At 41.3% G+C, this 144,179-nt stretch overlaps 1 protein-coding gene across 3 annotated transcripts; it reads right to left on the bottom strand.

Annotated features, from left to right (window-relative positions):
* Positions 1 to 52,892: 52,892 nt before the first annotated feature.
* On the bottom strand, positions 52,893 to 110,309 carry ARHGAP36 (Rho GTPase activating protein 36). Of its 3 annotated transcripts, none has more exons than XM_080652227.1 (12): positions 110,179 to 110,309; positions 60,856 to 61,014; positions 59,524 to 59,589; positions 58,754 to 59,004; positions 58,322 to 58,514; positions 58,053 to 58,108; positions 57,691 to 57,841; positions 57,084 to 57,232; positions 56,729 to 56,905; positions 56,404 to 56,501; positions 56,162 to 56,268; positions 52,893 to 54,117 (listed from the first exon to the last, which is right to left on the bottom strand). In XM_080652227.1, exons 2-12 carry the CDS (start codon positions 60,962 to 60,964, stop codon positions 53,963 to 53,965), a joined length of 1,512 nt encoding a protein of 503 aa, XP_080508353.1. In that variant the 5' UTR covers positions 60,965 to 61,014; positions 110,179 to 110,309; the 3' UTR covers positions 52,893 to 53,962. The 3 variants fall into 3 exon arrangements, with proteins under 3 accessions (XP_080508353.1, XP_080508352.1, XP_080508351.1); XM_080652226.1 differs by lacking the exon at positions 110,179 to 110,309 and adding an exon at positions 63,806 to 63,915; XM_080652225.1 differs by lacking the exon at positions 110,179 to 110,309 and having other exon boundaries at positions 60,856 to 61,114.
* Between the last annotated feature and the right edge of the window lie 33,870 nt (positions 110,310 to 144,179).

Genomic DNA, 144,179 nt, shown 5'->3' with positions numbered 1-144,179 from the left:
CAAATAACTACAACTTTTAAGCACTTTGCCAAACACTTTGAGGTCTCCAGAAATAGTCCTAGCTCTTAAGAGGGAGTTGTTGTCTGGATGGGGCTGGAAGGAAAGATAAGTGTACCAATAATAGCAATATAAGAACAAAAATATAAGCAGGAAACAGTCAGTGCTACAAAAGATCTAAGTTAAGATCATGAATTATCACATGATAATTCAATGTTTAACTTGTTGATGCACTGACAGTTTTCCACAGGGTCTGGATTTCGATTTCACTCAGAGCAAAATTCCATACAATTATCTTAAAGTCCCTACATGATCTGGTTCACCATTTATTAACTTTCTGGCCTTACTCTGTTTTAGCCATCCTGACTTTCTTTGCTGCTCCTCAAACTTACCAGGCACAATTCTATCCCAGGGCCTTTGCATTTGCTGTCTCTTCTGCCAGGAAAATTCCTCCTCAGATATATCTGTGTGGCACTCCTTCACTTCCTCTAAATTTTTCCCTCAAATGTTACCTCACTTCTCTAGGTAAAATTACAACCCTAATTCCACTTCAGCACTCCCTATCCTGTTTCCCTGCTGTATATATCCCAGTAGTCTACTAGGACTGCCATAACAAAGTACCACAGCTACACAACTACACCACTCCCATTCACAAGACTACTTTCATTCATCTGACAAGATTCACCTCAGGTGACATCTCATGCAGGAATCCTTTTTATCCCCACTTTGACCAATTGCTTCTCATTTGTGAATCAACTAAGTTTTGCATCCCACCAGTAACAACATTATCTCCTTGTATTGTAATTGTCTATTTAGCCAACATTTTTCCCCATGAGACAAATTAACTTCCCAGTTATCTCCAGATCTGATCCCTAATGCCTTACACATAATAGATTATTAGAAAGTAAGTTGAAAAGGAACCCAAAGTTTCCTTCAAGGCTCAGTTGACTGAAGGATCTGAGTTTGATTCCTGTCAAAGGCACGTACCTCAGTTGCAGGCTCCTCCATGCCCTGGGAGCATGCAGGAGGCAACCAATCAATGTGTTTTTCTCACATCGATATTTCTTTCTGTCTTTGCCTCTCTTTTTCACTCTCTGAAAATCAATGAAAAAATATCCTTGGGTGAGGATTTTTTTTAAAAAAACTTCATTTTTATGATAAAAAGAAACAGAATGGATCACCTGCCATTCCAAAATGATATATTATTGTGTAAAGTCACCAAGGGTACACATATATTCTGGGATAAAACAACTTTAGACCAGAAGTTATACTAAGGAGTGGGTCCTTGGATGGCAGAGTCATACCTAGTTATTAAGAGATCATTTGGGAGACATCATCAGCCTTTCAAGATAATGTCAGGGTAACCCAAGCCCCTCCTCCCCTTTATAACTGTACTGCATTGGACAGTTAGTGTCTGAAGTTGCTCCTTTAGGAGTCATTTTATAGGCTGTGTCCAAAATTCAGCATTTAGCAGACATTAATAGATATGCCATGAAAAAGAGGTTCTCTAGCCCTAGCCGATTTGGCTCAGTGTATAGAGCATCAGCCTGCTGACTCAAGGGCACAGGGTTCGATTCTGGTCAAGGGCACATGCCCAGGTTGTGGGCTCAGTCCTCAGTAGGGGGTGTGCAGGAGGCAGCCAATCAATGATTCCCTCTCATCATTGATGTTTCTGTCTCTCTCTTCATCTCCCTTCCTCTCTGAAATCAATAAAAATATTAAAAAAGAGATTCTCTAGTCAAATAAGTATGGAAAATGCTGGGCTATATACAATTAAGCTGTATGCTTTGGAAACCTTTAATCTAGTAAATGGGTATTATAATTATCCAAGAAGGAGATAAAGTTTGCAGTTTTCCCAGTCATTTAACCTGGAATAGCTGACTAGTGTTCCACAGACCACCATTTGGGAAACATTTTTCTAAGGCATTATCTCTGTAAAGCCATTGTTATAATGCAAAATAAAATACTTGGTGAAAAATAATATATTAATACCCACTTTTGTATTTGGTGGCTACATGTTCCTGGAAGGATAGAGTATCAGAAATATGCATTTCTTTCATAGAACTCGCAATCTATTGGTGAAAGACATGAAAGAATGAAATATACAATAAGTATTATGGTAAGGAATTACATATGCTTTAAGACAGTGGTGTCTTGGACAAGAGTGGTGACAGTGAAAATGCAAAGAAATGGACAGATTTTTAATATATTTTAGAAGTAAGTCCAAAAGGACTTAATAGTGGATTAGAAGATGTAGGATGAAGGAAATGAGAAAGTTAAAAATGATCCTAAGATGTCTGATTTTGCAACTACATGGATGGTAATGTCACTCATTGACAATGTTAAAAGGGAGTCTGTTGAGGGAAGATGATGACTTTAATCTATGGGATTTCTAAAGAATTATTATCAGATCACCCTACATGGTTGGTATTGGTCTCTCTGCTCTGTTAAATGTTAAAATAAAGAACCATTTCTCATGGGAGATGTCACATTAAAGATTCTGTCTAAATCATTTATGTGCTCACTTATTCCTATGGTAGCTTTATTGATTAACTGAAATACCAGACATAGCCTACAGCAGTTAGGACTTTACAGACAGAATAGAGCTATGCACAGAATAAGGTTGTTTCTGATCAAATAAGGAGATAACTACATTAATAGAATAAGATTGTTAACAATAAGATTTTAATATTAAAGGAGTGAAGATATAGCAATTTGTGTGTAGTCTAAATTTTTTTTATTTATTCAATCAACCAATATTTGTTGTGTGTCCAGTAACTGCCAAGTTCAATACTGAATTATACAAAGATAAATCTGTCAATGTTCTTTACCCTGAGCTGTTCAGAGTCTTGGGGTAGGTGGGTGTCACAGACATGTAAAATTAGGTGAAATAAAATTTTAGAAGTTTTATGATAGAAAGCCATATTGGACTTAGTAAGGGAACAATGGTAGAAGTATTCCATTCCAGTGGAGGATGGGCAAAGAACTTGATACTTGAGCTTATTCTTACAAAATGGAAAAGATGTTTTCCAACTGCACAAAAGGGTGAGATAGAATACAAGAAAGATGTTTCAGAAAAAAAAATACACGTTTGCAAGAACTTAGATTTTGAAAAATATTTTGCAGGTGATAAGATGTAATTTAAGGATTTTAAGCAGATAATGTCAGATTTGTGATTTATATGGATAACCCTGGCAGTTACATGGAGGGTAAATTAGTTGGAGCAAGACTCTTTCTGAGGGCAATAAAGTCAGTCAAAATCTCTGAAATGAAAGAGTTCCAATAGAACATAATGAAGTAGTATCCATGGGGATGGAGAGGACATAGATGTCAAAAAGGTAGAATGTAAGAACTTTCTGCATATGCTATGGACATCAAGAAGAGTTAGGCTCTTTTTTCTATATGAACAACTTATTTGATGATACTTATTTCTGTAAAAGGGGAAGGTAAAGGGGAAGTTTGGGGTGGAAGATGATCATTTTAACTTAAACATGAATGTGAAGTATTTGAGAGATGTGAAGATACTCAGTAGATATTTAAATATATGAGCCTGGATTCAGGAGAAAGGTCTGGGCTGGAAATATATTTAGGAATTGACAATGTGTAGATGGTATTTCATTACAAGGAGTGGAGGGACTTCTGCTTCTTAGTGGAATGGACAAGCACTCCTGCCAAAAATACTGCATAAAAAAATGGATACAATACTAACATACACATTTGAATTAGTAAGGACAAATATGATCACCATAATGAAACAGCATGACCTTATTTTCATACATAGAACACTCCAATCCAAAATAGCAGCATTCATTTTTTAAAATGTTTATAGAAAGTACTTAAAAATTTGATCACACGCTTGGCAACACAGCCCCAACACATTTATAAATATTGAAATCATTCAGATCATTTTTTGACAGTAGTTGAAGTAACCTGGAAACCAACCACAAAACAACGAATAGACTATATTATATAACACTAGAGGCCCAGTGCACGAAATTCATGCATGGGGGGGGGTGTGTCCCTCAGCCCAGCCTGCACCCTCTCCAATCTGGGACCCCTCAGGGATGTCCAACTGCCCATTTAAGCCCGATCCCGGTAGGATTGGGCCTAAACGGGCAGTCAGACATCCCTCTCACAATCCAGGACTGCTGGCTCCCAACTGCTCGCCTGCCTGCCTTCCTGATTGCCCCTAACCACTTCTGCCTGCCAGCCTGATCACCCCCTAAACACACCCCTGCCAGCCTGATTGATGCCTAACTGCTACCCTGACAGCCTGTTTGCCACTAACTGCCCTCCCCTACAGGCCTGGTCACCCCTAACTGCCCTCCCCTGCAGGCCTGGTTACCCCCAACTGCCTTTCCCTGCAGGCCTGGTTTTCCCCAACTTCCCTCCTCTGCCGGCTTGGTCACCCCTACCTGCCCTCCCCTGCAGGCTTGATCGCCCCCAACTGCCCTCCCTTGCAGGCCTGGTCCCTCCCAACTGCCCTCCCCTGCTGGCCATCTTGTGGTGACCAGCTTGTGTCCACATGGAGGCAGGATCTTTGACCACATGGGGGCAGCCATCTTGTGTGTTGGAGTGATGGTCAATCTGCATATTACTCTTTTATTAGATAGGATAGAGGTCTGGTGCATGGGTGGGGCCAGCTGGTTTGCCCTGAAGGGTGTCCCGGATCAGTCTGGGGGTTCCCTTGGGGCATGGGGTCATCGGGGCGAGGGGCCTGTGATGGTTTGCAGGCTGGCCTCGCCCCCTGGCGACCCAAGTGGAGGCCCTGGTATCTGGGGTTTATTTATCTTCTACAATTGAAACTTTGTAGCCTGGAGCGGAGCCAAGTCTTCTGCTTGCTCCATGGCAGCAGCCATTTTGGGGGGGATTTATGATGTATTTTCTATAATTGAAACTTTGTAGCCTTAAGCGGAGGCCTGGGCCTGCCAGGGTGTGCAGAAAGCTTGGCTTCCTCCATCGCCGGGGGCAACCCTAGCCTCCTGCTCTTTCCAGCTCTGTGGCTGTGGCCATTTCTGTTTGGTTTTATGTATCTTCTATCATTGAAACTTTGTAGCATTGAGTGGAGGCCTAGGCTGGCAAGGGCAGGCAGATAGCTTGGCTTCCTCCATCACCAGGGAAACCCAAGCCTCCCTCCTGCTCTCTGTGGTCGTAGCCATCTTGGTTGGGTTTATTTGCATATTCACTCCTGATTGGCTGGTGGGTGTGGCTGGTGGGTGTGGCTTGTGGGTGTAGCGGAGTGATGGTTAATTTGCATATTACTCTTTTATTAGATAGGATACTATTACATAATCAATGTATCAAAGATGAAATCATAAGTAAAAATAGTTCAAAAGGAAATATAATAAATTCAATAAATATATCAATATTTGTGGTATACAGCTTTAACAGATATTAGTGTATATATTTATCACTATATATATATATAATCACATTTGAATTGAGGAAGCACTGAAAATAATTTTTTAAGCTTACATATCAAGAAGTTAGAAAACCATTAAATTTAACCTTAGAATTTTATAAGGAAGGAAATAACAAAGATTATAAATCAATTTAATAAAAAATAAATATAAAATAGAGAAAAACAAAAGGGGCAAAATTTGTTCTTTGAAAAGCTGAATATATTGATATATATCTAGTAAGAGTGATTAAGAAAAAAGGAAGCAGAAATTTTTATCATAAATAAAAAGGGGCATCACAAGAGATCCTAAAATTTTCTAAAAATAATGAGGTTATTATGAACATAGTAGAGGCCTGGTGCATGAAATTCATGCACAAGTAAGGTGCCTAGGCCTGGCTGGCGATCAGGGCTGATTGGGGCCTTCCGGCTGCTGGCCAGGGCCTCCCTTCCCTAGCTGCCAGCTGCTGGCGGGGCCTTCCTTCATTCTGCACCACCCCTGGTGGTCAGCGCACATCATAGAGAGCCATTAAACTCCCGGTCGAACTCCTGAGAGGACACTTTGCATATTAGTCTTTTATATACATAGATTTATGCAATTAAACTTAAAATTCAGACTAAAACAGCAAATTTCTTGAAAAATATAATTTACCAAAGCTGAAATAATAATATATAGGTAATTTGAATAGTGTAATATATATAAAAAAATTTACTCCATTGTTTAAAACCTTCCCATGAAGAAATGCCAGAACCAGTTTTTAAGAAAGAACATTAATATTACAAAATTCATACACAGACCTAAATAAGAAGAAAGATATCCCAACTCTTTTTAAGAAGCCAGCATAACTTTCCTTCAAAAAATCTGACAGGGATATCGAGAGAAAGAAAAATCTCTCTTATTAATATAGATACAAAAAAATCTTACTAAAAATGGTGTGGGGAAGCATGAGACTTGGTTGGAAAGTTTGTAAGGAGGAGACATAAGCTTTAAAATGTATGGATTGTTGCTAAGACATGCAACTTGCAGATAACCCATCACAAGGCAATAAGACATATAAACTAATCCCAAGGAAGTTGCTAAGACAAAATTGTTTAAAAAGACCAATAGGAGCTAGCAAGGCTGTATCCACCCCCATCGAACAGACTGTCAAACTACAGCGGGAAGGTAGGGGGAGGGTTGTGGGGGTAAGAGATCAACCGAAGGACTTGTATGCATGCATATAAGCACAACCCAACAGACGCAAGACACTGGGGGTGGGGGGATGAGGGCAAGTGCAGGGGTGGGGGGGTGTAGGGGAGGCCCGGGGGAGATCAAGTGGGGAAAAAAATAGAGACATATGTACTACTATTTGTAATACCTTAAACAATAAAATTAAAAAAAAAAAAACTTCTGGCACACCAGTTGAAAAAAATAAATAAATAAAAGTATAAACTCTAAAAAAAAAGTGTGTGAGCTTCCTCTAGCCCTATCTCTCTCTTTTTCCTGGCATGCTAGATTCTTGGGTTGATGGCAGGCAACATGCATCCCCTGAGCCCACGTGGCTTATGGCCATGTGTGGATAATTCGTTTGGATGTTGAACTGTACCCAGCTGCAACATGGAGACCCAGCTGCACTTTTTTCCCAGGATGGGCTTCTCTCAATAAACTTTGCCTCCATTAACCATTTTTTGTCTGTGAATCAATTCTTCGATTTTGTGAGGCAACGAACTTGGACTCAAACCCCCACATTTTGGTTCCAATATTACCAAAGTTAAAAAGAGAAAACTCAGGGCCATCTTAAAAGAAGCAGAAATGGTATCTGACAAAATTCAAAATCTGGTCATGATAAACACTTGTAGTAAAATAGGAATGAAAGAAAACTTATTCACTCTGAGACAATACATTCCCCCAAAATTTTAACAAAATCATATTTAATAGTTAAAATGAAATATTTTACCATGATTAGTAAAACAAAAAAATAATAAAAAAACAAGAATGACTTCTGTTATCACTTTTTAATCAAATTTGAACTATAAGTTCAAACCAGCACAATAAAATAAGAAAAATAAATTAAAAGCATAAGGACTAGAAAGGTTGAAATAAAATTTTTCATTACTTGCACACAAGATTGAGTACCCTAAGAGCCCAGGGAACTTATGACAAAACTATCAGAATTAAGAAGTGAATTTAGCAAATTCAATATACAAGAATCAATTTTATTTATTTCAGCAACAATCATTTAAATTGAAAAAGAAATTTAATGATATTGACTGCAATTCTGTGTCCACTTTGCTATATGGTAATCTACATATTGCTGTGAATATATTTTGTAGATGTAATAAACATCTATAATCAGTTGACTTGAAGTAAAGGAGAGTCCCTTGAAAGGTCATAAGGCAGAACTGAGGTTTCTCTGAAGAAGATGTTCTACGTGTGGTCTGCAACTTGAGCGAGTGCTGAAGATTTAGTCTGCCTGTCAGCAGCCTGCCTATAGATTTTAGACTTGCCTAGTTCCCACATTCACATAAGCTGTTCTCTCCCTCCCCCTTCTCTCTATATACTTTTTACTTGTTCCATTTCTCTAGTGAAACTAGACTGTTTACAATTGCATAAGAAATCAAATGCTTAGAAATATATCTGGTGACAGATGTGAAAGACATTTATACTGAAAATTAAATTATATTTTGAAAAAAATTAAAGACAAAAATGAGAGATATACTATATTATTTATCAGGAGACTAAATTATTTATCAGGAGACTAAATATTGCTAGAAAGTAAAATCTCCCCTAATTAACATTTGGAATCAACCCGATCCCAATGAAAATCCCAGTATGTTTTTGGAGAATTCACTAGGTAATTCTAAAATTCATAAGGAAATGCAAAGGGCCAAGAATAATGGGGATTATGTAGAAGAGTTGCAAAGAGGAGGAATTCACCACCTGTTAAGAAGGCCTGAGGAGGGGGCAGGAGCTCAGAGGAGGGAGTCAATGGGGGGAAAGAGGACCCAAATAAATTCAATAAAAAAGAGGGTACAGTACAAGCAAAAGGATAGCCAAACTAATTAATGGAAGAAACTGTAGAACCCAGAATCAGACACATACCTATATGCTGACCTGATTTATGATAATATACTATAGTACTTTGCAGAAAGAATGGTCTGTTTAATAAATAGCTCTGAATCAAGTGAATATCCATAGGGAAAAATCAAATTTGGATAGATTCCAGAATGGTAGTTTTTGAGAAGCACAGTAGACTTTATCTATAGCACAACAACCATTTAACCATTATAAATTGTTATTTTTTTATTAAGGTATTATATGTGTACATATCTTACCATTGCCCCCCCCACCCCACTCCCATACATGCCTCACCCCCCAATGTTTTGAATCCGTTGGTTACTCTTATATACATGCATATAAGTCCTTCAGTTGATCTCTTATTTCCCGACCTCTCCCTAACCTTACCGCTGTAATTTGACAGTCTGTTTGATGCTTTACTGCCTCTGTATCTATCTTTTTGTTCATCAGTTTATAATGTTTTTCATTATCCCCAAATGAGTGAGATCATGTGGTATTTTTCTTTCATTGACTGGCTTATTTCACTTAGCATAATGTTCTCTAATTCCATCCAGGTGCCTACAAATGGTAGTAATTCCTTCTTTTTTATGGCAGCATAGTATTCCATTGTGTAGATGTACCATAGTTTTCTGATCCAGTCATCTGCTGACAGGCACTTAGACTGTTTCCAAATCTTAGCTATGGTAAATTGTGCTGCTATGAACATAGGGGTGCATATATCCTTTCTGACTGGTGTTTCTAGTTTCTTAAGATATATTCCCAGGAGTGGGATTACTGGGTCAAATGGGAGTTCCATTTTCAGTTTTTTGAGGAAACTCCATACTGTTCTCCACAGTGTCTGCACCAGTCTGCATTCCCACCAGCAGTGCACGAGGGTTCCTTTTTCTCCGCATCCTCGCCAACACTTGTCCTTTGTTGATTTGTTGATAGCCATTCTGACAGGTGTGAGATGGTATCGCATTGTCGTTTTGATTTGCATCTCTCAGATAATTAGTGACTTTGAGCATGTTTTCATGTGTCTCTTGGCCCTTCTTCTGTCTTCTTTCGAAAAGATTCTATTTAGGTCTGTTGCCCATTTTTTCATTGGATCATTTATCTTCCTTTTATTAACTTGTATAAGCTGCCTGTAGATGTTGGAGATTAAACCTTTATCAGTGATACCATTTACAAATATGTTCTCCCATACATTGGGGTTTCTTGTTTTGTTGATGGTTTCTTTTGCTGTGAAAAAGCTTTTTATTTTGATGTAGTCCCATTTGTTTATTTTCTCTTTGGCTTCCATTGCCCTAGGGGCAGTATAAGTGAAAAAGTTCTTTTGGCATATGTCTGAGATTTTGCTGCCTGTGGATTCCTCCAGTATTTTTATGGTTTCCCGTATTGTATTTAAGTCCTGTACCCATTTTGAGTTTATTTTTGTGTATGGTGTAAGTTGGTGATCTAGTTTCATTTTTTTGCATGTATCTGTCCAATTTTCCCAACACCATTTATTAAAGAGACTGTCTTGACTCCATTGTATGCTCATGCCTCCTTTGTCAAATATTAAATGTGCATATTGGTTTGGGTCGATATCTGGATTCTCTATTCTGTTCCATTGATCTATATGTCTGTTCTTGTGCCAGTACCAGGCTGTTTTGAGGACAGTGGCTTTGTAATACAGCTTGAAATCTGGTATTGAGATCCCTCCTACTTTATTCTTCTTTCTCAGGATTGCTGCGGCTATTTGGGGTATTTTTTTATTCCAGATGAATTTTTGGAGAGTTCTTTCTAGGTCTGTGAAATACGCCGTTGGTATTTTAATGGGGAGTGCATTGAATCTATAGATTGCTTTGGGTAGTATGGACATTTTAATGATGTTGATTCTACCAATCCATGAACATGGTATATTCTTCCATCTGTTTACAGCTCCCTCTATCTCTTTTTTCAGTGTCCTGTAGTTTTCCGCATATAGGTCTTTTACCTCCTTGGTTAGGTTTATTCCTAAGTATCTTAATTTTTTTGGTGCGATGGAAAATGGGATTGCTTTTTTAGTCTCTCTTTCTGTAAGTTCACTGTTGGTGTATAAAAATGCCATAGATTTTTGGTGTTAATTTTGTATCCTGCTACATTGCCGAATTCATTTATTAAGTCTGTTAGTTTTTTGATGGAGTCTTTCGGGTTTTTTATGTACAATATCATGTCATCTGCAAGTAAGGACAGCTTTACTTCTTCTTTTCCAATTTGGATGCCTTTTATTTCTTCTTCTTGTCTAATTGCAGTGGCTAATACTTCCAGTACTATGTCAAACAGGAGTGGTGAGAGTGGGCATCCCTGTCTTGTTCCTGTTCTTAGGGGAAATGGTTTTAGTTTTTGCCCATTGAGTATGATGTTAGCTGTGGGTTTATCATATATAGCTTTTATTATGTTGAGGTATGATCCTTCTATTCCCACCTTGTTGAGAGTTTTTATCAAGAAAGGGTGTTGGATTTTGTCAAATGCTTTTTCTGCATCAATTGATATGACTATGTGATTTTTATCTCTCAATTCGTTTATGTGATGTATCACATTTATTGATTTGCGGATATTGAACCATCCTTGCATTCCTGGGATAAACCCTACTTGGTCATGGTGTATGATCTTTCTGATGTACTGCTGGATCCTATTTGCTAGAATTTTGTTGAGGATTTTGGCATCTACATTCATGAGGGATATTGGCCTGTAATTCTCCTTCATTGTGCTTTCTTTATCTGGTTTTGGTATTAGGGTGATACTGGCTTCATAGAAGGAGCTTGGAAGTGTTCCTTCCCCTTGAATTTTTTGGAATAGTCTGAGGAGGATAGGTTTTAGTTCTTCCTTGAATGTTTGGTAGAACTCTCCAGTGAAGCCGTCTGGCCCCGGGCTTTTGTTTGCCGGAAGCTCTTTGATGACTGCTTCATTTTCTTCCATAGTTACTGGCATGTTGAGCTGTTTAGATTCTTCCTGATTGAGTTTTGGAAGGTTATATTTTTCTAGGAATATGTCCATTTCCTCCAGGTTGTCCAGTTTGTTGGAATAGAGTTGTTCGTAGTATTTTTTAACAATCCTTTGTATTCCGGCGGGATCTGTTGTTATTTCACCTCTTTCATTTCTGATATTGTTTATTTGGGTCCTCTCTCTTTGCTTCTTGGTGAGCCTGGCTAGAGGTTCATCAATCTTGTTTATCCTTTCAAAGAACCAGCTCTTGGTTTTGTTGATCTTTTGTATTGGTTCTTTGGTCTCTATGTCGTTTATCTGTGCTCTGATCTTTATTATTTCCTTCCTTCTGCTTACACTGGGATTTTCTTGTTGCTCTTTTTCTAACTCTTTGAGTTGTTGGGTTAGGTAATTTATTACCCCTATTTCTTGTTTTTTTGCAGTAGGCTTGTAGAGCTATGAACTTCCCTCTCAAGACTGCTTTCGCTGTGTCCCATAGATTTTGGATTGTAGTGTTTTCATTGTCATTTGTTGTCATGATGTTTTTTATTTCTTCTTTGATCTCTCTGGTAACCCAGTCATCGTTTAATAGCATGCTGTTTAGTCTCCATGTGTTTGATTTCTTTGGGTTGTTTTTATTGTAGTTGATTTCCAGTTTTATGCCACTGTGGTCTGAGAAGATGCTTGATATGATTTCTATCTTCTTGAATTTGAAGAGACTTTGCCTATGTCCCAGCATATGGTCTATCTTTGAAAATGACCCATGTGCACTTGAGAAGAATGTATATTCTGTGGCTTTGGGGTGAAATGTTCTGAAGATGTCAATTAATTCCATCTGGTCTAGTGAGTCATTTAGGATTGATGTTTCTTTGCTGATGTTTTGTTTAGAGGATTTGTCCAATGGTGATAGTGGGGTATTAAAGTCTCCTACTATGATTGTATTGCTGTCAATCTCTCCCTTGATATCCTCCAGGAGTTTTTTTTATGTATTTGGGTGCTCCTGTATTGGGTGCATATATGTTTACTAGAGTTATTTCTTCTTGTTGGATTGCTCCCTTTAGTATTATGAAATGGCCTTCCTTATATCTTGTTATGTCCTTCAGTTTGAGATCTAATTTGTCAGAAATAAGTATTGCTACCCCAGATTTTTTTTCAGTTCCATTTGCCTGGAAAACCTTTTTCCATCCCTTCACCCTCAGTCTGTGTGCGTCTTTTTTTCTGAGGTGGGTTTCTTGTAGACAGCAGATATATGGGTTGTCTTTTCTTATCCAATTCGTTACCCTATGTCTTTTGATTGGGGCATTTAATCCATTTACATTTAAAGTTATTATTGATAGGTACTTATTTGTCGCCATTCCTATTCTTTACCCCTGTGTTACTTCTTCGCTTCCTGTTTCTTTCTTTCTTTTTTTTTTTTTTTTTTTTTTTTTTTTTTTTTTACAGCAGACCCTTTAGCATTTCTTGCATTGCTGGTTTGGTGGTAATAAATTCCCTTAGTCCTTTTTTGTCTGTGAAGCTCCTGATTTCACCTTCAATTTTGATTGACAGCCTTGCTGGGTACAGTATTCTTGGATTCAGACCCTTCCTTTGCATGACTTTGTATATTTCATTCCATTCCCTTCTGGCCTGATGAGTTTCTGTTGAGAAATCAGTTGCTAGTCTGATGGGGGTTCCTTTGTATGTAACTTTCTGTCTCTCTCTTGCTGCTTTTAAGATTCTTACTTTGTCGTTGGTGTTTCCCAATTTAATTATAATGTGCCTTGGCGTTGGTCTTTTGGGGTTCATTTTGCTTGGGACTCTGTGAGCTTCTTGGATTTGTGTGGGTTTTTCCTTCCCTATATCAGGGAAATTTTCTGTCATTATTTCTTCAAAGAGGTTTTCTATTCCTTGCTCAGCTTCCTTTCCTTCTGGAACCCCTATTATGCAGATGTTGTTTTGTTTCGTGTTGTCCCAAAGTTCCCTTAGACTCTCCTCCTGCCTTTTAATTTTTTTTTCTAGAAGTTGCTCTACTTGGGTATTTTTTTCCATCTTGTCTTCTAGCTCACTGATGCGGTCCTCTGCTTCTTCTAGTCTACTCTTGATGCTTTCTATTGAGTTCTTTACAGCAGCGATGTCATTTTTCATTTCTTCTTGGTTCTTCTTCATTTCCTCTTGGTTCTTGCTCATATTGTCGAATTTGTCTTCCATTCTTTTCAGCCACCTTATGACCATTTCTCTGAATTCTTTTTCTGGAAGGTTGCTTGCCTCCATTTCGTTTACTTCCTTTTCTGGTGATGCCTGCTTTTCTTTCATATGCGGGCTGCTTCTTTGTCTCCCCATGGTCTCTCTTCTCTGGGTGTCTGGTTATGTAGTTCTCTCTCTCCTGGGTTGATTTAAAGGCACAAACTACAGCACTACCAGGTACAACTCACAAGGCACTGAACAGGAATGTATTCACGATATTAATAACCTCCAATATAGGTGACCACCAGAGAAAGGCAAATTAGGTGATAGGAGAGAAAGAAGAAGAGGAAGAAAGAAAGAAAGAAAGAAAAAAAGAAAAAAGGAGTGTGAAAATGCAATTGGGAAAAGGGAAAGTAAAGAAAAAAAAGTAAGAGAGACAAGAAAGTGACTAAGAGAGAAAGGGGAACAGACTATATATATTGGGGATAAAACTCCAATAGAACAATCACTAATCCCAGCAAATGCCAGCAACAAGTGCCTGGGGATTAGTACAAACTACAACACCGACTAATATGGAGTGAGGCAAGGGAAAGCTGAAGCACAAAACAAACAAAAAAATAAACAAAAGAAGAATAAGCAGAACAATCTCGCAAAAAAGCATAAAAATTCAATATAATCTACATTCAAGCAAACAACAACAAAAGGACAGAGAGAAGGACAAGTTTATGGATAGCTCAGACAGCGAACGGAGAGGTGTATGTGGACTTGGGGCAGGGGATTGGAGATTAGATATGTAAGTAGGGTGAAATTTTAACAAGGGGTAAACAGAAAGAATAGGGAAAATCTAAAGCAGTAAAAGGGTAAGATAAACAGGACACTGAAAAGGGGGAGGTTAGGAAGAGAGTGATGGCCTAAAGGTAGAGTTGAGATAGAGTAAAACGATGCTAAAGGAAAGATAAAAATAGAATGTAGAACCCTAATCCCAAAATAAAATGAAGAGAAAATAAAATGACACTTTAAAAAAAAAAAGATAAAATAGCAGTAGTAATAATACGGATTGAAAATAAAAATGTAATAATTAAAAAGGTAAAATCAAGTGATGAAAAAAGAAAAAAAAGGTTCTTGATTAAAAGATGCAAAAAATGAAAATAAAAAAAATAAAAAAATAAAAAAATAAAAGGTAAAAATAACATGTGAAGTAGTGAAGGTCATTCACTTCCTCTGTTTTTCTGTTCGGCATGCCTGTTTCTCAGTCCAGACAGTATTGCAGTTCCCTGCGATCCACTTCTCTTCAGTGTTGTAAGCCAGTCCTGATTTTAAGCAGGCGGTGTGTCTTAATTTCTCGTATTCCTTTATTTTTGATTACACAAGAGTCAATTTGTGATTCAGCCCCTGGGTGGCAGTGTCTCTGGATTGACTTCCAGGTCTATCTATGGCCTCTCTAGGCAGTGTTAGAGCCTTCTTTCCCTGTGGCACTCACTACCGGTTTGTGGGAGTGGGCTGCCTCAGAGCTGACTCTCCGATGGTCACTCCCTGCTCCGATCCCCAGGTTTCAGAAAAACAACTTTCCCCTGCAGTCTCCCAGGGTGTCCCCAACTGGGTGATCCTATGTATTGGGCTTAGTAATCAGAAGCAAGAATTTCAAGAGGAAAAAGCCCAGTTGTGCGAACTCCGGGACTGCGCGTAAGCCCAGGCACCCAGGGAACGCAGGGGCTGCGCGTAAGTCTGGACTGCCTGAAATTCTTAGGGTGTCCCTGCACTTCAGATCAAAATGGGTTGCTTTTTAGAGTGCCCTTCTCTTAGCAGCTCTGAGGACCCCTTTCCACAATCACAGATCACGCCAGCCCCTACAGCCATGCATTTTTCTAGGCACAGACTTCCCTGGTCCTCCAGCTCCCGCAAAACGCGCGTTCCTCTCTCCCGCCGGGACCAGAGACCTCACCTTATCCCAGGCGAAATCTGACCTTTCCGTGGTGGAGTGTATAGCTCCTCTGAACCCGTGTGTTTGCGCCAATTGGGGAGCGTTGTTCCGGGGCTCGCAGTCGTTCCTTGGGTGCCGCAGTTGTGGATTCTCAGGCTTCCGATAAGCTCCACTTTCCGGATCAAGATGGCGCAGACTCCGCGTCCAAGCCCGCAGCTCCGGGAGGGGACCCAGCAGCAGTTGGTGCTGCCAGGTCAGGGGAACCCCGTTTAGCAGTCCCCCACCTCCTTCTGGAATTCAGCTATCTCCCAACCAGCCAACAAACACTCCTTGTGCGACCCTCAGCTGTTCTTTCTTTCTGCTCCGGGACAAGGCTCGGAACACATCTGTCTATTCCACCGCCATTATTCCCCCCATAAATTGTTATTTTTAAAGACATTTAAAGATTCTGGAAATGTTCTCAGGGCCCAAAGCAAATGATGAAATATTTAACAAAAAAAATTACCTAAAATTCAGTGAGAACAATGAGAGTTAGTGGCATTTGAGCCTTGAAATGTTTAACTCACCACCACTATCAGCTCTGTAATGGAAACTACTTCAGGCATCTGCAGTCAAGAAGATGGACTCCGTCTCCACCTAGCTCCTAGTCTAGGATCACAGTTTTAACCCAGGAAGCAATGACCACCAGCATTGCTTATCATCCTAAGCTTCATATTCAGAAATTCTGTTCTGGGCAGTCACAGTGGCCCAGTATTTCTTACTCCATCCAGTCCCTTCTCATAGCATGAAAGCTCTATTCCAAACATGGTAGGTAAAAAAATGATTTACCCTGAAATACAGCTGGCCCAACATTCCAGAAGGGCAGAGATGTCACTCTATGAGAAGCATGCTGCGGTCCCTTGCATTGGTACATACGTTCTTCCCAGGGGAAAAAGTAGACATGAGAAGCAAAAGCTCCATAGATGACAATAAGGAAACAGAATCGATTTTGAACAGAGTGTGGGTTTGTAATACAGCTGTATTACAAAGCCACTGTTCTCAAAACTGCCTGGTACTAGCACAAGAAAAGACAAAGGACATATTGACCAATGAAACAGAACAGAAAACTCAGAAATTGACCCAAGCCATTATGCTCAATATTTGACAAAGGAGGCAAGAACATACAATAGAATCAAGACAGTCTCTTCAATAAATGGTGTTGGGAAAATTGGACAGATACATGCAAAAAAAAATGAAACTAGACCACCAACTTACACCATACACAAAAATAAACTCAAAATTCATAAAGGACTTAAACATAATATGGGAAACCATAAAAATATTACAGGAATCCACAGGCAGCAAAATCTCAGACATATGCTGAAGCAATATCATCACCAATACAGTGCCTAGGGCAATGGAAACTAAAGAGAAAATAAACAAATGGGACTACATCAAAATAAAAAGTTTCTATACAGCAAAAGGAACCATCAACAAAACAAGAAAGCCCACTGCATGGGAGAACATATTTGCCAATGTTATCACCGATAAAGGTTTTATCTCCAACATTTACAGGGAACTAATACAACATAACAAAAGGAAGATAAATGATCCAATAAAAAAATGGGCAAAGGACCTAAATAGATACTTTTCAAAAGAGGACATAAGGAAGGCCAAGAGATGTTTGAAAACATGCTCAAAGTCACTAATCATCCATAAGATGCAAATCAAAATGACAATGAGGTACCATCTCACACCTGTCAGAATGGCTATCATCAACAAATCAACAAATGACAAGTGCTGGTGAGGATGCAGAGAAAAAGGAAACCTCATGCACTGCTGGAGGGAATGCAGTCTGGTGCAGCCACTGTGAAGAACAGTATGGAGTTTCCTCAAAAAACTAAAAATGGAACTCCCATTTGACCCAGTGATCCAACTTCTAGCAATATATCCCAAGAAAGTAGAAACACCAATCCAATCAGAAAGGATATATGCACCCCTATGTTCATAGCAGCACAATTCACCATAGCTAAGATTTGGAAACAGCCTAAATGTCCATCATCAGATGAGTGGATTAAAAAACTGTAGTACATCTACACAATGGAATACTACACTTCTGTAAAAAAGAAGGAATTCTTACCACTTGCAGCAGCATGGATGGAACTGGAGAGCATTATGCTAAGCGAAATAAGCCAGTTAGAGAAAGATAAATATCACATGGTCTCACTCATTTGTGGAATATAATGAACAACATAAACTGCTGAACAAAAACAGATCCAGAGACGGAGAAGCACTGATCAGACCATCAAACCTCAGAGAGAAGGTAGGGGAGGGCAGGGGTAAGGGGGAGAGATCAACCAAAGGACTTGTATGCATGCATATAAGCCTAACCATAGGACACAGACACCGGGGGAGTGAGGGCATGAGTGGGCGGGGTGGGGAGCAATGGGGGGATAAGGACACATATGTAATACCTTAATCAATAAAGAAAAAAAAAGAAAGAAAAGAGTGTGGGGAAATTTAAGACCAAGAGCATTGTTGAAAACAATTTGATTTTTCAAATTAAGAGAAAATTTGTAGCTCCACGATACTTATAACAACAAACTAAAGGGTAGATCAGCTAGAAATGTATCAAAGAGAACCAAGGAAAAATACCTCTAAGAAAATTCCTCCTTAAGTTCTATGGTAAATGAGGTATCTGTGGGTTTTAATAAATGACCTTTATCAGATTGAGGAATGTCCCTTCTATTCTTTGTTTGTTGAGTGTTTTCCTTATGAACAGGTATTGAATTTTGTCAGATGCAACTATCAACATGGCCATGTGAGTTTTTTTCTTTTATTCAATTCATATGCCATATTAGATTGATTTTTTTATGTTAAACAAACTTTGAATTCCTGGAATAAATCACACTTGGTCATGATGTATAATCTTTTTTATATGTTACTGGATTCAGTTTGCTAGTATTTTGTTGTAGATTTTTTATCTATATTCATTAAAAATATGGTCTATAATTTTATCTTCTTACATTACCTTACTCTAGTTTTGATATCAAAGTAATATTGGCTTCAACCAATTACTTGGGAGTGTTTTCTCCACTTCTATTTTTTTTTAATTTTTTTATTAAGGTATTATATGTGTACATATCTTACAATTGCTCCCCAACCCCACTCCCATACATGCCCTCACCCCCCAATGTTTTGCATTCGTTGGTTACTCCTATATGCAGGCATATAAGTCCTTCGGTTGATCTCTTATTTCCCCCACCTCTCCCTAACCTTACCGCTGTAATTTGACAGTCTGTTTGATGCTTTACTGCTTCTGTATCTACCTTTTTCTTCATCAGTTTATAATGTTTTTCATTATCCCCAAATGAGTGAGATCATGTGGTATTTTTCTTTCATTGACTGGCTTATTTCACTTAGCATAATGTTCTCTAATTCCATCCAGGTGCCTACAAATGGTAGTAATTCCTTCTTTTTTATGGCAGCATAGTATTCCAATGTGTAGATGTACCATAGTTTTCTGATCCAGTCTTCTGCTGACGGGCACTAAGGCTGTTTCCAAATCTTAGCTATTGTAAATTGTGCTGCTATGAACATAGGGGTGCATATATCCTTTCTGATTGGTGTTTCTAGTTTCTTAGGATATATTTCTAGGAGTGGGATTACTGGGTCAAATGGGAGTTCCATTTTCAGTTTTTTGAGGAAACTCCATACGGTTCTCCACAGTGGCTGCACCAGTCTGCATTCTCACCAGCAGTGCACGAGGGTTCCTTTTTCTCCGCATCCTCACCAACACTTGTCGTTTGTTGATTTGTTGATGATAGCCATTCTGACAGGTGTGAGATGGTATCGCATTGTCGTTTTGATTTGCATCTCTCAAATAATTAGTGACTTTGAGAATGTTTTCATGTGTCTCTTGGCCTTCCTTCTGTCTTCTTTCGAAAAGATTCTATTTAGGTCCGTTGCCCATTTTTTTATTGGATCATTTATCTTCCTTTTATTAAGTTGTATAAGCTGCCTGTAGATGTTGGAGATTAAAACTTTATCAGTGATAACATTTGCAAATATGTTCTCCCATACAGTGGGGTTTCTTGTTGTCTTGTTGATGGTTTCTTTTGCTGTGAAAAAGCTTTTTATTTTGATGTAGTCCCATTTGTTTACTTTCTCTTTGGCTTCCGTTGCCCTAGGGGCAGTAACAGTGAAGAAGTTCTTTCGGCATATGTCTGATATTTTGCTGCCTGTGGATTCCTCTAGTATTCTTATGGTTTCCCGTCTTATGTTTAAATCCTCTATCCATTTTTGAGTTTATTTTTGTGTACGGTGTAAGTTGGTGATCTAGTTTCATTTTTTTGCATGTATCTGTCCAATTTTCCCAACACCATTTATTGAAGAGACTGTCTTGACTCCATTGTATGTTCATGCCTCCTTTGTCAAATATTAATTGCGCATAGTGGTTTGGGTTGATATCTGGATTCTCTATTCTATTCCATTGATCTATATGTCTGTTCTTGTGCCAGTACCAGGCTGTTTTGAGGACAGTGGCTTTGTAATACAGCTTGAAATCTGGTATTGAGATCCCTCCCATTTTATTGTTCTTTCTCAGGATTGCTGCAGCTATTTGGGGTCTTTTTTTATTCCAGATGAATTTTTGGGAAGTTCTTTCTACGTCTGTGAAATATGCCATTGGTATTTTAATGGGGAGTGCATTGATCTATAGATTGCTTTAGGTAGTATGGACATTTTAATGATGTTGATTCTACTACTCCATGAACATGGTATGTTCTTCCATCTGTTTACATCTCCCTCTATCTCTTTTTTCAGTGTCCTGTAGTTTTCCATGTATAGGTCTTTTACCTCCTTAGTTAAGTTTATTCCTAAGTATCTTAATTTTTTTGGTGCGATGGTAAATGGGATTACTTTTTTAGTCTCTCTTTCTGTAAGTTCACTGTTGGTGTATAGAAATGCCATAGATTTCTTGGCGTTAATTCTGTATCCTGCTACATTGCCAAGTTCATTTATTAAGTCTAATAGTTTTTTGATGGAGTCTTTCAGGTTTTTTTATGTACAATATCATGTCATCTGCAAATAAGGACAGCTTTACTTCTTCTTTTCCAATTTGGATGCCTTTTATTTCTTCTTCTTGTCTGATAGCAATGGCTAATCCTTCCAGTACTATGTCAAACAGAAGTGGTGAGTGTGGGCATCCCGGTCTTGTTCCTGTTCTTAGGGGAAATGGTTTTAGTTTTTGCCCATTGAGTATGATGTTGGCTATGGGTTTTTCATAAATGGCTTTTATTATGTTGAGGTATGATCCTTCTATTCCCACCTTGTTGAGAGTTTTTATCAAGAAAGGGTGTTGGATTTTGTCAAATGCTTTTTCTGCATCAATTGATATGACTATGTGATTTTTATCTCTCAATTTATTTATGTGGTGTATCACGTTAATTGATTTGCGGATATTGTACCATCCTTGCATTCCTGGGATAAATCCTACTTGGTCATGGTGTAGATCTTTCTGATGTACTGCTGGATCCAATTTGCTAGAATTTTGTTGAGGATTTTGGCAGCTACGTTCATGTTATCTTTATCTGGTTTTGGTATTAGGGTGATGCTGGCTTCATAGAAGGAGCTTGGAAGTGTTCCTTCCTCTTGAATTTTTTGGAATAGACTAAGGAGGATATGTTTTAGTTCTTCCTTGAATGTTTGGTAAAACTCTCCTGTGAAGCTGTCTGGCCCCGAGCTTTTATTTGCCGGAAGCTTTTTGTTGACTGCTTCAATTTCTTCCATAGTTACTGGCATATTGAGCTGTTTAGATTCTTTCTGATTGAATTTTGGAAGGTTATATTTTTCTAAGAATATTTCCATTTCCTCCAGGTTGTCCAGTTTGTTGGAATAGAGTTGTTCATAGTATTTTTTAACAATCCTTTGTATTTTGGCCAGATCTGTTATTTCACCTCTTTCATTTCTGATTTTGTTTATTTGGGTCCTCTCTCTTTGCTTCTTGGTTATCCTGGCTAGAGGTTCATCAATCTTGTTTATCCTTTCAAAGAACCAGCTCTTGGTTTTGTTGATCTTTTGCATTGTTTCTTTGGTCTCTATGTCGTTTATCTCCGCTCTGATCTTTATTATCATTCCTTCTGCTTACACTGGGCTTTTCGGGCTCTTTTTCTAACTCTTTGAGTTGTAGGGTTAGGTAATTTATTACCATTGTTTCTTGTTTTTTTGCAGCAGGCTTGTAGAGCTATGAACTTCCCTCTCAAGACTGCCTTCACTGTGTCCCATAGATTTCAGATTGTTGTGTTCATTGTCATTTGTTGCCATGATGTTTTTTATTTCTTCCTTGATCTCTCTGGTAACCCAGTCATTGTTTAATAGCATGCTGTTTAGTCTCCATGTGTTTGATTTCCTTGGATTGTTTTTATTATAGTTGATTTCCAGTTTTATGCCACTGTGGTCTGAGAAGATGCTTGATATGATTTCTATCTTCTTGAATTTGAAGAGACTTTGCCTATGTCCCAACATATGGTCTATCTTTGAAAATGACCCATGTGCACTTGAGAAGAATGTATATTCTGTGGTTTTGGGGTGAAATGTTCTGAAGATGTCAATTAATTCCATCTGGTCTAGTGAGTCATTTAGGATTGATGTTTCTTTGCTGATTTTTTGTTTAGAGGATTTGTCCAATGGTGATAGTGGGGTATTAAAGTCTCCTACCATGATTGTATTGCTATCAATCTCTCCTTTGATATCCTCCAAGAGTTTTTTTATGTATTTGGGTGCTCCTGTATTGGGTGCATATATGTTTACCAGAGTTATTTCTTCTTGTTTGATTACTCCCTTTAGTATTATGAAGTGACCTTCCTTATCTCTTGTTAAGTCCTTCACTTTGAGATCTAATTTGTCAGATATAAGTATTTCTACCCCACCTTTTTTTTCAGTTCCATTTGCTTGGAAAACCTTTTTCCATCCCTTCACCCTCAGTCTGTGTGCGTCTTTTTTTCTGAGGTGGGTTTCTTGTAGACAGCAGATATATGGGTTGTCTTTTCTTATCCAATTCGTTACCCTATGTCTTTTGATTGGGGCATTTAATCCATTTACATTTAAAGTTAATATTGATAGGTACTTATTTGTCGCCATTTTTATTCTTTACCCCTGTGTTCCTTCTTTGCTTCCTATTTCTTTTTGTTTTTACAGCAGACCCTTTAGCATTTCTTGCATTGCTGGTTTGGTGGTAATAAATTCCCTTAGTCCTCTTTTGTCTGTGAAGCTCCTGATTTCACCTTCAATTTTGATTGATAGCCTTGCTGGGTACACGATTCTTGGATTCAGACCCTTCCTTTGCATGACTTTGTATATTTCATTCCATTCCCTTCTGGCCTGATGAGTTTCTGTTGAGAAATCAGTTGCTAGTCTAATGGGGGTTCCTTTGTAGGTAACTTTCTGTCTCTCTCTTGCTGCTTTTAAGATTCTTACTTTGTCGTTGGTGTTTCCCAATTTCATTATAATGTGCCTTGGCGTTGGTCTTTTGGGGTTCATTTTGCATGGGACTCTGTGAGCTTCTTGGATTTGTGTGGGTTTTTCCTTCCCTATATCAGGGAAATTTTCTGTCATTATTTCTTCAAAGAAGTTTTCTATTCCTTGCTCAGCTTCCTTTCCTTCTGGAACCCCTATTATGCGGATGTTGTTTTGTTTCATCTTGTCCCAAAGTTCCCTTAGACTCTCCTCCTGCCTTTTAATTTTTTTTTTCTAGAAGTTGCTCTACTTGGGTATTTTTTCCCATCTTGTCTTCTAGCTCACTGATGCGGTCTTTTGCTTATTCTACTCTATTCTTGATGCTTTCTATTGAGTTCTTTACAGCAGTGATGTCATTTTTCATTTCTTCTTGGTTCTTCTTCATTTCCTCTTGGTTCTTGCTCATATTGTCGAATTTGTCTTCCATTCTTTTCAGCCACCTTATGACCATTTCTCTGAATTCTTTTTCTGGAAGGTTGCTTGCCTCCATTTCGTTTACTTCCTTTTCTGGTGATCCCTGCTTCTCTTTCATATGCAGGCTGTTTCTTTTTCTCCCCATGGTCTCTTCTCTGGGTGTCTGGTTATGTAGTTCTCTCTCTCCTGAGTTGATTTAAAGGCACAAAATACAGCACAACCAGGTACAACACACAAGGCACTGAACAAAAATGTATTCACGATATTAATAACCTCCAATTAAGTTGACCACCAGAGAAAGGGAAATTAGGTGATAGGAGAGAAAGCAGAAGAAGAAAAAGAAAGAAAAGGAAAAAAAAAGGAGTGTCAAAATGAAATTCGGAAAAGGAAAAAAAAAGTAAGAGAGACAAGAAAGAGACTAAGAGAGTAAGGGGAACAAACTATATATATGGGGAGAAAACTCCAATAGAACAACCACTAATCCCAGCAAATGCCAGCAACAAATACCTGGGGATTAATACAAAGTACAACACCAACCAATATCAAGTGAAGCAAGGGAAAAGAGAAGCAAAAAACAAGCAAAAACAAATCAAACAAAAAAACAAACAGAAAAACGAATAAGCAAAACAATCTCACAAAAAAAGCATAAAAATTGGATATAATCAACATTCAAGCAAACAACAAAAGGACAGAGAGAAAAACAATTTTTTGGATATTTAAGACAGCAAAGAGAGAGGTGTGTATGGACTTTGAGCAGGGGATTGGAGATTAGATATGTAAGTAGGGTGAAATTTTAACAGGGGGTAAACAGAAAGAATAGGGAAAATCTAAAACAGGAAAGGGGTAAGATAAACAGGACACCAAAAGGGGAAAGGTTAGGAAGAGAGTGATGGCATAAAAATAGAGTTGAGATAGAGTAAAACGATGCTAAAGGAAAGATGAAAATAGAATGTAGAACACTAATCCCAAAGTAAAATAAAGAGAAAATAAAATGATACTTTAAAAAAAGATAAAATAGTAGTAGTAATAATACTGATTGAAAATAAAAATGTAATAATTAAAAAGGTAAAATCAAGTGAGGGAAAAAGAAAAAATTAGTTTCTTGAGTAAAAGATGCAAAAAATGAAAATAAAAAAATAAAAATAAAAAATAAAAATAAAATGTGGAGTAGTGAAGGTCATTCACTTCCTCTGTTGTTTTGTTTGGCACGCCTGTTTCTCAGTCCGGACAGTATTGCAGTTCCCTGCGTTCCACTGCTCCTCAGTGTTGTAAGCCAGTCCTGATTTTTAAGCAGGCGGTGTGTCTTAATTTCTCTTATTCCTCTATTTTTGATTACACAAGAGTCAATTTGTGATTCAGCCCCTGGGTGGCAGTGTTTCTGGATTGACTTCTGGGTCTATATATGGCCTCTCTAGGCAGTGTTAGAGCCTTCTTTCCCTGTGGCACTCACTACCGGTTTGTGGGAGTGGGCTGCCTCAGAGCTGGCTCTCCGATGGTCACTCCCTGCTCCGATCCCCAGGTTCCAGAAAAACAATTTCCCCTGCGGTCTCCCAGGGTGTCCCCAACTGGGTGCTCCTATGTATTGGGCTTAGTAATCAGAAGCAAGGATTTGAAGAGGAAAAAGCCCAAGTGTGCGAACAATGGGTGTGCGCAAGTCTAAGCAGCCGGCACACCTTTGAAATTCTTAGGGTGTCCCTGCACTTCAGATCAAAATGGGTTGCTTTTTAGAGAGCCCTTCTGTTAGCAGCTCTGAGGACCCACCTTCCACATTCACAGATCACGCCAGCCCCAACAGCCATGGATTTTTCTAGGCACAGACTCCCCTGGTCCTCCAGCTCCCGCAAAATGCGCGTTTCTCTCTCCTGCCAGGGCCAGAGACCTCACCTTATCCCAGGCGAAATCTGACCTTTCCGTGGTGGAGTGTAGAGCTCCTCTGAACCCGTGTGTTTGCGCCAATTGGGGACCGGTGTTCTGTGGCTCACAGCTGTTCCGTGGGTGCCGCAGTTGTGTATTCTCAGGCTTCTGATAAGCTCCACTTTCCCGTTCAAGATGGCGCAAACTCCTTGTCGGAGCCCGTAGCTCCGGGAGGGGACCCAGCTGCAGTGGGGGCTGCCCGATCAGGAGAACCCCATCTAGCAGTCTCCCACCTTCTCCTGGAGCTTAGCTGTTCCTTAACTTGCCAACAAACACTCCTAGTGCGACCCTCAGCTGTTCTTTCTTTCTGCTCCGGGACAAGGCTCGGAACACGTCTGTCTATTCCGCCGCCATTTTTCTCTCCTCTCCTCTTCTATTTTTGAGTTTATAAAGGATAATATTCAAAATGTATAGGTTTCAACAAAGAATTACAAGGCAGAAAAAGGAAAAATACTATGGGCCATTCACAAGAGGAAAAAAGAAATTAAAAGAAGGATCCTCGACATGGAACTTTCTAGAAACAGATTTTAAATCAAATGTCTTAAATATGCTACTTCCTTTTTTTTTTCTGTGTTGTTGTTGTTGTTTTTTTTTTTTTTTTGCTTAATCCCTTTTTTCACGCAACCACAATCCCCCTTGCCTCTGACAGCTGTCAGTCTGTTCTCAGTATCTATGGGTCTGTTTCTATTTTGTTTTTTAGTTTATTTTATTCATTAGATTTCACTCTAAGTGAAATCATATGGTATTTGTCTTTCTCTAACATTTGGTTGTTTTAAAATTTCCACTCTTATGTCATGGCGGGTGCTGTGTCTTCCCAGGGATGACATTGGGAGTGGGCCTGCCATGTTGTGGAGCACATGAAATTTGAACATTATGTGGCAGGCTATCTTCCATCAATGGCATGTGCAATTATCATTTCTTCTCAGCCTTGCCAACACTTGGTGTTACGAATCTCAAATTTTTTCAATTTGATGTATGTGAAATGTTCTCTCCTCATTGTTTCACTCTGCATCTTCTTGATTTCTAGCAGGTTTGAGAAGCTTTAATATTCCTAATGATCATTCAGGTTTTTACTTATTGGACTGGCTTTTTAATATCTTTTTCTCTGGACCAATCAGAGGGCCTCTTTCAGGTGCCATGGCCTTAGGTGGAGGAATACAGCCAACCTACTCTTAAACCCCTGAGCTCATTCTCCCCATGCCTCCCATTTTCCTGCCTCTATCTCCCTTAGCCAAACCCAACTAGGAATCCATTAACATGGACTATAGAGGTCGTGGTGCAAGGATGTCCATTGGCACACCCATAAAGGTTGTTCATATTTCAAAACATGTTGGGTAGAGCCTGGCAGGTGTGTCTCAGTGGTTGAGCATTGACCTATGAATCAGGAGGCCATGGTTCAATTCCTAGTCAGAGCACGTGCCCCAGTTGAGGGCTTGATCCCCAATAGGGAGTGTGCAGTAAGCAGCTGATCCATGATTCTCTCTCATTATTAAAATTTCTATCTCTTTCTCCCTCTCCATTCCTCTCTGAAGTCAATAAAAATATATATTTTAAAAAATGTTCAGTAGAGACAAGGTATGTAGAACTGAAGAGACAAGTGGGAAAAAGCCAGCCTAGGGGCAAGGGTGGAGACAGCAAGATTAATATGAGTCTACTATGAGTTTATTGGAATAGATAAGATGAGAGATGATGTTGGTTAGGGTGGTAAAGTTGCTCAGTTCTGGACATCTGTGAAAGGGTTGATCACAATTTACTGAAGGATTGGTCATGAAGTGTGAGAGGAGGAAAGTCAAGGATGACTTTAAGGTTTGTAGGCAATTCACTCTCTTAGTTTTCTCTTATGCTGTCATTCTGTATATCAAGTACTTGTCATTCAACAGACTTCCATCACCTGCCTCACATTCAGTTATCATGCGAGATTCCTCACTGTCTCTGCTTTTGCATGGACTCTTTTTCTGTTTCATAAGGCTCCTAGAGGTTTGAGTTTATCTGTTTTAGTTATTTTTGGAGCTTTAGAAAAGAGGAAAGAGTAAGTATGTAGGAACCTTGAAAAAGAAATTTTAAATTTTTACATCATTTTAGTCATTGACCTGATTCATTTAATGTAGGAAATTTGGAAATTTTAAAAAATATTAAGTAGCTTAAAACTATAAGTATCCTTATGTAAAGTTTAACACTCTCAAAATATTGTTAGCTTCCTAGTTTTTGCTATATTTTATTTTATATTTTTATGCAGTTGGGAATCATACTGTATACTGTTCCATAATTTAGAATTTCACTTAATAATAGCTCTAAGGATTTCTAAAACTCTAAAATTATTAGAAAGCACTATATAGCAAAACTCTTGGATTTTATTTAATTTTTCCACATATTATTCAGCTAATGCCTGAGAACTGATTAAGTTTTGTTTGTTTGTTTGTTTGTTTGTTTTAATATATTTTATTGACTTGTTCCTACAGAGAGGAAAGGAGAGGGATAGAGAGTCAGAAACATCGATGAGGGAGAAACATCGATTCAGCTGCCTCTTGCCACTCCCCACTGGGGATGTGCCCGCAACCAAGGTACATGCCCTTGACCGGAATCGAACCCGGGACCCTTGAGTCCGCAGGCCAACGCTCTATCCACTGAGCCAAACCGGTTAGGGCTAAGTTTTTTTTAATAGTTAGCAATTATGGACAGTGTTTTAGTGAATATTCTTTTTTATTTATATTTGTATGTATATTTGATTATTATTTTCTTATAGGCAAAGTCCCCACAAGTTGAATTACTCATCAATATTTTTCACCTCTTAAAGACTGTTAATATACATTGCTAAAATGTGTAATTTAAAATGTAAATATGCCACTTTCAACAATGGATAAAACATTTAGAAGCAAAATCAAAAAGGAAATAGCTTTTTTTAAATTATTTTTATTGATTTTAGAGAGGAAGGGAGAGGGATAGAGAGAGATAGAAACATCAGTGATGAGAGAGAATCATTGATCAGCTGCCTCCTGCTACTGGGGATGGAGCCCACAACCCAGGCATGTGCCCTTGGCCAGAATCGAACCTGGGACCCTTCAGTCCACAGAGTCTATCCACTGAACAAAACTGGCTAGGGCAGAAAAAAAAGGAAATACCTTTAATAACATTAAAAACCAATTAGACCTAAGAGATATCTATAGAACACTACACACATCAAGAACAGAATACACATTCTTCTCAAGTGCACATGGAACATTTTCTAGAATAGACCATATGTTAGTCCACAAAATAAGGCTCAGTAAATTTTTTAAGTTTTAAATGTTATAAAGTATCTCCTCTGATAATATTGGAATGACACTAGAAATAAATAACAGAAGTATAACTAGAAAATTAACAAATACATGGAAATTAAATAACATACTCTTAATCAATTGCTCAAAGAAGAAATCAAAAGGGAAACTAGAAAATACTTTGAGATAAATGAATATGAAAACACAACATACCAAACTATGGTTAATCAGAGGAAAATTTATAGCTTCAAATGACTATATTTTAAAAGAAGGAACAATTTTTAAAAAGGAACCAGTGAGTTAACTTTTCACTTTAAGTAATTATAAAAAGTGAAAATTAAACAAAAGTTGGCAGAAGGAATGAAATAATAAATATTAAAGCAGATATAAATGAAATACTGAATATTTTTTAAAAATAGATAACCAACACAACTATCAGTTGGTTCCTTTAATATATCAAAAAAATGATAAAATTTTAGCTAGACTGACTAAGAAAAAAGAAAGACTCTAATCCTATATAATAAAAGCTTAATATGCAAATTGTCCCCTTTGGGCTGTAGTTCCAAAAGTTCAACTGCTTGCTATGACATGTACTGACCATCAGGGGGCAGCGTGGAACGTGGCGAGCATCAGCGATGCGGAACCCGGGTGGGGGGCTGTGACCTCTCACTGGCTACCTGGGGGCGGGGGTGACAGGGCTGGAGGTGCGGTGAGAATGTGGGGTGTCTGCAGAGCTCATTCTCACTCCCCCTGCTACCCTCCCCCAGGACGTCAGGGCTCATGCTCCAGGGAAGCCCCAGCGCTCAGGTACTGGGCGCCCCATGAGGAGCCTGCCCTGTACCTATGCAGCCTCTTCTGGGTGAGCCAGGCCACAGCCACCAAGACTGCAGGGGCCCGTAGGGCTCCCCGTGGGTTTGCACAGGAGCCGATCTGCGAGGCCAACCAGGAGAGAGTATGCTGCCCGCCCGGCTTCCATGTGGTGCCACTGTGTGGCCCAGAGGCCCACGCTGCGCCCTGACCCACAGCGTCCAGCCGTGCTCACCACATCTTCACATGGGACTCGGGTGCAATGACTCAGGCAGAGGGGGACATGTGAGGGCCCGGGGGCCCAGGTGCTGCCCAGGGCCCAGAGGTCAGCTGGGACCTGCCCTTCCATGCTAGACAATCACACTTTGATCGCCAGCCAGGCCTAGGAACTGCACCCATGCACGAATTTCATACACTGGGCCTCTAGTAATTATATAATCAGAAATGAAAGTGGGATGTTACTAATTACATTACAGAAATGAAATATTATAAGAGAATATTATGAACAACTATAAACCAACAAATTAGATAACCAAGATTAAATAGAAAGATTTCTACAAATACACTAACTACCAAAAATGACTTAAGAAGCATTAGAAATCTGAACAGACTTTTAAAAGGTAAAGAGATTGAGTCAATAATCAAATCCCCCCCACCCCCAAAAAAAGGAAACCCAAGACCAAGTAGTGTCATTGATGAATTCTACTAAACTTGTAAAGAATAATTAATACCAATCCTTATCAAACTTTTTCACAAAACAGAAGAGTAGGACACACTTCCAAACTTATTATTTGAGGCTAGCATTAGCCTGTTATCAAACCCAAGCAAAGGCATTATGAGAAAATAAAGCTACACACCAATGCCCCTAATGAGTACAAATGCAAAGCTCTTCAACAAAATCCTAGTAAATCAATTCAGCCTCATATTAAAAGTATTATACACCATGCCAAGTGAAATTTATCTGTAATGCAAGGGTGGTTCAACATATGAAAAACAGTCAATGTAATACACATTATTAGAATGAAGGAAGAATAAAACATCACCTCAATTGATGCAGAAAGCGTTTGACAAAATCCATCACTGGTTCATCATAAAACACTCAGCAGATCCTACATCTTAGATTAGAATGTATAAAGTGACAAAAGACCATCATGTCCACCTTATTAATGAAAATGAGCTAAATAATATACAAAAGTATGATGTTTTCCCATATCATCAGAAACAAAGTGTTGCAAAGTAACAAAAATGAACTATTTTCCAGAAAATGATCAGTCAATCCTGAGAGACCCATGGTCATTTTATGCATAGAAGAGTACCATGGATGGGGGTAAGGAGAAAGCTGCCAAGCTTCTTAAAGAAGTAGTAAATGTTCCATGTTGACTGGTGTGACATATTAGATTCCCAAGGAGTCTCACGTAATTAATTAATTTGTACCCACCATCCAAAGCCATTAAGTGCATGGGGTACTAAACTAAAATCTGGTGACAAGGTAAAAGCTGACAGGGATATCTCACCCTAAATTGTGAGTGCAAAAGAACTGATAGAATCCATTGTAAATCACTGCAGGTCTTCTATGAGTACAAGGGAGAGGCTGATGAAAGTTAAGGGTGGGTCAGGATTATTGGAAGACATTTCTCCAGAATACTCTAAACATGTAACTAGTACAAGATAGCAGGCAAAGTAGTCCTCTAAAGACTAATGGCAGAGCATCAATGTAAAGTGACATATCCTGAAGCACAGAAAAAAACCAGAAGCAGGACTGGAGAGCTAAGAGAACTAACCAGAGAACCAAAAAGCTGACATCCAAGTTCTGAAGTGGAGAGAAATTTTACATAGTTCTTGAAGTGATCAGCAGTCTTTAAAGTACAAAGAAATCTTCACATTCCTATTTGTGCTCAGAACCTAATCTCTGAAACAGGGAAAACCTGCACACAAATGTTTATGGCAGCTTTTTTTCATAATTGCCAAAATTTGGAAGCAACCAAGATGCCCTTCAGTAGGAGAATGGATAAACAAGCTGTGTTACATTCATACAGTGGAATGTTAAACCGTGATAAAAAGAAACAAGCTATCAAGTCATGAAAAGACATGAAGAAAACTAAAATGTACATTGCTGAGTGAGAGAAGCCAATCTAAAAAGGTTACACACCATATGATTTTAACTGTATGACATTCCAGAAGGCAAAACTATGGAGACAATAAAAAGCCCAGTAATTGACAAGAGTTCCAGGGGAGAGAAGAAGGGATAAATAAGTAGGATATTATAACAGGGGATTATTTTGTATGATACTGTAATGATGGATACATGTAATTATACGTTTGTCAAAGTACATATTAAGTACAACACAAAAGCGAACCCTCAAAGAAACAATAACTTTATTTAATAATAGTATGCCAGTATTGGCTTATCAATTACAAACCATGTACCAGAGTAAGGTGATATATTAAATACAGGGAAAGTTGTAGGGGATAAAGGATACATGGATTTTCTGTACTTTTCACTCACTTTTTCCTATAAAGTTAAACTGATAAAAAATATAGTGCATCAAGTAAACTAAAACATATAAAATGCAGTGAAAGCAATACTTAAGAGGAAAAATGAGAGCTATAAAGTGCACAGTAAAAAGAAAAAAAGAAGAAAAATCTAAAATGAACAACCTACCCTTCCATCTTGTGACACTGGATAAAGATGGGTGAAATAAATCCAAAGCAGATAGAAGTAAGGAATAAATAAGGATTTGAGCATAAATTAATTATAAATAGAGGTGATTATCAGAGCAAATGGGAGGTGGGGTTGGGGGAAGTAGAAGAGGGTAAAGAGGGACAAATGGTGACAGAAGGAGATTTGACTTTGGGTGATGAACACAAAATAAAATATACAGATGTTGTATTCTAGAATTGTACAACTGAAACCTATATAATTTTATTTAATATGTCACCCCAATAAATTCAATAAAAACTAAACAACAGTGGGAAATCACCTCACACCTGTCAGAATACATATCGTCAACAAATGACAAGTGTTGGCGAGGTTGCAGAGAAAAGGGAACCCTAGTACACTGCTGATGGGAATGCTGACCGGTGCAGCCAATATGGAAAACAGTACGGAGTTTCCTCAAAAATTAAAAAATGGAACTCCCATTTGACCCAGTGATCCCACTTCTAGGAATATATCCTAAGAAACCTGAAACACCAATCAGAAAGAATCTATGCACCCCTATGTTCATAGCAGCACAATTTATAATAGCTAGGATCTGGAAACAGCCCAAGTGCTCATCAGCAGTTGAGTGGATAAAAAAGCTGTGGTACATTTACACAATAGAATACTATGCAGCATTAAAAAAGAAAGAACTCTTACCATTTGCAACAGCATGGATGGACCTGGAGAGCATTATGCTAAGCGAAATAAGCCAATCAGATAAAGATAAGTATCACGTGATTTCATTCACATGTGGAATCTAATGAACCAAATAAATTGATGAACAAAAATAGACCCAGAGACACAGAAGCATGAACAGACTGTTGAACCTCAGAGGGAAGGCAAGGGAGGGTGGGTGGGAAGAGATCAACCAATGAACTTATACACATATATGCATAACCCGCGGACACAGACAATGGGATGGTGAGAGCCTGCGGGTGGGGGAAGCAGGCTGGAAGAGGTTAATGGGGGAAAAAGGAGGACCTATGTAATACTTTCAACAAAAAGATTTTTTTAATGATAAAAAATAAAACATGGAGTAAAAACAAAAGAAAATGTTGGGTCTTCATACAGATAAAAGAAAATTAACAAACATTTAGCTAGAAGGACCACAAAAAAGATGCAAATTACTAATGTAAATATCTACCTGCATAACAATCAAATTAGACCCTTACCTCACACCAAAGACAAAAATAAACTAAAAATGGATTGAATACATAAATGTAAGAGTTGATACTTGTACCAGAATAAGGAATAAATCATTATGACTTTGCTGTCAACAAATCATTTCTTTAACATGAAACTAAATCACAAGTGACATAACATAAAACATAAATTAGACTTAATCAAATTTAAGAACTTTTGTACTGTGAAGTATATCATCTGAGAACTGAAAAGATAACTCACAGGATGGGAGAAAATATTTTAAAATTATATTTCTGATAGACTTTTATCCAGCATTTATAAAGAATACTCATATCTCAATAATAAAGAGACAAATAAAATAAAAATAGGCAGACTTTATTTTTTATTGAATTTATTGGGATAACATTGGTTCACAAAACCATACAGGCTTCAAGTGTACAACTCAACAAAAAATCATCTGTACACTGCATGGTGCACTCTTTGCTGAAAGCAAAGTCTCTTTCCATCCCTATTTATCTTCCTTTTGCTCACCTCCACATATCCCCAATCCTCATTCCCTCTAGCTATCATCACACTGTTGTCTGTGCTTAATCCTTTCATATTATTTCATCCAGCCCCCCAGCATCCTTCACCTCTGACAGCTATCAGTATGTTCCATGTTACCATGCTTCTGTTTCTGTTTTGTTCCACAGTTTCTTTTGTTCATTAGATTCCACATATACATGAAATCATATGGTACTTATCGTTCTCTCACTGGTTTATTTCACTTAGCATAATAATCTCCAAGTCCATCCATGCTGTCACAAAAGGTAAGATTTTCTTCCCTTTTATGGCTGTACTAGAGGCCTGGTGCATGAAATTCATGCACGGGGAGGGGGGCGGTTCCCTCAGCCTAGCCTGAACCTTCTCAAAATCCAGGACCCCTCAGGGGATGTCCAACTGCTGGTTTAGGCCCTATCCCACAGGGATCCGGATCGGGCCTAAACCAGCAGTCGGACATCTCTCTCACAATCCAAGATGCTGGCCCCTAACTGCTCGCCTGCCTGCCTGATCACCCCTAACAGCCTCTGCCTGCCTGTTCACCCCTAAACACTCTGCATGCCTCCCTGATCACCCCTAACTGCCTTTGCCTGCCTGATTGCCCCTAACCACCTCTGCCTGCCTGATCACCCCTAACCTCTCTGCATGCCTGCCTGATTGCCCCTAACTGCTCACTTGGGGGCTGCCAGCCGGGGTGAGGGGCCATGGTCGTTCTGGTGTCTGGTGGCTCTGGTCGTTCTGCCATTTCAGTTGCTGGGCTTTTATTATATAGGATAGTATTCTACTGTGTAAATATACCAGAGCTTTTTTTAGCCACTCATCTACTGATGGTCACTTGAGCTGTTTCCAGATCTTGGCTATTATAAATAATGAATATAGAAGTGCATATATTCTTTCAAATCAGTGTTTCATTTTTATTTGGATATATTCCCAGAAGTGGGATCACTGGGTCATGAGGCAATTTCATTTTTAATTTTTTGAGGAAACTCCATACTGTTTTCCACAGTGGCTGCAACAGTCTGCATTCCCACCAACAGTGTATAGGAGTTCCCTTTTCTCCACATACTCACCAGCACTTGTTTGTTAATTTATTGATGATAGGCATTCTGGCAGGTGTGAGGTGGTACCTCATTGTAATTTTAATTTGCATCATCCTGATGATTAGTAACACTGAGCATTTTTTCATATGTCTATTAGTCATTTAGAGAAGTGTCTATTCAGGACTTTTGCCCGTTTTTTAATCAAATTGTTTGTCTTCCTGGTGTCAAGTTGGATAAGTCCTTTGTATATTTTAGAGATTAATAGCTAATTATATGTATCATTGGTGTATATCTTCTCTCATACAGTAGGTTCCCTTTTTATTTTGTTGGTGGTTTCTGCTGTGCAGAAGCTTTTTAGTTTGATGTAGTCACATTTATTTTTTCTTTGTTTCTCTTGCTTCAAAGATGTATAAGTGAAAATACTGCTGTATGAATTGTCTCAGATTATATTGCCTGTGTTTTTTCCTAGAATTTTTATTATTAATTAAAGTCACCCAAAAAATTAATAAAATAGATAGATAGATAGATAGATAGATAGATAGATAGACAGACTCACCTAGGATTTTATGGTTTCGTGATATACACTTAAGTCTTTTATCCATTTTGAGCTTATTCTTGTTTATGGTATAAGTTGGTGGTCTACTTTCATTTTTTTTTTTTTGCATGTACCTGTCCAGTTTTCCCAATACCATTTATTGAAGAGACTATCTTAACTCCATTGTTTGCTCTTGCCTCCTCAGTCAAATATTAGTTGATCATATTGGAGTGGGTTGATTTCTGGGGTCCCTGCTATGTTCCATTGATTTATATGCCTGTTGCTGTACTAGTACCAGACTGTTTTGATTAAAATGGATTTTTAGTATAGTTTGATATCTGGTATGTTGATCCCTCAAACTTTGTTCTTCTTTCTAAGATCTCTGTGGTTCTTCGGGATCTTTTTTGGTTCCACATAAATTTTTTGGAATATTTGTTCTAGATCTGTGAAAGATGGGATTGCTATTTAAATAGGGATTGCATTGTATCTGTAGATTGCTATGGGTAGTAAGGCCATTTTAATTATGTTAATTCTTCCAATCCATGAACACAATATACTGTATGCTTCCAATTGTTTGTATATTCATCTATTTCCTTTAACAATGTCCTACAGTTTTCTGAGTACAGGTCTATTACTTCCTTGGCTAAGTTTATTCCTAGGTATCTTATTTTGTTGTTGTTGCAATGGTAAATTGAATTGTCTTCTCAGTTTATCTTTCTGAGAGTTCATTATTGGTGTATAAAAATGACATTGATTTCTGAATGTTAATTTTGTATCCTGCTACATTGTTGAATTGATTTATTAAATCTAGCAGGTTTTTTAAATATAATTTTTATTGATTTCAGAGAGGAAGGCAGAGGGAGAGAGAGAAACATCAATGATGAGAGGGAATCATTGATTGGCTGCCTCCTGCATGCCCCCTATAGAGGATCGAGCCTGCAACCCAGGCATGTGCCCTTGACTGGAATTGAACCCAGGACCCTTCAGTCTGTAGGCTGATGCTCTATCCACTGAGCCAAACTGGCTAAGGCTAGCAGTTTTTTTTTGTTTATTGAGTATTTATGGTTTTCTATCTACAATAGCATGTCATCTGCAAATAATGACAGTTTTATTTCCTCCTTTCCAATTTGGATGCCTTTTATTTTTTCTTCTTGTCTGATCACTGTGACTAGGACTTCCAGTGCTATCCTATCTAATAAAAGAGTAATATGCAAATTAACCATCACTCTGCTACACCCACAAGCCACGCCCACCAGCCACACCCACCAGCCAATCAGGAGCAAATATGCAAATAAACCCAACCAAGATGGCTACGGCCAAAGAGAGCAGAAGGGAGGCTTAGGTTTCCCCGGCAATGGAGGAAGCCAAGCTTTCCGCCTGCCCTTGCCGGCCTAGGCCTCCACTCAAGGATACAAAGTTTCAATGATAGAAGATACATAAAACCAAACAGAAATGGCGGCAGCCACGGAGCTGGAAAGAGCAGGAGGCTAGGGTTGCCCCCGGCAATGGAGGAAGCCAAGCTTCTGCAGCCCTGGCTGGCCCAGGCCTCTGCTTAAGGCTACAAAGTTTCAATTATAAAAAATACATAAATCCCCCCAAAAATGGCTGCCGCCACGGAGCAAGCAGAAGACTTCGCTCTGCTCCAGGCTACAAAGTTTCAATTGTAGAAGATAAATAAACCCCAGATACCAGGGCCTCCACTTGGGTCGCTAGGGGGCGTGGCCGGCCTGCAAACCATCACAGGCCCCTCGCCCAGACTATCCCATGCCCCAAGGGAACCCCCAGCCTGATCCGGGACACCCTTCAGGGCAAACCAGCTGGCCCCCACCTGTGCACCAGGCCTCTATCCTATCTAATAAAAGAGTAATATGCAGATTGACCATCACTCCAACACACAAGATGGCTGCCCCCATGTGGTCAAAGATCCTGCCCCCATGTGGACACAAGATGGCCACCACAAGATGGCCAGCAGGGGAGGGCAGTTGGGAGGGACCAGGCCTGCAAGGGAGGGCAGTTGGGGGTGATCAAGCCTGCAGGGGAGCGCAGTTAGGGGTGACCAGGCCTGCAGGGGAGGGCAGTTAGGGGTGACCAGGCCTGCAGGGGAGGGCAGTTAGGGGTGACCAGGCCTGCAGGGGAGGGCAGTTAGGGGCAAACAGGCTGGCAGGGGAGCAGTTAGGCATCAATCAGGCTGGCAGGGGAGTGGTTAGGGGGTGATCAGGCTGGCAGGCAGAAGCAGTTAGGGGCAATCAGGAAGGTAGGCAGGCGAGCAGTTGGGAGCCAGCAGTCCTGGATTGTGAGAGGGATGTCCGACTGCCCGTTTAGGCCTGATCCCACCGGGATCATATGTCTCTTGGCATTCCTTCTGTCTTCTTTCGAAAAGATTCTACTTAGGTCCTCTGCCCATGTTTTATTGGATCATTTATCTTCCTTTTATTAAGTTGTATAAGTTCCCTGTAGATGTTGGAGATTAAACCTTTATCAGTGATAACATTTGCAAATATGTTCTCCCATACAGTGGGTTTCCTTGTTGTTTTGTTGATGGTTTCTTTTGCTGTGAAAAGCTTTTTATTTTGATGTAGTCCCATTTGTTTATTTTCTCTTTAGCTTCCATTGCCATAGGAGCGGTATGGGAGAAGAAATTGCTTCGGCATATGTCTGAGATTTTGCTGCCTGTGGATTCCTCTAGTATTTTTATGGTTTCCTGTCTTATGTTTAAGTCCTGTATCCATTTTGAGTTAATTTTTGTGTACGGTGTAAGTTGGTGGTCTAGTTTCATTTTTTTTGCATGTATCTGTCCAATTTTCCCAACACCATTTATTGAAGAGACTGTCTTGACTCCATTGTATGGTATATGCCTACTTTGTCAAATATTAATTGAGCATAGTGGTTTGGGTCGATATCTGTATTCTCTATTTTATTTCATTGGTCTATATGTCTGTTCTTGTGCCAGTACCAGGCTGTTTTGAGAACTGTGGCTTTGTAGTACAGCTTGAAATCTGGTATTGAGATCCCTCCTACTTTATTCTTCTTTCTCAGGATTGCTGTGGCTATTCGGGGTCTTTTTTTATTCCAGATGAATTTTTGGAGACTTTTTATAGGTTTGTGAAATATTCCCTTGGTATTTTAATGGGCAGTGCATTGAATCTATAGATTGCTTTGGGTAGTATGGACATTTTAATGATGTTGATTCTACCAATCCATGAACATGGTATGTTCTTCCATTTGTTTACGTCTTCCTCTATCTCTTTTTTCAGTGTCCTGTCGTTTTCTGTGTATAAGTCTTTACCTCTTTAGTTAAGTTTATTCCTAGGTATCTTAATTTTTCTGGTGCTGTGGTAAACGAGATTGCTTTTTTAGTCTCTCTGTAAATTCACTATTGCTGTATAGAAATGCCATAGATTTCTTAACATTAATTTTGTATCCTGCTACATTACCAAATTCATTTATTAAGTCTATTAGTTTTTGATGCAGTCTTTAGGGTTTTGTTTTTTTTTTTACAATATCATGTCATCTGCAAATAAGGACAGCTTTACTTCTTCTTTTCCAATTTAGATGCCTTCTATTTCTTTTCTTGTCTAATTGCAATGGCTAATACTTCCAGTACTATGTCAAACAGGAGTGGTGAGAGTGGGCATCCCTGTCTTGTTCCTGTTCTTAGGGGAAATGATTTTAGTTTTTGCCAATAGAGTACGATGTTAGCTGTGGGTCTATCATATATGGCTTTTATTATATTGAGGTATGATCCTTCTATTCCCACCTTGCTGAGAGTTTTTATCAAGAAAGGGTGTTGGATTTTGTCAAATGCTTTTTCTGCATCAATTGATATGACTATGTGATATTTATCTCTCAATTTGTTTATGTGAAGTATCATGTTTATTGATTTGTGGATATTGTACCATTCTTGCATCCCGGGATAAATCCTACTTGGTCATGGTGTATGATCTTTCTAATGTAATGCTGAATCCGATTTGCTAGAATTTTGTTGAGGATTTTGACATCTATGTTCATGAGGGATATTGGCCTGTAATTATCTTTCATTGTGTTGTCTTTATCTGGTTTTGGTATTAGGGTGATGCTGGCTTCATAGAAGGAGCTTGGAAGTGTTCCTTCCTCTTGAATTTTTTGGAATAGTCTGAGGAGGATAAGTTTTAGTTCTTCCTTGAATGTTTGGTAAAATTCCCCTATGAAGCCGTCTGGCCCCGGGCTTTTGTTTGCTAGAAGCTTTTTGATTACTGCTTCAATTTTTTCCATAGTTATTGGCCTATTGAGATGTTTAGATTATTCCTGATTGAGTTTTGGAAAGTTATATTTTTCTAGGAATATGTCCATTTCCTCCAGGTTGTCCAGTTTGTTGGAATAGAATTGTTCATAGTATTTTTTAACAGTCCTTCATATTTCTGTGGGTTCTGTTGTTATTTCTCCTCTTTCTTTTCTGATTTTGTTATTTGGGGCCTCTCTCTTTGCTTCTTGGTTATCCTGGCTAGAGGTTCATCAATTTTGTTTATACTTTCAAAGAACCAGCTCTTGGTTTTGTTGATCCTTTGTATTGTTGTTTTGGTTTCAATGTCATTTATCTCCTCTTTGATCTTTATTATTTCCTTCCTTCTACTCACACTGGGCTTTTCTTGTTGCTCTCTTTCTAACTCTTTGAGTTGTAGGGTTAGGTAATTTATTACCATTGTTTCTTGTTTTTTGGCAGTAGGTTTGTAGAGCTATGATCTTCCCTCTCAAGACTGCTTTCGCTGTGTCCCATAGATTTTGGATTGTTGTGTTTTCATTGTCATTTGTTGCCATGATGTTTTTTATTTCTTCTTTGATCTCTCTAGTAACCCGGGCATTGTTTAATAGCATGCTATTTAGTCTCCATGCGTTTGATTTTTTTGGATTGTTTTATTGTAGTTGATTTCCAGTTTTATGCCACTGTGATCTGAGAAGATGCTTGATATGATTTCTATCTTCTTGAATTTGAAGAGACTTTGCCTATGACCCAACATATGGTCTATCTTTGAAATGACCCATGAACACTTGAAAATAATGTATATTCTGTGCTTTTGGGCTGCAATGTTCTGAAGATGTCAATTAATTTCATCTGGTCTAGTGAGTCATTTAGGATTGATGTTTCTTTGCTGAGTTTTTTGTTTAGAGGATTTGTCCAGTGGTGATAGTGGGGTATGAAGTCTCCTACTATGATTGTATTGCTGTTGATCCCTCCCTTGATATCCTCCAGGAGTTTTTTTATGTATTTGGGTGCTCCTGTATAGGGTGCATATATGTTTACTAGAGTTATTTCTTCTTGTTGGATTGCTCCCTTTAGTATTATGAAGTGGCCTTCCTTATCTCCTGCTATGTCCTTCACTTTGAGATCTAATTTGACAGATATAAGTATTGCTACCCCAGGTTTTTTTTCATTTCCATTCGCCTGAAAAACCTTTTCCCTCCCTTCACCCTCAGTCTGTGTGCGTCTTTTTTTCTGAGGTGGGTTTCTTGTAGACAGCAGATATATGGGTTGTGTTTTCTTATCCAATTCGTTACCCTGTGTCTTTTGATTGGGGCATTTAATCCATTTACATTTAAAGTTATTATTGATAGGCTCTTATATGTCACCATTTTTATTCTTTACCCCTGTGTTCCTTCTTTGCTTCCTATTTTTTTTTTACAGCAGATCCTTTAGCATTTCTTGCATTGCTGGTTTGGTGGTATTAAATTCCCTTAGTCCGTATTTGTCTGTGAAGCTCCTGATTTCACCTTCAATTTTGATAGCCTTGCTGGGTACAGTATTCTTGGATTCAGACCACTCTTTTGCATGACTTTGCTTATTTCATTCCATTCCCTTCTGGCCTGATGAGATTCTGTTGAGAAATCAGTCACTAGTTTGATGGGGGTTCCTTTGTAGGTAACTTTCTGTCTCTCTCTGGCCACTTTTAAGATTCTTAATTTGCTGCTGGTATTTGCCAATTCTATCTAATAAAAGATTAATAGGCAAATTAACCATCACTCTGCTACACCCACAAACCACGTCCACCAGCCAAGCCCACCAGCCAATCCGGAGCGAGTATGCAAATTAACACAACCAAGATGGAGGTTAATTTGCATATCCAGGAGTATAGTGAAGACTGAAGACAGTGTAGAAGGAAGCCAAGCGTTGCAGAAGGGAGCAAAGCTGTGGAGAAGCAATCAAGTAGGGCTCTGGAGAAGGGAGGGAAGCAGGCAGGGCAGGGGAGAAGGGAAGGAAGCAGGCGGGGTGGGGGAGAAGGGAGGGAAGCAGACCACCGCAGGAAGCCCTATTGCAGGAATCTTCCTGCAACAGGCCTCTAGTTTAATCATAATGTGCCTTTGTGTCAGTCTTTTGGGGTTCATTTTGATTGGGACTCTGTGAGCTTCTTGGATTTGTGTGGGTTTTTTCTTCCCTATATCAGAGGGAAGTTTTCTGTCATTATTTCTTCAAACAGGTTTTCTATTTCTTGCTCAGTTTCCTCTCCTTCTGGGACCCCTGTTATGCGGATGTTTCTTTGTTTCGTGTTGTCCTAAATTTCCCTTAGGCTCTCCTCCTACTTTTTAATTTATTTTTATTTCTTTTTTGGTTCTTCTTCATTTCCTCTTGGTTCTTACACATATTGTCAAATTTGTCTTCCATTCTTTTCAGTCATCTTATGACCATTTCTCTGAATTCTTTCTCTGGAAGGTTGCTTGCCTCCATTTTGTTTACTTCCTTTTCTGGTGATGCCTGCTTTTCTTTCATATGGGGGCTGTTTCTTTGTCTCCCCGTGGCCTCTCTTCTCCAGGTGTCTGGTTATGTAGTTCTCTCTCTCCTGAGTTGATTTAAAAGCACAAAATACAACACAACCAGGTACAACACACAAGGCACTGAACAGAAATGTATTCACTATATTAATAACCCCAAATAAAGGTGACCACCAGAGAAAGGCAAATTAGAGGATAGTAGATAAAGGAGAAAAAAAGAAAGATAGAAAGGAGTGAAAAATGAAATTGGGAAAAGGAAAAAAAAAAGTAAGAGAAAAGAAAGAGAATACGAAAGAAGAGTGGAACAAACTATATATATGGGGAGAAAGCTTCAATAGAACAGCCACTAATCCCAACAATTGCCAGCAACAATTACCTGGAGATGAATACAAACTACAAACAACAACTATTATCAAGCAAGGCAAGGGAAAACAGAAGCAAAAAACAAACAAATAAAAAAGAATAAGCAAAACAATCTCACAAACAAGCATAAAAATCAATATAATCAACAATAAAGCAAACAACGAAGGACAGAGAGAAAAACAATTTTTTGGATAGTGAAAGGGTAAGAGAAACAGGACAACAAAAGGGGAAAAGTTAGGAAGAGAGAGATGGCATAAAGGTAAAGTTGAGATAGAGTAAAATGATGCTAAAGGGAAGATGAAAATAGAATGTAGAACGCTAATCCCAAAGTAAAATAAAGAGAAAATAAAATGATACTTTAAAAAAAAAAAGTTAAAATAATAGTAGTAATAATACTGCCGAAACCGGTTTGGCTCAGTGGATAGAGCATCAGCCTGTGGACTGAAGGGTCCCGGGTTCGATTCCAGTCAGGGGCACGTACCTTGGTTGCGGGCACATCCCCAACAGGAGGTGTGCAGGAGGCAGCTGATCGATGTTTCTCTCTCATCGATGTTTCTAACTCTCTATCCCTCTCCCTTCCTCTCTGTAAAAAATCAATAAAATATATTTAAAAAGTACTGATTGAAAATAAATATGTAATAATTAAAAAGGTAAAATCAAGTGAGGAAAAAAGAAAAATATAAAAGATGAAAAAATTAAAAAAATAAAAATGTGCAGTAGTGAATATCATTCACTTCCTCTACTGTTCTGTTTGGCACACCTGTTTCCTAGTCAGGACAGTATTGCAGTTCCCTGCATTCCCCTGTTCCTCAGTGTTGTAAGCTAGTCCTGATTTTTAAACAGGCAGTGTGTCTTAATTTCTTGTATTCCTTTATTTGTGTTTACACAAGAGTCAATTCGTGATTTAACCCCTGGGTGGCAGTGTTTCTGGATTGACCTCTGGGTCTATAGGTCCTCTCTAGCCAGTGCTTAGATCCTGCTTTCCCTGTAGCATTCAATACCAGTTTGTGAGAGTGGGTTGCCCCAGAGTGGGTTCTCTGATGGTTATTCCCTGCTCTGATCCACAGGTTCCAGAAAAACAACTTTCCCCTGCAATCTCTTAGGGTGTCCCCAATTGGGTGATCCTATGTATTGGGCTTAGTAATCAGAAGCAAGGATTTAAAGAGGAAAAATAAAAAAACAAAAACAAACAAACAAACAAAACAAAAAAAAAATAGCCAGGGTAAGTGTGCGAACTCTGGGGCTGAGCACAAGTCTATGCAGTCTTTTTCCCCCCTTGGGTCTAAGCAGCTGGCACACTTTTAAAATTTTTAGGCTGTCCTTTTCCGTCAGATCAAAATGGGTTGCTTTTTACAAGTCCTTTCTGTTAGCAGCTCTGAGGACACCCTTCCACATTTACGGATCACGCCAGCCCCAACAGCCATGGATTTTTCTAGGTGCAGACTTCCCCCGGTCCTCCAGCTCCCACAATGTGTGTGTTTCCTGCCTGGACCAGAGACCTCACCTAATCCCAGGCGAAATCTGACCTTTCCGTGGTGGAGTGTAGAGCTCCTCTGAATCCACGTGTTTGCATCAATTGGGGACTGGTGTTCTGGGGTTCGCAGTTGTTTGGTGGGTGCCATAGTTGTAGATTTTCAGGCTTCCAATAACACCCACTTTCCCCTTCAAGATGGCGCGGTCTCCACGTCCGAGCCAGTGGCTCCGGGAGGGAACCCAGCAGCAGTGGGGGCTGCCAGGTCAGGGGAGCCCCATCCAGCAGTCCCCCACCATCTCCTGGAGTATAGCTGTCCCTCAACTCACCAACAAACACTCCCCATGCGACCCTCAGCTGTTCTTTCTATCTGCTCCGGGACAAGGCTTGGGACACATCTGTCTATTCCACCGCCATTTTTTCCTCCTCCCACATAACTTTTATGTACAACTGTAGCCCGGCCGATGTGGTTCAGTGCTTGAATGTTGATCTATGAACCTGGAGGTCACGGTTCAATTCCCAGTCAGGGCACATGCCCGGGTTGTGAGCTTGATCGGTGTGCAGGAGGCAGCCAATCAATGATTCTCTCTCATCACTGATGTTTCTATCTTTTTCTCCCTCTTCCTTCCTTTCTCTGGAGCCAGGACGCTGAGGGCCTCACAAAGACAAACCCTGGGCCTTTGTCCTCTCTCTTTGTTTTTTTGATAAGTCCTGATAAAGGTTAATCAATCTGGTTTATCTTTTTAAAGAACAAGCTCTTAGTTTCATTGATCTTTTGTATTTTTTGTCTCTTTGCCATTTATTTCCCCTCTGATTTTTATTATTTTCTTCCTTCTATTTACTGTGGGATTTTCTTGTTGCTCTCTTTCTCTTTCTCTTTCTCTCCCTCTTTCTCTTTCTCTTTCTCTTTCTCTTTCTCTTCTCTTTCTTTTAGTTGCAGGATTTGATTGTTTATTTGAGCATCTTCTTGTTTCTTGAGATAGGCCTGTATGCTATGAAGTTCCCTCTCAGCACTGTTTTCACTGTATGCCATAGATTTGGGGTTGTTGTGTATTCATTTTCATTTGTTTTTAGGAAGTATTTTTATTTTTCTCTTGATCTCATTGGTAAGCCATTCATTGCTTAATAACATGCTATTTAGCTTTCATGTGTTTTTGTATTTTCCAGTTTTTTTTATTGTAGTTGATTTCTACTTTCATGCCATTGTGATCTAAGAAGATGCTTGATATAATTTCAATCTTCTTGAACTTGTAGAGACTTATTTTGTGTCTTAAGATGTGGTCTGTCTTTGAAATTGTTCCATGTGCATTTGAGAAGAATATATATTCTGCCACTTTGGGATGAAATATTCTGTAAATGTCAATTAAATCCATCTGATCTAGTATGTCATTTAAGGTCACTGTTTCCTTGTTGATTTTTTGTCTGGAAGATTTACCCAGTGATGTCAGTGGAGTATTAAAGCCCCCTAATATGACATTATTACTGTCAATCTCTCCATTAAAATAAAAAGATTTTTTTATATACTTATTTGCCCCTATATTGGGTGCATATATGTTTACAAGAGTTACATTTTTTGTTAGATCAATCCTATTTGTATTATGCCATGACATTATTTATCTCTTGTTATGGCCTTTGTTTCAAAGTCAATTTTGTTAGATATGAGTATTGATACCACAGCTTTTTTCTTTTCATTTTCATTTGCATGGAATATTTTGTTCCATCCTTTCACTTTCAGTCTATGTGAATCTTTTGTTCTGAGATGGGTCTCTTATAGATAGCATATATATGGGTCATGTTTTCTTAGCCCTTCAGCTACCCTTCATCTTTTGATTTGAACTTTTAATCCACTTACATTTAAGGTTATTATTGATAGGTGTTTATTTATTGACATTCTTTTCTTTATACCTATGTTCCTCTCTCTATTTCTTCTCCTTCTGACAGCCATCCCTTTAACATTTCTTGCAATGATGGTATGGTGGTAATGCAATCCTTTAACCATTTTTATTTCTGGGAACCACTTTATTTTGCCTTTTATTTAAAATGATAGCCTTGCTGGATAGAGTAGTCTTGGATTTAGGTCTTTGCTTTTCATTACTTTGAATCCTTCATGCCAATCCCTTCTGGCCTGAAGTACTTCAGTTGAGAAATCAGCCAACAGTCTAATGGGAACTCCTTTGTAATTAACTTTCTATCTCTCTTTTTCTACCTTTAAGATTCTTTCTTTGTCTTTAGTATTTGTCATTTTAATTTTGGAGAGTCTTGATTTGGGTCCCTTTGGGTTCATCTTGATTGGGACTCTCTGTGGGACTCTCTCTGCTTCCTGAACCTGTGGGACCTTTTCCTTCACCAGTTTAGGCAGTTTCTTCTTATTATTTCTTTTAAAAAGTTATTTTTTCTTTGCTTTCTTTCTTCTTCTGGTTCCCGTATGATGTGGATGTTGTTACATTTCATGTTCTCCCAAAATTCCCATAAAATATCCTACTGCTTTTTAATTCTTTTTTCTTTCTGCTCTTGTAATTGGGTGTTTTTTTCTACCTTGTCTTCCAAATCACTTATTCAATACTCTGCTTTGTTCAATGTACTTTCAGTACCCTCCAGTGTATTCTTGATGTCAGATATGCTGTTCTTAATTTCCAACTTGTTCTTATTCATGGTTTTTATTTATTTTCCATGCCATTTTAGTTCCCACTAAGTTCCTTGTAATTTTCACTAAGTTCCTAGAGCATCCTTATAAGCATTACAATAATAAAATGAAAGATAGAAATCATATGATCTTGACTATTGTATAGGGTGAATATATCATTTTGCATTAGTATTTTTTTATTTCTCTGGGTGAATAACCAGAAGTGGAATTGCTTAGTTGTGTGATGGTTCTATTTTTAATTTTTTGAGAAATCTTGATACCATTTTCTAAGTAGTTGTACCAATTTATAATCCTACTAACATTCCTGCCAACATGTTGTTGACTTTTGTTATAATAGACATTCTGACAGAGGTAAGGTGGTATCTCATTGTGGTTTTGATTTGTGTTTCCCTGACCAAGAAAGAGGATCTTTTAATGTCTGTTAGCTATTGGTATGTCTTCTTTGGAAAAATGTCTATTCAGGTCCACTGCTCATATTTTTTAATCCTCACCCAAGAATGTGAGAGAGAGAGAGAGAGAGAGAGAGAGAGAGAGAGAGAGAGAGAGAGAGGTGTTGATATGAGATGTGAGAGAGAAATATTGATTGGTTGTCTTCTGTATGTGCCTCAATCGGGAATCAAATCTGCAACCCAGATATGTGCCCTGGCTTGGAATCAAACTGGCAACCCTTTGGTGTACATGATGATGTTCAACCAACGGAGCCACTCTGGCCAGTTATCTCTGCTAATTTTTTAATAGAATTTTTTATGTTAAGTTGTATGAGTCCCTATATGGTTTGAAAATTAAGCTCTTATCAGATATATTATTTGGAAATATTTTCTTCTATTTGGTAGGTTGCCTTTTCATTTTGCTAATTATTTCTGTTGTTCTATAGAAGCTTTTTAGTTTGATATAATCCCACATGTTTACTTTTGCTGTCATATCCAAAAAAAGTTGTTGTCAAAACCAATGTTGAGGACCTTTTCCCCTATGTTTTCTTCTAGTAGTTTCAAAGAATATGACTCAGCCATTTAAAAAGGATGAAATCTTGCTCTTGCAATAACATGGATGAACCGAGATAGTATTTTGCTCAGTGAAATAAGTCAGACAAATAAACATAAATGCCAGATGATTTCATTTATATGTGGAATCCCCCCAAAATAATAAACAAACAAGCATAACAGAAACAGACTCACAGATACACAGGACATTTTGATGGTTGCCAAATGGGAGGGAGTTGGGGAATTGTGAAAAAGGTGAAGTGATTAAGAAATACATAGTGGTAGTTGCAGTATGGCTATGGGGATATAAAGTACAGCATAGGGCAGTGGTCGGCAAACTGCGGCTCGCAAGCCGCAGTTTGCCGCTCTGTTGACTAATGAGTTTGCCGACCACTGACCTAGACTCTCGATTCCAACGATTACAGGCTGTTGTTGTTCCTTGTGATTAAGCCCCTATGCCAGTGGTCGACAAACTCATTAGTCAACAGAGCAGCAAACCACGGCTTGCGAGCCACATGTGGCTCGTGAGCTGCAGTTTGCCGACCACTGGCATTAGGGAATATAGCTAATAATTCCTATCTAATAAAAGAGTAATATGCAAATTAACCATCACTCCACTACACCCACCAGCCATGCCCACCAGCCACACCCACCAGCCAATCAGGAGTGAATATGCAAATAAACCCAACCAAGCTGGCTACAGCCACAGAGAGCAGGAGGGGGGCTTGGGTTTCCCTGGCAATGGAGGAAGCCAAGCTTTCCGCCTGCCCTTGCCGGCCTAGGCCTCCACTCAAGGCTACAAAGTTTCAATGATAGAAGATACATAAACCCAAACAAAAATGGCGGCAGCCACAGAGCTAAAAAGAGCAGGAGGCTAGGGTTGCCCATGGTGATGGAAGAAGCCAAGCTTTCCCCACACCCTGGCCAGCCCAAGCCTCCGCTTAAGGCTACAAAGTTTCAATTATAGAAGATATATAAATCCCAATAGAAATGGCTGCAGCCATGGAGCAAGCAGAAGGCTTGGCTCTGCTCCAGGCTACAGAGTTTCAATTGTAGAAGATAAATAAACCCCAGATACCAGGGCCTCTGCTTGGGTAGCCAGGGGATGTGGCCGGCCTGCAAACCACCACAAGCCCCTCACCCAGGCCACCTCACACCCCAAGGGAACCCCCACCCTGATCTGGGACACCCTTCAGGGCAAACCAGCTGGCCCCCACCCGTGCACCAGACCTCTATCCTATCTAATAAAAGAGTAATATGCAGATTGACCATCACTCCAACACACAAGATGGCTGCCCCCATGTGGTCAAAGATCCTGCCCCCATGTGGACACAAGATGGCCACCATAAGATGGCCAGCAGGGGAGAGCAGTTGGGAGGGACCAGGCCTGCAAGGGAGGGCAGTTGGGGGTGATCAAGCCTGCAGGGGAGGGCAGTTAGGGGTGACCAAGCCAGCAGAGGAGGGAAGTTAGGGGTGACCAGGCCTGCAGGGGAAGGCAGTTGGGGGGGACCATCCCTGCAGGGGAGGGCAGTTAGGGGTGACCAGGCCTGCAGGGGAGGGCAGTTAGGGGAGATCAGGCTGGCAGGGGAGCAGTTGGGCATCAATCAGGCTGGCAGGGGAGTGGTTAGGGGTGATCAGGCTGGCAGGCAGAAGTGGTTAGGGGGCAATCAGAAAGGCAGGCAGCTGAGCAGTTGGGAGTCAGCAGTCCTGGATTGTGAGAGGGATGTCCGACTGCCTGTTTAGGCCCGATCCCACTGGGATCAGGCTTAAACAGGCAGTTGGACATCCCTGAGGGGTCCCAGATTGGAGAGGGTGCAGGCTGGGCTGAGGGACACACCCCCGCCCCGTGCACGAATTTCATACACCGGGCCTCTAGTATTGTAATAAAATCCATAGACTTTGTGACAGACATTTTCCTTTATGGAATAGAGTTCTCTCTTACAATTTGTAATTCTTGGAACTCTTCAGTAAGTCTTCTTACTGGAAAAATATATTGATATTTTATTACATAATAAAAATGTAGAGTTTCCTAAAAAACATATAATTGTCAAATAAAGACAATTTTATTTCTTCTTTTCCTATATCGGTGCCTTTTACTTCTTGATATTGTCTGATTACTCTAGCTAAGACTTCATCATTAGGTTGAATAAGAGTAGTGAGGGTGGGTATCCTAGTATTATTCCTGATCTTAGAGGAAAAGTTTTCAATCTTTCACTATTCAATATAATACTAGATGTAGGTTTTTCATATATGGCCTTTATTATGTTGAGGTATTTTCTTTCTATACCCATTGGCTGAGGGTTTTTATATAGAAGGGATGTTGAATTTTATCAAATGTTTTCTGCATTTATTCAGATGATCATATGAACTTTTCATTCTTTTTTTTCAAGTGTAGTTGGCATACAATATTATATTAGTTGCAGGTGTACAACATAGTGATTTGACATTTATATACCTTACAATATTATCACCACAATAAGTCTAGTAACCATCTGTCACTGTGCAAAGTTATTACAATAGGATTGACGTATTCCCTGTGCTGTACACTACATTCCCATGTCTTATTGATTTTATAACTGGAAGTTTTAACCTCTTATTCCCCTTCACATTTTCACCCATCCCTCTACCCCCATCCCCTCTGGAAATGATCAGCTTGTTCTTTGTATCTATAAGTCTGTTTTTATTTTGTTTGTTCATTTGTATTTTTTTAGATTCCACATATCAGTGAAATAATATTGTATTTGTCTTTTTCTTCTGACTTATTTCATTTAGTATAATGCCCTCAAGATCCATCCATCTTGACACAAATGGCAAGATTTCATTCTTTTTAATTGCTGAATAATATTCTATTGTATACACTTATACCACAACTTGTTTGTCCATTTCTTTATTGATGGACACCTAGGGGGCTTCCATACCTACTGAATGGAAGAAAATATTTGCCCATTCAAGTGAAAGGGACTATTATTTGAGGGGAATTATGTAGAAATGAAATATAAATGAGAGGAGAGTTAGAAGGAGATGACTTGGGGCATGTGAAATGATTGCTGACTGGTCTGAGAGCCCAACTGAGGTTGGAAATTCTATTAGATGCACCATTATCTGGAGTGCTACTACTTTCTCTCACATTGGCTATTATAAGATTGAAGAAATCAGACATTTGGAGGGACCCAAAACTGAGATGAAAGAAAGCAGACGATGTATTTGGAGATCACATGGATAAAGATGCAGTAAGTTCTAAATCAATTTGCCCTGAGATCCTGCCTGGATAAGGAAAGGAGTGAAGAGAAAAGGGAGGACTTGGAGGCACTGAACACCTCAATGAAATAAAAAAAAAAATGACATGGGACCCAGCCATTGTTAGGAGATTTAGAATTGGGATATTAGACAATCGGATGTTAGAATTGTCTTTTAGAAGTGAATTCATGCTCAGTGATGCCAGGTGACTGAGAGTGGTCAGAATGTTAAGAAATTAAAGGGCAGGAAAGTGAGGCCAGCATGTATGGGATGGGTTTTTCATGTGTATATTGTTGAAGGCACCTAAGATAAGGGCAGGACTTGGAGTCTCATGCCTTTTGAGCTGGTCCTTAGAGTATGGATAACAGTGAAGATAATGCTCACATCTATTCATCACTCTCAGCCCCAACCTCTTGGTTAGTAGTCAGCACTGGGGAAGAATATAGGGGAATCAATAGGATCAGGAGGAAAGCTGGTTTCAGGTAAGGCCAGGAAGTCAAGGGAATATTTTGAAATGAACTAATTTCCTGTTTGTCATCTGGTTTATTTGTTGGCTTTTAAGCTGAGTGGGAAAAGCACAAAGACATATTTTACTATTTTGGCCCCATAATGTCCTGGAATGGCAATAAAAATGCCTGCCTGGATCTTAATCCAGATCTCTGAACTCAGGTAAGATATGGGCACTAGCGTGGCAATTCATATAACAAGAAAGTTGGAATGGATGAGCTCTACATTTTTCATTGGCTTTAGTATGTAGTAGTTATAGATACAACTGCTAGGGTATGCCAGATATATAATAGTTATTCTCTTACAATTGGTCCTATCTGGAAAGAAAGGACCTACTAGTATTAGGAAGGAACCTATAGCTTACTTTGTAAAAGTTCAAATTCTATCCAAAAAATATTGATTGCAGATATCACAATGCATCTTTGTGTCAATGAAGAATCCTAAAATTGGTGGGCTAGTATAATCTAGTGGTTAAAGTCTCCAGCTTTGGATATTAACTGTTTTCCATTAACCACATTTGAAATTTAGTCAGGTTATTTTGCCTCTCTGCATCTAATTTTCCTCAAGAAAAAAAAATAAGGATGACAGTAGCATGTATTTGGTAGAATTGTTGTAAATATTAAATAAAATTATGCATGTAAAGCTTTTAGCAGTGTCAGACACTTTTTAAAAACTCAATATGTTAATTACCATTATAATTATTACAGAAGGGACCAAATATTGTATTTTTGCTGTCTAAAGATCTATCCATTTGAAATATCTTAAAGAAAAGTTTGTAAAAATAAATAATACACATCATTCCCTTTTCTGGAGCCCTATTCCTAACGGGAAATTTCCAAGCATGTCATGATGTCTCAAGCTTTCAAGAAAGGTTGGAGTTCCCATCAATCAAACAGCAGCATATTCTTCTCTTATCCTTGGAAATCATGTCTCCAGATGTTTAGATTTTTATTTTTCACCAACCCGAGGATTTTCTCAATTGAGGATACGTAGTAATCTCTCCATCCCCCCTTCTTTCTCTTTAGAGGCCTTCTTCTTTTTTATTTATCTTTATTGTTTAAAGTATTACAGATGTCCCCTTTTTTTCCCATTAACCCCTTCCACCCCACACCCACCTCTCCCAGGCCTTCACAAAACTATTTGTCTGTGTCCATGGGCCATGCATATATGCATATAAATTCCTGGGTTAATCTCCCCCCAACCCCAGCTTCTAAAGGCCTTCTTCTTAAGCTTCATTCCTTTTCCCTACTTCTCTTTCACCCTTCTTTAACCATTTATTCTACTTTAACCCTTCCATTTTCTTTATTCAACTACAGCTTTTTGCCTTTCTTCCATTTACCCTTTTATTCCACATCACCCCTCCTTTTAATTCCCCATCACCTCTCCCCTTTATTCTAAATCACCCCCTCCTCTTTAGTCCACATCACCCCCTTTTATTCAATATTTCTCCATCCCCTTGTTCCACATCACCCTCTCCTCTTTATTCCACTCACTCCATCCCTTAATACCATGTCACTTTTCTCCCTTATTCCACATCACCTTCTTCTCCTTTATTCCTCTTCCCCACCTCTCCTTCCACTTCAGCTCCAGCCAGAGCTTCCCAACAATGTTTTAAATTAAAAAACACACAGTAAGCCATGAATATGCTGCTGTCACAATACAGATGTTTATTAATGATTAAATGCCAGAGAAGTTTTAACAATCACAAATCATCGAGTTCTGCGGTTGTTACCCAATATGTGATCAATTTCTATCCCTCAATACAATACATTCTTCATTCTATGAACCTTAGCAGTTGATATCCCTCAATATCAGGTATAATTTTGGATGTCATACGTAACCCATATCTGTGTGTTACCAAAGCATGTCCCCCAAATTTGTACTGTCCTGCATAGAGGAACTACAGTGACGATAGATAAGAATATTTGTAATCAGGTGACTTTAACTAGTTGGAACTGTGTCCATATCTAACCATTTTGCTGACAACAGGGTGTGAATGCCAGCTGTCTGTAAAACAAATCAAGGTAAAATGAAATTTTTCCTCTAACTTTTGACCAAAGAAAAGCTAGCTAGACTTATACTTGAGATTGCCCTGAGCAAAACTGCACATAATTTTGGGAGTGGCTGTTTGACGAGCCATTGGTCTAAATAATTTGGGGGAAAGAAATATCCTGAGGTGGTGGAGTTGCTGCGGGGACACGGCTATGAGTTGGTGTGACATAATTTAGCATTAATTGTTTGTCAGCTGTCAGTAGGCTGACCTAACGTCCTAGCATGCCTCTTGAGGGCCTTTCCAATTAAGCTCTTGGGAGTAGGGTAGGAAAGTCAGGAAAAACATGCAATCTCCTTTGGGGAAGGGAAAGCACCTCGAGATTTGTGAGCTTCTCTGAAACAGGCGTTTACCACAAATGTCACATCAATTAAAGAAAAGGCTGTAATGTGGGAAAGCCAGGATCAGGGGTAAAAGAGAAAGGCAAGGTAGCACCAGGGAGCCTGGGCATGACACAGAAACATCTCTGCTTTTACCAGTTGAAGGGACCAAGCATCCCCAGTGAAAGGGCTGGCAGTGTGTTTGGACTTCTCAACCTGACCCGAGCATCAGGTGGAACTCCTCACCCTCAGATCTTTACCTTCAAGACACACTCTTTAAATGTTTCCTATGACATCTCCCACCCTTTTCCCCTGTCCGGCACCTTATAGAAGGGAAAATATCTAAGGAAAGAAATAGCCGATGCCAGTTTTGGCCTCTTCCCGGGGCACACGGAGCAATGGGCGGTCTTGCTCCAGAATGGGGGGGTTACCCGCTCCTTCCTCATCGTCATGGGAACGGGCAGTGCCGGGAGGCACAGCTGGCTCCTCAGAGGAACCTGGAAAATAGTAACAATGTTAACTTCTTACTTTGCACAGCACCCAAGGGACTAAGACCTAATTTTGAGCTTCAAATATAATATGAGGCAAGAAGTTAGGGCAGAAATGGTTATTCCCATTAGAATTGTAAGAAAACTGCAGCTTAAGAGCAGAATATAGATCTCTAAAACTATGCCCACTGTGGAAGCTGGGGGTGGGGAAAAGAGCTTGGTTAGAGAACAGAAAGAGTTAGACAGATACCCCATGCTTAGAGCAAATAGATATTACTTCCTGGGAGGTGGGGAAGAATGCGGCCTCCAAACAACCACCACCACCACCACCCTACAAGCAGCCTAACTAATTTAACTAAGCAAATGAGTAATAAAGCTGGAGCCAGAAGCTTACAGCACTTCATGGAGGGGAGAAAGCAGGAGTCGATCTTCAATGACTCTGGGAAGGGCTTGTAGTTCATTACTTGACCAGTCTGAGACTTGTTTTTAAGCAGGGTGGTATCTACAGGAAATGTAACATTGGCATCTTCTTTATAGAACTGGATTGCTTTTGGATTCTGAACTTTAGAGTCAAGATAATTAGGCATTGGTACTGCTTCCATATTCATGATTTCTTCAAGATTGACAGCAGGGTCTGGCTGAGGGTCTGGAATTGTATTGAAAATGGAGACATCTTCAGGCTCTGGAATCACATTGGTAACTTCATCTTCTTCAAAAGTGTTGTCTGGGTATTTTTGAGAATCTGAAATTTCGTTGTGAATTTGAGCATCCCTGGGCTCTGGAACCACACCAAGAACTGAGTCTTCTTCAAAAATTGAATTTTCTTCTGAGTCTTGGATTCCACTGACATCAGAGGCTTCTTCATGTCCTGGGATTTCTTCAGCATCTGAAGCTTCTTCATTGTTTAGGACTCCACTCATATTTGAGGATTCTTCCTCTTCTTGAATATCATCAAAATCAGAGACATCTTCAGGGTTGGTTACCACATGGAGAGCTGGAAACGCTTCAGGGTTGGATTCTTCTTCAGAACCTGCAATTCCATTGACCTCTGGAGTTTCTTCGTGACCTGGAATTTCTTCAGTACCTGAGGTTTCTTCATCATTTGGGACTCCATCAAGAGCTGGAACTTCTTCAAGATTGGGAACTTCTTCAGAGTCTGAGAGTCCATTAACCTCTAGGGATTCTTCATGATTTGGAATTTCATGACCATCAGAGGCTTCTTCAGGGCTTGGGACCACATGAAGAGCTGGGACTTCTTCAAAATCAAGGTCTTCATAAGAGTCTGAAATCTCATTGACTTCTAAGGCTTCTTCATGGTCTGAAATATCTTCAGCATTTGAGGCTTCATCATTTGGGATTTCATCAACAGCTGGAATCTCTTCAAGATTGGGGTCTTCTTCCGAATCTGGGTTTTCATCATTATCTGAGGCATCTGCATGATCTGGGATTTCATCAGTATCTGAGGCTTCTTCATAATTTGGGATTACATGAAGATAGGGAACTTCTGCAAGGACAAGATTTTGGTAGTCTTCAAAATTTGGTCCTTCTTCAAGGTCAAGGTTTGGGATTTCTCCAGGGTTTGGGATTTCTTGCACATCTGGGACTCCTTCAGGGTCTGGGACCATATCAAAATACGGTATTTCTTCAAAGTCTGGGATTTCAATGAGTTCTGGAATTTCATCATCAGGATCTAGAATATCCTCAAGAAGAGGAAGATCATCAAAATTCACAGTATCATCATCATCATCATCCTCATTGTCATAATCATCTTCTTCATCAAGCTCTGGTATGTCTTCAAGAATTGGACCTTGAATCTCAAACTCATTTGGGATCTCAAGACCTTGGACTTCTCCAAAGACTACTCCTTGATTGAGGTATTCAAATACTAGTTCTTCATTAATTGTCACATCTTCCTGAGAGGATTCATTTTCCTCAAGGAGCTTATCTTCAGCAAGTACCTGGCCTTCAGGAAGGGCCTGACCTTCACCAAGGGACTGACCTTCAGCAAGATCCTGACCTTCAGCAAGGGTCTGATCTCCAGCAGGGAACTGACCTTCATCAAAGGGCTTGCTTTGAGCAAGAACAGCAGCCCGGGCTTCAGCAGAGTTTTCCACTGGATCAGAAAGTAAAGCATCCTCTTCCATCTTTATACGTGCACTCCTGAATGAGATTGAATTTGAAAAAGCAAATCAGTTTGTGTACTTGGATAGATTAACAAAAAGATGATCTGGGAATGCAAACCCCCACAAAAGTTTATCTTCTGGGTAAGCATAAACAAACCAAGAAAACACTCACTGGATCCTCCTCAAATTCCTGCGTCTGATAAAATCAAGGGCTTCAGGACTGGATTTCCACACACGCTTTGCAACCTGCCTCTGAATATGTGGTGGCACCTAGGGATAAAATTAGCAAATTAGTCTCATTATACATCTTTTAAAATTTTATACTCATTTCTATCAGTTGCCCAGGATTGAAGGCACCACCTAATGTGGGAATAACTTCTAGACTGGGAGATTTTGAGGTACCTTTGGTCACCCTCAGGAACACATGTACAACTTATCTCTGCCTTGTGAACAGGAGAGAGAGCTGTGAAATAAGTGTGTCCAAAATTTCCAAATACCTGGAAGAGGACATCCCAGTTATCAATCATAGCACGGACCACATTGACAGAAGCAACATAGTGGTCAATCCCCAGACTTGTTTTCCTGGATTCCCTCTTGCCAAATCTCCCTTTCTTCAGGAGAGCAGATCCAAACACCAAGGCCAAATTGGTGGAAGTCATACGGTTGCCAAAAACCTAGGTAAAACAAAGCAGAAAGTGGTTGATTCTAAGGTAGTAATGAAAGTCATACAAATGAAAACATCTTTTTATTCTTGTTTACCTCTCCCTCTGTTTCTCTGACTCTGTCTTTCTCATATACTCCCACACATGTCCCCAACCACAGCCCTCATTACCCTTTCCCAGAGCTTTTTACCAACTGTCCATCAATGCCAATGGAGTCCTCGCAGTTCTCAGTGATTTTATGCAGGGCCTTCAGCAGACGCTCCAGGGTGTCACTGTGGCAGGGTGGCATCAGGTAAACCAGCAATTGCAGGGCAGAAAGCTGATCTTGTGGCTTTAGAGCTAGAGGAAGGAAAATAAGGGTTGGCTCAGGGGACTAGACTTGGCAGCAGCCTAAAACCAAGAGAAATGTGATTCTCCTTGAAAATCACTGAAGGCTGTGGAGAAAGTCCAGGAGGCATCTTTTCTTTGCTCATTGCCATAGATTTGATCCCAGAAGCCCCCAAAACAAGAAAGGTTCTCATCAAAATCAAATGCCTTCTGCAGAAAGTAGGTTCTTCTTCATCCTGAGAGGACACACACAACTTTAAGAAACTCTGGAGAAATTTCCAAAAGCAGACTTATAATGGACTATTAAGATATACAAGGAAAGTAATCTGAAGATGTGTTTTCATCTTTAGATATTTATTCTGTCTTAGTTCCTAGAGTCTTGCAGCCTGAGCTCTGTCCCTACACCCCACACTCCCTGTACTATTTCTTTTCCTTGCCAAACAAGGAAGAAGGGAGAGCAGAAGACTCACTTGCTGTCAGGAGGAAGGACATGTATAGATCATCTGGCAGCAGAGAGTCCTTCATGTCACGGAAAAATTCCTTGAGAAGTGCGGCCACATCATGCACATTCTGAGTGTCATCAAACACTACATCCAGACCTTGATCAAATTCTTCACGGAGCTATAAAGGGGGAGAGAATACCATGGACTGCCTGCCCTGCCCACCACAGGCTTCCTCCTGGTCATTTCTTCAATAAGTTTCAGGTTTCAGTGGAGGAAGCTGGCAATATTCTGTACCTGCTACATGAAACTCCCCTCAGGAATTTGGGGAGCCCCCACGTCACCTGCTTTTTCTTATTCAAAAAACAATAGTGTAAACAAACCCAATTTACCTCACGCACTCTCTCCTCTGAGTATTCCAGGGTGAAAATCCCCACTGTGTTTAAGCCTGAAAGAAAAGAGTATGTATGCTAAGAATCTCTGATCCCCTTCCCCAGGGCATTTCCCTTCTCCCAGCTGCATCCCAAACCCAACTGGTGGCAGGGGAATGTTCCAAGCCCTTCATCCTGCAATCTCTTTTCTCTCCCTATTTCTAGAACATCATGCTTTATCTTTAATTGCTTTCTACTTTAATTTAACCATAATTTTTTGTCCCCCTTACCATGTTTCTCAATGAAGCTGCAGCATGCCTCAACAACGTGGGGAATTTGCTTAGCAATCGGATTGAGGCTCATTTTCCTTTTGGATCCCAGAAGTCGACGGCCAATTGGAAAGGAAATTTTGGAAAGTTGCAGAGTCTGCAGCAGCAAGGCCCCATCCTCCAGTTCAGCCAGGCTATCCACAGATACTGCACCCTGTGAAGAACCCAGAGTATCTTAAAATGGGGAAGCAGGGAGGAGGCTTCAAACCTTCCTAAGTATTGCATCATATTCATAATAGGAGACATTCTTTCTGTGGCAAGCCCAGTACATCCCTACAACATGTTTTGTTCAGCTCCTCCTCCCTCAGAGAACACAGGCCTTGACCCTCCTACTCCACAACCTTGAACATCTCAGGAAGGGCCCCTGCCTGAAACCTAGAAGGTTTAACTCACTCGACGCCCACGGCGAGTGAACTCTCGGGGCAAGGAGGGCTCCTCCCGTCTTCGGTTGAAAAAGCGCCTGATGCGGCCAAACATCCTTTGCATCACGTTTCCCCGACGATGGCGACGGCCTGCAGCCTGACTGGTAGATTCTTCAATCTGCATCGCGGCTCTTAATTCAAGTTGCTTGCTGCGGGTAAACTCATTCACCAGCACCTCTTCCAGAGGAATGCCAAATGTCTTGAGTGATACAGCTGAGGATCCTAGGAGAGAAATGTAAATGCTCAGCAGCGCTTAAATCAGGAGGGACTGCAGGGGCTGTAACACTCCTCTAAGCAACCTCTCAAAGCCAACCCCCAGGCCTCCAGACACATAGCTTTCTCCCCCCCCCTTCCCCCCTCCCCATCCCACCTCCCTGAGTGAGCCAAAAAGAGCCTGCAGTGGTTTGGCTTCACTCAACTACCCCATGGAGCTCAAGATCCCTGCCTTAAGTCCTGCCAGGGAATGACTACCTTGAAGCAATGAGGAAAATATCTTCAGGAAGATCAGCCTAGGGTGGATCTTAAGAAGGAAGGCTTAGGCAGATCTGATGGGACCGCCCCTCGCGCCCCTGCAGTTAGTGCTCCATCTCCTGAAATCTTCCCTTAAGCGATTTCTGGGGGGTTGGGGGGGAGAGTCCCCAGGGGCAGTGAGCATCGCCCAGTCTACAGTAGCCAGGGGCACAATACAGAAGGGATGCAGCATCCCATTTCTTTCCTAAGGAAAGTACAAGAGCTCCTCACCCCTCTGTTGTCCTCTTAGAATCAGAAACCTGTTCTCCAAGGTGTTTGGACTGTCAACAGGGAGAGCTATGGAAAGAAAAAGATAAGACACACACACATACACACACACACACACATACACACACACACACACACACACACACACACACAAATGGGATCTTGTGACTAAAGCACCGCAATGCATTGATCCACAGGAATGGGGAAGGGGGTGTTAAACAACCCTATCCAGCCCGCGAAAAGTGTTTTGCTTTCTCCCAGCCTTAGTTTTCCCATTTAACAGTGGTTTATTCCTATGTACCGCGTAGGAGACTCCAAGAATTTAACCAAACCAGACAATTTTAGGTGCCGTGCGGCACGGCGCATGTTGTTATGCACCACTAGTACCTCAACACAACACTTAAAACATAAATTCCAGGGCTCTGAGCATTGGGACAGTGCAACAGGCATAGGGAAGGGCTCTTCCTGTGGCGCCTCCGCTGTAGGAGTTGCCAAGTTACTGCTGACACTCTCACGCCTGTGATGCCGGGATGCCGTGGGCTCCATGAGCTGCGGCGGGAGAAGCAGCAACCCACGCTGTCCCCACGCTCCAACCCCCCGCTACACCAGCTACGGCTGCCTGCTGGGTCTCCTCACCCTTTGCTTCGCTCCTTTCAGGCTGCGTCCCCTGTGCGCGCCTGCCAAATCTGCTGTCCCTGGACTTTACATTACTGCAGGAGCGCCTCTCGCCCATGCGACCCCCTCCACTTCCCCTCAACTGCTAATCTGAGCCCCTACCCCCGAGAGCCCAGGCACACTCGAATCCCGTCCACTGCTGCGTCCCACTCGCTCCTCGCCAGCTGAACTGGGCTGCGCTCTTAGCGCACCTCCCGCCTTTGCTCTACGCAGAGATTGGTGCGTGTCTTTCTCTCACTGTCTCGCTGTCTCCCTTACTCTCCGTCTCTCAACCGCGCGGTCTCAGTCTATCCCAGTCCTCTCTCAGAGTGTTTCTCTGCGCCTCGCTCTCACTCTGACTCCTTCTAGCACCGCATCTGGTGTGTCTGTCTCTTCACCTGTGCTCTATCAACTTGTCTGTCCCTGACATCTGCCGGTTCGACTTGCTGCCCCTCAAACTCCCAGCTTTTGACCCAACTCAATTAATCTTATCTCTTCTGCAATTCAACAAACACCCTTCAACTCCCTCTTCCTCAGTTCTCCAGGCGCCAGGAGAACCAACCAGATCTGAAACCAGAATTGTGCCCCTCCTATCCTTCTAGACCCCCAACTCGCCCCGTCCTGCCCGGGAGGGTCCACTCGCGGAAGAGCGAGGACTCCACACTCCGGGGTACTGCTTACCTCGGTCAGGTTTGAATTCAGAGAGGAAATGTCTGGCCACGAGTTCGTGGTAAGCAGTCTCTTGCAGCTTCAGACGCTCCAGCTCTGAGAGACTGTGTATTGATATCATCTTCGTCCTGCGGTCCGGGTTGTGTCCTGGGGCTCCTCCCAGGACATTCACTAAAAAAATGAAGGCGGACATCAACAGCAAAGGGGGCATGATTCTGGGGCACCGTGTCCTGGCTGCCTTCAGAAAAGGAGTGCAGCCACCCATTCTGGAATCGGATGATTATCAAGGCTGCATCATCCAATTGTCACTGGACCTGGTGGAGGGAACTGTTGGGGGGGAGGTTGGTAGAGGGGGAGGAAAAACTGGGAGGCGGCTTCACCCTGGAGCAGAGCTGCCTCTGGTTGCTTTTTCAAAAAAAAAAAAAATCCAACTAAAAAAAAAAAAAAATCAGCCCTGAACCAAGAGTCCAGAAAAGAGAAAACCTAATTTGGAAAGAGAGAGAGAGAGGGAGAGAGAGAGACCTTACTCACAATTTTAAAATGCACATTGACACAAGAATAATGTAATAGTTTCCCATTAATTCAAATGCTGATACAATTTATTTTTTATTTTTTAATGGTAATACTCGATGTTGTCCAGGTTGGGTGAAAATGGCACTTTCATCTAGGTTAAGAAACCCTGTATGTATGTACAGTTCTTCCAGAATGCAAACTGGATACATGAGTCTTGAGCCAAAATATTATCCCCAGGCCCTTTGACCAGTAATTCCCCTTCTAGGAATCTATCCTAATGAAATCTTCCTACAGACAAGAAAAACCATATTTACATGAGCCGTAAGAGTAAAAAAGAATAAGGGAAAAAAGTTCACCCAGCAATGAGAATAATTATATAAATTAGGGAATGGTCACAGTATGAGAAATTATATAAACATTAAAATTATGTTTTGTTTGTTTTTTATTGAATTTATTGATTATTGGTTAATAAAATTATATAAGTTTCAAGCTACAATTCTATAATATATCATCTGTATATTGTATTGTGTGTTCACCACCCCAAATCAAGTCTCCTTCCATCTTCATTAATCCCCTCTATACCCTCTTCTATTTCCCCTTCCTCCCTCTTTCCCTCTGTTAATCACCAGAAATGATGTTTACAAAGAGCTCTTAAACCACAAATACAAAATATAGAGTTGTATTAATTATGATTACAAATATATGAAGAAAAACACACATGAAAATAAGACAGAAAGAAATGTACTCAAATATTAACATACAGTATCTATATTCAGTGGTGGGAATTTGTTTGCCTTTTACCTATTTACCAAAAATTGTGCAACTTGATTATATTATTTTTTATGAAAAAACATCCATTTGTACCAAAACAAACAAACATCATTTCCAGGAAAAGTCTAGTAAGACTATCTATTCAGGATTGGTGATCAGAGTGAAGTTTGTCTTAGTGTACTAGAAAACCTGTCCCTTTTTCATGGTGCCCACTGTCTCATACTGCACCCAGGCTGCTCAGGATCCCCCAGTGGGATCTGCCTGGACCCCACACAGCATCCTTTCTTGCACATCTTCACCTCTATAACTCCTTTGCTATTTTATTTATCCATAAAAGTAAACCTGTATTAAATTCCCACTTTGTACCAGACACTGAAGATTCAAATATGAGCAAGATAATACTACTCTTTTCATAAAGGGTTTAACTGTGCAGTGAAAGAGATACACAGGTTAGCAACAGTTTACAAAACCTTGTGATAAGTAATTGGCCAAGATATAAACAAAGTATTGTGAGAGCAAAAAGGAGGAAACATCTAAGTCTGCCTGGAGACACGGCGGGGGTGCGGGGGGGGGAGCGGGGGATCCAGAAAGAGAGAACAGCATGTGCAAAGGCAAGGAGATGGGAGAGAGGTTGTTATATTCTTAAAGCTGTATAAAGGAGATAAATCTAGATAGGCAGGGGTGAGCTCATGAATGTCCCTGTTAGCCATGCTAAGGAGCTGGACTTTCTCCTGAAGGTAATAGGGGAGTGACAGAGTCCGAGCTACAGCGTGGAAAAATCACATACAGTAGTGAAAATCCTGGTTTGGGTAGAGAGCCTGAGGTAGGTACATCAGCCAAGAGGCAAGAGATGCTGACACAAGTCAAGTGTCACTAGAGCTGGAGCAGAGGATGGATTTTATGGGTAGAATTGACAGGACTTAGGGGAATTTTTTATTGTAATGAAAAGGAAAGGATTTAAGACAGCTCTGAAGTTTATGATTTGGGTGAGTGTGTGCATGCTGGTTCCTGACAGAGAAGATAATTTGGAACATGAGGAACTTTTTGACAAGAAGGAAAGTTGTCACATGCCATTTTTCTGAGATTATCTTTCCCATGGACTTTTATGATAATATTCTATATATTATTGGGGATGGGGCTTAGAGTCCAAAGACTAGGTAATATTGCTTTGCCAGAGAAAAGGTAGGTAGGAGTTTATCATTCAACAATCTATATAAATGATCTCTACCCAAAAAAAAAATTCCACCCTACTTTTGTTTCCAAAATTCTATTTGCCCATTTTTCTTAATGATCAAAGCCACACATATTTCAAATATATGCTGGCTGGATAACTAAAGTGCAGTATGAGAAAAGATGAGAAGTCTTTCTATGGATTTTTAATTCTTACCCTAGGTTTTTTGAAAGGCCCTTCAACTTCAAAACACCATCCCCTCAACCCAAAGAGAATGCCTAAGCCCAATCAACAAACTGCATCCACAAAATGACCATTTTAACCCAAAGTACATGCACATAACCTAACCACAGACCCAGAGTAAGCCTCTAGCAATCCCCCATTCACAATAGCAGATCCAGAACCTGTTAGCCAAGGGTCTTATCCAGACACACACAAGCCAGTTCTGGCTTCATTTTTCTAACATAGACCCCCTCTCCCCTTGCCCCAATTCAGATATTGTTGTACCTGTTCTGTAGTTGCAGGTATTTCTTCTTGCCGAGGCTTGCCACATCTGGTATTCCAAAGAGTATAGCTGGTTCTTTCACCCGAAAAATCAAGATGAAAATCAATCCCTCTCCCCTACTCAAATAAGGTAAGAAAAAAATAAGAAAACCTCAAAACAACACCAACCAAAAAGAGAGAGAGAAAAGCCTTTGAGAGATGAGTCAGCCTAGATGCTTATAATTCTGATGGAAATCAAAGGCCTTGAATAAACCGTTTGTCATTGCCTCCTGCTCAAAGATACAGAGCTAAACTTAAGAGTAATCATATGCTGCAGTTCTGCCAGCAAAATTGACACTGTCTTGCTTACCTTCAACTCTCTGAAGGCACTAGAAGAATACACGACAGAAGCAGAGTTAGGAAGGCCAATGTGCCCAAAAAAGAAGCAGATGGGTAGGGTTGGGAGGGGGATGAGTAAATAGACTTAACACTATGAGAGATTTGCTTAACAGGTTCTTGAGATCTGAATACTTGCCCTCAGGCCTGACTTGCTAACCTGAACACAAAAGGAGGTTCCTCACAGGGAATTAACTGCCAAGAGACCTCTCTTGCTCCAAAGTGTCTTCCCCTTCCCCCTATACACGGGTTCTCAACCTTTTTAATGTCGTGACCCTTTAATACAGTTCCTCATGTTGTGGTGACCCCCAACCATAAAATTAAATTCATTGCTACTTCATAACTGTAATTTTGCTACTGTTACGAATCGTAATGTAAATATCTTTGTTTTCTGATGGTCTTAGGCGACCCTGCTAGCGGTTCTCAACCTGTGGGTCGCAACCCACAGGTTGAGAACCACTGCTGAAGAGCCTAAGACCATCGGAAAACACAGATATTTGCATTATGATTCATTAACAGTAGCAAAATTACAGTTATGAAGTAGCAACGAAAATAATTTTATGGTTGGGGGTCACCACAACATGAGGAACTGCATTAAAGGGTCGCGGCATTAGAAAGGTTGAGAACAACTGCCTATAACATGAGGAAATGATGCAGTGCCCATTTTAGCAGTTGTATGAGAATTAAATGAATAATGTATGTATGATATTTAGCATGGGTTTTTAATAAACATGTTGATAATGAAGGGTTTTTTTGCAGAGGGCATGACTTTATCAGAAAATATCAAGTTTCAAAAGTAAACATATACAAATTAGAATTTGTATAAATACATCCAAGGACTTACTTTCATCTATCTCTACTAAATCTGAATTATATGAAAACAGGTAAAGGATCCTGAGAGATTGTTGGGAATAGATCTTTCTTCATCAATCTCTGATGGCATTAGGGCCAAGTATAAAAAAAAAATCTTAAAAAATTTAGAAAAAATAACTGCATAAGTCAGTTTTCAAATGCTATTATTCAGATTAGTAAAATGTTTACATGTCTCAAAATGTATTTCTTTCAAACCATCCAGTTTTACATTGTCACTAAAAAAAAGAATGTATAATTTCATTTGGATCGATAAAGGGACTAGGATATAAACAGATACAAGAGAGAGAATTTGAACAAAGAGCAGAGGCACAACCAGATCAAGCCTCCAGCAATTCAAAAAGGGGAAACACGTCCTCCCAAAATGCATGTCACAGATGGAGGAACAAATTAACGTCAGAAAGGTCACCTGCTTTGACATTGCCAGGACAGAAATGCTCTCAGCTAGGCATAAATCCACAGCCTTCACAATTTGGAGGATTAATTAACTCCATTGCCCCAGTTCAATAGTTAGGGATGGCGCCGTGCTCCCTAGTAAACCCCTGTGAGAAAAAAAGGGGGGACTGTATTGATGCCATTGTTTGAATCTTTATAAATTAGTCATCTTATGCCATCCTCAGAATTTTGCTCCAAGCCACTGAGAGTTCCTCAGAGTTTGAGATATTGATAATGGACAGGGCTGGGTGCCCAGAAGGCATTGCATCTATGTTATTCAAATATCTATAGGCTGTGACAATAGATAAAGACATTCCCCATTAAATTATCACAATTTGAGAAAAAGATACATGTTTCTAGATGAAAACATTTGGGCACCAATTTTGTCTGCTGTCACATCATCTCATTCATCCCTGAACATTAATGAGTTAACCTTTAAGTTGTTATCCTATAACCTCCATTTCAGCAAGATAGCAGAATGAACAAAATGGCTCATTTTATCGTATGCAGTGATGATGCTACAATATAATTAAATTTGGGGACAGCATTCTTAAGTATGTAGAGTCAGTCCATCATGCCATAGCAGAAGCTCACAAACTAGAGGTATATTGTTGAAATATATTGAGAAAAACTCTGGCTTTAAAGAGAAGAATGCTTCATGAACTGCTTAGAATATTAGAATGGATTAGAGATAAAAGGAACCTTGACTATCACCTAGTCCAAAGCTTCCATTCTACAATTCAGAAACCTGAAGCTCAGACAGGAACAGGGGTTTGCACAAAGTCACATGGCAGTTTGACAACAGATTGTAGACAATAACCCAGTTCTTCTCAATTCTAAGGCTCTTTCCTCTGTCCTGTCCACCTTTGATTTTAATATCTGCAAAATATTGCATAGCTAGATAATTAAAATAGAAAGGGACACATAATCAAAACTTGATTCCATAAGCCAGGACAAGTCATATCCAAAATCAGAGAGCCACCACAAATTACAACTTGTTTGTAAAATAAGTACAATATTCATTCTATAGAATGTGGGATGCCCTTTTAAAATTTTATTTACTAAAGAAACAGTTCAAATTCAGGATAGTGAAAGTCAGTCTTTATGTTATAAACATCCCAAAGGATAGTATAAACAAGATGAATGTGACATCAACTATAAGATTTAGATATTCTCACTAATATCTGCAGTATGTGTCAGAGTGCGTGATAGTGCTGGCATCACAAGCTGTGACACTAATCTTTTTTTTTTCCTTTTGCCTGCTGCTTCTATTATGTTGTAGCAGGAAAAGGAAAAAGTAAGATGTTCCACCAATAAGAGGTAAAAAAATTTTAAATGCCCTGTGCTTTTCATGTTCTCAAAAGCTTTCCATATGTCCATGATCTCCATACCCTAATACAGTGGTCGGCAAACTGCGGCTCTGTTGACTAATGAGTTTGCCGACCACTGCCCTAACACATAGTAGGTGTTCAACAAGATTTTGTTGGGTGAATCACATGATTATAAACTCTGAGGGTTTTGAGAGAATATAACCGTCTTATATTTAAAACAGCTATTCATGATTCATGAATAAATGAATCATGCCACTTTATTCTCACACCAACTCCTGAGAAGGACGTAGGTTGGGTGTTATGTTTCCCCATTTTACAGATAATAACAAACTAGGGCTCTGGAAAGTCTGTGACTTACCTTAGGTTGCACAAAAATGCCATGGAGGTATATGATCAGGGAACCAGCTGTCCCTACATATACTCAGGCTTGGCCTTTCCCCTCCCACCAAACTGTTATTTCTTGGTATGCATCACCAACACCTGCTGTCTGGAACTGGGACAGTCTGAATCAAGATTACCTTCTTTCCTAAGAAAGTGACTGGATTTTTGAGGTCTTGTTTATAAACACTATTCTTGGGAAATAGAAATAAAGGTAGATGATTGATAAATTAGATAAAATGATAAGGTAGATAAATTAGATAGTTGATGATGATGATGTTGGAGAGGTAGATATATCGACACATAAGTATAAAGATACAGATATATGGTTTTGAAAAAGACTATTATGAAAGATATAGGAGAGGAATAGATAGAGGAGAAAGGCACCAAAAGTCCTATGTATTCCTCCCACAACATCTCTCACTCAAAGCTGACAGCATGACATCCTGTTAAAGATCCTGAGGTATGGACTAGAACTTGGGTTCAAATCCCAGCTTCACCACATGTAAGTTCACACTCACCAACCAAGTGAGTTAGAGAAATTAATTATCTCACTTTTCTGAGTCTCATTTCCACTACCTTACAAAATAAGAATCATGATACCTATTAGGTATGGCTGTGGTAAAGACTAAATAAAAGATAGAGTGGAATTAAAGAATCCTCCAAAGTGTAGCAAGGTGAGGAATTGCTCTCCAAAATACCTGAGAGTCAAATTTGAGAGGAAGACTGAGGAAAGGTGCTATTATCTGGAATGAGGCAGATAGTGCCTCCATTGAAAAATGTCCTTGCACCATCTTTCGAATGCAAGAATGGGTATTTATATCCTATTAGCAGGATGACTTGAACTGTTTCATAATCAGATATGCAAGTCACCTAACTGTGGGGGGTAGGAGGATTAGTATAGACTGTGGAATTTAGAAAAAAAGTTAACAGGCTCACAAAAGAGATTTAATCCCTACCTTTGGCTTCCTCAGCATAGTGTGCAAGCCATCCATGCAAGCATGGTGGAGGAAAGGGGGAGCCATCTGGAGTGGAAAGCCCCAGTTCCTGCCCTTGGGATTTTACAACCTACTTGAAGGTCTCATAAATATCAATAGTCTGAAAGACTGTCGAGAATGGCCCATGGGCATAACATCATCATTCCCTGAACTAATTTAAATACATTTTCTCTCCTTTGTTCCTTTAAGGAATATTAAGAATTGACTATTTCCTCGGGTCCACCAGTTCTGAGCAGACCCTTACTCAGTTGTAGGTTTTCAGTATAAACTCAGTAAACTCTCATTCATTTTACCCATCCTCTCAACTCCTTTGGTCCTGTAAGCCCCCCTCTTTAAGACACACTCCCTTTCAGACACATATATTCCCTCTGATAGATATCTATGCACACATGCGTCCTCATGCTCCCTCACATATGCATTTTGAGAGAGAGAGAGAGAGAGAGAGAGAGAGAGAGAGAGAGAGAGAGAGAGAATAGATCTCTCTAATGTAATCACTATAGCAGAGAGAAAAAGGGAAATGAGACTCTGGATTAAAGGGAGGATTATCAAGCATTTGCGCAACCACCACCTTCCTCTTCCCCCCCTCCCCTCCCACCCCAAGACGACAGCTTGGGTTTCTACAAAGTGGAAATGAGAGAGAAAAGACCAATGGGAACACTCCCATAAACCATCTGGACAGATGCCTGTCAAGGAAACCTTCAGAATAAAGTTGTTCTCAGAATCTGTGCTGAGTGTTACTCCTCCTCCATCTTTGTTTCCTCACCCCCATCTGCTTCTCTCTTCTCTGACGAATTGTATTTTCCCCAACAAGTATTCAATTTTCTGCCCGTTTTTTTTTTGTTTTTTTGTTTTTTTGGTTTTTTTTTTTTGTTGTTTTTTTTTTCAAAATCCTATCTGAGTGATTGTCAGAGGGAATTGGGGCTGTGGGAAATGTTTTCCCAGTAGTTTTCATGATAGGAACGGTATTTTAAAACTACATTAAAATAACCATATTTTTTAAAAACATTAAAACCTGTCTGTCTACCTACCAATCCCTCTTAAAAATTAGACCACTGTCTTGGCTATGATGCAGTGAAAAAAGCCCTAGACCAGGAGTCAGACTGGAAGCCTGCCTAGTAACTAAGCAGCTGAGTGGCCTTGGGCAAGTCTGAGACCATCTCCAAGCTCTCAACACAACCAGGGTAATTTATTATTATCCTGCTTATTATCTAAGAACAAGGTAGAAACATAGCCCTCATCTGCAGAGTCCTTGATTCTTCTACAGGATTTAGCCCACTCTAGGACACAGAGCCATGCTGACTCTGTCCACAGCTGGAAAGAAAGCACTACCTCTGCTCCACAGGCTTCAGGGCTCCAGAGGGGGGAGATTCTTAAGCAAGTCTCCCTCTCCCTCTTTATTAAAGCCCCAGCCCAGCCCCACAGCCCTGCAGGGTGGGCTCCATGACTGGTGGCAGTGGGAAGGGATTGGGGAGGTGGAGAGGGGCAGGAACCCACTGGCAGATGACTTTGAGCCCTCAGTCTGGGAGGGTAGTCATGGGCCCCTGACTGCCCCTGGGCTGCTGACAGCCATGCATGTCCTGCCCCTAAGTGGCTTGAGAAAGCATAGAACCTGAAGGTAAGTAAAGCCCCATGGCTACCAAAGACCACTCTTCGAGCCTATCCCCAGGGAGAATTTTAAAAATTAAAGCATTTGCCTGCCCAAAAACCTGGGCAACTTGTTCAGCACTTTCAAGCTTCCTCTCTCCCCCACATCCTTCCTCAAGTCCAGTTGGAGTGCCCTCAACTCCCACTCTAGCCCCTCAATAGGCTGTACTCAGGCACCTAGATCCCTGTCCCTACACTACCTCTTGGCGACTCTCCTAATCCTGCCAGGGAATAGTGGTGGCATTACCTGCTGGTCAGTCCTGCGGTGCGGCCACAGTCTGTCCTGTGACTAGCTGCTGATGCTGCTAGAGCTGCTAGTGCTTAGCTCTGCTGCTAAGATTTCCCCAATTCTCTTTAAAGCTTTCCTTGGAGGGGCAGGGGCTGATTCATTGCAATTTTCCACATGGCAGCCAGCTCATTGCCTTACGCATACCTGTTTGCTAAATTCCCTTGGATACTCCCACTGTTTGTCATTGTACCCCCACAAGCTTCTCTCTATTTATTCATAGCTGATCTTTCCTTCAGTATTCAGCCCAAGAATCTCTTCCTCTCAGTGCTCTGACTTTCCTCTCCCCTGGCCATGACATACAGTCTCACATTACAGGTAAAGGAAAGGCAGACCTGGAGGTGCAGATGGCTAAGAAACTTACAAAAGGACACAGATCTAATTAGTGGCAGAGCCAAAAGGAAGGCCAGTCATTCCTGGATCCCAGCTGAACACACTTTTTGCTACCCTTCATTTCTTCCCTTGTTCCCTGACTTGTATGGCATTTGAGGGCAGGGAACATCCCTTGTTGGCCCTTTGCACACAAAGAACAACCCCTTTACCCCTTGCCCTACTCTTCCTGCTCCTTGATTCCCATCTTATCCAGGTACTCAGCTCTTCCAAACTCAGAGAGAAAAGTATCATTTTGTTCAAAGTTCAATGAGCAGCAAGAGTAAACAGAAACTAATCACAAAGTGCTCTATACATCTGGATGAGAATGGTCTCAGTAATCTCTCCCCTTCCCCTCCCCGCCACACACACATAACACACACACAAACCTATAGTCTTCATAGTTCTTTTCCTATCTTATTGGCATCTGGAGAAGTCAGAAAACCACCCACACCTGCCCCAACCATCTTACTTTCTAATACCTCTTCCAAAAATGCCTTCTAATCTGCAGTCCAATAATCATATAAACAGATTACTATTCAGCCAAACAAAAAAATATTATTCATAAGCACTAAATATTCTCATCTGACACAACAAAGGCAATACTGGGTTAAAAATGCAAGATCTCGCCAAAACTGGTTTGGCTCAGTGGATAGAGCGTCAGCCTGAGGACTGGAAGGTCCCAGGTTTGATTCTAGTCAAGGGCGTGCACCTTGGTTGCGGGCACATCCCCAGTAGGAGGTGTGCAAGAGGCAGCTGATGGATGTTTCTCTCTCATCGATGTTTCTAACTCTCTATCCCACTTCCTTCTTCTCTGTAAAAAATCAATAAAATATATTTTAAAAAATGCAAGATCTCAAGTGGGAAAAATTTCAAATACACAACTATACCCCTTCCCAATTGAATTTTCTCCCCTCCTATGTGAAGTAAATGGTGGGGAAAGGGAGAGTGCTATTGACACAGAAGGACAGGAATAGAAAAGATAGTTAAGAATGTCAGAAACTATGCATGAGCCTGGCAGAGGGAAGGAGAGGGAAGCAGAGCCTAGGCAAAAAAGAGAGGGAAGGAAGGGAAGAGGAAAGGTTAGAGACATACTGAGCTGCTGACTCCAGGCATACATAGGTATTGGGGCAGCCCAAAAAGACATGAACTTATTCACCAAAGGCTCAGAAATGTAGCTTTCAGGGACCTAGATTGGAAGTAAGATCCAGAGATCAATGGCAAGTCTCTCTTACCCCCTAGCAAAGGGAAAGAACTTCTGGCCCTGGCAGCAGCATTGGTGGCACTCTTTAAGTACCTATCACCATCACTACCAGGAAAATGCTTGCTTTCCTTCCTCCTTTTTTTCTACCCCAACCCACAGTAATTAGATAAGTCTTACCCAGCACAGGAATGTAATTTGAATAGTCAGGGTGGGTTTCCCTTCCATTGAAGGAGAGGATCTCTCCCTCTCCTCCTACTGAAAATGGGCGGGTGCTGCCCCTTCACATACTTTAGAACACCAAATGATGGAAAGGGGGAAAAGGGAGAAAGTGGCAGTTTGAAGCCAGTTTAATTTGTCCCTGGTATTCATTCTATCTGCCTCTCCCATTGGGTTTTTCTGAAACTCCTCCTTCTGGCCCTGGCAGCTCTGCTCCCCTTCCTCACTGCAGCATCCTGCAGCCAGTTCTCTCACCCTTGTGATAAGGCATTAATATTGGGGTGCATCTTTTTGGTGATGCTTGTTTTCTAATGTGGGATTTTAGACTGATATACCAGGGAAAGATTTGAGTTGGGGTTGGGTGGGCATCATGGAAGATGAAAACAGAAACCCAACTAGGTAGCCAGCTACCTTGCTGGAAAAGTAACATGAGTTGGCTTTGGGGACAGTTGGGAGACATGATGTAAACCTGAATGCATAGGAAGCCAATAGGCAGAGGACTGGCTGGTTGTTGGCTTGGGTTACAGTGATTGCCTTGGTAACATAAATGCAAAAAGACTGCATGATATATTAGAGAAAAGGTGGATGACTGAATATCACTCAACCTCAGTTTTCTCAGCTGCGAAATAGGGAGATACATGCTCATCCCATAGCAGTGTGAAGAAGAGTGTGTGGAATTGGTAAAGTATTTATTTTTTAAAAATCTTTATTGTTGAAAACATGGTAAAATAGTTAGCACAAGGCCTGGCACAGAGCTCCTTTCTCCCTTAACTTCCCTTTATTGTTGTATACAGGAAGGAAAAGGACTTGCCAAGGTCACACAGCAAGTAGCAGAATCAGCATTGGAACCCAGGTCTTCCAAACATCCCCCCCAGGAAGGGTGCTTTCGACTCTACTTCCTCTGCTGAGAAGGCTGTCAGGGCTATCTTTCTAGACTTGGTGGGGGTGGAAGTGGGGAGGAGTGTTAGGAGCTGACTCTATGCAGATTTATATAGACACTCTATCACAGTCCCAGTCTCAAAGGCTCAAGCTTCTGCCTCATCCCCTTTCTCATCATCACTCAGGTAATCTCCCCATGCCATCTTGGACTGATTCATTGCCACTTTAGTGCAACCTCTGCTGCCCAGCTATGAGACAGTGACTCACCCTCTAGCTGGCCAGGGTCTCTGCCCTCCAGGAAAGCGGCTTTCTTCTTAATTGACTGCAGAAGCCTCAGCTGCAGTGAGACAACGCCCTTCCAGGCAGGCTTAGAGCTTGAGAGCTTTGAGAAGCAATGGAACGGTTCCCTATCCAAAAACTACTACCCTCCATTCTCATAGTACCTAGGGGAGACCTCTGTATAGATTCTGTATAATAATAACTTTTCTGTGCCCTCAGGTCTCAGTGTTTCCAAGGGATTTCACCCAGGGCATTGCTTTGCCTCATGTACACAGCCTGTGCTGTGTCTGGCACTGTGTTAGGCATTAGGGAGACATAAGTAAGAGGAGATATCCCTGACACCCAATGTGTATTCACTACAAATATTTTTAAAAATAACATGGGAAACTTGGAAAGGGAGAGAAGAATTCAGGGGGAGAGAGTTAGAAAGTCCCTGAGAGGGGTGGAGGTGATGGGAAGAATGTCCTCACTGCAGTCTCAAGGACTAGGTTGTGACCTGGAATTTCTTGTGGCTAGTGAATGACATCGCTAAAATCACTGGTGCAGGCACTTCCCTTAAATACAGCAGGATATTGAATGCTAAATGAACCCCTGTCCATCTGCTGCCTTTCTGGGCTGAGGGACATCTCCATCTTAGCCTCTGATCCCTCCTTCTCCAAGATGCAATCGTTATCTTTGATGAAGGTGATGGAGAGGAAAGGAATAAAAATCTTTGGGATCTTAACTGAGACGCACTTTACATGTTTCCTCCTTTAAAGTTCACAACCACTCCACGACCTAAGCCAGTGACTTGCTAAGGTAGTCAGCCTCGAGGTGGCACAGATGGGATTCGAACCTAAAACGACTCTGAAGCCTGTGCCCTTTGCACTGCAAGGCGACGAAGCGGGCGGGGGTTCTCTTCCTCCACCTCTCCTTCACCTGCTGTGCATCTCAACAGAAAAGAGGCTAGAAAAGAAAAGGAACCACATGGTCATCTGGCTGCGGAGAATTCTGGAGTGACCCTGTAGCCCGCTGCAGTGGGCGGGTACCTCAGAGTTTCCCTGAGGGCGCTACACCGCCTAAAGTGCAAAACACCTTTGGTGACTTTACCGCCCCCTACCGCCTGTGGCTCCCCAACCAAGACCTCTGTTCTGAGGGCTTGTGTGTTAAGGCAAAAAAAGCTCACCCATTATTCAAACGCTGTCTGGGGCTGGTTCTGGGCTGCAGAAAACCCTGACAGATTTGGTGACATAAGCTGGAAGGAGGAACGTTTATAATTCCCTACTATGTGTCCAGCACGGTGCCAGTGATTTCTCACAGCCATTGCCTTTTATGTGGAAAATTAATTGCTTTGCAAGATAGTGAGCTCTCCATTAAGAATCTTCAAGCTAGATTAGAACAGTTTTCGAAAAAAAAGCTTGTCTGCAGATCTAAACTCCTTGTTGAAACCAGTCCTCCACCCATAACAATTGCCCAATCTCTCGGGTAGGGGGGGAAGAAGCAACCCCCACCTCCCCACCCCCGAGGGTGGATGCAGAGGTCACAGCAGTAAAGGGTCTGGGGAGGGTGCAGGGAGGAGGAGCCTCTGGCGGGGTCTACTGTACGCTGAATCAGGGTCCCTGCCGAGCTTTCGCGCCAGTCGTCCACCAGCTGATTCCCAGTACTTCCCAGTTTTCCTGGGTTCCGACTGAACCCTGCTTGGACCCAACTCACCCCACTGGCTTGGGAATGGGGAACAGGCAAACCCCAGGTCAAAGGGAAAAGAGCATCTCTGACAGCACCTCCTCGCCCGCCCATCCCCCTACCTTCCTTCCCCTCCTCCTCTCCTCCCCCTCCTCGCCCCCTTCTCTTCCGCCAGGAGGGAAGGAGGGGGCGGGCTGTGTGTATGTATGTATGCATGTTAACGTGTTTGCGCGCGCGCGAGTGCAGTACTTCTGTATGTTCATTTGGTGTGTGGCTGGGTGTGGGGTGTGTGTGCGGTGCATGTTTTAATCCGAGCACTTGATTTGGAGTGTATTTGGTTTACGCTTGGACATGGAGCATGTGCTAGTGTGGTGTTTGTGTGTGCATGCTTGCAGGTTGCTTTTCTGTCCCATTATAGTGTGATTATGTGGGTGTGGCCTGGATGTGGGTGTGTTTAAGGTATGTTTCTGCAAGGGGTGGTGGTCGTACTGTGGTGTGTGTGCTTACCCTTAGATGTGTTGTGTCAATGTAGATTTATGGGTGGTGTTTGCTGTGGTGTGTAGTGTGTGTGTGTGTTCATGAGTAAGGTGCTTTTATATGTTAGCCTACTTAAGGTGTGTGTGTTCAAAGGTTTATGTATTTGAGGGTGCAGTATGTATGTATCTTTGGGTGTGATGTGTTCATGTGTGTGGTGGGGATGCATGTGGGCAGTGTATATGCTGCACTGGAGAGCTGGAAACTGTGTGTCTTGTGGGGAAGAGTTGCCGCGTGAGTTTGCGAGTGGTGTGTGAAAGCACTGGGGTCATCTAAAGAACCCAGGTGACCATGTGCCTGGTGGATTTTTGGTGTGTTTTTTGTTTGTTTTTAATTTGGGTTGGGGGCGTTGCGCCGGGATTGGCAGGAGGAAGGAAGTAGGGGCCCGCGACCAGGGCAGGGTCCCCTGCAGGCTGGATCTGCCCCCTTGATCTACGGGGTCTGAGCCTGCCCCCAGGCCCCGCCCACCCCATCGCTGAGTGTGGTCCGCTGAGGCAAGGTCTGTGCTTACCTGGCTGCTTGGAAGAAAGAAGAGGAGGGTGCTGCACATGATTGGCCAGGTAGGAAGCCTAGGGCGTGGGGCAGGGGCTGGTGGGAGTAAACTGGAAAGATTCTTTGTCACTTCCCGCACCCCAGGAGATCTCAGGTTGTGCTCAACTATTTTCTCTTGGGCCTGGCTGTTTCACACCTCCTTGGTTTGGTGTGGGCAGATCCAATTGCCTGGAATCCCTCCCCACAACCCCTGGGCCTCCCGACCTAACTCAAGACTCACAAAACTTTCTCTGCTTTACTATACCTCTCCCTCCCAATTGAGGACTCTCTCCTTTGAGCCAACATAGTTACACTCTTCATATTTCTCATAACATGATCATACATAACTGCAATTATTTGTCTCTCCTTTTAAACTCTGAGGTCCTGTAGAGAATGCCTGGTATACAGTAAGAAAAGTAATAGTGATCCTAATAATAATGTTACCATTGATTAAGCACTTACTGTGTACCAGGCACTGTGCTAAGTGCTCTTATATACATTATCACCTTGAGACCTCACAATGACCCTATGAGGTAGATAGAGCAGTGATTATCTCTATTTTACACATCACATATCAAACTCAGAGTAGTTAAGAAACTTCCTCAAGGTCACACAGCCAGTAGGAGGCAGAGCTAGTATTTGAACCCAGGTCTGCCATGCTCTCTAAAACTTTCTTCTGTACCAGGCAGCCTCACCAAGAGTCCCCTGATTCATTCTAGGCATTGAAGCCCCTATGAAACAGTATCACTTCCCAACAAATATTTATTTTAAGTTTACTGACAGCGCCAAGAATGCTCAGCATAATTTCTTTCTTTGTCTCTCAGACAGCTGATACCTTTGCCACCTAATCACTTGCTTTGTTGACACCTCAAAATCTGTAATTACCCTAGGCTCATAAGTGCCTCACCAGCTCCAGTTCTGGGAGCTCTTCTTAGGCTGGTGCTGAAAGAGAGCAGAGAATGAGCATTTTCTAGCCACAGGGTCAAGAGAACTGGGTATGGAGGGTAATGGGGGTGACAGGGTTAGGATAGAGTAAGGGAATGATTTCACAGCTCCCCCAGACCTTTCTTTATAGTATTACCACTAGAAATTGGTAAACTTCAAGCAGATCAGTCATCTCCAATTCAAACATCACATAGGAAAAACAAGCAGAGACCTCTTAGGAAAAGAATCCTGAATGGGCCCCATTGTTTATTATTCATGATTGAGGGGAGCACTGTGCTTGTCTAATGGGGATCATGCTGTTCTAATGCCTTCTAAGCAGCCTCATCTGAGAAATCCAAATTAAAACAATACATAGCATTTTGGGGACCACATTTATTTGGGGGTTCGGACTCAGTCACAGCTATAGGGCCTATAGGGCCCCTAGAAACTCTGACTTCCAGCTCAGCTCCCAGGTAACAAGCCTAGACTCCAGTGAAGAGGTCAGGAGGTGGATCAAGAGAGGCAATTCAACAGTGGTGAGTCACCTCACCACTTTTCATGGGGGAAGTGAGAAGCACGATTTAAATTGCTACTGTTATTATTGTGCCCTTTCAACTGGCACAAATGAGCCTGGTGTGTGGAGTAGAAGCAGCTGGAACATCCATAAAGCTTTCCCCCTAGCTGGGCCTAGGTCAGCATCTCATCCTGGGTGGGAAGGAAAAACACTTTCTAAACTACTATGTAGCCAGCAAGTCTCCTTTTGAAAAAGAAAAGAAAAAGGCTAGAGAAGCCAGCCTAAAGCCACCCAGGGCACAGACTAGGTGAAGCCCATTGGTAAATTCCTGCAAAGAATTCATGCAAACTTTGGGGTCTCCAAGGATTTGGTCTCAGGAACTTGGCTTCCCTGCTGGTATGGAGCCAGCCTGACACCTTCTCACTCTCCTCTAAATATACTAGCTTCACTTCCACTCCCTCACAGTCTCCGTGCGACCTCCTCTCCCACTTTGAAGGTTCTCTTTCTGCCTCCCACTCCTCACCCCCACACCACTGGACCACCTATCTAAATCCTGTTGTTTAGTCCCACCTGGATTTATGATGATTCTGGTTTACTCCAGCTCAGTGCTCCTACCTGTAAAATGGGGAACAAACTTCAACTTTGAAGAAGCCAAAAGCTCAAGGGCTGTGGCTCCAAAGATGCAGTTCTGAACCAGAGGCTCTAGATTAGTATAATGGAAGGTTATCCTTACTCCTCCCTCAAAACCCATATAAATGGTGGGATAGGAGAGGGCTACCAGGACCCCTGTCAACACTTACGCACACACACATTTTCCTTTGAAGTTTAAAATCTCCACTATAAGTATCTCTCTTTAAAGCCCATAACATGAGGATTATATGGGGAATTTTAAAGTGGAAAAAATGCTTTAGTAACCCACATTACTGCCACATGTAAACAAAGATTTTCACACTAAAAACAAGCACCTATAGGAACAGGGCACCAAAGTGTGAATTTTATTAAAGGAGATCTTGGTTTCCTTAAGAGAGTAAAACCCTTTAAAGGTCAGGACCTTCATCTTTTGCATGGGAGCAGAGGAGCTTTAGAGTGAGACAGCTTTGAGGTGTTTTTTTTTTGTTTGTTTGTTTTTTTTAATATATTTTATTGATATTTTACAGAGAGGAAGGGAGAGGGACAGAGAGTCAGAAACATCGATGAGAGAGAAACATCGATCAGCTGCCTCCTGCACACCCCCCACTGGGGATGTGCCTGCAACCAAGGTACATGCCCTTGACCGGAATCGAACCTGGGACCCTTCAGTCCGCAGGCTGAAGCTCTATCCACTGAGCCAAACCGGTTTCGGCAAGCTTTGAGTTTTTTATCCCAGCTCCATTACTTACTTGCTAGGTGATCTTGGGAAGGTTACATCATCTCTCTGAACCTCAGTTTTCTCATCTGTAAATTGGAGATGCTAACATCTGCCTTAGAAATGCTCAGACGACTGAAGGAGGTAAAATATGGAAAGCAGAAGCCTAATGGTTAATATGTATAGCAAATGCTCACGAAAAGGTTAGTTAATTCCCTCCCTCATTTTACTCTCCCTCCCCCACCCCTTCTCATATAGCTTAGATTTTTCTCAACCAAGGTGTTCAGGGGTTAAAGCCAATGGATTGAGTTGCTGATTTTCCTCATTACTGGTTTGTCTGACACTCTTGAAATAGCCCCTCTTCTTTTAGGATGATGTTTTGATCAGCCTAATGCAGCCCCAGAAGAATTGGACCCTAAGTCCAGTTCTCACTCTGCAGTTTCTCCTGGCAGTGTAAATGAGAGCCAGGTTTCAGGTGTAATACTCCAGACAGGAAAGTTTCAAACTACCTTCTAGACTTCCCCCCACCCCAATTCCCAACCCTATCTCCTCAATATGTACCATTGTGTTCAAGAGAATGACTGCATGAATATTTCCTGGCTGAACTGCCCCACAACTCATTTTGTTTTTCTCACCTCTACTCTAGGAATTAAGAAGTGCTCCCAAGGCAACCCTTTTTCTAGCAGTCACCAAGTTTGGTGGGTAGATGGGACAATGAGGGAAAAGATGATGTTTCTCTGAGATATACTTTGCAGCACCTTACATACAGCTCCAATTAGTTGTTATTCACCTGTTTTCAGTTAGAGGAAAATAAAACCTACCCTTTACAAAAATGGTAAAGTTAGAGAAGACCCTAATCTGTGCCCTTTCTTCCCTGATGCTGTTGCCTCCCTCTGGAGAGAAAAACAGGTCACTACAAGCTAAAGCTAAAGCTGCATTTAAGAAAGGAGTGGGGGTGGAGTTTAAGAAGTTGAGGGTAGGGGTGGATATAATTCTAAGGAGGGATAAAAAGGTTACAGACTAATGCTCTCCAGTTCCATCAAGCATTGTGCTAAGCGACATAAGCTAGTCGGAGAAAAATAAATATCACATGATTTCACTCATATGTGGGATATAATGATCAACATAAATTGATGAACAAGAATATATCCAGAGACAAATGGCAAGGGAGAGGGTGGGTTAGAGAGCAACCAAAGGACTTGTATGCATGCATATTAGCATAACCAATGGACACAGACACTGGGGCGGTGGGGGCTTGCCCAGGGTGGGAATGGGGGGGAGGGGGAAGCGGGGGAAAGGGAGACATATGTAAAACTTTAGACAATAAAGAAAGAAAAAAGAAAAGTTTGCAGACTAGAGAAGTATTGAGCTTCGTGGCAGAAAAAGCTTTGAGAGTATGGGCTTCAGGTGCTTCAAGTGTACTTCTTCTCCTTCACCCCTCTTTTTCATCCTGCATACTACCCCTCACTGACCATTGACTCCACCATGCAAGTTAATCTATTCTAGAGTCCTTCTGAGGATGTAGGAATTTAGAAAAACTTCTCCAGCTCCTACCCATGTCTGCTTCTGAGGAAGTCCTGTAGCCTCCACTTTGAGAAGGGAAAAAAGAGGAGTATCAATTAAGGGTCAGCTATACCACGCAAGTAATAGTTGGAGTAAGGGTTAAGGATAGGCCCCCGCCATTTAAGAAGCTTCCCTGAACACAGGGACCTACTGGTTGCTGGGTGTTGGGTTCCCATCTTGAGGAAGCTGTATGGATTTCAAGAGGTGTATCTGAGATGTGACAGTAGCTGCCAAGGCTCATTAAACATGCCATCTACGTACTTCTGCTGATACATGTGAGAACAAATGATACTGCCAGAAGGAAATAGAAATCAGTTCCTAGTGACTCAGAGCCCCAGTGATGAGGACATGTGTGGTATCTGCATTGTATCTTCCAGTTTAAATGTGCACCTTTTTCATAGAAAGGAATCTATAAGTAATCAAATAGCGCTAAAAACCAAAATTGGATTCTGGGCAAGGGAACACCATCAACATCAGATTGACCACCTACTAAATTTTTACTGCATATCAGCATAGTGCTAGGAGCTTTGGAAATGTTATCTATTTTAATCTCACTCAAGCTTTGAAATCAGAGCAAAGAAGTTGTAATCCTTGCTCAGTCACTGTGTGGCAGTGAGCAAGTTACTAAACCTCTCAGCTTTGTCTATAAAATAAAGATAATAATACCAGAGAGTTGTTACAAAAGGTAAGGTAAATGAGGTTTTTTATGTAAAGTGACTGATTCATAGTAAATACTTGGAGAAGGAATAAGATGCATCTTTTGATACCTGAGCCATTGAATGCACTTAATATAATGTTATCAATAATAATAATAATAATAATAATGTTTATAGTCTGGAAATGTCAGCATTTTATTAAATCATTTGAAGAGAGGTTGAATAACCTGCTCATAGCAACACTATAAATTAAGGTCTGGGATTCAAACACATCTTCTTCTTCTTGCCTAGTGTTAGGGAACACTTTATGATCATTAGGAAGATCACACATGGCTGATCTAATCTAGCCAATGCATTTAATCTACAATTTGAAGAAAAAATCCTGTATATTAAATTGTACACAGTGGGATTCTAGATTATTGCATGGACTGTTTGCATATCATAGGCCTTCAATTAGATTTTGTAAAAGCTTGTATAATTATTAGAGTGATTTAAGAACAAACCTGATAGAGAATTTAAGAAACAGGAAAAAAAAATCACTATTGTTCCACCAACTTAACAGAATCTCTTACTCTATTTACCTTGTTGCTGAGATTTCTTCATGTTTCAGAAAAGCATACTTGACAGTTATAATCATACCATTTTCCATGTTGCTACCTAATTCTCATAAACATAATCTTATAGTTGTAAATATGTCATATAGTTTATCTATTCCATTATTGTTGGACATTGAGGTTGTCTTAGTAGATAAGTGTGAAAAAAGGAATGATGTTGCCATAAACACCTTCCAGGACCTGGTGTCCTGCTCTGTCAATGCCCAATATGCTTTCCGTCATTTGATATTTAGTGTGATGAATATCAGCTCTTAATAGCACATTTGAAAAAGTACTATTTTTTGCCAGTTTTCATCACACAGATTCTGTATTTTATCCTCATGGTGGGTAAAGTGTGGGCTAACCTATAAACTTAAACTCTACAGTGTCACTTTTCCCCCCTATGGCAAAATGTTTTGTTGAGGTGCAAACAAGTGATTTACAAAGGAACTTTGGGAAGTCCTGCCATTGGTGAATGGGGGTGCTTATCTGATACCATAACAAGTGAGTGGAGTGTCTCATTGGCAAACTCACTTCAGCTCTGGAAAATAATCCTGTTGCAGCTCAACCAGACCTGGCCTCAGCAAATCGATTAGATCCCATCTCCAAGAAAAGATCAAATTTGTATGTAAAGTGGGCTCAAGGGTCTCTTCAGCTTTAGAGTTTTGGCTGCTTTACAGAAGTCCAATTGTCTGAGGCCAAATCCAATGCCAAGAGTGAACTGGGGAGAGAATTTTCAAGTGGGTCAATTGTGCTGTCCCTTTCCCTAAGAAAGAAGACCGTTTTGGGCCTCCATTCTTCCCAGGGTTCAATGATGCCTCTACCAAATGTTTTCATATGTTCATCCATTGCCCATTGTCACCCTCAAAAGATTGCTCTAACATATGAACCATCTCCAAGGAAGGAGGGTGGGTCAGTAATAGAACATTTAGAATACATCCTCCACTCTTCCCAGTTAGTAGCCAGCTACTTCTCCCCACCTCTGACTTCTGAGGATTTCTGGAAGGCATTCAAAGAGAGGTACCAATGGCAATTATAGCCCTAAAGAATATCAATAATTGCTCACAACGTTATTATTTCATGTTGCACAGCATTTATCAGGGGGAGTACAATGAATGTGTTCTTACCTGGTCAAAAAAAAAAAAACTGTGCCAAAAGACTAATTATTTCAAAATGATGTTGTGTGACTTAAGTGAGATCATACATGGGAAGGAATGAGCCTAAGGCCCAGAATCATATATTAGCTGCTATTGTATGAGTGAAAGAGCTGGTGTAGGCAGTGGTGTGCCACTGGCATATGTGGGGGGATAGGTCTCATCAGACTGGAAATGAAATAGAAATATAAGGTATTGTGTTTTGGTCCAAACACCAACTAAATACAGAATGACAACTGAAGAGAACTTGGGTTTAATTAAAAAATAAAAGAAAGGAGTAGCTTCAGTTGAAAATACTTCCAATATGAATAAACTAGCTGTGTGAACTGTGTGGCATGTACATGGGATTTGTGTGTGGTGTATGCATGTGCCAAATGGGTATATTGTGTCGTGTGCTAAAAGTATGTGATACATATCAAGTGTGTGTATACATGTGCTCGTTTGTGACTTTGTATATAGGCATGTGTGGGTGTGGGAATGTGTATATATGTGTGTATTAATGGCTCTGTATCTGTGTAACATGAGTGTGACGTGGGCTTCCAAAAGAGGGAAAGTCAGCCATCCAGGACTATATTTACAGAGGCACAGCTGGAACTCCTCTTTTGGCCAGGTCACTGGGTAGTCTCAACTTGGAGCAGGTTCAAAGAAGAGCAGTTAGATATGGATAGGAGCCTTGCAGCCATATCACATGTTAAACAGAATAAGGAACTGGGGAGATTTGGCCTGGATAAGAACAGGGGAGAAGGTGGATTCTGGGGGTATGGGGAGGGCCGGCACTGTTCCCTTGGGAAGATCATGAAGGCCAGCTCCAGGACAAGGACATAGATTTGGGTTCAGTTTAAGGGAAAGTCTTCTAATTCTAATAGACATGGCTGTCTTTTGATGGGAAAGGACTTCCTAGTGTGATACTGAACCTCTCCTGGTGGGGTTATTCATAAAGAATCCTTCATATCCTTTGTCTCATTGGAGTTACTTGACAGCCTACTAGGCCAGGCAGGGGTGTAATGGTTCCCCCTACTCCCTTTTTGAGGGTTGCATGTTTGAGCTATAATGTCTTAAAAGGTATCCTATAACCCCCTCCCCTTTTTCTCCACTCACCAGGATCACATTTAAAAAAAGTATACAGAACAAAACTTAAACTGTGCGTATGTGGATCTTTTTCCTTCTCAGAGACCTTGGGGCCTGTCAGCAACTGTACTTGCTAAGCATGCTGCAGTCCCTTAGTAGTAGGTCAGGCTCCTGGGATGGTTCTCAGTAGGGTACTAGGGCTGAATTAAGTTGCTGAAGTCCCTCCTCTCCCTGCCTCCCCTCCCCACCTGTGATGGGGCAGAGGAAAGAGGAGACAACTCCAGGTTTGGTTTATGGCTGGTGACCAATGACGCACTATCACCAATATAGATTTTGGAGGTGGAGACTATGGAAAAACAGGTGGCAGTGGGGGCAGGTGGCAGCCTGGAGGGGGTGGGGCCTAGAAGGGGGAGTGAAGGACAGTGTGTGTGGGGGTCCTGAGAAATCTCAAAAAGAAAATATCAGTCTCCTGAAACTGTAAGGAGGAAAAAAATAATCGGTTTCCAAAATATACTTTACAGAAGCAGTGCCAGGAAATGGGTGAAATGCCACCCACATATTGTACTAGTGCTGTGATCTTTGCACATCTATATACTCAACTCGGCAGGGATAGGGGAACCAAGAATTAATTTCAAATACTCAAGGAAGGACCAGACTAAAGACCCTATGCTTTCATCGTTGGGCATTTTGGAGCAGTGGGCAGCTTGGCAGAACTTCAGTAGACCAGATTTGCTGACAACTCCTTGTATGACCTTGAGCGGGCCTTTCCAAACTCTGGGCTTCAATGTCACCATCTCTTGAAGGCATTGAATTCCACGACTCTAAGTGGCCCATGTTGATATTCTGTAGTTGAGAATGGGACAAGGGGGACAAGCTTCAAGGCAAAAGCCCTCCCCCTCATCTTAAGGTCCCCTGGGTCCTGTGTGCCCTGCCAGGGACGTTCATCCTTGGGCCTTTAGGGCCCTTGGGTTGCGGAAGGAAGGCGCTCCTGCAGGTCTGGCCTCAAAGCTCTCTCCCTCTGTCCCAGAGGAAGGCTGAGCCAAAGGCTCCGCCCCCATGCTCGCCCCCTGTCCCGCTGAGCCATTAGCGATTGCTCGGTATTCCGGGCAAAGCTGGTGATTTATGCCCGGGCCTCGACGGGGCAGTCCCTTGAGCCAGGAACAATTAGCTAAAAGCCAGGGGGAAGGGAGGCAAGGGGGCGGCCAGCCAATCCCCAGGGCTCCCAGTTGGGGCTGCAGCCCCAAGGCGCCCCCGGGCCAAGCACTCCAGCCCTCCCTACTCGGTGGTCCCAACTCACCACGGCGGGGGCGGGGCTCAAAGGCCGAAGCAAACAGGCAGTCCAGAATCCACGCCATGACCCTCGCTGAGTGCCTGGCAGCCTGGAAACTAGCTTCCGCGCCGTCCCCCGCACTGACCGCCCTAAGTAGCCCCCGCTGACCACGCCCTGAGCCGCACCCTGCACCCTGCTAAGAGTGTCTTGGTCACCGGACACCTCGGGCATGTCACGAAGGGGGCAGGGCCTCAGGGAACCCACCCCCACCCCCGCCGGAGGGGAAGCCGCTGGTCCCACAGCCCCTTTCCCCATGCGGAGGGAGGCCATGACACAGCTCCTGTCCGGGGAAGCTCTGACTGAAGGCAGGACCCTTCCCCTATCCCAGAGGTCCCAGAGTCTGAGGGGAGACGCCATCTCAGTCTTGGTGAGCCCCGAATCTGAGAGGGAGGGGAGGTCCCTGCCCCCAGGAACCCTTAATAGGGCGCTTAAGAGCAGGCCTGTCCCCAGAAGCTGGAATTTGAGGGCGAGATGGCGCACCTGTCCCAGGGAGCCTCAGATCTGAGGGCGAGGCTGTATCCCAGACCTAAGAAACCCTACGCTTTAGCGGAGACATCATCTAAGCCCTCAGGAGGCCCAATCCAGCTGGAAACGGAGTCTACTTTGGGAGCCCTGAACCGGAAGGGGAGGCACCTCCTAGCCTTTGGGAATTCCCTGTCCTGGGGGAGGCATCACCTCAGCCCTAGCCTAGTAGCTCCAGGTGTGATTTTACAAAACTGCTCCATTCTAGAAAAACCAAGAATGTGAGTAGGAGAAAAGAGTTTTGTCCCCTAAGGGGCCCCAAAGCTGAGAGTAATTTTACTGCCCTGGTCCTGTTGATCCCTCAGGAAGCAGGAGATGCTTTCTTGTGTGAGAACTTTTGTTTTGAGGAGATTGATTCCCAAATAAAAGAACTCACTGTAAAGTATGTATAAATATGGGGTACACATCAATATCTGCTGATGTATGGACTCCACCATCTATGCTTTTGCTTAGGGCACTGGCATAGGAGGGACACCAACGTTTACTTTGGGAAATTGATATTTCAATGGGGAGTGGTACTGTGTTGCATTTCATTACACTTGTTTTCATGGCTTTGTATTTTTAAATTTTAAATACACATTGGAGCACATACCATAATGGGTTCCGTGTTTGGGGCATTTGATGGTGTTAAATCAGGCATACCCCCAAATCCTGGAGTAGAAGCAGCTACCAGAGTTGGAACATATTGGGCAAAAAGGGCTTGTAAACAAAAATTCCTTTTCTGTTTAAGTTCAGGGGCCCAAATTAATTTCTCCCTTCAATTCTCCATTGGCAGTTGTACAGGCATGACTCTGTGCCTTGTTTTGCTCCACTGGGAAAATGGGATTCTGTCTATCAAAATGCTAGTGAGGATGTAGAAATCTGAAAATCCCTCTTCCAGGCCTGAAGAGTGGAGGCTGCAATCACAGGTCCTTCAGGGAGAGCAGTTATTACATTTCCTTTGCTAACCACTGGTATTTGCATTTATGTGGCAAAAGAGGTACATAAAACGGAAAAATCGCTGCATTTTGTCATGCAATTCTTAGCAAAGTAGAGCTATAGTTATAGTTTAAAGGGCTTTGATGCATTTTTCTTCCTATCTGGGAAACATGCTACTTCTCTGCCTTTGCATCAATTTCTAAATCATTTCCAATTTTCTCTGTTTTCTAAAAGCAATCAGACAACAAACATTCACCAGGCCTTCTCTTTTACCAATTTTTGCTGTACAAATATCTAGTCTTCCAAGCCAGACAAGGCTGACATCTAGAAATGTCCAGTTTCAAAGCTCTGGATATTTAAACCTCGGCCTTGATCTTACCTCTTTCCATGAGCTTATTCATCACCATTTTTCATAATGGCCTCAGTCCCCCCCCCCCCACCCGAGCTGAATGTGTTGTTGTTGCTGTTGTTGTTTTGGTTCCTGAAAGCATAGACTATCTGCCCATTCCAATCCAATCTGTCCTCTCTGTGCAAGATATTGAGCTATGTATATAATGCCCATTCTCTCAATGAATTATTGCACAATTATTTTGTATGTATAAATTAGATAAAAAATAATCAGCCCTGGCCAGGTTGCTCAGTTGCCTCTAGGTAACTGAAGTTTCTCTGATTCCAGAGTAGTTCTACCTAGGGTACAAACTCATGACAGCTATCCTTTTTCAGTGGCCTTTTCTACAAGGAGTGTGATGTAGCAAAGGAACAAAGCTAAGGATGCTCACAGACCTGGATTGGAAGCTCAATTCTGCCATGTACTAGCTATGTAATTTTAGGAAGATTATTTAACCTCTCTGAGACTTGGTTTTCCTCAACTGTAAAATGGGAATATTAACAGTATGAATGAGCTCCAGGAAAGCGAAAGTATATTCTTTTGGGAAAAAAAGAGAAGGGGAAATAGAGTATAGAATTCTCAAAAAAATTATTTAGTAGTCAAGTTAGCAGTTCCCCCTCCTCCTTTTTCTTTGGCCCACCTCTTCTACCACTTAATTACATAGTGTTAAGTTTCCTTTGAAAATACTGCCCTTAAGCAAATGTCACATAGTAAGGGAATGCATTCATTCATCAATCCATCCATTCATTCAACAAATATTTGTTCAATATCCTCTCTGTGCAAGATATTGAGCTATGTATATAATGTCCATTCTCTCAATGAATTATTGCACATTTTTAAATGCATAATTTAAAAAAATCAGCCCTGGCCAAGTTGCTCAGTTGGTTGGAGTGTCCTGTACACTGAAAGTTTGCAGGTTTGATTCCCAGTCAGGGCACATACCTAGGTTTTGAGTTTGATCCTCTGTCAGAGCTCATATGGGAGGCAACCAATCTCTCTCTCTCTCTCTCTCTCTCTCTCTCTCTCTCTCCCTCTCTCTCCCTCTCTCTCTCATCCATTTAAAAAAAACACATCCTCAGGTGAAGATTAAAGGATTAAAAAATAATAATCAAAATGCAAAATGTATGCATACTATTATATAAGCAGTAGAAATAAATCATAAGCCTATGCATAGAAAGAAAAGCTAACAGGAAACACACCAGAATCTTAATAGTGATTGTATTTGAGCATTGAAATTATGGGCAATTTTTAACTTTTATTATTTGCATATTTCAGTATTTTTCAAATTTTCCTTACTAAACATTTTCTGGAGTTAAAAAACAGTACCTATAGAAAAATTATAACCTTGCCTCTTCTGAACAAATGACTAGGGTTTTTAAGCTGGAGTTGTGCTACTGTTACAGAGCATTAGGGCTGGCTTTCATGACCAAGAAAAAGCTAAAAGTTGGTCTGTGGGTATGGTGCAGGACTCCTTTCTTGTGCAGGAACACATAATCAGTTATGGCACCTCCTCTCCAAGAATACAGAGGTCCCTAGCACTCCAACTGAGGAGCCAGGAACCTGCTAGCCTGGACCTGCAACCCCTCACCCCAAGGTCAGTGTTCACAAAGGGCATATTGGTTATATCTGCCCTCACCCTGACAGCTCAAGGCCTAGAGCTTAACAGCTTGCTGCCTCTTAAGGGTATCTCATTGCAAACCAATTAATAGATAAACACCCTGCTCCTTACTTGAGTCATTGTTTGCAATGAGGTCTTTAGCAGGAAGAAAACATGTTCTCACTTGGAAGAAGGCACAATAATGAAGACAAGCTGGAGGCTTGTTGACTGTGAGAAAGAAGGTTTCAAACCTGCCTACCTTTTTCTCTAAAACTCAAAAGTACTTAATTAATAATATTATATAGGTTTCAAGTTTTTTTTAAAAAAAAGTTTTTGGCCCCCAGGCAAACAGTTTCTAATTACAGGGGATTCCAATAACCAAAGGCCCATAAATTTGTTAAGGATCAGGATTTTCTAAGGTATGATCCATTGGGCCAGATACATCAGAATCATTTGGGATGGTGCTGTAACAATGCTGTCACTCCAGACTTACTGAACAACAATTTTGGGGCATAAGGACCAGAAAACAGCATTTTAGCAAGCTCCCTATGGAAGCTCTAATATAAAATAAAGTTAAAGAAATTCTAACATAGAGAAAATACATCTTTCCCTGAAAACCCTCCACTGCTGTCTCTTCCCATTGTACTCCAGCTACAATGAATACTGGGGAAGACATCAGGAAAATTTGATTTCTTTAACCCCACTCTACTTATTTTGGGTATGTGGGTAAATACATAGCATGAGAACTTGGGCAAACCTGGAAACTTGATTTCTAATAGGGGCTAGTAGTATTCAAAATAAGCATATTCCATTTGGATTTTTTAAGAATCCTTGTGTATGTCTATATAGCATTTTTCAGTCAGATTATCTTGTTTGAACTTCCTACCTGTTGTGTTCCATGTATCAGGCAAGAAACAGCTAAAGCACAGTGGAAAGACCAGGGCATTTAAAGTTAAAACAGAAGGAGTGAGTATGGGCATGCTGACTGACCGGCTGGATGAATGCAAGTATGTTGGCTTTCCAACCTGAGCCCTAGGCTCCTCCTCTATGAAATGGGGATCCCCGTCCCCATGCCCACCTCCCTCAACAGGTTGTTATGAAGCTCTTCATAAATTCAGAAGTAAGATAACAAAGAAATCTATTCCCAGGCCCATGGAAAAAAATTGGTAGATTAGCAACCATGCCTCCTAACCCCCTCTTGAGGAGTCCTATCAAAAGGTACATGTGATATGTACAGGGATTATATGTGCTCTCTAAAAGGGACAATAAGCCTTAAGACCTCAAGACTTCCTCTCTGCTTTTAACTGTTTGGGAAATATTTATCTGGTTTCATGGTGAACATATAGTAAAATTATGGACGATCTCACTGAGCTTCAGAAGGTCCTCAGTTTCATCACTTCTCAAATGGAGTTATACAAGGAAAACTTGAAGTTCCTTTCCAGCTACTTAGCATTCCTAGGATACATTCCCCACCCTGCGGTCATAGCTCTATTACTTCCAAAGATTTTCATATCAAAGAAGTCTGACAAGGTCCTGGTACCATCTTTGTGAGGTAGAAATGGGAAGTAATTATTCCAATTTTTTAAGTTATGAAAAGCTGAGGTAAAAGACAGTAAGTGACTAGTCCAAAGTCACCCAAGGGAGGACAGATGAACTGACACCAGCTTCCAGATCTCTCAAATCACACCCCTCCCCAGCCTGTTCTTTTCCAGTACCCCTCACTAGATCCCAGGAGTTGTCTGTCAATGTGCTGATACCACTCAGGAAATGCAAGTTTTATTCTGACACAAGGAAGACAGAACTACGATTATGCTTCAGTCCCCAAGGAGGCAGAAAAACTGCTTTTAGTTGACAAGTGCATCACCCACACACATACCCCTCTGGTTGAATGAAATGATAAAATCCCAAATGCTCACCTAATTTTGTAAAGCAGTTTGCTCTTTGAGCTAGGGGTAGGCAGGATTAATTTTCCAACTCGAGAAGTTTCAACCAAATTGGGGGGTGGGTAATAGTAGAGATTAAGGGGGAACACAAAAAATGTCAGAAAAAAGAAAAACTAACTAACTCTGAAAGTCATCTCTGCAAATTATTTGTTCTTATATGTTTAAGTGTGGCAGCTACCAATGTGCTCTCATATCTTTCCTCATCTGAACCCCATACAGTTTGGGGAGGTTGGTAGGACAGAGATTAGCATAGCACCCATTTTATAGATGAAGAAACTAAAGCTTGGGGAAGTGAAGTGACTTGCCCGAAATCATTATTCTTCCTCCTCCTCCTCCTCCTTCTCCTCCTCGTCCTTCTTTTGATTTGGAACCTATACTTGAACCAGGGTCTGTGCCTCTTTCTTTCTAATTGGCTCCTTCTCACACTACCCATATCCAAGCTGAATTTGGTCTTCAGACCTTATATACTTCCTGACCCACTTTGGACTGGAGACTTTACCCTAGCTGAGAATTCCAGAGCCCTTACAAAGCTTCCCCAAACTCCTATTCTTAGATATATATGCTGAAGTAATTCAGAGTGAAGTATTATGATGTCAGCAAAATACTTTCAAAGTGAGAGAGGGCATTTACAGCAGAAGGAGAGTGTGCCAGTATGGCAACTTGTTAAAGATTGTATGTACAAGCATTTATTGTGCCATTTTTTCAAATTTACTGTATGTTAAAAGTTTAAAAATACAAACTTGGAGGAAATTTCCCTACCTAGGTAGCCATGCCACCTGCCTATACTAAAATCTAGGTGTCAACGGTACATCCCCTTCCAAGGGTTCCACCTCAGGACTCCATCAGAATGTCACAGTCCCAAGCACAGAACTAGCTCTTCTCTTAGCTGTACCTCTCAGGTCTCATCTCTGACTTCTGCCTGTTCAATAACCCTTTCATTTGCTTATTCTTCCTTTCTTTCCCTATGGGCTTATTCTTCTCCATAGCCTACAAAAATGTTCAGACACTCCTATATGAAAACAGTCCTTCTCTGACCCTTGTAGGTATCATCCAATCTTCTTTTTCTCAGTCTCCTTAATAGGAACTCCTTAATACTTTCACAGAGTTGTGTAGACTTGCTCTCCTCACTTTTTTTCATACACTCATTTACCAGTCCACATCAAGATGGTGCCTTCTTCCCTCCACACACACATGCACACACACTCCACTGAGATTATTTTACTGCAGCTACCAGTGTTCTTTTGGAGCCATAATCCAAAGGGACACATCTATATCTTAATTTCATTTGCCATCTCTGCAAAATGCTACATTATGAATTGCTTTCCACTTACTGAAACTCTCCTTTTGGCTCTGAAGATGAAATGCTATGCTAGTGTCATCAGTGTTCTCCTTCTGGGTTTGCATTCTCCTCTGGTATCCTACATGGGAGCAACCTTCAAGGTCCTGTCCTTAATACTGTTTTTGCGTGAAGGGGATTATCCACTCTAATGTCCCTGATTTCTCTGGATCACTCACAGCACCTTAAACAGTGTACTTCATATAGGAGACAATTAATAAATGTTTATGTAATTGATTAACATTTGTTAATTGCACAACAAATGTTCTGTAAAGGTTGTTGTTGGGGTTTACAAACACTTCCTGTATATTTACTTGACTTCATCCTGGTAATACCCCAGTGAGGTTGATTATTATTCCCATTTTTACAGAAGAGAGAAGGGGAATGAAGCTATTCTGTGCTAAGTGTTTATTACACATTTTAATTTTCACAACAGCCCTGCAAAGTAGGTATTCTTGGCCACATTCTAAGAAAACTGAAGCTCAGAGAGGTACCCAAGATCACAAGGAGTATATAATTTACCTCCCCTGCTATTTCATTGTTCTGTAAATTTGATCATACCAAAATTAGTGAGTAATACTGGAGAGAAATATAAAACATATCACAGAGTGATATTATAATTATTATTTACATATAAGTATTTTTTGAGTTTGCATTGCTCTGAAATGTAATGTCAGGCATATAAAGAGCTAAAGAAAAATTAAAACCCTTCTATTTCTAAGCATTCCCTACTTTTCCCTCTCCCTGCATATTATAATAATAGGAACTGTTTATTGAGTGCTTACCGTATGCCAAGCATTATGCTTAGTGCTTTACAAGTGTGCTTTCATTTAATCCTCACTACCATCCTATGTGGTAGGGGCTACTATTCTACCCCAATTTATACATAAGATAATTCTACATTATATTAGTTAAGTAACTTGTTCAAGGACCCTTAGTTAGTTTGTGAGGTGATTGAAATTTTAAGTTAGGTTGGTCTGACTCTAAACCTAATGCTCTCTCAATGCCACTAGGCTGCTTTTCCAAAAGGATAGGAAAACCAAGGCTCAGAGAGATTGTGACGTCAATTCTCCTGACTCTGTATCTTATATTTTTTTCCACTTTACTCCAGCTGCTTGCATTTCTTTGTTGAAGAGACTGCTTTATATTGTCAATAATCTTTATGTCTGTGGTCTGTCTCCTCAACCACATTGTCAGCTCAACCAAACCTCTTTAGGTCCCCCATAGAGGGGTCTCACTAAATACTTGTAAATTGATAAGCACAGTGCTCTCTTCAGTTGAGAGAATTATTAATAAACTATTAGGCTTTGACAAAGCCCTTCTCATTTCCAAAGGAATCAAGCCCTTGGTGCTTGGAAGATGTATCAATTTCTCCCCTTCCCGCAGCTTGAAGTCAGTAACGCATACTACCCGCCTCCGCATGGCATCCAATCTCTAGGGAGCCTGAATAACGTCAGAATCATTTCACTGAAGGCTGAATTATGTGCGTGATTCTGGGAGATGCAGTCCCAGTAAAGGGGGAGAAGAATGTGGGCTATGATTCTGCATGCAGGTGGACCTTGAGAATGTGTCTTGCCATCTGAGATGATGTGTCAACCTCTTAACAGCCACACTCCATAGAACAAGCTCTAAAGATTGATTGCTGCTGTTATTATTGAGGATATTAATAATCATTCTTACATGTGTACAGCGAACTTCCGTTTACACAAAAGGCTCCTGCACAAGATTTCATTAGTTTTATTTTTTGCTGGCCTTCTGTAAATCCTTTTAGCTTCAAGATTCCCCAAAGGTGTGTGTGGCGGGGGGTGGGGGGCGGTCCTCTGTTCAGCTTTTATGGAAGAGAACTGACACAGGGAAGCTGACAACTGAGACCCTGGGAAGGAGAACATTAGGCAGCTGAAATTGACAACCGACAATTGATCCTGCTGAGCAACATCCTGTTGAGACATGTTTAGGACCTGGTCACAGATCCCCAACCTCTTCCCTTCTCTATGCCTGTTTCTAGAACCCCAGAAGCCACCCAGTCCTCCTAGCCCAAGGAGAATCCTTAGCTCCTCCCATCATTAGAATTCACCCTTCCAGGTCCCTTCCCCCATAGAAGCCTCAGGGACACCTCTGTGGAAACTGGCTCATCAATTATCTCTTCACCTCCCCCAGACCAATTTTCTCATGCATTTGTATGAGTTAGCTCAACACCCTTCAAAGAGACAGGCAGTAGTAATAATCTCAGCTAGCACTCATGGAGCTTTTACTATGAGCTAGTCACTATATTAAGCACTTTACATGCATAATCTTTCTTCATCCTCATAACAGTCCTATGAGGAAGTTTTATTAGGATCCCTGTTTTATAGAGGAGGAAAGTGAGGTTCAGAGTGAGTAACTAGCTAGCCCCAAACCACAAAGCTAGCTAAATCACAGCTAGGATTCAAACCCAGGTCTGTCTGACAATGAGCCTCTACATTTTACTGTCTCTCAGGCTTCCATTTCACAGATAGAACAGTGAGACACAGAGATCAGAAGGCCACCTAGCATTCAGAGAGTCTCAGGAAGCCATAAAAATAGAGTTTTCCTCCCATTTTAACCAGTAAAAGGCTAAATTACTTTGTGAGTCACTTAAAAGCCCCTGCTTCTGAATTTGCAAACAGGGTCCACAGTGTGTGAGATTCTAAAGTGATGAGCCAAGGAAGGTTAATTTCCTCTAAATTTATAAAGTTTAAAAGCACCATGCAAATGCAAAGTGTTCCTTATCATAATCCTTAATATCACTATTCCAGCCTATTCATCTACCAATAAAGCTGGGATAGAAAACTGGCTCTGCCCCCTGGATTCTGGTGCCATTTAAATGCCAAGAAAAATGGTCTCAGGGAGTCGGAGTGATCCATTATTCAGATATGGATTATTTCTCAGGAGTAAATTGTTAGCCCTGTCGGGTGGGTGATGAATTCTCCGACCTCACCTGGGGGCTCATTGCTCTGCATGGGACGTGTAGGGAATGCTAGCAGCACTCTGGAGTTGCAGTGTGACTTTGCAGACAGGGTCCTGGGGGCAGGGAGTGAGGATGTTTTGGTTAGGTTCCAAGGAACAGCAACAACCCTACCCACCATTAAATGAGATGACAATGAACCCCACCCACCCATAGCCCAGCTTAGGTTAGAAAAGGAAAACTCTTAATGCTTGAAACATCTTTGCGGAAGACAAAGTACAAAAAGAGGCTGACAGAGATATGAAAAGAATAGGCCACAGGAAGAGAAACAGGAAAAAAAAAAGAAAAAGAAATGGAGACAGGGGACAGGGATAAAAAAGGGACCGGGAAAGATGGAGAGGAAAATGAATAATGGACCACAAAAAAGATACACATGGAGTAAGTGGAAGAGAGGAAAAATAAATCCAAAATGAGGAGCTAAGAGAAAGGGGAGAAATAAAAACAGATTAAGAGAGAAGCAAGCCGAAACCGGTTTGGCTCAGTGGATAGAGCGTCGGCCTGCGGACTGAAGGGTCCCGGGTTCGATTCCGGTCAAGGGCATGTACCGTGGTTGCAGGCACATCCTCAGTGGGAGGTGTGCAGGAGGCAGCTGATCGATGTTTCTAACTCTCTATCTCTCTCCCTTCCTCTCTGTAAAAAATCAATAAAATATATTTAAAAAAAAAAAAAAGAGAGAAGCAAAAAAGAAAAATAAAAGATAAAGGGGAAAAAACAAAAGTTTTTTTAAAGGAAAATATATGGTGAAAGATAACTCTAGAGAGAAAACAAATGAAAACAGATGAAGAGAAAGGGGGAGAAATAAAATATAAAAAATAATAAAAACATAGAAAAATCAGAGATAAAGAGACAGAGTGAAAGCAAAAGGGATGGGGAAGGGAGGTTGGGTGGGAAAAAGCAGATGAAGAAATTAGAGAAACATAGAAGAGACTTGCAAATATCATCTCCCATTTGGTTGGTTGCTTTTTTGTTTTGTTGGCAGTTTCTTTTGCTGTGCAGAAGCTTTTTAGTTTGATATAGTCCCATTCATTTACTTTTGCCTTTCAGAGTACCAGAAATGGCTTATTGTTTGTTTTTGTTCTTCCTATTTTGTCTTTTCTCTTTGGCTGTGAGACACATATGATTTTAATGTGTTGCTGTAGGCCGGGGCTTAAGCCTGGTCAGAATCACTAGGTTTCCTTCCCAGTTAAGAAAGCTCCCCTCGGAGAAACCAAGATGCCGGCATAGGTAAACACCTAAACTGCTGCCTCCCACAACAATTTCAAAACTACAACTAAAAGACAAACGGACATCATCCAGAACCACAGGAAGGCTGGCTGAGTGGAAATTGTACAACTAGAAGGAAAGAGAAAAGCACACTGAGACTCAGAGGAGCTGCAGGAGGCAGAGGTACTGAGACACGCATGCAGAGAGGACTGGCAACTGAGTTCACGGCTGGTTTTCTCAAGCAGGAGGGAGACAAAAGCTCCCAACTGCACTGAACTCCAGTTCTGGGCGAGACTCTGGGGACCCAGACTCATTCGGGGAGAAACTGGACTGTCTGGCAGTGGGCAGAACTTGAGGGCGGCTTTCTCTCAGAGGTGCTTGCAGCAATTACCACGGGACACTGAGACACAGGGGCCTATTAGGGCAGGGCTGACAGGAAACCAATGCTATCTGTTCTGCCATGAGACTCCGCCCCATCCGAGCTGAGCACAGAGACTTTTGTAAGTCTTGTCTCATAAGGGTGTCTCCAGCACAGAAGTTCTCCCAGAGTAGACACAGCTGATCCTCACAGCCAATTGGCCTGGAGGTCAATTCCTCCCAGTGATACCAACAAAAATCAAGGCTTAACTACAACAAGACTGTGTACACAGCCCACAAAGGAGTGCACCAAGAGTGTCCACCTCAGGTAACTGGGGAGGCTGAGCCACTGGGCCCTATAGGACACCTAGCACACATAGCCACTCTATCAACTCAGGGAAGCAGCCAAAATGTAGAGACAAAGAAACAGATCACAAATGAAAGAAATGGAGGAAAGCAAATGACTGGATATAGAGTTCAAAACCACAATTATAAGGTTTTTCAAGAATTTTCTAGAAAAGGCTGATAAATTTAGTGAGACCCTTGAAGATATGAAAAAGGACCAACTAGAAATTAAGCATACACTGACTGAAATAAAAAATATTATACAGAGATCTAACAGCAGACTAGAGGATCACAAGAATCAAGTCAAAGATTTGAAATACAAAGAAGCAAAAAACACTCAACCTGAAAAGCAAAAAGCAAAAAGAATCCAAAAATATGAAGATAGTGTAAGGAGCCCCTGGGACAACTTCAAGCGTACCAACATCCGAATTATGGGGGTGCCAGAAGAAGAGAGAGAGCAAGATACTGAAAACCTATTTGAAGAAATAATGACCGAAAACTTCCCCCACCTGGTGAAAGAAATAGACTTACAAGTCCAGGAAGCGCAGAGAACCCCAAACAAAAGGAATCCAAAGAGGACCACACCAAGGCACATCATAATTAAAATGCCAAGAGCAAAAGACAAAGAGAGAATATTAAAAGCAGCAAGAAAAAAACAGTTACCTACAAGGGAGCACCCATACGACTGTCAGCTGATTTCTCAACAGAAACTATGCAGGCCAGACCGGAGTGGCAAGAAATATTCAAAGTGATGAATAGTAAGAACCTACAACCAAGATTACTCTACCCAGCAAAGCTATCATTCAGAATTGAAGGTCAGATAAAGAGCTTCACAGATAAGAAAAAGCTAAAGGAGTTCATCACCACCAAACCAGTATTATATGAAATGCTGAAAGGTATTCTTAAAGAAGAGGAAGAAGAAAAAAGGTAAAGATAAAAATTATGAACAACAAATACATATCTATCAACAAGTGAATCTAAAAATCAAGTGAATAAAAAAATCTGATGAACAGAATAAACTGGTGAATATAATAGAATCAGGGGCATAGAAAGGGAGTGGACTGACAATTCTCGGGGGGAAAGGGGTGTGGGGGTGTGGGAAGAGACTGGACAAAAAATCGTACACCTATGGATGAGGACAGTGGGGGGAGGTAAGGGCAGAAGGTGGGGTGGGAACTGGGTGGAGGGGAGCTACGGGGAAAAAAAGAGGAACAATTGTAATAATCTGAACAATAAAGATTTATTAAATAAAAAAAGAAAAAGAAAATGAAAGCTCCCCTCCTCCCACTCCCACCATTAGCCATTCTTGTGGGGTAAAGCATTGAAAACAGAAACAGAAAGGCAGAGACAACCACCTACGGAAATAAAAACCACAGACATAGAGTGCTGAACACATAGAAGAACACATGCACACACACACACGTACAAAATCAGGCAGACACAGACACATTCTGAAGCAAAGAGGCACACAGGTGCTGAAAGACTTGAGACATAGGAAGGGACAGATTCACATCAGACAGGTATCAGCATAGCCAACCTGAAGACAAAGATGAGAATGCACAGAAACTGACAAGGAACTAGATACATTGCTGTGGAAGATGACACAGAGGCACCGTAAAAGACAGATGCACAATCAGAGAGGTGCAGAGGTGGATACCAGCTAAGATAAGAGGAGGAGTTTCGCCTTATCTCTGTTTTTCTTCTCTTTATTTTGCCTCCACAATGTACACTAAAAAGGGCATTTATGCCCTGGCCAGTGTGGCTCAATAGGTTGTTAGAGTATTGTCCCATACACCAAAAGATTGCTTTGGGCTTCATTCCTGGCCAGGGTACATACTCAAATTGGGGGTTTGATCCCAGTCAGGTGCATGCAGAAAGCAATCTGTCCTTGTTTCCCTCTCACATAGATATTTATCTCTCTCCCTCCCTCCTTCCCTCCCTCCCTCCATTTCTCCTTCCCTCCCTTCCTCTCTCTCTTCTTTCCTTTGAGTTGATTTTTTTTAAAAAAAGAGCATTTACTTCCCTCAGTGAGAGAGAAACATCAATCAGCTGCCTCCTGCACACCCCCTACTGGGTATGAGCTCGCAACCAAGGTACATGCCCTTGACTGGAATCGAACCTGGGACCCTTGAGTCCGCAGGCCGACGCTCTATCCACTGAGCCAAACCAGTTAGGGCTCCTCTGGACTTCTTGACAGTTGGTAGCAATGTGGTTTTTCTTAAATCTTTGTTGTTGAAAGTATTACAGATGCCCCCCCCACACACACACACTTTTTTCCCCATTGACCACTCCTCCCCACTCCTGCCCTCTCCCCAGGCCTTCACCAAACTGTTGTCTGTGTCCATGGGTTATGCATATATGAATATAAATTCTCTAGTTAATCTCTTCTCACCCCCGCCTCCACCTTCCCTGTGAGATTCTTCAGTCTGTAGCATGCTTCCATGTCTCTGGATCTACTTTGTCAATTTAGGTAGCAATGAGTTTTATTTAAATAAACTCACTCCTGCTAATGAGTCTGCTAGTTATTGTGTCATCCTTCCCAGGAAACAGATGTCCCTAACCAGTTTAAATGACCATAGCTAAAAGGCCCCTTCAGGCATGAGTTTAAATGGTGGAATATCAGATCCTGTGGCTGAGGCAGATTTGGAGTCTGTCTTGACTCCTACTCCAAGACACTGACTCTAGACTCCCCTTCTCCCAACCCAGTATTTCATGATCCTTTTAACTTTTTATTATTATTTTTAAATGTTTTTATTGTTTTTTTAGAGAGAGGAAGGGAGAGATAGAAACATTGATGAGAGAGAAATATCAACATCTGTCAGCTGCCTCCTGCATGCCTCCACTGGAGATCAAGTCTGCAACCCAAGCATGTTCTCTGACCAGGAATTGAACCAGTGACCTCTTGGTGGATGGTCTAGCGCTCAACCATTGAGCCATACAGGCTGGGTATCCATGAGACTTTTTAACTTCATTGGACTTTTCTTGTTCTCTACAGTTGGATGCATAGGAGAGGAGGAGGCCAACCAGCAAAATCTAATAGCTACACCATCACATGAATGAGAGGAGCACCATAAGATCTCACCAGATTAATAAAGTTTTTCTTGCAAAGGAAAAGTTTGAAAACCTCAAGGTTACACAGGGCCAGATGCGTCCTAAGGGTCCTTCCAGTGCTGGCATTCTAGGATTCTATAAGAGCTAATTTGTTCAAGTCTAAACCCAAAGTAATTGGACAAACCTTGATTGAATTTTCCAAGCCAACATGGCATTATTGTCTGCCCCAATAAAGATTTAGCCATGGACCCAGTTTATTGATTTAGTGCAGTATCAATACTTCTTGGCACAGTTTCTGACACTGACTGGTAGACCCATGATGATTTGAAACATCTAAGCACAATATGGCCTCCCAGAAAAGCCACAGATGGTTGTTGATGTGTTCATCTGGCTTAGACCAGACTGCACACAGACTGCATCAACCCTTCTGGCTTGTGCTGGGCACATGGAAGGGTAAGACAACTGCCTTTGAATGGGGCATAGTACTTGAATGGATGGATCAAGTTAGTTTATAAGTTCAGGGATAGTGTAGCCAACTGATCACAAACTTCTACTTTTCTTGCCTTTATTTTTTTTAATTAAATTTATTGGGGTGACATTGTTTAATAAGATCACATAGGTTTCAAGTGTACAATTCTATGATACATGATCTGTATATTGCATTGTGTGCCCACCACCAAAACCAAATCATCTTCTGTCACCATATGTTTGGCCCCCTTTACCTTTACTACCCCCAACCCCCTTCCCTCTGGTAGCACCATGCTGTTGTCTGCATCTATGAGTTTCAGTTTTACATTCCACATATGAATGAAATCATATGGTTCTTAGCCTTTTCTGACTGACTTATTTCACTTAGCATTATATTCTCAAGGCCCATCCATATTGTTGCAAATGGCAGTATGTCATCTTATGGCTGAGTAGTATTCTATTGTATATACCAGGTATGTACCAGATCTTCTTTATCCAATCCTCTATCAAAGGACACTTTGTTTGTCTTCATGCCTTGGCCACTGTGAATGAAGTTTCAATGAACATAGGGGTGCATATATTTTTGTGAATACATGTTTTTGAGTTTTTTGGGTAGATACCCAGAAGCAGGATTGCTGAGTCCTGTGGTGACTCTATTCTTAATTCTTTGAGGAACTACCAGACTGTTTTCCATAGTGGCTATACCAGTATACATTCTGACCAGCAGTGAATGAGGGTTCTTTTTCCCCACAATCTCTCCAACATTTGTTATTACCTGTCTTGTTGATAATAGCCATTCTAACAGATGTGAGATGGTATCTCATTGTACTTTTGATTTACATTTCCCTAATAGCTAGTGAAGTTGAGCATCTTTTCGTATATCTGTTGGCCATTTGTATGTCTTCTTAGGAGATGTGTCTGTTCAGGTCCTCTTCCCATTTTTAATTGGATTGTTTCTTTGTTTGTTTGGTGTTAAGTTCTATGAGTTCTTTATATATTTTTTTATATTAACCCCTTGTTGGAGCTGTTGCTTGCAAATATCATCTCCCATTTGGTTGGTTGCTTTTTTGTTTTGTTGGCAGTTTCTTTTTGCTATGCAGAAGCTTTTTAGTTTGATATAGTCCCATCATTTATTTTTGCCTTTATTTCCCTTGCCTTTGGTGTCAAACTCATAAAATCTTCTCTAAGACTAAGGTCTATAAGTTTAGTACCTATATATTCTTCTATGTAATTTATTGTTTCAGGTTTTATAATTAGGTCTTTAATCCATTTTGAATTAATTTTTATTCATGGGGACAAATTATAGCTGTATTCTTTTTCACGTGGCTTTCCAATTTTCCCAGCATCATTTACAGAGGAGCCTTTCTTTTCTCTTTTGTGTGTTTTTGGCTCTTTTGTAAAAAATTGGCCCATATAGATGAGTGTTTTTCTTTTCTGGGATCTCAATTTTGTTCCATTGGACTGTGTGTAATTTTTCTGCAAATACCATGCTGTTTTGATTATTGTAGCTCTGTAGTATTATTTGAATTCATGTAGTGTGATACCTACAGCTTTATTCTTTTTTCTCAAGATTGCTTTGGCTATTCGGGGTATTTTTTGGTTCCATACAAATCTGATGATTTTTTTTGTTCTATTTCTTTACAAACTGCCATTTGGATTTTGATGGGAATTGAATTAAATCTGTATATTGCTTTGGGTAATATAGACATTTTAACTATGTTGTTTCTTCCAACCCATAAACATGGAATATCTTTAAATTTCTTTGTGGTTTGTTTTTTTCTTCAATCTCTTTTAATAGTGCCTTGTTGTTTTCAGTATATAGGTCCTTGTAAAGCTCTACTTTGGTGATGGGAAACATCTCTTAGAGCTACTGTCTCACTTATTATTCATTCATTCATTCTTCAGCAAGAGCTTTCTCTGTACCAAGCTCAGTGCTACAGCTAGGGATAGAGACATGAACAAGATACAGTTAAATACCTCTCAAATATATCATTTGTAAATCAGCATTATGGTACAGTCAGGGGTGCAGTATCTGAGCTAAAGTCAGAAATATTGTTGGTTCTTAGAGTCAACAAACTTAGGCTATGGATAAATATTTATAAAAATAAATAATTTGGCAGGAATTTTACTGTATAGGCACACTTTTAGTTATTCCCACTGGCAAAACTGATGAATCAGAGACCTTTCTTTGTATGTAGTATTCAAGATGCATAAATGTCTTACAATTAGTTCAGGTAAAATAACGATTGTTTTCTAAGTAGAACTCTAAAAACTGTAAGTTAATTTAATACTTTTTGTTAGTTTTTAGTTGCACATTCTTGGTGACAGGGTTTCATTTGTTGGTGATAGTTTGAGATCACTGTGGTATTTTTGGGAGAGAATTAAGGAATTTACTGGAAGAGAAAGGAAGATTCATTTCTTTCTTTAATACTGCCATGACATTAACCCTGTAATTCCCTAAAAGAGAATTAAGTTTGTTCTCTTATTCATTCATTCTTTAACTTATTTAGTCTGTCATCCATCCATCAATTGTACATCAAGCACTTTGTCTGAAGTGTGTACTGGGCAAGATGTGGGGACACTGGAGAGATTGAGACTTAGACCCTGCTCTCTTGAGGCACATACATTCCAGGAGAGGAACCTACAAATAACTTGAGAACTTTATGATGAATTCTGTAGCAGAGGTGTGGGCAAAGGGAAGCTGTGAAGAACAAGGACTAAGAGATGATGGTAGCTGGAGAAGCTTTGAGAGATGAGGTAACCCATGGCTGGGAGAAGGTCTGAAGGTCAGTCCTATTCAGCACTGTGGGGCTACATGGAACCATCCCTATTCCCCAAGCTCTGTTTTAAAATAAGTAGCATGTATTTGTAATAGCCACAGAGCTACACAACAAGCATATCAGTTTGTGGCTGGGAGCTAGCATCAGTTTAACTGTTTCAATTTAAGATAGAATGTAGCCAGTCCTTTAAAAAATACAATGAAAGGGTTGGTCAGAGACTGGTTCTCATCCACTAATTCTAGTGTCTTGAAATCAGACTTTCCTTGTCCATCTAACACCCCTTTCAAGCAGAATTCCACTTTCATGGGGGAAAAGGGAGTTGAGTAGTACTGGGTACTATGATGGCTTTCAAATTATTCACATTCCAAAGGAATATTAATGATTTCCAAGATAATAGGTTGTAGAAATAAGTCCTTCTAAAAACCCAACAATAGAATGTTCGTGACACCACAGGATGATTCAGAGCATTTGGCCTTAATTACTTTGATTGTCTGCCAGGATTTAATATATGAATATTACATTGTGATCTTCAATTTAATTTCTTGTGTAAATGGATTGTGGCAGAATCCTGTAGTCTTGGAACTGGCACATAATTCAGCATGGGAGACACTATCTTAACTCATCTCATTACTCAAGCCATTTATTGTCCTTCAGGCTTTGACAGCCAGGAGATGGGAAAGTAGCAGAGGTGATGTGATCTTTCAACCTAGGTCCAGACAGACATGAGCCATAGTCTCTACTGATTATGTTGTTACACAGACACAGACAGCACTTATTTTCAGAAATAAACACACACACACACACACACACACACACACACACACACACACACACGTCAGTGTGCAGGTGTGTGCCTTGGTCTTTCTTAACATAATGGAGTGGAAAATTCTGCGGCATGCATGCAAGGGTCCTGGGTTCTAGTCCTAGTTTGGCTATGAACTTGCAGTGTGACCTTGGGCAAGTCCCTTAATTTTTCTGAACTTTCAATTTCTCATCATTAAAGAGAGAACTGCATGATATCCAAGTGCTTTCCAGAGTGAAGATTTCCCAACCTATGAGTAGCACATGGCAAATCTGACAGTCTTAGCACAATGGCTGAAATAAGGTTGTTTTCATCCATCCTGTGAATAATAAGCGGCCCCTTTGGCAGGCAAAAATGGAAGGAAGGAAGGAAAGAAGGAAGGAAGGAAGGAAGGAAGGAAGGAAGGAAGGAAGGAAGGAAAGAAGGAAGGAAGGAAGGAAGGAAGAAAGGAAGGAAGGAAGGAAAAAGGGAAGGAAGGAAGGAAGGGAGGAAGGGAGGGGGGAAAAGGAAAAAGGAAGGAAGGAGACAAGGAAGATAAGTGGGGGTGATAGACAGAAAAGGGAAGGGAAAGTGAAGGAAACAGCCCTGCAGCATCAGGGAGGTGTACCCTAGGACATGTGTGAGCTTGTTAAGATTTAGGAAAATGGGAGTCATTTAGGTCTGGGGAACCTAATAGAAATTAGAAGAAAATGAGACTCAAAAGTATTAAATGGGAATCTGCATTGCTGGAGAATGTATTTGTAACACATATAATAAACAAAGATCTTGCATCTAGTTGACAGGATAAGATTTGACTTTGGGTGGTGGTCACATGGTGTAATATACAAATCTTGTAACATAGAAACCCACACCTGAAACCTATATGTTCATATTGACCAATGTCACCCCAATAAATTTAATTTAAAAAGAATGTATAAAGAAACTCTACAAATGAATAAGAAAAGGGAAATCTGGCAGGAAAAATTTGGACAAAATATTTAAATGGGAATTGTACAAAAGAGTTTATCCAAAAGGCCAATAAACATAATTGAAAAGTGCTCAACCTTATTAGTCACCAGAGAAATGCAAATAAAACCACTATGAGATAGCACTGCACACCCACCAGAATTATCTCAATTATAAATGCTGACAATACTAAGTGTTGATGATAATTTGGAGCAATAGAATAGTGTAAATTGGCATAACACTTTGGAAAACTGTTTAGCAGCATCTACCAAAGTGGAACATGGGAAGCCCCTATGACTCAGTGGTTCTGTTGCTAACAGAAATGCATGCACATGTGCATCAAAAGTCAAACAAAAATATCCATAGTAATGTTAGTCATAATAACTCCAACAGGACATGGTCCATATATTCATTTACAGTAGAATGGATAAATAAGTTGTGACACATTCACAAAAGCAAAAATTATACAGCAATAAGAAGGAACAAAATAAATTTCATGCAAGAACATGGATAAATCTCACACACAAAAATGTTGAATGAAAGAAGCCAGATACAAGAGTATATACTGAATTATTATATATAAATCACTAACTGGTAAAACTATAGTGGTTAGGGATGAATGCTAAGGAGCACAAGTATAAATAAAAAAACAGAAGTGATTTACACAGAAGTCAGAATAGTTTTTAACTATATGAGGGAGGAAAGATGTTGTGATTAGGAAAGGGGCACAAGTTGGGCATCAGGTGTGCTGATATTCTATATTTTGACTGGGTGATGGTTAACTAAGCTATCCTATCTAATAAAAGAGTAATATGCAAATTAACCATCACTCCACTATACCCAAAAGCCACGCCCACCAGCCACGCCCACCAGCCAATCAGGAACAAATATGCAAATAAACCCAACCAAGATGGCTACGGCCACAGAGAGCAGGAGTGAGGCTTGGGTTTCCCCAGCAATGGAGGAAGCCAAGCTTTCCGCCTGCCCTTGCCGGCCTAGGCCTCCACTCAAGGCTACAAAGTTTCAATGATAGAAGATACATAAACCCAAACAGAAATGGCGGCAGCCACGGAGCTGGAAAGAGCAGGAGGCTAGGGTTGCCCGCGGCGATGGAGGAAGCCAAGCTTTCCACACACCTTGGCCAGCCCAGACCTCCGCTTAAGGCTACAAAGTTTCAATTATAGAAGATACATAAATCCCCAAAAAAATGGCTGCCACCACGGAGCGAGCAGAATGCTTGGCTCTGCTCCAGGCTACAAAGTTTCAATTGTAGAAGATAAATAAACCCCAGATACCAGGGCCTCCACTTGGGTCACCAGGGGGAGTGGCAGGCCTGCAAACCACCACAGGCCCCTCGCCCAGGTCGCCCCATGCCCCAAGGAAACCCCCACCCTGATCCAGGACACCCTTCAGGGTAAACCAGCTGGCCCCCACCCATGCACCAGGCCTCTATCCTATCTAATAAAAGAGTAATATGCAGATTGACCATCACTCCAACACACAAGATGGCTGCCCCCATGTGGTCAAAGATCCTGCCCCCATGTGGACACAAGATGGCCACCACAAGATGGCCAGCAGGGGAGGGCAGTTGGGAGGGACCAGGCCTGCAAGGGAGGACAGTTGTGGGCTATCAGTCCAGCAGGGGAGGGCAGTTGGGAGGGACCAGGCCTGCAAGGGAGGGCAGTTGGGGGCGATCAAGCCTGCAGGGGAAGGCAGTTAGGGGTGACCAAGCCGGCAGAGGAGAGAAGTTGGGGGTGACCAGGCCTGCAGGGAAAGGCAGTTGGGAGGGACCCAGGCCTGCAGGGGAGAGCAGTTGGGGGGTACCAGGCCTGCAGGGGAGGGCAGTTGGGGGGAGCAGGCCTGCAGGGGAGGGCAGTTAGGGGTGACCAGGCCTGCAGGGGAGGGCAGTTAGGGGTGACCAGGCCTGCAGGGGAGGGCAGTTAGGGGAAAACAGGCTGGCAGGGGAACAGTTAGGCATCAATCAGGCTGGCAGGGGAGTGGTTAGGGGGTGATCAGGCTGGCAGGCAGAAGCGGTTTGGGGCAATCAGGAAGGCAGGCAGGCGAGCAGTTGGGAGCCAGCAGTCCTGGATTGTGAGAGGGATGTCCAACTGCCCTTTTAAATGGGCAGTCAGACATCCCTCGAGGGGTCCCAGATTGGAGAGGGTGCAGGCTGGGCTGAGGGACACCCCACCCCATGTACAAATTTTGTGCACCAGGCCTCTAGTACATTTATAATTTATGCACTTTTCTTTATGTATGGTATATTTCACAAATAAAAGAAAGCTTTAAAAATACAAATGTAGAAAAAAGTAAAAAACAAATCTTTGTCTCAGACTAATGTGTCTCATTCTTCTCTGTATCCATCTGCCACAACTCTCCATCTATAAAGCCAGTTTGACCCACACTTGTACCTAAACAGCCATCAGCCATTTGAATGGAGTGATCTCTAAGATATCTTCCTGCTCTATTTTTCAGAAAGTGGAGGTGGAGTTACTAGCTTGCTATCTCCTATTTTTCATACTATGCCTGCTGCTACTAGTCCCCTTTGCATTATTCCCATTATTGAACTATTCCTATTCCATTTCAATTTTATTTTTCTTCTGAGTCATTTATTTGCCTTCTATTTTCAGCCTTGTTCATGTCCTTTGAGCCAATGACTGAGTGACCCAACTGGGTTTCCTTTGCTTGAACCTCAGCAATCCCTCTTTCTCCAAAGACTTGCATATCTATTCCCTTCACTGTGCAGCTTCCTCTGCTCCTGGCTGATTCAAGTAGGTTATCCATCCTCATACTGTCCCCACATGTTACAAGGCTAAAGGGCCTTATCCAAAATTCTTGGGGCCAGATATGTTTCGGAACTCTTAATTTGGGGAATTTTATCAGGGTAATCCTGTGTATTTGCCTTTGTTACATATTTCTAGTTGGTTGTGCCATAGTTCCCCAAATACACTAATATTTCTGTCATGAAATACATGAATATTCATAATAAGTGAGACAAATAAAGGCTATCAATATTTTAATGTAAGTTCAAATGAGTGTTAGCATCAAACTTGTGAGAAAAGTTTTTTTCAGAGCTTTGTGTTTTGAGAAGTAAAAATAAGAATTAATAACCTGTAGTAGGAACCCAATGCTTGATGGATAGATGGAAGCATGGGTGGATGCAATGCATTGTGTATGTTTATCTACCCAAATAAGTGACAAAGCTGTATTTAACAAGAGTCTCCAAAGCTTTAACCAAGAGTTCCCAATTGTGGGCACATTAGATTCCACTGCTGGCAAGAAGAACACTGTTAGTAAAATCTACCACATAAGTCTGCTACCTCATCATGAATGGCCTGCTTTGCTTCAGGTGACCATTCCTGTGCATAAAACAGCCAGCTTTTTTTCTTGACTATGGGTGAAGCAGGCTTAACTAGAAGGGAAAGATGAGCATGACAAATACCTGGGTCTATTTTGTTGGGTCCAATGTGAAAGGAATGGATGGGCTGCATGTGTCTTCAGGTGATCCTCCTTCAATAGTATTGCTTTTAACCAGGCTTTGCAAAGATATTGAGTGGCAGTGAGTTTGAAATTACCCTCCCCAGCAAGTACTCAGTAAAATGAGTTTATATTACTAGTTAAGGATAAAGGTAGGAGTTTTTTTCCAGTCACCTGGGGATAAGGGTATTATATCCTGTTTTTCTGGGATGCTCCAGAGGCAAAACAGGGGGGTTCCAGAAGACACTATCAAAGGACTAAAGCATGAGTCAAAGCCAAGCTTTCAGGATCCCCTACCCAGGACACACCAAGGAATCATGGGAAGATTAAACAGGAGAAAATCACAATGCCTAGAGGGCAAACCCAAAGGGGAAGCTGTATTTGATGAGAGGTTAAAAGGCTCAGACTCAGAGCTCCAGGGTATTGGGCTGTTTGCTTCCAGAAAGTGGAGGTGGAGTTACTAGCTTGCTATCTCCTATAGCAATGCCCCAGGCTTTCAAACTTAAAACAAGCGATAGGACTTACATGATCTCTAAGATATCTTCCTGCTCTATTTTTCATCACCCATGAATCTATTCTTTTCTTTTCAAATTTTTATTGAATTTATTAGGGTGGCATTGGTTAATAAAATTATGTAGGTCTCTGGTATGATTTTCTTTTAAAAATGCTTATTTTTCCTCATAAAAGTAATGCATGCTCCTTGCTGAAAATTGGAAAACCAGGTAAATATATGAAAAGTTTACACTCACCTATCATTCCCGCCCTTGCACATTTGAATGTATTTCCTTTTCACTTGCTTGTTTTTATTTTCCATCTCTTTATAAAATTGTTATGAGTGTTTTATGTTTAGAGTTATACACTTAAATATATTGTGAGCATTTCACAGGTCATTACACAAGTTGATTCTAGTCTAATTTGTGCACAAAACATCATGGGGCACACTAAAAAGTCTAAAATGTGTACCTTGCGCTTAGGTAACTTACAACTGGTTGAGAAGATGAGACTGATATACATGAAACCAATAGTGAAAAATAAAAAAATTGAAAGAATTAAATGTCATTTCTTGAGACAAATTGGAAAGACAGTAAGAACCCAAAGGAGTAAGAGATTGATGTGAACAACACTAATGAGGAAAGGCTCCCAGAGAAGACAGGACTTAAGCTGGCCCTTCACAGTAGAGGAAAAGGAAAATAAGGAAGTCAGAAGCATCAGAGAAACAGAAGCAATGAGGGGAGTCTGGACTGAGCAATCAAAATCCCTTTATGGTTTTGTTGTTAGTGATACAGAGTAGTGCTACCCTTAACCAGTATTTCAAGACTCTCCAGAAGTTCATCTTACATATGAACAAATAAACCCAGGTCTCTAACCTAAAGGGGATTTAGAAGATAAATGCATAAAAAATAAAGCACTCATATTAATAAGACAGTAGCTTAGGCTCAGCCCTTTTTCAATTTAGTAATTGACTTGCTTCTATGTTGCATCTTGAACAGTGATGGCTCAATTGTCATGGTGCTAGTGGCTAAAGTCCCCAGTTAGACAACTTCTTATTTAGAGAACGGATTGCATGACTCCTGACTCCAGAACCCTGGTAACAGTCAATTCACTACTTTGGGTTGGTAACCACAAGAAAAGAGAAATGAGAAGAATGCCTATGGCACAAACCTCCTTCTTCACCCAATGAAGACACAGCTGAAAACTCATTGAGAAAGTTAATCATGCTTATCTGTGGTCCGAGGAGCTCCCCAGAGGGACTAGGAGTTTCTCAGGGAACGAAACTATGTGGTATGTAGAACAATAGAAAGGTGCTCTTACATGAAATACCACAGTTCTAGATTCATTTGTGATGCATCAGAAAGTGCCCTTGCCTATGGTCAGGAGACTTGCCACTAACTAGCTGTATAACTTTGACCAAACCCTATTACCTCCCTGAGTTCACCTCAGTTTTCTTCCTCATCTGTAAAATGGGAACAATTTCAAAGTTCCATTTTGGCACAAAAATTCTATGAATCTATAATTTGTTTGGACCATCAGAACCTTTCAGATTTCAGGAATCATCTACAACAATGCAAATAATCCTGATAAAAGGCTACTTCTTACCCTTCTGTTGCCAGTCACCACCATACCTGGGAATCGAAGTCCTTTGGGAAGCGGGACCAGGAGAGGGAGCAGTCTCAGCCCAAGGGGAAAGGTACAAAATGGAAAAGTGGGTGGGGCCACCAAGAAGTCACCAGTTAAGCAGAAGGAGGCTCTTGATACCTCCTGCTCTAGCTGCATCTCCCCTGAGTGCCCAGAAGCAGGCTGTGCCTGACTGCAAGCCTACGTAGGTGCCTGCTCAGCACAGGGTGCCCTGGCTGCCAGCATGCTGTTCCAAGCCAATGGGAAAACCCTGAGATGAAGTACTCTGGGGCCAATCATAGGTGGAAATATCTCTTTAATGGCTAGAGAGACTGCATATTTGGCTCCTTTTCATTGGTTCAACAATGCTGAGCCATCAGCCAACAGGAGTGTGTTCGGCTGCTGGATCCTGTTTTCCTCTGAGGCTGATGGGTAGCCTTGTCCAAGGGCTTCCCTATCTCCCTATTTTCATCCCTGACTGAATTTTTTTTCTATGAAGCACAGAAGGCATTAGCAGTGGGACCTAATCAAGGCAGCCTGATGAGAGGTAGCCATACTGGGGGGCCAGGAGCCATTCCCAAGCCCAGCCCCTGCAGGTGAGTGCAGGTGAACCAGCAAAGGGAAAGAACAGTAGGTAGAACTGGTGGGAGTAGGCACTATAGGATTGAAGCTAAGGGCAGATCCTGAAAGAAGAAACTCTTATTACATCTTTCCTGCAAGCCACGAGTATCCAAGTGGCTTTTCCAAAACCCCATGGTGACCTTTCTATTCTTTTCCTGTACCCCAAGCCAAAGCCAGGAAAGAGGTTCTTCTAAGACAAAAGTTTGTTGGGAAAGGTGTGTTGGCTCTCAACTGGAAGTTATATTTCTTGCCTTAGGATGCTCACAATGCCTAGTGATAGACTTGGTGGCTCTGGACCATGGATCTCATGATCTTTGTTTCTTATATTTCAGACTATAGTCTGATGAGTTCCTTATATGCTTCAAGGAAGACTAAGACTGTGGGTTCAAGCCTGAATAGACTGGGTAGCTTTCACTTTGCTGACTACTGACACTATTATCAGTGCCAGTCAAGGGCAAAGCCCCAAACCTAGGCAGCCATTTAAGCAATGTGTACACAGGAGGCAGAATGAGAGAGTATAGAGAGTTCAGTGTAAGCCTTCCCTATTTCTGGAGTCATTCATCAAACATTTGCCGAGTGCCTTTTATGTGGCAAGCACTCTGCTAGGTGCTAAGGGGACAAAGAGGAATAAGATATATGGGTTTTGATGAGTACCACCAGGGCAGGGCCAAGGGACGAGTTTGTTTTAATCATCAGTGATTGACTACTTTATGTTCTTTAGGGATTGACCTGATGTTTTAGTTGGCTTTGGAATGCTCCAAAACTGGCCTCTGGTAAAACCAATCAGAAATGTCTGTGTCCAATACTCTTAAGGTACTCCCTTATTAAATCTTTCTTTCAGAAAAGATTCTGCTCCAAAATTGCTATAATATCTTGGGCAAATCAGTTCTCAATTTCATCCTCCTTAAAATAAGGAGTTGGGGTTAGGGGCTGTAAAGTCCTTTTCAAATCTGAGAGATCATCAAGGAGTCTGTAGTAGCAGTCATTTACTACTTAGTATAAATTTAAATATAAATGTGCCTTCTCCTGGGCTTAGCTAAAATTTTAAGCCTATTTTTTTTCTCCAATTGTGCAATGAAAGGATTTGTCATTTGCTAAAGAAATTTCAGGGATCTGCCTATACAAAGGAGAATATTTGGGAAAGGAGAATGAGAAGGAAATGGGATATAATAAATATCCCCAATATCCTAACATCATCTTTCCTTAGGCTGTAGGGCCCTGCATTCTTTTAAGGCTAAGTTACTAATAAAAAGAATGATTAAATAATAAAATCCTCTTTGGGGCTTATAATGCTTTAATACCAAGGAGCTCATATAGCAATGAGCACAAAGGGTTTGGTGAAAAGTTCTGAGTATATATTCTACAGGCCCTGGATGCAGATTTCACAAAAGCATCTTTGCTCATTACTCTTCCTCCACTGCCCCTCTATCCCCAGCCTATTTCAGGTTCCTTTAGAGCCTGGATCTCACTCCCACTGGCCACTAATATTTTGAATTACACAGGTCAGGAAAAGGGACAGCAATTCAGAAATGCACATCATTGCTTAAGTACATTTAATTGTAAAAGACATCTAATCAATCCAGTCCCCTGTCTGAACATGGCAGCTAGAAGAGTTAAAGCAAAGCTTTTGCAATTTATTCCAAACCAAAACAAGAAGCCAAAGGGGGGAGGGGAAGAGGATAGAATCAATGAATCCAATCAATGGTCTATATTAATGTTTCTTATATTGCAGTGCTGATTTGCAGCTCTCCAGGTGCCAAATAGCATCTGGGAAACATAACTCCATCCCCCAATTGACGTAATAATTAGATTGCGTAAATGGCTCCTCTATGCTCACTGCCAGCCCAAGAGACAAATGTTATTGGTGAGCCAATCAATCTCTCCCCCACCCCTTAAAGTTTCAACCTGCGTCAGTGATTATGCTGTGGAGGTTGATAGCCACACAAATGAGTGAAACTGGTAAAGATGAATTTCAGTAGTGGATTCTACTGCATTATTTCCAAGCAGAGTGTGTATGGTCAGAACATGGGCAGGTACATGAACAGATACATAACTGGACATACCACCAAGGGCCAACAGAGGGAAAGAAAGCTAGTGACATCTTCTGCAATACTTTGCTTTTCTCTATTCCAGTTGTCTGCTTCATACTTAGATAAATTGAAGAGTTGAGTAACGTATGACAAAAAAAAAGCACTAGTCACTTGGTATTACACTTTGTGGTAGGCTGAATACTCCCCTACCCCCAATATCTATATTCTAATTGCAAGAATCTGTGAACATTACTTTAAATGAGACTTTGTAGATATGATTAAGTTAAGGATCTTGAGATGGAGAGACTGTTTTGGATTATACACTGCATTCTAAATACAACAAAAAGTGTTCCTATAAGAGTGAGTCAGAGGCAGATTATATACAGAAGGAAAGGAGAGGGCAATATCACCAGGGATGCAGGTATTGGAGTGATGTGGCCACAAACCAAGGAATGCCGGCAGCCACCATAAGCTGGAAGAAGCAAAGAACAAATTCTCCCCTAGAGCCTCTGAAGGGAGTTTGGCCCTGCCAAGATTTTGATTGAGATAATAAATTTCTACTTGTGTTGAGCCATACTTGTGGCAATTTGTTACAGCAGCCATAGGAAACTAATATAGTCCTCCATTACTAAACTCAGGCCACAGGTCGAATGATGATCTTCTTGTTGCAGTATGAAGAATATAAAAATGATCCTCTACCCAAAATATGATTTCCATTTATAACAATGCAATGTCAAGCACTAGGAATCCAAAATTCACATGTACATGTCAACATTTTTACTTTTGGGATAATTCTTACTTGCTACTACATTGCAAACAGTACAGATAAGCCCTTGTTTTCCATTAGTATTTTTGCATGAATTTATATATCTAATTACCTCCAGCCACCAGGAAGGCCTTGGGGGGACAGGGAGGACACTGAGCAGGTAGGTAAATACAGTAAATATGTCTAAATTGAAACCACAATTGGGCTCAAATCAAATCTCTTTTAGTAATAACACTAAGTAGGGCCTTTAGGAAAACAAGTCATGGCAGAACTAACTTAATTTACTCTTTTGATAAGGTTACAAGGCTTGTGGATCAGGAGAATGTTGTAGACAGGATGCATCTGGATTTTAACAAGGCTTTTGACTTAGGCTCTCATGAGCCTTTTGTAGATCAAGTGAAGAAATACAGGCTGCAGGTAAGACTCCAGAGCGTCCAGGAGATTGCTGATATGTAAATCAGACAAGTAACTGATCTCTATATCAGTCCTAGTCAAGTCATCATTCTTATCCACAATTCACACAAAGATCAAGATGACATTCTCTCTGAGAGTGAGGATGCTGGGAAGCTAGAGGGTCCAGCTGACAGACTGGATGTGAGAATCAGGATTCAAAACAATATCAGTAAACTGGATTATCAGGTGATATGTAGTCTCCAGCACTAAGAATATAAAATTCACATGAACAAAGACAGATTTATATACTGAGCAACCATCAGGGTGCAGAAAGTCAAGGGGGTCAACAAGCAAGCAGACAACTCAGTGAGACAGAAGAATGGTGAGGCTGGTCAAAAAAAAAAGCTAAATTGCAGAAACCGGTTTGGCTCAGTGGATAGAGCGTCGGCCTGCGGACTGAAGGGTCCCGGGTTCGATTCCGGTCAAGGGCATGTACCTTGGTTGCAGGCACATCCCCAGTGGGAGGTGTGCAGGAGGCAGCTGATTGATGTTTCTCTCTCATCGATGTTTCTAGCTCTCTATCCCTCTCCCTTCCTCTCTGATAAAATATCAATAAAATATATTTTAAAAAAAAGCTAAATTGAGTGAGAGTGTGCCTCTTTTAGAAACAAGAGACAACCATGCTCCCACTTGAGTATTCCTTATTGTCCAGACCATACTGGAGTTCAGTTATGGGCAAGATTCTTTTTATCCCCCAAATGTGTGTTTTCTTTAAAAAAAAAAAAAAAGCTTATCAAAGTATATAACGTAAAAACTGGCAGTCTGACTCCCTCCTGACCTCTAACCCCAAAGACAATTATTGTTAACAGAATAATATCCTTCCACACTTGTTTTTCTATGAAATTATTTATTATATATAGCTTATTAACACAAATTAAAGCATGATATACATATTGTTCTTGGCGTTGCTTTCTATTTAACAGTATGTCATGGGCATTTTCCCATGTCAGTGATCATCAGAGCTAACAATTACTGAGCATTTTCTATGTGCCAAGTAAATTCTAAAAAGCATTTCATGTTTTAGTTAATTTAAAACTCACAATAGCCACATGATGTGGGTATTATTATTACTATCTCCATTGTAGAGAAAAGAAAACAGGTTCAGAGAACTTTCTCAAGATCACATAGTAATTAAATGACATAGATTGGATTTGAGTTCAGGCCTCTCTGGGTCCAGAGCCTGTGCTCTTAACATCTACACCTTGCTTCCTCTCAGTATTTTGAGGGCTACCTCACTAAAAAAATATAGCATAAGAGCTGGTTGTAACTGTGTCATAATTCATTTAATTGCCCCGGCCCGTGGGGCAACAACGAGGGCACGCAGGAACCACCTAAGAGAATGAAACAAACAAGGAACGCGAAGAACGGAGGCAAGACAGGGTTCTGATCAAGCCTCGTTTTTTATTCGAGCGTTGCGGTATATAAGCACTCAGGAGGGGAGGGGTAGGATAAGGAGTTGCCATGGGATGATTGGTTGGGGACTGGGTATCTGTTCTAGCTGATTGGTTATTCTGATGTGGGAGGTTCTTCTGGCCCTTGGCGTGCGCGGGCTTCTTTGGTGCGCACGGGCTTTCTTTGTTCTTGCTTAATCAGGACGTAGGGCTGACCAGGAAGTGAGACCGAACTCTGCTTTTATGGCTCCCGGCATCTCCTCCCTTTCTGTTTTTAAGCGGGAGTGGGCTTTAACCGAGCGAGGGAGTAGTGACCCGGCTCCTCCCGTGGGTTTCCCAAGCCTACAGGTAACGGCTCTCGGTATCTTTTGGGGAGGAGAGGTAGAGCCTGGAATTAAGGCCAGAGAGCCTTCCCTGCGGTGGCTGCGCTGTCTTAGGTCGGGAGACTCAGGATACCTGGTTTAACGCCTGCATTACCCGTCATCGGCCTAACTGAATCGCTCTGATCCAGTGCCTGTCTTAGGTTGCAGGTAGGGCCTATAGAAGAGCCCCTCAGTGTATGCCGTCTCCTCTTACCTGTCATTGGCTGCCAGCCAAGCTCACCAGGGCTTGCTTCATTAGGCAGCATCCGAGTAGGATGCGGTATGGGCATCTCTGTTGGCCATCTAAGAGAAGAAAAATTTGATAGATACCAACCTCTATGTAAGCCAGGTATGCTCTCAGGGAAAACCAGAGGGGGTCGAAAGATTATGGGACCTTGCCTTGCAGTGCTTTGCTCTGCATTCAGCTCGGTGCCCATACCTTTCTCCTGGAGGGGAGTAGGTAAGCATTCCTCCGGTCATCATGCTGTCCCCATAGGGAGGGAGCGCTGGTAGAGGTCATAGTCCAGTTCACGGTCAGCCTCAGCTAAGCGGTGATAATGTACTTGTATGGGTTTGGCTACGAGGGAATCTATTTGTTGTTTGATAAAATGTGTGAGCCTTCTAAAGGCCCACGGTCCAAAAGCAAGGAGTAGGAGTAGACCGACTAGAGGGCCTAGGATAGAGGGTAATAGGGTTGAAAGCCGGGGGGGGGGTGTTAAACCATCGTTCTACCCAATCTTGATTTTGTTCTCTTAGCTTTCGCCTTTTCTCTAATCTATCTCTAACTTTTGTCAGTGAGTCTTTAATAACCCCAGAATGGTTAACATAAAAGCAGCATTGTTCCTCTAAGGCGGCGCAGAGTCCTCCCTGTTGTAGAAGAAGTAGAACCAGGCCTCGTCGGTTTTGGAGTACCACCTTGGCTAGAGACGTCATGGATTCTTGTAGATGAGAAATGGCACCTTCTAGACTTTTGATGTCCTCATCGATAGCTTCTTATAATTGGTTGTAATATTGATTGGAAAGAACAAGAGAGGTTATTCCGACCCCTGTACCCGTGGCGCCGAGGCCTAAGAGGGTGGCCACCGTGAGGGTTGTAATAAGTTCCCTTTTCTGTCTGAGGGAAGGATCAGGGGAGGCATTGTCGGGGAATAACAAGTGGGAAAATTGTTCATCACTAAGATAGGATACTTTAGGAACTAAGGAAACTTGTACACAAAAGGAGTTACTGAGGAGGGGGGCATAGATGCACGGTGTCAGGCCATCACTGCAGGCCCACCATGTGTTATTGTTAGGAATTAAATATTCTTTTTTTAAAATAAATCTTTATTCAGATTATTACAATTATTTCTCCTTTTTCCCCCCATAGCTCCCCTCCACCCATTTCCCACCCCACCTTCTGCCCTTACCTCCCCCACACTGTCATCATCCATAGGTGTATGATTTTTGTCCAGTCTCTTCATGAACCCCCCATACCCCTTTCCCCCTGAGAATTATCAGTCCACTCCCTTTCTATGCCCCTGATTCTGTTATATTCACCAGATTATTCTGTCCCTCAGGTTTTTAATTCACTTGATTTTTAGGTTCACTTGTTGATAGATATGTATTTGTTGTTCATAATTTTTATCTTTACTTTTTTCTTCTTCTTCTTCTTTAAGAATACCTTTCAGCATTTCATATAATACTGGTTTGGTGGTGATGAACTCCTTTAGCTTTTTCTTGTCTGTGAAACTCTTTATCTGCCCTTCAATTCTGAATGATAGCTTTGCTGGGTAGAGTAATCTTGGTTGTAGGTTCTTGCTATTCATCACATTGAAAATTTCTTGCCACTCCCGTCTGGCCTGCATAGATTCTGTTGAAAAGTCAGCTGACAGTCGTATAGGTGCTCCCCTGTAGGTAACTAACTGTTTTTCTCTTGCTGCTTTTAATATTCTCTCTTTGTCTTTTGCTCTTGGCATTTTAATTATGATGTGTCTTGGTGTGGTCCTCTTTGGATTCCTTTTGTTTGGGGTTCTGTGGGCTTCCTGGACTTGTAAGTCTATTTCTTTCACCAGGTGGGGGAAGTTTTCGGTCATTATTTCTTCAAATAGGTTTTCAGTATCTTGCTCTCTCTCTTCTTCTGGCACCCCCATAATTCTGATGTTGGTACGCTTGAAGTTGTCCCAGAGTCTTCTTACATTATCTTCAACTTTTTGGATTTTTTTTTTTTGCTTTTTGCTTTTTCGGTTGAGTGTTTTTTGCTTCTTTGTAATTCAATTCTTTGACTTGATTCTTGTGTTCCTCTTGTCTGTTTTTAGGTCTCTGTATAATATTTTTTATTTCAGTCAGTGTATGTTTAATTTCTAGTTGGTCCTTTTTCATATCTTCGAGGGTCTCGTTATATTCATCGGCCTTTTCTAGGATATTCTTAAAAAGCCTTATAACCGTGGTTTTGAATTCTATATCCAGTCGTTTGTTTTCCTCCATTTCTTTCGTTTGTGATCTGATTCTTTGACGCCGCATTTTCACTGCTTCCCTGAGTTGGTAAGGTAGATTTGTGTGCTAGGTTTCCAATCTGGCCCAGTGGGTCTGCCTCCCCAGTTAACCTGAGGTGGACACTCTTGGTGCACCCCTTTGTGGACTGTGTGTACAGCCTTGTTGTAATTAAGTCTTTATTGTTGTTGGTATCACTGGGAAGAATTGACCTCCAGGCCAGTTGGCTGTAAGGATCAGCTGTGTCTATGCTGGGAGAAGTTCGGTGCTGGAGACAGCCTTATAGGATTAGACTTGCCAAATTGCAATAGCCTCTGTGCTCAGCTTGGATGGGGTGGAGTCTCAATCTTGGCTTCCCGTCAGCCTTGCCCTTGCGCACACGTGCGTGCCTTCAGACCTCTGCCTTCCCTGCTCCTGAGTCTCCGCCCGAGAGTCCAGGCTCCCCCCACAAGAGCGTGGGTCCCCAGGGGCTCGCCTGGAACTGGGGTTCACTGCAGTCAGAACTGGGGCTCAGTGCATTCAGGAGCCTCTGACTCTCTTCCACTAGGGAAAGCCTGTGGCAACCTCCGCAGCCTTTGTGCGCACTGGCGCGAGCGCGCTTTCAGTCCTCCGCCTTCCCCAGCTCCTAAGTCTCCGCCCGAGAGTCCAGACTCCCCCCGTAAGAGCGTGGGTCCCCAGGGGCTTGCCTGGAACTGGGGTTCAGTGCAGTCAGAACTGGGGTTCAGTGTGGTCGGGGGCTTCCTTCCCCCTTCCGCCAGAGAAAGTCAGCCAGGCTCTCAGCCGCCCTTCCTCTCTGCACGCACAAAGACCCTTTGAGTACCTCCAATTCTCTGTGAGCTTTTCTCTTTCCTTCTAGTTGTAGAATTTTCACTCAGCCAGCTTTCCTGTGGTTCTGGATGGTGTCCGTTCTGTCTTTTAGTTGTAGTTTTGAAATTGTTGTGCGAGGCAGCAGTTTAGGTATTTACCTATGCCGCCATCTTGGTTTCTCCACTCTAAATATTCTTGATTATTCTGAGGGGTAATTATTTGATTACAGAGGTGCCAATGTGAAGTAGGCACGGGCCCTAGGCAGAGTCCCGATCCAGAGACAGCCTGGAGTGTTATTTTTCCCTGTCCACTGTGTTGCCAACGGCATTGAGTGATGTTCTGAACAATGGAGTAATTGTTGGACGTTGCTATGCCTTCATAGAAGGGAGGGATGGCGGAGAGACACAACCAACAGGACTGGGTGATATCGGGGTTAGATTGGTTTAGGGTGTGGAAGGTAGCAAAGAGTAAGGATAACATAGAGTCCTTGGTGGATGAAGGTCTAATGGGAGGCAGTATGGGAGCCGGAGTCGTGGGGGGAGTATTGGAGTTTGTTTTGGTAGGTAGTGGTTTTAGAGAAGACTTATTCTTGTCAGCTAGGGGGATAGCTAAGTTAGGGCCGATACTGACCTGGGGTGTGGAAGGTGTGGCTCGTAGTTTAATAGTGAGGACACCTTCATAGTCTGTCCCGGAAAGATATTGTCTAATTCCAAAATCTACTCCGGAAGTCCAGCCTGAATAAGTTTTGCCTTTATCTGTGAAGGTAATGAGGAGTCTGTTGCAGGGTTTTTGTGGCATCTTTGGATTATGACCTCTAAGTGGATAATTATCACAATTATTTAGGGTCAGGGGATCTCTGGAGAAAATTACAAGGGCATCAGGCCTTGGGTTTAACCAAGGTGCCTGTGATTCGCATCCCCAAGCGGCACAAAAGTGGGATTCAGTGCCTCCACATTGTCTAATTTTTGCTCTATTACCTCGGGTGCTGGGGCAGATGTAAAAATCTACCTTGCCTTGACTACAGGATTTCCTGGCAGGCCCTGGTTCCATAATATCCATGAGATCGAAGTTGAGAGTGGGGAAGAAGGTGTTCAATGGGGCAATGCGTGTGGTGGAATATAGTACTTTACCGTCGATGTATGAGGTGACAGACCATGTTTGGTTGAAAGGTTGATGACGACTGCAGCTGACAGAGACGATCGTTAGGAGGATGGTGAGGGATGTAGCCATTGATGTAGCCATTGAGTGATAAATCTACTGTCTTTCTGGATCCCAGCAGGGGCAGAAAAGGTTGCTTCCTCCTGGAACAAGCCTTGGGTCTCGGCGGCACTCGTAGAGGGCAGTGATAGAGATGATAAGCAGGAGAAGAATGATGATGACCCAGACGTACCAAAGCATTTCCAGCGGTCACTTCTCAGTCTGGCTAGGCGTTGTATTTTTCTGTGTCTGTGGATAGAGAAGGGTTTATCTCAGGGATTTCTTTCCCTGGAGGAGATTTGGTTATTTCTCGGGGGAAGGGGGGTCTATGGGTTTTATAAGTCGTTCTGGTAGCCATCGGGGTCCTTCTCCTTGCGTGTCATAAACACATGCGGAGCCTCTTCCCCAGATGAGGACCGGATCTGGACCATGCCATTTTGAGGTTAAAGGATCTTTCCACATGAGTTTTGCATATTGATTTTTTGTTTCCTGGTGCCAGAACCGGTCGGCAGCCGAGTTTCCTTCTTTGTCTAGTTGTAAGAAATTTAATGTAAATAACGCATGATTTAAAAGGTTACGGGGGGAGCCTCTGGTGGGATAAATATTATTTGTTTTTAGCTTATTTAATGGTGTTTTTTTAGGGTTTGATGAGCTCGTTCTACTATTCCTTGTCCTTGGGGGTTATAAGGAATGCCAGTGGTGTGTTTAATGTGGAATTGATGGCAGAAATTTTGGAATGCCTGAGAGGTATATCCAGGTCCATTGTCAGTTTTGATTTTTTGAGGCTTCCCCATAACGGTAAGGCATCGGAGGACATGAGCTATGATATTTTTAGAGGCTTCTCCGCTATGGAGGGTGGCGAAAATAAACCCACTGTAGGTGTCGATGGTGACATGGACATATTTAAGGTTGCCAAATTCAGGGATGTGGGTAACGTCCATCTGCCAGATCTCGTTGGGGAGTATACCTCTAGGGTTGACTCCCAGGTGAGGGAGGGGTAAGAGAGTGACACATCCAGGGCAGCTTTTAAAGATGTGTCGGGCTTGTTCTCTAGTAATTTTGAACAGAAGGCGGAGGGTGTTAGCGTTGAGGTGGTGGATATTGTGGGCCTGTTGGGCCTGGGAAAGGGGATCTAAGGAAAGGGAGTATATAAGTCGGGTGTTTCCGTCTACCACGGTATTGCCTTGAGAAAGGGGGCCGGGAAGGTCTGAGTGGGCCCCTAGGTGTCCAATGAAGAAGGGGGCTAGTCTATTTGTAATTAGCGTTTGTAATTGCTGAAAAAGGGGGACTGCATTGGTGGTGGGTTTAATGTGAGGGACAGTTTCTAGTAGAGGAATGGAGGACGCTAGATAGGAGCTATCAGTATAAAGGTTAAAAGGGGTGGTGGGCAATTTGGAGAAGACTCGTAGAACAGCAAATAGTTCAACAAGCTGTGCAGATTTGAAAGGGGATTTGATAGTGAATTCTTGACTATCAATGGTGTATGCTGCCATGCCAGTAGAGGATCCATCTGTGAATACTAGGGATGCTTGCTTAAGGGGGCTCTTAGATGTGATCTTTGGAAATAGAAAAGGGTGTATTTGCGCAAATTGGAGTAATTTATTAGGAGGGTAATGATTATCTATTATTCCCTGGAACTCGGAGAGGGAAATAACCCAATCATCATCCTGTTGGAGCAGGCAATTAATTTGTTCTTTTGTATAGGGAAGTATAATATGATCGGGGTCTCGACCAAAATATTGACGGCTCCGTTCCCTGCCTAATCGGAGGATTTTGGTTATTAATGATGGATATGGAATAAGAACTCAGGAGGGGGATGAGGGTAAATGGATCCAGAGTAAGGGGTTGTCCTGCCATAAAACTCCTGTAGGTGTGTGGGTAGTAGCACAGATGATAAGCAAAAAAGGTTTATTATAGGATAGGAAGGTAATTTGTTGCTGCTAGATGGCAATTTCAACCTTGGAGAGGGAAGATTTAGCCTCTGAAGAGAGTTTACGGGGGGAAAGGGGATCAGGGTCTCCTTGTAGGATATCAAAGAGGGGTTTTAAATCTGTCGTTAGTCTTAAGTAGGGTCTAAGCCAGTTGATATCTCCTAAGAATTTTTGGAAATCATTGAGGGTTTGTAATTGATCAGTTCTTAATTGAATTTTTTGAGTGGCAATGCTGTTTTGATTTAGCTCGAAACCAAGATAGTAATAGGGGTCTTTAAGCTATATTTTGTTAGGAGCTATTCGAAGCCCCAAAGAGGAAAGACGGGCAGCCAGTTCTTGGCTGCATTTGAGGACTTCAGAGCATGAAGCTCCTGCTAGGAGAATGTCATCCATGTAATGTATAATGTAGATGGAAGGCCAGCAAGGTCTGAGAGGATCTATAGCTTGGGCTACAAATTTCTGGCATAGGGTGGGGCTATTTGCCATGCCTTGAGGGAGTACTTTCCATTGGTACCGGGGCATAGGTCCTTTAAAATTAGTAACCGGGAGACTGAATGCAAAACGTTCTCTGTCTTGGGGGTGCAGGGGGATGGTGAAAAAACAATCCTTGAGGTCAATAATAATTTTGTAATAGTTGGCGGGAATGGCAATAGGGGAGGGAAGGCCTGGTTGGAGGGCTCCCATCTTGAACATGGTTTGGTTGATTTCCCTGAGGTCTTGGAGAAGTCTCCACGTTCCTGTTTTCTTCTTAATTATGAATGTGGGAGTATTCCAAGGAGAGGTAGTGGGTTCTAAATGTCCAGCAGCCAATTGCTCCTGTACTAACTTAGTGGCAGCTGTAAGTTTTTCGTTATTTAGAGGCCATTGATCTACCCAAACGGGGGAATCAGATTTCCATTTTATCTTGTCCGCGTGGGGTACAGGAAAGTCAATGGCCGCTAAGGAAAATGTTCACTCCCTAGGCCTGAACGATTGTTCCTTGGTGTTATGGATAATGGGGCCTTTATTTCCTGTTTGTTTCTCCTCAGTCCTTGCCCTGGTAAAAACCCCTGGTTGAGCATCTGTTGAGTAATAACTTTGTTGGGGCTACACATGATGAGCTTTAATTGGGATAAGATATCCCGCCCCCAAAGGTTGACAGGTAGGCCCGGAACAATGTAGGGCTGTACCTGTCCGGAATTACCCTCGATGTCTTTCCAAGTTAATATTTTTGAGCTTTGTTTTGGGTTGGTGGACTGACCAATTCCCTTAAGGTGAGACAGGGAGACCTCGCAAGGCCAGCTTGGTGGCCAGTGTTGGTCTGAAATTACTGTGGCATCGGCCCCTGTGTCGACTAGGCCTTTAAAGGTCTTTCCATCTAATTGTAGGGTTAATAACTGTCTCTCTGGAGTAATCTGCTGTACCCAGTAGGTATCAGATGACCCAAGGGCGGATTCTTGTCTGGGGCGTTGGGAGTGACTTTTATTAGTAGGTTTTAGGGGGAGTAAGATAAGTTGGGCTATTCTCTTTCCCTTGGGAATAGATATAGGCCCGGATGGGGCTGAAGCTAGGAGGGTGATTTGGCCTGTATAATCATTGTCGATGACCCCAGGGGTAATGTGGAGGCCAGCTAATGTGGAGCTTCCTCAGCCTAATACTAAGCCAAAGGTCTCGGGAGGTAAGGGTTCAAACGTCTATGTAGGGAGGAGTTGAATGCCTTGATCGGGAATTAATATTGAGTTGGCGGCGGCACAGAGGTCCAATCCTGCACTGCCGGGGGTGGCCCGGAGGAGGGAACTGACTCCTGAGTGTGAAGGATCTGTTGAGGGGGTAGCGTCTGTGGGACGAATCGGATAGCCCCCTGATTCAGTCCCTGGTTTGGGGCCGAGGGCTGGCCCCTCTGGAAGTTTCCCTGTTTTGGTGGTAAAGGCTTGCCCTCTATATCCGTTTTAGAGTAGCATTCCTTAGCCCAGTGAAGACCGCGCCGGCAGTGTGGGCAGGGGGTTCTAGGGGGTTTTCGATCTGATGAGTTGTTAGAGGGGGGTTTCTGGAGGGTTGGCGTCTGAGGCTCCTTTGTAGGACAGTCACGAGCAAAATGCCCAGGTTGTTTACAGTTATAACAGGCTCTTTGTTTTTCCGGGCCGAAGTTCTTTAAAGCTGCCCCTATAACTAGGCCAAGAGAGTGGGAAGTACCAATCCCTGAACATAACTTGATATAATCAGAAAGGCTCCCACACTGGTACGGTCTTAAGGTTTCCTGACATATCGGGTTGGCATTCTCATAGGCAAGATGTTTAATAAATGTGCTCTCATTCTCGCCCTCGCCAATCAGCCGTTCCGCGGCATCAGTGAGGCGACTGATGAAATCGCTATAAGGCTCATCAGGGCCCTGTCGGACCTTGGCCAAGGAGGTTGTGGCTGAGCCCTTTGGGGGGAGTCGGCGCCAGGCCTTAAGGCCTGCGTTTTGAATTTGAGCTAATAACCCAGGGGGGAAGGCCGCCTGTGCCTCATTGGAGTCATAGGGACTCAGGCCGAGTAACTTATCTCTCATCCAAGAGCGCGAAGTTTTGCTTTCACTATTGCGCTGGGCGGTTTCTCGGCAGTTTTCAACAAAATCTGTTCTCCAGAGGACATATTCACCCCCCGAGAGTGTCGCTCGGGCTAGAGAGATCCAATCATTAGGAGTTAGCCAGCGATCACTCAGGCTTTCGAGTATAGCTACTGTATAAGGAGCCGTGGGCCCGTAATTAGTAACCGCCCCCTTTAAATCTTTTATGTGTTTAAGGTTTAGGCGACGGTATTTCTGATTCTTGTGTTGGGGATCGGGGTCTGGGTCCTCTGTTTCAGAGTCATTATCTGTAGGGTCTTGATCAGGATTTTGGGAGTCTGGGGGAGTATCATCTTCATCAGGGGAGTTTTCTTCCTCTTCCCCTATATCTTTTGAGGGGGGTTTAGGGCCGCGACTGCGGGTGACCGGGAAGGCAAGGAGAGGGGGTTTGTTTTTAGCCGATAGGGCCTGGGGCAGGGCTTTAGTTTTTCGTCTGTTGGGGGGTGATTTTGTTGAGGGAGGAGTATTCTGTTGGGTAGGACTTAGGGTGGAAAGCTCAGCCTCGAGGGCTTGAATTTCTTTAATAAGTTGGACATGCTCTCATTTCTGCTGTAAAATTTCCTTTAAAGAAGAAACTTCTCGAGCAAGGGTTATCTTAGCTTGTCTGATGGGGTCAGATGGACTGGAGTTAAAATCTGGAAGAGGAGAAGGATGAACTAGGGAATTGGGATTATAGGGGGGGGGGTCTATGAAGCGCCGGGGCAGTTAGGCGCCAAGGGTCATCATGATAGCGAGCCACCTCCTCATCTAAGGTTTCTTGTTCTTCGGGGGTTAGGTGATCCGAGTGATCTTTTTTAAAGGTAAGCGAGGGGTAGATATTGGGGATTTTTTCTTGTGGTTTTTCTGGTTCTTTTTTAATATAAAGGTTCTTGGTCTTTAGGGGTCTCTGGGGGTTCTCCTGGGAGATCTATAACGACTGAAGGGCATGTTGAGGGGGGACGGGAGTTTTCCTTAAGAATCTCCTCTCCTGTTTTGATGGCCTCTCTAACATCAGGATCCTGAGAATGGGTTTTTAGAATGTCATGAATTAGGTTCCAATAAGAAAAGGCAGTAACGGGAATCTTTTCAGGGCCAAAGGCCCGATAAAAATCCTGTAGGGCATCTCCTACCCGTTCCCAGCGTTTTTGATTAATAGTTCCTTCTAGGGGGAACCAAGGGCAGGTATCATGAACAAACTCAAAGAACTGCCTAAGGTCTTTTCTTTTAACCCTTATTCCTCGCGCTCTGAGGGACATCTTGAGACCGTCAAGGAACATTTCATGGGTACTCAAAGAATTCCCCATTATTGGTCGACTGGATGGCTCTCTGAGTGACTTCCTCCCCCACGTAAGCCTCCGGGACGTATAATCCCCGTCCAGGTCAGCCTGAATTTTCCCGTCAACCCAGGGATTCAGGCAGAATTACTCTTTTAGACTCTACTCTTTACTCCCTTGCTTGCGTGAAACAGTCGGTAGGTATAATCCGCCTACACGGATCCGCACAGACGGGAAGACCCCTTTTGCCCTCGTCAGGCGAGTAGGAATTCCCTTTGTTGAGTCTGTGAGGTGAACGACCTTTTGTTCAAAGCAAGCTCAAGGTTTTAAGAGTAGATCTAATTGGCGAGAATTTGCGACAAGAAGGCCGGGAGACAATACTAATTCAAGTGAATCAGAGTTCTCACAGCCAGAGATGGGTACCCTTCACTCTTCCCCAAATCGACAAGTGAGGGCTTATTAGTGGGCAGGAAGGAATCGACCAAGAGAGCCAATAATAGCAGTCAAGCAAAAAAGGGGTGAAATGTTCTGAAATCTTGTTTGAAAAATCGTCTACCTACCTTACTCCGATCTGTCTCACAGCGGGTGGGACCGTGGCGATCTATTGCTGAGTCTTTATTCGCGGGTCCTCACGGCGACTCTGGGGGGGGTGCCTGGCCAGGGCTTCTCCGGTAGACGTTCTTATCGGAGGTCCCCAGGATGCCCCACGTTGGGTGCCAATTTGCCCCGGCCCGCGGGGCAACAACGAGGGCACGCAGGAACCACCTAAGAGAATGAAACAAACAAGGAACGCGAAGAACGGAGGCAAGACAGGGTTCTGATCAAGCCTCGTTTTTTATTCGAGCGTTGCGGTATATAAGCACTCAGGAGGGGAGGGGTAGGATAAGGAGTTGCCATGGGATGATTGGTTGGGGACTGGGTATCTGTTCTAGCTGATTGGTTATTCTGATGTGGGAGGTTCTTCTGGCCCTTGGCGTGCGCGGGCTTCTTTGGTGCGCACGGGCTTTCTTTGTTCTTGCTTAATCAGGACGTAGGGCTGACCAGGAAGTGAGACCGAACTCTGCTTTTATGGCTCATTTAATCTTATATTAGTGAACATAAGATATTTATAGAAGGACTTCTCAGAACTTTTAATGAGCATTATGACTCTCCCAAAAAAGGGGACACAGTAAGCACTGAACCCAAAATTACCTTAACCATGACATCCAGGGCCTGGAGCATTGGGGATCAAATTTTAGTGTACATCTGTATTACCTGGGATCCTTTTACAATGCAGATTCCCAGGCATCAACTAAAGTACTTCTGATATAGGCAGTTCATGGACCAAACACATTGAGAAATATTGCTGTGTACTATGGAATTAATCTTTGATGTGGGAAGTAAATATGAGTAGCTATGTAATCATTGATTTAGATAGAATAAAAGCATGGGTATCTGAGAAAAAAGAGAGTCTCTCTTCTTCCCTCTTTGGACTACCTAATCATCTGTATCTTATCCATTCCAATGCCAGACATCCACAGCTCAATGACCATTAATGTAAAATTCTCAGTGATATAAACTCCCAGGGGATTAAGCCAACAGTCGCCATCACACAACTTCATGTCCCTCAGTATAAGTATAAGCTAACAATAGGTGAATATTTCTGGGAGTTTATTTTATTCTAGAGGCCCAGTGCATGAAGATTCATGCACTGGATGGGGGGTCTCTCAGCCCGGCCTGCCCCCTCTCACAGTCTGGGAGCCCTCAGGGGCAGGAGGTGACCCAGCTATCAGGGGAAGGCAACACCCCCATCATACCTCTGCTGCTTCCACTGCTGGCAGCACAAGCCTCAGCCGACCCTGGTTACCTGAGACTTGGGCGGCCCTGGGTGGCTGGGCAGCCACCATCCGAGGCTTGCCTGCGCCTCAGGCTGGCCCTGGGTGTCTGGGAGGCTGAGGGGACTGGGGGACTCTGGAGGCAGGCACGTGGAGCAGCCTGGCCCACCTTGGGGGCTGAGGGGACTGGGCACCACCATCTTGTGGCTGTGGGCACCGCCATCTTTGCGATGGTGTGAGGGTCAATTAACATAGTCCCTCTTTATTAAATAGGATAGATTTGAACTCTTTCCACTAGGACCTCTCCTTTTCAGATTGTCATCTATAAAAATATTAAGAACAGTCAAACACCTGAAGACCAATAATTAACTCAAAAGAGAAAAAAACAAATATGAGAGAATAATAGTTTGGTTTTTTTAACTGTGAGCTTGAAAAAGTACAAGATAACCTGTTCATGATCTGAAGTTATATTTAATATTATCAAATGCAATTCACCCTTGCAGGTTATTGCTTTAGGGTCACTTGAGGGTGTTTCTGCCCAGTCTCCTTCTTGGCTCCTCCTTGGCTCATCCCTTTAGAGTTAATCTTCTCAGAATTAAGTCCTTGGTCTTTTTCTTAAAGTTTAATTAAAACATCCTATCTCTGGTCCACATCCATGGATATAACTGCTATGGCAATGACCTCTCAATCTACATCTTCTATCTTTTGAGTCTCAGATACACATCCATCTGCATATTAGACATCTCTACCTTGATGTGCCACAGTTAACTACAACTCAAAATCTCTTCCACCATTCCAAAAGAAATACTCTTTCCCCACAAAACATACTTTACCACCTTATCTGCCATCATATGCTCAGTCCCATAAAGTAAGCATCTGGAATTTTTTTACTCCCTACTTACTGTCTCACAAACATCCAATTAATCAGCAATCCCTTAAGTTTTTATTTCTTTAATGTTGGCTGAATATATCTGCTTCTCTCCATCCCTACTGCTGATCTCTCATTGATTACTAAAATAACCTTCCAACTGATTTTCTTGACCCAACTATCTGCCACAATTCTCATGCATGCCTTGAGTGAATGATCTTCTCAAATATTACCTCTTCCAGGAAACATTTCCTGATCCCTCCCAACCAGTGCTCTCTTTGATTGTTCTAAGGAAATATTGTCCCCTAAACCCCACTTAGAAATGCTGATATTATGCCTGCTTTCTATAAGAGAAAATAAGGATAAGGGAGATCAGTGCTTCCATAAATGTTTCCAGGTGTGAACTGCTATAGAGAATCCTGAGGTACATATGTGCCCAAGGGATAGGGATGTGGGCTTCAAGGGAGAAGCCAGCTCTAGAGAGGCCATATTAATCTACCTTAAAACACTGTAAATGTTCTGTATTTACACTTTTTATTTGGTTTTCTCACTGAAGATGTGACGCACTGCTGCAGGGATTTTGAAAATAAAATGCATCATTATCAAAAATTACTCTTCCCGCCCTAGCCAGCTTGGTTTAATGGATAGAGTATGAGCAAGTGGACTGAAGGGTTGAGAGTTCAAGTTGGTCAATGGCACAGACCTGGGTTGCAGGCTTGATGCCCGGCCCAGTCGAGGCATGTGTGGGAGACAACCAATTGATGTTTCTCTCTCATATCGATGTTACTCTCCCTCTATCTCTCCCTCTCCTTTCAACTTTCTCTAAAAGTCAATGGAAAAATATCCTTGGGTGAGGATTAACAACAACAAAAATTACTCTTCCCTAAAATAAAATATTAACTCTTTTGGGTGGTTAATTGTATTATAAGAATGAACAGCTCATCCTCTTTCACAAGGGCTTTAAACCCTGATTGCCTAATAAGTGCAGGAATTATAGTTAATCTAGCTCAAAATTTAATTATGATGAGTCATACATCACAAAGCAAAGCACACAGGGGCAAAACTCTGGTGAAGTCATGTCCAACTGACCTTGACCCCATGCCTGCTGGCTCTTTCTAAGTGGGAAATTGGAAATCCTTCCTGTTTGTGAGATAGCAGGGCCATCCAAAAATACCCACCCAGTCTACCTCAGAGGTTTTACAGGAATGCCTGCCTTAATCAAATCTCACCATGATAAAGCCCAGAAGCAATTTTCCCTCTGGACACTGCCTTACCAGATCTTCTTGTTAGAGGATTATGCAGTTGGATTTAAAGAACACAACTACAGTGGATCCAGGCCAGGACATGGTATTGAGGAATTGTGTGAGACCTTCAGAATTTCAAGAATGCATCTAAATCTAGATTCAAAAACTCTCCAGGTTGACAGGGACTAAAAGGTCAACTGTTCCTGCAGGTGATAGGTCTTTGAGTCCTCTCATTCTCCCAATTGCTCACAGAATTGAGGAAAATCTTTCAGGTGTTTTCTGAGTAAAAAAGGATTATCAGACTCCTTCATATGGAATTTTCCACTTCTAATAATGTGGTTTAAGAAGTTACTACCATTGGTTATGCTTATATGCGGGAAGGCTAGGGAGGGTTGGCGGGGGAGGTAAGAGATCAATCAAAAGACTTCTTTGCATGCATATAAGCATAACCAATGGGTGCAAGACACTGTGGGGGGGGGATGGATGAGGGCATGTGCTTGGGGGTAGGGGAGGCCGGGGGAAGGTCAATGGGGGAAAAAAAGGAGACATATGTACTACTATTTGTAATACTTTAAACAATAAAATAAAATTTAAAAAAAGAAATATTTAAGAAACATGATATGTATTTCAAGTCAGAGTGTCACACTTTAAGTTCATCTTGGTGTTAAATTCCATAAAAAAAATAAACCAGGATAAAATAAAAATAAAAGAAGAAGTTACTACCTCTCTGAGCAATTTCTGGCACCCGAATTATTACCTCACAGGTTGTGCTAATTATCTATTTTTATACAAATGCATGTTGTACTCAATTACACCATGTTTAATTAATATTTGCTAAATTCTATCTTCTATGATTAACCCATTACTCCAGCCTGTCATGACTTTGGGGCATACTCTTTAAACCATAAAAATAACCGCTACTTTTCCGTTCTTCTTCTCATCTGTACTATTGAGAATCAAGCCTTTTTTCCTGCCTGCTTGGAAGTAATTTATATTTTGTCTCCAACACTTAAAAGGGTACCAAGCTCTATATATTTGTTTCCTGCTACAGTTATAAAGAGAACCTCTATTTATCTTTATCTTTCTTTCTAGCCTTGAGGTTGACTTCCTACTCCTGGCATTTTGGAGCTTAGGAAAAAGGTTTTTACTCTAAGCCTTCCATGATGATAGACATATCAGTCATATTCCCCTCTACTCCATTTTTGTTATCTATGTAAAAAAAAAACACACCCAAAATTTAGTGGCCTAAAGCAACTGTTTTATTTTATTCACAATTTCATGAATTAGGAATTTGGGATGGCCTTGGCTGGTGGTTTATCTCTAATTCATATGCTATCTGATGAAGAGCTAGGACAGGACACTCCACTTTCAATATAGCTTCTTCACCTACAGGTCTGATACCACAAAATCTGACACCTTGGGATCTCTCTCTCTCTCTCTCTCTCTCTCTCTCTCTCTCTCTCTCTCTCTCTCTCTCTCTCTCTCCCTTCCCTCTTCCTCTCCCTGTCCCTGTCCCTCTTCCTCTCCTTCTCTCTCAACATGACATCACATCCTCCATGGCCTCTCCATATGACATAGCATTAGTGGTGTCAGTGTAGCCACATTTTAGCTAGCTTTCAAGAGGTAGGAAGTGGAAACTGCCAGACCAGTTAAGACATATTTCAAGAACTGTTACATCATCACTATTGTTGTATTTTATTGGTCAGAGTATTCACAGGACCCATGCAGATTCAAAGAAGTGAAAAAATAGACTACCTCTTAATGGGAGAGTGACATTGCAGAAAAGCATGTGGAATATAAGATGTTGTTGCAGCTATTGTTAGCAAATACAAACTTTCATATCTTCTATAGAATTCTAGTCTTAAAATCTTCTACTTTAAATACATGTGGAAAATTGGACAATGAGAGTGCATGAGAGAGGGTGAGTATGTGTGCTAGAGTTTTAAAAACTGACCAAATAAACCAGGTCATGTGGCTCAGTGGTTGAGCATTGATCTATGAACCAGGAGATCATGGCTCAATTCCCTCAATTCCCTTTCAGGGCATATGCCTGGGTTGCTGGCTAGATCCCCAGTAGTGGGCTTGCAGGAGGTAGCCAATCAATGATTCTCTCTCATCATTGATGTTTCTATCTCCTTCTTCCTTCCTCTCTAAAATCAATAAAAAGATATATTTTTTAAAAAACACTTTTGTTAGTGAAGTAGACAAAGGATTGTGGGAGTCTTTGTATCTTATATGAAGAAATTTGAACTGTATCTTGTTGTCTGTATCTTGTTGCCATTTGCAGAATAAGAAATCATTCTGCAGTAGGCAGAGTTCAGGAAAGATTGGAAGAGGCTTATAAAGACAGATAGTGTAGATGAGAAAGACCTGGAGCTTGAGCCAATGCAATGGCAGTTTTAATAGAGAAAAGAACAACCTGAGTCATGTTAAGGAGATAAAACTGACTAAATATAGTCATCAAATAGGGTGTGTTTTTTAATGAGACCCATATTTCTGGTTTTGAGAAATAGTTGTGTTTTTTTAATTAAATCTTTATTGTTGAAAGTATTACTTATGTCCCCCCCCATTTTCCCCATTGACCCCTTCTAGCCTGCCCCTGCCCCCAATGAAATAGTTGTTTTGTGTTGCTACTTACTATAATAAAACATGCAGGAGGAGATAATAGTTCTGCCTGAGCTTAAGTGCCTTTGGGTTAAGCTGGGGAAGAAGTCAAATAGGCAGTCAGAAATACTGGAATACTGAATGGTCTGGACTAAAGGTACAGTTTTAGCAATGATCAGAACACAAATGGTAATTGAAGCCTTGGAAGTATATGAGTGTGCAGAGTGAGATGAAAAAGTGCCATAGGAAAGATCCCTGGAGGATCATTAGTGTGTAAGGACATAAGTAAAGGAAAAAGAACCTGAAGAGAAAGAATTACTAGATTTGAAGACATAACATTAGAAACTATTGAAAATTAAACAAAGAGAGGAAAAGAAGAAAAAGTTAACATAGTGTTAGTGAGCAGAAGGACAATTTTAATCAGCCTAATGAATACTCATTAGGAGAACAGAAAAGGAGGAGGGAGAGCAAAAAATATTGGAAGAAACAATGGCTGGACATTTTATAAATTAGATGAGAATTATGAACCTACAAATTTAAGAATTTCAATAAATCCCAAGTTCAAAAAGCATGGAAAAATGCACCAAGGCACAAAATAATCTAATTAATTAGAATTAGTGATAAAAAGAAATCATAACAGAAGCCAATTGGGGAAAAACACATATTACCTAGAGGAACAAATATAAAAAGGACAGCAGACTACTTATTGGAAACAATGCAAGTCAGAAGACATCAGAAAAATATCTTTAAAAGTACTGAAAGAGCCAAAACCGGTTTGGCTCAGTGGATAGAGCGTCGGCCTGTGGACTGAAAGGTCCCGGGTTCAATTCCGGTCAAGGGCATGTACATTGGTTGCAGGCACATCCCCGGTGGGGGGTGTGCAGGAGGCAGCTGATCGATGTTTCTCTCTCATCGATGTTTCTAGCTCTCTGTCCCTCTCCCTTCCTCTCTGTGAAATATCAATAAAATATGTTTTTAAAAAAAAAAAGTACTGAAAGAAAAATGGTTAATCATGCTAATAATAGACCAAAGAAATCTTAAATGACCATATCAATACATACAAAGTTGATTTCAAACCAAAGACATCATATCATAATGTGAAAGAAGTCAATTCATTAAATATATAACGAACTTAGATATCAGGTGCCTAATAACATAGAACAAAAATACATGATATAAACACAGAAAGCTGAAGGCAAAACTATTGGTTATCTTACAATTACAATTAAGGATTTCAATACCCTCTCTCAAAAACTGATAGAACAAATAGAAAATCAATGAGATTACAATCAATAAAATGACATTATATAATACTCTACCAAAAAGAATCAAAATAAATAATTTTCCAAGTACATATACATTTATCATGATAGAACACAGTCTGGCTCACAAAACAAATCTAAATACATTTTAAAGATTAAAATTATACAAATATGTTATCTGATCAAAATAAAATTGAATTATAAATCAATAACAGAGAGCTATATGAAGAATCTCCAAATATTTAAAAACAAAATAATCCTATATAATAAAGAGGTAATATGCAAATTGACCCTCACACCCTCACAAGATGGCTACCTACAACCAGGCCAGCAGGGGGGTTAGTGAGGAACAACCAAACGACTGAATAAACAGGCTGTGTGGAATGACCAGGCCGGCAGGGGGGTTAGTGAGGGACAACCAAGTGACTGAACAGCAGGCTGTGTGGGGCGACCAGGCCAGCAGAGGGTTAGTGAGGGATGACCAAACAACTGAACAGCAGGCTGCACGGGGCAATCAGGCCAGCAGGGGGTGCAGTTGGGGGTAATCAGGCCAGCAGGGGGGGCAGTTGAAGGGAACCAGGCTGGCAGCGGGAGGCAGTTAGGGGCAACCAAGCCAGCAGAGGGGGACAGTTGGGGGTGACCAGGCTGGCAGGGGGGGAGCAGTGAGGGGTGATCAGGCCAGCAGGGGGGAGACAGTTAGGGGCAACCAGGCAGGTAGGCAGGTGAGCGATTAGGAGCCAGTGGTCCAGGATTGTGAGAGAGATGTCCAACTGCCAGTTTAGGCCCAATCCTGGGACATCCCCCATGGGGTCCCGGATTGGAGATGGTGCAGGCTGGGATGAGGGAACCTGCCCCCCGTGAACGAATTTTGTGCACCAGGCCTCTAGTACATTTATAAATAACCCATAAGTCAAATAGAAAACTCACAAGGAAAGTTGAAAATACTTTGAACTGGATAAAGATGATCATGTAAGATATTGAACTTTGTGGATTTCAGCTAAGGCAGTGTTTAGAAGGAAGTTTATACCATGAAAAGCTATATTAGAAAACAAGAAAGGTCTCACATCAATAATCTAAACTTTCACCTTAAGAAACTTTAAAGTAAAAGCAAATTAAGTCCAGCCCTGGCTCAGTGCCTCCGTTGGTTGGAGCATTGTCCTATATAATGTATGTCTGCTGGTTTGATTCCCAGTCAGGGCACATACCCAGGTTTGGGGTTTGATCCCAGGTCGGGAGGCAACCAACCGATGTATCTCTTTCACATCAATGTTTCTCTCTCTCTCTCCCCCCCTCCCTCCTTCTTCCTTCCTCTCTCTCTAAAGTCAATAAAACAAACAAGTAAAAAACAACAAAAATTAAGTCCAAATTAAGAAGGGAGAAAGTAATAAAGATAACAGCAGAAATAAATGAAATAAAAATATAAACACATTAGAGAAAATCAGTGTGACCAAAGTTAGGTCTTTGAGGAGATCAATAAAATTTATAAGCCTCTATCCAGACTGACGAGGGAAAAAAAAAGACACAATTTACCAACATCAGGAAAGAGGTGACACCACTACAGTTGCTATAAATAATAAAGGGTAAAATATTATTAATAATTTTGAGCCAATAATTTCAACAATTAGATTAAATGAACGATTATTTAAAAAACACAAACTACCAAAGCTCACTCAAAAACAGATCACTTGAAAGTGCCCAATATCTATTAAAGATACTTTAAAATTTGTACTTAAAAACCTTCCCACAGAGAAAACTCTAGGCCAAGATGACTTTTCTGGTAAATTTTACTAAACATTGAAGAAAGAAATAATATCAATTTTGTACAAACATTTCCAGAAAAATTTAAAAGAGGAAATATTTTACAACTCCATCTATGTGCCAACATTACCCTGATACCAACCAGTCAAAGTCATTACATCAAAACTATAAACCAATACCCTCACAAACATATACACAAAAATTCTTAAATTTAGCAAACCAAACCTAATAATACATTTAAAAGATATTACATCTTGACCAAGTAGAATTTATGTGAGGATTGCAAGGTTTGACTAACACTTGAAAATCAATATACTTTACAATATTAACAAACTAAAAAAGAAAGAAATCTAGAGTGACCATATTAATACATGCAAATATGATTATCTCTGTAATACAGAAAAATGCATTAAAATTCTACACCCTTTCTTGATGTTAAAAAAATTTCTACAAGTTATCCATAAAAAAACACATCCTCAACCTGATAATGGACACCTGTGAAAAACCTACAGCTAATAGTACACTGAAATTGAAAAAGTAGACACTTCCTCCCTCCCCTTAAGATCAAGAATAAGCCAGAATATCCACCCTGGACACTTCTATTCAACATTGTACTAGAGGCATACTGGACATGATGAGGAATGATAAAGCAACAAAAGGCATACAGATTGGAAACCAACATTTTATTCCCAGACAAGATGATCGTCTCTGTAGAAAATCGTAAGAGAGCTACAAAAATATACTAGAAGTAATAAGTGATTTTAGCAAGCTTGCAGGGTACCAGGTCAATATATAAAAATCTATTGCATCCTGCCAACAAACAAAGGGAACTTTTAAATTTTCAAAGGCATCAAATAATATACAAAACTTAGGAATAAATTTGACAAATTATGTGGAAGACACATACACAATGTTGCTGAGAGAAATTTTAAAAGATCTAACTGAAGAGATCTAACTGAAGGTATATCTAAATGAAGAGATATACCATATTTAGTTTATTTTGACAATGGGGAAATCTTTTTTAACTATGATACTAAAGCAATGGGATGACTATCTGCAAAAAATTGGACCTCGGCCCGTATCTAAGCTGAGGCTGAAAACTTACTATTATAAGCACCAATGTTTGGAATGCTGCATTTTTCTCCTACAGTGGACATTATGGAATTGGAGAAATCAGATGTTTGAAGGTATACAGAGCTGAGACTAAATAGTGTAGACATGATATTTGGAGGGCAGGTGATGAAGATACAATCAGTGTTAATAAATGTACCCCAAGATTTTGGCTGGACAAGGAAGAAAATGATCAGAAAAGGAAGAGTTTGAGGCACTGGAAGTCTCAGTGAAATCAAAGAGCCAATGCCCTAGTGGATAGAGCGTTGGCCTGTGGATTGAAGGGGTCCTGGATTCAATTCCAGTCAGGGGCACATGCACAAGGTTTCAGGCTTGTTCCCAGTAGGGGGAGCATGCAGGAAGCAACTGTTCAATGATTCTCTCTCCTCATTGATGTTTCTATCTCTTCCTCTCCCTTCTTCTCTGAAATCAATGAAAAAATATTTTTAAAATAAAATAAAATAAAAAATGTTTTAAAAAAGAAATCAAAGAGCCAATAACATGGAACTCAGCCATTTCTAGGTGATTTTGGTCACAATGAGATATTGGAGTTGAGTCTCTTAGGGGTGTAGCCATGTCAACAGATATCAAATGGCTGGTGATGGTTGAGTAGGTAAAAGGTTAAAGATCAGGGATGTATGAGGCCAGGATGTGTTGGATGGGTCTTTTACATGGATATTATTGAGGTCACTTAGGATGATGGTAGGACCTGGGCTGTCAAGGAATCCTGAAAGCCATTCCTCAGAAAATTGGGAAGATTGACCAAAAGTTCATAAAATGATAATCACAAAAGAAAGTAGATGGTATAGCAGCATGCCCTATGCCATAAAGGAGCATCATGCCCTCTTATCAGGTGGAAAAGTAATAATACTGTTGAAAAGATTCATCTTAATTTGATTAAATTGTAGTGGCAAAGTTTTTTTCATGCAACCAATTTTTACTTATGCCAGTTTTGGGTTTGAACACTTAGTTCATTGCATCTCTGAAATTAAGATAACAGATTTTAAATGCTCAGCACAGGGCATATCACTTAGGAAGTGACCAGTAAATGGAATATGTAACTATTAATATTATTATACTTTTTATTTATTTTATCCATTAAATAATGTTATCCATTTGAAAGGTTACTTCTTGGAATAGGGTTTTCCCTCTGGAGATACAATGAACAGTTCTGTATCCACAAATGACAAATCCTCAGACATCTAGAGTCAGTCAAGACATCATTCATCTCTAGGGAAAATATTCCCAATTTCACATTTCTCCAAGGACCTACTTTCTAGAATCTTAGTGAAAGAATGCATCACAAGCTCAGGCATGGTAAGTTCTCAGCACAACTTCTTTCTCCTCCCTGCTGCACTGCCAACCATTCGTGGCCCCATCCCCTAAAAAGATGGCACAGATGTGACCATATGTTGATTGGTTGACTTCATATTATCAATGCTAGGTTCAATTTTGAGAAACTAGAAAACTGATTGACTCTGAATTCTTTGAAAATTGGGGCTCATGGTTTTTCATTGTTGTTGTGTTTTTTGTTTTTTTTTTCCTTTTCATTTTTTAAACCCAGTTCTAGGCTCTTTGATTTCTTTTTTTAAACAATTTTTATTTTATTTTATTTTTATTATAGATACTCAATAATGTTCTCTAAATTGAAATAAATCCTGGCACCATGTAATACCCTCAGAACAAACACATATCTTATTTCTTAGTAAAACCCAATGGAGAGGGGAACAAAGTGTTTTATACTTAAAGTCAATTAACTGGCATACCCACTTACAATTATGATTCTGGAACTTTCATGGTATACCCAAGGCATTTCATCATCAGTCTCTTGCTATTTCTCCCCCTCCAGAATGGAATCAGTAAGCTAGGCAAGCCATTCTTGACAGTGACTGCATTCCCTATACCCATCAACTTTCAAATCACATCCTATTTTCACATGCAATGGAGAACAGTAACACCTCACAGTGGAGGTTGTGTAGGGGGGTGAAGTCATCAGAGTGATTCCTCTCAGGTTCATGGGCACCTAGGCATGGGAGACTGAGAGTCACTTAAATGTTAGACTCTTAGTTTCCATGAGAAAAGCTTTCTCTTCCCTTAAATCCCCAATCTAGCACAATCTCTAATCTTCAAGTCTCTCTGGTCAACAAAACCTCTACTCCAACTGTTCCCATCCACAACTACTTTTTTCCATCCTGCTCCCCCATTTAGGAAGAACTTTCTGCCTGCCCCAACTAGCTTCTTTTTTTCACGGATGCCTCTTTCCTTCCACTTCCACTCCTACTCCCCAAACCAGACAATAGCATTCACACTGTGCATCATTCATCTACCTTTGGTGGGCTGGATGCCCTTGAATTGGAATTTGAGATGATCCTCTTTAGAGATCACTTTGTTGACTAGGCACAACTTTACACTATTGTCTCTGGAAAAAATTATGCCCCCACTTCAGACCTCCTCATTCTGAAAATGAGGTAAGGCTTGATTTTAGAATCCAATCTCTTATTTCCATAGAAAACATCTTGACTTCTTTCACACCATTCATATGTTCCTGAGGTATGCACAGAGGTCTACTTCATCTATAGAATTTAAAAGTCCATATTTTATTATTTTTAAATATACTTTATTGATTTTTTACAGAGAGGAGGAGAGAGGGATAGTCAGAAACATCAATGAGAGAGAAACATCGATCAGCTGCCTCCTACACACTTCCCACTGGGGATGTGCCCACAACCAAGGTACATGCCCTTGACCGAAATCAAACCTGGGACCCTTCAGTCCGCAGGCTGATGCTCTATCCACTAAGCCAAACCAGTTAGGGCTAAAAGTCCATATTTTAAAGGCCAGGGAGATTTTCTTGTATATTTATAAAAACTAGCATTGAAACACAGTAAGAGGAGGAGAACCAAGATGGCGGCATAGGTAAACACCTATACTTGCTGCCTCTCACAACCACATCAAAATTACAACTAAAAGGCAGAACAACTACCACCCAGAACCATGGGAAAGGTAGCTGAGTGGAAGTTCCACAACTAGAGAGGTGAAGGAAGCGCATTGAGACTGGTAAGAGGTGTGGAGGCATGGAAAGTGCTGGCACCTGAATGTGCTGCTCTTTTAATTGGGAGGGAGATACAAGCTCCCACTTGCTCTGAACTCCAGTTCCAGGGGAGACTCTGGGGGACCCAGACACATACAGGGAGAAACTGGACTGTCTGGCATCGGGACAGGAATGTGAGGGCGGCTTTCTCTCGGAGGTGCTCGCAGTGATCATTGTTCCTGCATGGGGGGCGCGGGATGCAGAGACCCTGGGACCTCTCCAGTGCAGGGCTGACTGGAAGCCATTGCTGTTTGCTCTGCCCTGGTGATTCCCAGAGACCCCACACCATCCGATTTACAACCCCACCCAAGCTGTGCGCATCGGCTTTTGCATATGAATGGCCTGTCCTTTCTTTGCCTAAACCTGTCAAACTGCAGCTGGGTCAGAGATCCCCAGAGCTTCCAAAAGAAGGCCCAAGGCCCGGCAGGAGCAGCCTGCCTTGCTTCACAGCTGGGCCTCATCTGGGCACTTCCAAACCCCACACAAAGAGGAGGAATCTGCAGATCTCTCTGTAGCTCCTGCTGGGCAGCCCCAGACAGGGGCTGACCTTGCACCTCCTGGGAGATCCAAGAGCCAGTGTACCCAGTGATCAGAGTGAGACCATCCAGATTACAACTCTTCACATCCATAAGAGACACACTCAAGGGGCAGACTCAGTGAGCACCAAAGCCCCACTGAAACAAGTTCTGCTCCATAAGGGTGTCTCCAGCACAGCAGTTCTTCCACTGTAGACACAACTGGTCCTCACAGCCAACTGGCCTGGAGGTCAATTCCTCCCAGTGATACCAACAGCAATCAAGGGTTAACTACAACAAGACTGTGCACACAGCCCATAAAGGGGTGCACCAAGAGTGTCTACCTCAGGTAATTGGGGAGGCTGAGCCACTGGGCCCTATAGGACACCTACCACACAAGGCCACTCTATCAACTCAAGGAGACTTAGCAGCTACCCAGTACATAGAAACAAACACAGGGAATCAACCAAAATGCGGAGACAAAGAAACAAATCACAAATGAAAGAAATGGATGAAAGCAAAATACTGGATATAGAGTTTAAAACCACGGTTATAAGGTTACTCAAGAATCTTCTAGAAACCTCTGAGAAATTTAGTGATACCCTCAAGGATATGAAAAAGTACCAATCAGAAATTAAGCATACACTGGTGGAAATAAAGAATAATATACAGAGATTTAACAGCAGACTAGAGGATCCCAAGAAGCAAGTCAAAGATTTGAAATACAAAGAAGCAAAAAACACCCAACCGGAAAAGCAAAAAGCAAAAAGAATCCAAAAATATGAAGATAGTGTAAGGAGCCTCTGGGACAACTTCAAGCATACCAACATCCGAATTATGGGGGTGCCAGAAGAAGAGAGAGAGCAAGATATTGAAAACCTATTTGAAGAAATAATGACAGAAAACTTCCCCTACCTGGGGAAAGAAATAGATTTACAAGTCCAGGAAGCGCAGAGAACCCCAAACAAAAGGAATCCAAAGAGGACCACACCAAGACACATCATAATTAAAATGCCAAGGGCAAAAGACAAGGAGAGAATCTTAAAAGCAACAAGATAAAAGCAGTTAGTTACCTACAAGGGAGTGCCCATACAACCATCAGCTGATTTCTCAACAGAAACTATGAAGGCCAGAAGGAATTGGCAAGAAATATTCAAAGTGATGAATAACAAGAACCTACAACCAAGATTAGTCTACCCAGCAAAGCTACCATTTAGAATTTAAGGTCAGATAAAGAGCTTCACAGATAAGAAAAAGCTAAAGGAGTTCATCACCACCAAACCAGTATTATATGAAATGCTGAAGGGTATTCTCTAAGAAGAGGAATAAGAAGAAAAAGGTAAAGATAAAAAATTATGAACAACAAAGTGACAACAAATACATATCTATCAACAAGTGAATTTAAAATTCAAGTGAATAAAAAACCTGATGAACAGAACAGACTGGTGAATGTAATAGAATCAGGGGCATAGAAAGGCAGCAGACTGACAATTTTGGGGGCGGGGGGGTTATGGGGCTGTGGGAGGTACGGGAAGAGATTGGACAAAGAGCTTACACCTATGGACAAGGTAGGTGGGGGGAGGGAAGACCTGGAGTGGGGTGGGAACCAGGTGGAGGGGACCTATGTGGGGGGAAAAACAGGAACATCTGTAATAATCTGAACAGTAAAGATTTAAAAAAAAGAAAAAAGAAACACAGTAATAGGCCCCTTAAATTTATAAATATTTTTCTGGTAACTTTGACCTTAAGATTCACAGACTTAGCTCACTCAATGTGGTTAATGGCACACAGTTTTCATTACAAGTATTCTATTTTGTTTTCATTAATTTTTTCTCTTTATTTCCAATCTCCAATCCCATTTCCCTTTTGTCCCCATAGGCATACACTCTAAAATACTTAATAGACATCCTTTTAATCCACCACTGATACATGTGTGATCTTGAAATTTTATAGTGTTTTTGCATAAAATTAAGTGTATTGTAGGTTTAAATATCTGTGTCCCTCCAAAATTCATTTGTTGAAGCCCTAAATCCTAAGGTTTTTGCAGTTGGACATGGGGACCCTTGGAAAGTAATTAGAATTATATGAGTTCAGGACAGTAGGAACCTCATGATGAGATTAGTGCTCTTACGAAAAGAAACACCAGAGAACTTGTTTCTTCTCTCTCTGCCACATGAAGACACAGTGAGAAAATAGCCATCTGTAACTCAGGAATTTAGCCCTTACCTCACCAGAAACTCACCATACTGTCACTCTGATCTTGAACTTCCAGCCTCCAGAACTGTGAGAAAATAAATGTCTGTTGTTTAAGCCACCCAGTGGATGGTATATAGCAGCCTGAGCTGATTAAGGCATGTGTCTAGATTATTAGTTCTGATTTTACATGGTATTCTTTTTTTAAAAAAAAATATTTTATTGATTTTTTACAGAGAGGAAAGGAGAGGTATAGAGAGTTAGAAACATCGATGAGAGAGAAACATTGACTCAGCTGCCTCTTGCATACCCCCTACTGGAGATGTGCCGGCAACCAAGGTACATGCCCTTGATTGGAATCGAACCTGGGACCCTTCAGTCCACAAGCCGATGCTCTATCCACTGAGCAAAACCGGTTAGGGCTTACATGGTATTCTTATCATGTGCATACCCTTACCCTACCTGTAACCCTAACCCCTAGTTTTTGGTTTCCTTCATTGCTATCATAAAAAATGATTCCATAAATATCCTTACACATGTCTCTTAATGGATGTATTCCAGAAGTATAAACTTGGTTATAGGGTTTATTTATAATTTCATTATGCACCTCTAGATTACTCTCTAGAGTAGTTATATCAGTTCACATTTCTACCCGCAGTACATGAAAATATATGATTTCTTATATCGTCACCGGCTCATAGTATTATCTGACTTTCTAATCTTGCCAATTCAACTATGTGTCAAACAATATCTTATGGTTTTCAAATTCACATTTATCTGAGTACTACTGCAATTGTACATTTGTCAAATATCAGATTTCCTATTCTGTGAAGTGCCAATTCAAACATGCTGTCCATTTTCTACTGAGTAGATTTTTTCTTGTTTATATATTTTGAAAGATTTATATGTCATTAATAATTCCATCTACTTTCAAAATGGGTATGAGACAGATTAATATAAAAGTCAGAGAAATAGTAGAAATGAATAAAGATCAAAATAGTGATAGTAAAACCATGTAGAAATGTCTATCCAAATGCCTTGTTTTTTAAATTGAGTTATTTGATTTTTTTTCACTCCAGTTTTAGGAGTTCCTTACCTATTTTGGATACTAATTCCTTATCAGATATGTGGTTGGCAAATATTTTCTCCCAGTCTATGGGTTTTCTTTTCATTATATTTATTGTTTCCTTTGTTTCAAGCTTTTTAAGTTTGATGTAGTCCTCACTTATCTACTTGTGCTTTTGTTACCTGTGGTTTTGGTGTCATATGCAAGAAATCATTATCAGGACCAATGTCAAGAAACTTTCCCCCTATGTTTTCTTCTAAGAGTTTCACGGATAGGCACTGAAATATTTATTACGAAGTTAGAACTTATATTAAGTGTTCTTGCCACAAAAAGGGGGAACACAAGGAACCTTTTATTTTTTATTTTTTAAATATATTTTTATTGATTACAGAGAGGAAGGGAGGAGAGAGAGATAGAAACATCAATGATGAGAATCATTGACCAGCTGCCTCCTGCACGCCCCCTACTGGGGATCCAGCCTGCAACCCAGGCATGTGCCTTTCACTGGAATCAAACCCGGGACCCTTCAGTCTGCAGCCCAACGTTCTATCCACTGAGCCAAACAAGTCATGGCTCAAGAAAACTTTTAAATGCAATGAATATATCTATTACCTTGA

The sequence above is a fragment of the Plecotus auritus genome (assembly GCF_963455305.1).
Source record: "Plecotus auritus genome assembly, chromosome: X".
Lineage (NCBI taxonomy): Eukaryota > Metazoa > Chordata > Mammalia > Chiroptera > Vespertilionidae > Plecotus > Plecotus auritus.
The sequence above is the reverse complement of the archived record's forward strand: the minus strand, read 5'-3'. Positions and strand labels throughout refer to the sequence as shown.

Excerpts from the sequence above, each read along its gene's own strand:
- ARHGAP36 (XM_080652225.1), bottom strand. The coding sequence starts at position 61,108 with ATGGGTGGCTGCACTCCTTTTCTGAAGGCAGCCAGGACACGGTGCCCC. Across the intron at positions 58,109-58,321 it reads CAGCTTCATTGAGAAACATG|GCTTAAACACAGTGGGGATT; the intron begins GTAAGGGGGACA and ends CTTTTCTTTCAG. Across the intron at positions 56,906-57,083 it reads TTGGCATTGATGGACAGTTG|GTTTTTGGCAACCGTATGAC; the intron begins GTAAAAAGCTCT and ends TGTTTTACCTAG.